This window comes from Aptenodytes patagonicus, chromosome Z (assembly GCF_965638725.1).
Source record: "Aptenodytes patagonicus chromosome Z, bAptPat1.pri.cur, whole genome shotgun sequence".
In the NCBI taxonomy this organism is placed as follows: Eukaryota; Metazoa; Chordata; class Aves; order Sphenisciformes; family Spheniscidae; genus Aptenodytes; species Aptenodytes patagonicus.
This window is the reverse complement of record NC_134982.1, coordinates 16,286,556-16,430,734: the sequence shown is the minus strand read 5'-3', so window position 1 is coordinate 16,430,734 and position 144,179 is coordinate 16,286,556. Positions and strand designations below refer to the sequence as shown.

Here is a 144,179-nt window from a genome sequence, read left to right as displayed (position 1 = left end):
ACCAGGAAAAGGGGGAGAAAGCAGCACGGGTGGCGACAGCAACGCCACCTGCATTGTTAGTAATACTGAGACTTTTTCTGCAGTTTTCGTGCCTCTTTTTTCTTTTATTTCATAAAAACTAGATTCAGGGGTCCGGGATCTCTTGGGGACCGGCCTGAGGCCCAGCTACCGGCCTGGCCGTGGTTTGACCGGCCCCTGAGGCAGCCTCCTGGTGTCACCGATGGTGGGGTGGCTTCTTGCGGGGCTGGGAGGGGTCCTCAGGGCTGCCGGCCCTCCTCTTTGGGGCTTGCCGGTGCCCCCGAGAACAGCGTTGCCTGCCCCGGCTGGGAGTGGAGGGCCCGGGCACAGCCTCCTGTGGGTCCTCTTGCAGCTCTCCTCGCTCCCCGTGGGTGGCAACGGGGGCACTGGGGGGGCTGCTGGGACCCCCCCGAAGGGCTGGGCTGGGGGCAGGAGAACCCCCTCGGGAGGCAGCGGCGCCAGGAACAGCCTCGGGGCTGCCCTCCCGCCCCCCGGCAGCACGGGCACCCTCGAGGCCCATCCGACGTCGGGCCTCCCCACCGCACCGGCGCACGATGGTGTCGACAAGCCGGTGGACAAAGCTCCTCGTGCGCCTGCCCAGGGAGGCCCGCAGCAGCTGGATCAGAGCTTCCTCATCCAGGCCAAAGTAGTGCAGGCTGGATATGACGAGGCTCTGTGCTGCTGCTGCTTCCTGGGCATCCTCAAAGAGCTGTCCCAGCTCCTGATGCAGCCAGGGCAGCAGGGGATGGAGGACAGCGGGGTAGACGCGGAAGATGGATGCCCAGACGTAGGCATAGAAGCCACCCACTGGAGCCATGGCCAGCGGCCCCGCGGCTGGTGGCCGGGGTGCTGCAGGGTGATGGAGGCTGTGGGCGGCTGGGTGTCCGGGAGCTCCTCCTGTCGGGTGGACGACGACTGATGGTGCTGCAGATGGTGGGATGACATGCTCCTCAAAGTCGTCGTCCGCCCGCACCGAGTGCAAGATGGATCTCACCCTCCTCTTGCAGAGGGGGCACTCGGGCTTGCTCTCAGCCCACCGCACAATGCACGGGTAGCAGAATTGGTGGAGGCATGGCAGTACGTAGCTGGCCTCCTCCCAGCTGTCCAGGCATATTGGACAGCGGTTCTCCAGCTCTGTGGCCATGCTCTCCACGTCCTGCGGTGGGCTGAGGGGAGCTGGGGATGTTGAGCTGCTCCCTCTCACTGCCGCTGCAGCAGTGGGTGTCACGCTGGAAGAGGAAGAGGCCACAGTCATTCGCTGGTCCAGGGAGGGATGGAAGAAATTTCCAGGCCCCTGAAGAAGGGAACCCTCCCAGCTCCCCAGGGTGAGGTTTCCCTGCACAGCTCACCTCCGCTGCTGCAAGCGCGCCTCCTGGGTGCCCTACCTGCCTGAACCAGGCAGGGCCAGGGAAAATCCTTCAATGGCTCTGGGGTGGGGCACTGAGAGTTGAAGTGACAAACTCCCCGAGCACCACCTCAGCACCAGCAACAGCCTCGCTCGACACTCCAACCTTGCTTACTCGCTCAGCTGCAGTGCAGGCTCAAGCCAGCTGGGTGAGACTCGGCGCCCGGATATAAGCAGCGAGGGATGCGTGGTCACAATCCATCGCTCGGGGATCTCATAGTACATCACTTGGACATGTTGTAGCCATCCCTCGGTGACATCAGAACCCATCGCTCGGGGACGTCACCATCCATCGCTTGGCGACATCACAACAGGCCGTCCTCACCCGCGGTGCTCACACACGTGTCCGGTGTTACTGCAACGCCACTGTCCACTCCATTCCCCCATTGCTTGTCTTGTGCTCGGCATCGGTGTTTCACGCCGGTCACCGAGGCCTTGGCCATGTCTTCCCAGGGCCCCGTCAGGTCGCTCTGGCTGTGGCTGACGTCTCCAGGCACATGCGGCAAGAGGGTCCATTTGGTAACACCCCGTGCCTTCCTTGGAGGCTACAGGACAAAGTCCCACAGGCCCTCCCCGCACCCCATCACTGCTGGCCAGCCCTCCAGGCTCCCCTGCTTCTTCCCACGGGGGGGTCACAGGCAGCACTTGGCTCGCCCTCAGGGATCTTGTCCTACCCGGAGGGCAATCAGAGTGGGTGGCTGCCTCCAGCCCCAAGCCCTGCGTGTCCATTTGCCGAAGGTGGCTGCACCGCACGCACCCCATGGAGACACCACAGGAGGCAGTCACTTCTCCAGAAGGGTTTTTGTGTTCAGTGTCTGATGCCCCTTGGGCCAGGCTGAGGCTGGATGGGGCCCAGCCTCCCCCGGTCGGAGTCTGCAGGGCCATGGGGCGACACAGCGCCAAACAGCCCCAGCATCTCTGCCTGCCGTGAGCCATCAGAGCAGGCTTTGGGAAGAAGGTGGAGCCTGTTCCCTGCCAAACCTCAGCTTGGTCCGGGGGCTCGTGGGCGGGAACTGCTGGCAGCGCCGTTTCGGGACAGGAAAGAAGATGGCCGCCTTGCCCCGTTCCTCAGCTGGGGCTCGACAGCCCGCAGGCGTGCAGCCCCCAGGCCGGCCGGCAGGGGGCAGCCGTGCCTGCACCGTCCCTCCTCCCCACCCGCGGCCACTGCACAGGTGGCATCGGGCAAGCCCTCGGCTCTCGTCTCTTTCTAATGCTAGCCCTTCTTCCTGCTCTCCGCTGCTCTGCCCGCAGCCGGTCTGTGATGGAGGTCTCTTCCTGGGCGAGTGGGGGAAAGCAGGCAGCCACGGATGGCCTGGCTCCGTCGTCTCTGTCCTCTCCCAGGCAGCAGCGACCGAGAGCCACGAGCTGCTGCTGCCCCAGAGAGAAAGCCAGGTCCGTCTGCCTCTCTTTGGGTGCCCTGTGCCCCAGGTGCCTCCAGGTCTTGAGGTTCCCCATGGGAAGGAGCATCCAAAAGACATGGGCAGGACCTGAACTGCCTGTGGCACCAGTGAATGCACCTGGAGAGACATTTACGTGGTGAAGACTGAGCTCTGGAGACTCTTGGGGGCTGGCAACTGACCTGGCAGTGCTCTTTTCGGTTCCTGCCTCCCTGCCCCACTCTCCAGTGGTTTGCCCACGGATGGAGATCTTTTTGTTCTGGGAGGGTGGGAGAAGGCAGACAGCCTTGGAGGACGGTGCCTGTAGCTCTGGGAGAAAAACAAACCAAGGCCAAAGCCCCGAGCAGGGAGAAAGTCAAATCACTGGAGGAGCTTCTGGGCCTGTGCAGCCTCCCCGCAGCCTGCTTTCATCTCCCCAAATGTGTGATCGGTGCTTTGCAGGCAAAGGAGGGGTTGATAGTCATCAGCCAGCACTGGGGCTCTTCTCTCCTGGAGCCGTGTGTGAGGCGGGCTGGAGAAGGGGATGCCATGGTGCCTGGAGATGGTGCACTGCAAGCCCTGAGGAGTATCCGCCAAGGTGATCTGCAGGAAGATGACAACGGAAGGCGTCCTGTTAGCATCCCTGTTTAAGCAGTACCCATGCAGTCAGCCATACAGCTGATACATAGCCTAAGTCACTAATTCAAATACGATCAGGAGAAGCCAGGGAAATCTCTGGACCAACCTGATGCTCTGAAGAGTATCTGGTGGGTTATATGGGCACGTGCAAATGAGAAGCTTTGAAATTCAGAACGGAATTTAGAATAGACTAGACTAGACTAGACCAGAATAGAATAGAAATTTCAGTTGGAAGGGACCTACAGCTACCATCTAGTCCAACTGCCTGACCACTTCAGGGCCAACCAAAAGTTAAAGCATGTTATTAAGGGCATTGTCCAAATGCCTCTCAAGCACTGACAGTCTTGGGGCATCGACCACCTCTTGAGGAAGCCTGTTCCAGTGTTTGACCACCCTCTCGGTAAAGAAATGCTTCCTAATGTCCAGTCTAAACCTCCCCTGGTGCAGCTTTGAACCATTCCCATGCTTCCTACCACTGGATCCCGCGGAGAAGAGCTCAGCACCTCCCTCTCCACGTCCCCTCCTCAGGAAGCTGTAGAGAGCAATGAGGTCGCCCCTCAGCCTCCTTTTCTCCAAACTAGACAAGCCCACAGTCCTCAGCCGCTCCTCACAGGACATGCCTTCCCGCCTTTTCACCAGCTTTGTTGCCCTCCTCTGGAGGCATTCAAGGATCTTCACATCCTTCTTAAATTGTGGGGCCCAGAACTGCACACAGCGCTCAAGGTGAGGCCGCACCAACGCTGAATACAGCGGGACAATCGCCTCTTTTGACCGGCTGGTTATGCTGTGCGTGATGCACCCCAGGATGCGGTTTGCCCTCTTGGCTGCCAGGGCACACTGCTGACTCACATTGAGCCTGCTGTCGACCAGCACCCCCAGATCCCTTTCTGCAGGGCTGCTCTCCAGCCACTCCTCTCCCAATCTCTACTTGTGCCTGGCGTTACTCCATCCTAGGTGCAGAATCAGGTGTTTGTTCTTGTTAAATTGCATCCCATTAATGGTTGCCCAATGCTCCGATCTATCTAGATCCCTCTGCAAGGCCTCTTGTCCGTCAAGAGATTCAACAGCATCTCCCAGTTTGGTATCATCCGCAAACTTGCTAATGGTGCATCCAACTCCTGCACCCAGATCATTGATAAAAATATTGAACAGAACTGGCCCTAGAATTGAATCCTGAGGAACACCGCCGGTGATCCGTCACCAGCCAGATGTAGCCCCATTCACTACAACCCTTTGAGCTCTGCCCTTCAGCCAGTTCTTCACCCAGCGCGCTGTGAACCCACTCATCCCACAGTTGGACAACTTGTCCAGCAGGATGCTGTGAGGGACCTCACCTCAAAAGCCTTACTAAAATCCAGAAAAAATACATCCACCGCCTTCCCTTCCTCCACTAGGCGGGTGACCTTATCATAGAAGGATATCAAATCAGTTGAACCGGACTTTCCCTTTGTGAACCCATGTTGACTGTGCCTGATGATTGCATTATTCTTTAAATGCCTTTCAATAGTACCCAGTATAATCTTCTCCATAATTTTTCGGGGAACTGAGGTTAGACTAACAGGTCTGTAGTTCCCTGGGTCTTCCCTCACCCGCTTTTTGTAAATGGGAATAACATCGGCTAGCTTCCAGTCGGCAGGGACCTCCCCAGACTCCCAAGACCTTTGGTAGATGATCGAGAGGGATCCTGCCATAACATCCGCCAGCTCCTTCAGAACTCTGGGGTGAATCCCATCAGGCCCCACAGACTTGTGAACATTCAGCTGATACAGCTGGTCCCTTACGATTTCAGTGTCCGCAAATGGAAAGTCACTGTCGTGGTTTAACCCCAGCCGGCAGCTAAGCACCACACAGCCGCTCGCTCACTCCCCCTCGGTGGGATGGGGAGAGGATCAGAAGAGTAAAAGTGAGAAAACTCGTGCGTTGAGATAAAGACAGTTTGATAAGTAAAGCAAAAGCCACGCACACAAGCAAAGCAAAACAAGGAACTCCTTCACTACTTCCCATGGGCAGGCAGGTGTTCAGCCATCTCCAGGAAAGCAGGGCTCCATCACCTGTAACGGTTACTTGGGAAAACAAAACGCCATAATTCCGAGCGTCCCCACCTTCCTTCTTCTTCCCCCAGCTTTATAAGCTGAGCATGATGTCATATGGTATGGAATATCCCTTTGGTCAGGTGGGGTCAGCTGTCGCAGCTCTGTCCCCTCCCAGCTTCTTGTGCACCCCCAGCCGACTCGCTGGTGGGGTGGGGTGAGAAGCAGAAAAGGCCTTGACTCTGTGTCAGCACTGCTCAGCAGTAATGAAAACATCCCTGTATTATCAACACTGTTTCCAGCACCAATCCAAAACATAGCCCCGTACCAGCCACTATGAAGAAAATTAACTCTATCCCAGCCAAAACCAGCACAGTCGCTGTTCCCACACCTGTGGTCCTCTGACTCAGGGGACCGGGCAGCCCAAGGTCCATCAGTATTATTAAAGACTGAGGCAGAAAAAGCATTGAATGCCTCTGCTTTTTCTTCATCCCTCTTAGTCAGGTGACCATCTTCAACAAGTATCGGTCCAATGTTTTACTTAGACCTACCTCCTCTTGCTATTAACGTACTTAAAAAAGCCCTTCTTGCTACCTGAAACAACACTGGCCAGTTTCAATTCTAACTGAGCTTTGGCCTTTCGTGTCTTCTCCCTGCATATACCAACCACAGCTCTATCATCTTCCTGCAAAGCCTGACCTCGCTTCCAGAGATCACACAATTTCTTTTTCCTCTTGAGCTCCACAAGGAGTTCCCTGTTCAGCCAAGCTGGTCTTCTGCCCTGCTTGCTTGACTTGTGACACAGGGGAATTGCCTGCTCCTGTGCTTCCAAAAGGCGGTTCTTAAAAACTGACCAGCACTCGTGGACTCCTAAACCCTCAAAAGCAGATTCCCAGGGGACACTGCTAAGCAGCTCCCTTCAAGGGCTTGAAGTTTGCTCTCCTGAAGTCCAGGATAGCAACTCTGCTGTCCTTTTTTTCTCACTACACTGAAAATTTTGAACTCAACCACTTCATGATCACTGTGGCCAAGACAACCACCTACCATCACATCTCCCACGAGTCCTTCTCTATTCACAAACAGCAAGTCTAGGAGGGCATCTTTCCTAGTTAGCTCACTGAGTACTTATGACGAGAAGTTCTCTCCTATAAACTTCAAGAATTTCCAAGACCTGCTCGTCGCAGCAGTATGATATTCCCAGCTCATGTCTGGGGGGTTGAAATCTTCCATAAGGACAAGGGCTACCGATCCAGAAATTTCTCCTAAGTGCCTATAGAATTTTGTCCTAAGTGCCCATAGAATGACTCATCAGTGCTAATATCCTGGCTGGGCGATCGGTAGTAGACGCCCACTACAACATCTCCTTTGTTGCCCATCCCCCTAATCCTCACCCAGAGGCTCTCAACCGCACCATCACTAACTCTCGGGGCTGTACCATCAAACCTCTCCCTTACGTGTAGCGCGACACCTCCACCTCTCCTGCCCTGCCTATCCCTCCTGAACAGCCTGTAGTCCTCCATCCCAGCACTCCAGTCGTGGGACTCATTCCACCAAGTCTCGCTAATATCAATGATATCGTAGCTCTGGGAGCTGACCAACGCTTCCAGTTCATCCTGTTTGTTTCTCATACTGCGTGCGTTGGTGTACAAGCATTTCCTGAGCCCCCCGTGCACCCAGGAGCAGTGTAAATGTTCCCACTAGCATTGCCACCCTCAGGCAATGCCACGCCAACCCTTGGCTTACCTACTGCAATCCTGTTGGTATCCCCTTGCCCCGTCGATGCGAGTTTAAAGCTCTCTCGATCAGTCAGCCCGCCAGCTTGCACCCAAAGATGCATTTTCCCCATCGGGACAGATGGATCCCGTCATCCCCAGCATACCTTGTGCCTCAAAGGCTCTTCCACGGTTTAAAACCCCAAGTTTTGGCGGAGGCACCAGTCCTGGAGCCAGGCATTGATACCCCGGGCTTGCCCGTTTCTTCCAAAGTCCCCCCGTTACTGGGAGGATTGAGGAAAACACTACCTGTGCTCCCGAATTTTTTAGCATTCTTCCCAGGGCTCTGAAATCTCTTTTGGTTGACCTCAGACTTTTTGTTGTGACATCATTTGTACCCACGTGAAAGAGCAGGAATGGACAGTAGTCTGAAGGTTGAACTAGGCTCTTCAGTCTTGTGGTGACATCCCTAATTCGAGCCCCAGGGAGGCAGCAATCCGCCCTGAAAAGAGAGTCCAGTCTGCAAAGGGGTGCTTCCGTTCCACGCAGGAGGGAATCACCAATGGCCATAACTCACTGTTGTTTCTTCTCGGCGCTGGTCTTAATGCAGGTTTTATTGCAAGGGGTTGGTCTCTCTGACCTCGGCAAGACTGCTCGCGCGGCTTCCTCCTCTCTCTCGCTATGCGCTTCCTCTCGCCTACCCAGGGCCTCGTACCTGTTCTGTTCTGTAAGGGTAGCTTAGAGGGTAGCTTAGAGGGTAAGGAGGGTAAGGAGGGGTTTCTCTTACGGCTCCGTGCTGTAACCTTCTTCCACCCCTCCTTATCCCTTGTGATGCTGCCTTTTGCTGCTTTTGCCTTTTGCTGCTTTTGCACATTTCTGTGCAAGAAAGAAAATAGGCTTTTAATGTTTAAAATGAAGTTCCTCACATAGTGATTCCAGTAAAAGATGGCTAAGGGCTGCTGCGGTTAATGGCCCCAGGTAAAAAGGTTATCAGCTTTCCCATCTTGCCATTAATCCGCAGGAGCTGCACTGTGCTCTAACTGCTTAATTAACAAAAGAATCCCTGCACTTCAATATCGCTGAGAGATGTTGCCGGACTCCATTTCAGATGGCTAATAGCAGCAGGCATTTTAGCAAAGCCTGCTAACAATTACTTCAGTCTTGTTAATTAATGCGTAACTTGATTTGAACCTGGTCAAGAGATGATTTTTACTTTTAGTACTTGCAAGAACATGATGGTAGGCCCTAATGTCCACCATGTTTCTTGTGGTTCTCAGTCATGCTGGTCCAAGGAAAGGATACCCGTTGCAGGAACTGATCTGCATTAAGCCAACTGAAGAACAGACAAATGAGCAGTCGCGTGTCACACACACGCGTACACCACCTCATTACAGAAAAGTTGGGCGACTAGCACAACTGAGCTGGAATTGGACAGTGCTTTAGTAACATCTCTATCTTGCTCTCCTTTGCGGGCTGTCTTGCTCCTGCTCCTCAGGAAAAGAAGGCTGCAAATGACTCTTTGGCAGGGTGTCGTGAGAAGCTGTGAAGAACACGCAACGCTTGCTTTCACGCCAAGGCAGCGCTGAATGCACTGTGAGTTCTCATTCACTGTTTTACTTTAAAGGCAGTCTTCCTGAGCTGCTCCGTTACGTATTTTTAAGTCCCCGCATTGCTACTTGTGTAATGATTTGTGTGGCACTGGTATTAAATACCTGGCAAAGATAATCAGTCGTTAACTCAATGAACGAATGAATGAATGAGTGAATTCACTAAACGGTCACTGGAGCTGACAGAGTGAATATTAAGTCTTCTGTATGAAAGTCTGTGTTTTCTGCAGAAAACTTGAGCAGCAGTCAGGTATAACACTGTACACGTCGAAACAATTCTACAACATCTCAGTGGGATGAAATGGTGTGTTGGTCTAGTTATGTTGCTCAATAGGATCAGTAACCTCTGCGGTAGAGAGCTCTTGATATGCAACCCTGCGTGGACATCTGCATCACTTCTGCATCACAGCTACGGCACGTCCACCTAACAGCTGCCTCACAGGTGCATCACCTGGCAGCGAGTATCATGAAGTGTGAGGACTCCAAGAGTTGCCAACTTGCCCTTGCCAGACCTTACAGTAGAGAAATCCCTCTCTGTTTTGAGCACTGTACGACGGGACGTTCAAAGGGCCGTCCCTTTCCCTGGCCCTCAACATGATTGTGGATATCTTGTCACCTCCTGCAGAGTCCTAAGCTCTCTTTGAATCACTGTTCCAGCGGAGATAGCACAGGAATGAAAAGAGGACTGTGGGTTGAATTGGCTGGGGAAATAACCCATCATACTCTCATCTTCCCTCTAGTGTCTCAGCGCCTGGTGCTGCACCAAGATGGTCTCCCTTAGGCAGAGCTTGGGAAGGGAGAAAAGCGAGAGCAGAACTGTCTTTATCTCTATTCATCGCCTCGAGAGATACAGGCGAGGCAAAAAGTATAGGCTAGACCCTAAACCTCAGGAAAGCGAACTTCCAGTTGTTCAAGGAGCTGGTGGGTGGGACCCTCTGGGAAACTGCCCTCTGGGACAAAGGAGCAGAAGAGAGGTGGCAGCTATTTAAAGCTGCTTTTTCTTAGAGCACAAGAACTCTTGATTTCCATGCGCAAGAAATTGGGCAAGGAAGGCAGGAAACCAGCATGGCCGAGTAAGGACCTCCTGCTCAAACTGAAACACAAGCAGGAAGTGCACAGGCAGTGGAAGCAGGGACACATGTCCTGCAAAGAATACACGGACACTGCCTGGGGCCGTAGGGATAGGATCAGGAAAGCTAGGGCACAGCTGGAGCTGAATTCAGTAAGGGATGTGAAGAATAACAGAGGGGGCTTCTTCAGGTATGTTAGTCAGAAAAGGAAAACAAAAGACATTGCACCTCCCCTGATAATTGAGGCAGGGGATCTGGTGCCAACTGACACGGAGAAGGCTGAGGTACTCAAGATCTCTTTTGCCTCAGTTTTCACTGGCAGTTGTTCTTCCCACGTCTCTCAAGTCCCTGAATCTGAAGGCAGGGGCTGGGGGAATGAAGTCCCGCCCATTGTAGGAGAAGATCAGGTCTGAGACCATGTGAGGAACCTGAACACACACGGGTCCGTGGGACCTGATGAGATACATCCCTGGGTCCTGACGGAACTGACAGATGTAGTCTACGGTCCAATAATTAGACCTAGACTACTACTGAGAGCCTACTGGTCTCCTTGCTGGCTGTGAACTGTACAGCTTTTCCACTGCCAGGCGAGAACAAGCCCCGCAGCATGTCATTTATGGCTGCAGGCATCGGTTTTGAAAACCAAAGACAAGAATAAACTGTGGATTTCTTCCCAGAAAAGCCCACCCGCACATTTGGCAAGACTCTGCGGAGATGAGAAGATAAAGCGGCCTGATGGCATTGCAGTGTGCAATTGCAATTGCTATGGGCTGACATGCATTAGGAAAGCCTTGCTATGTCCCTGACCCACAATGCTCGCCCTCTGTGCGCTGTGAAGGGTATCCACGCCGGGGCTCCACACAGACCTCCCTGAAACACTTGTAAGACCCCCCGATCACACCAGAGTGGGGGTGTTTCCACAGAACAACAGCTCCGCTTAAACCAGAGTGCCTCTGAGGAAAGGGCCGGTGCAAGGCATTCCCACCTTTCGCCAGGGGAACCGAAGCAGAGAGGCTTGTGCCTCTGCTCCTCCGAGGACCTGAGCCTCGTCCCATCTCCTGCCCCTGTTCCTCTGCCCCGTGGAGTAACAGGACCCGCAGTGGGTGCACCCCGTCCCTTGAGTCCCAGAGCCCAGGAACATGGCACTGCTGTTGCTAGTACCAGACCGCAGGCTCTGTACCGAGTTTGCAAGGCTTCTGGGTGGAGGAGGTAGTAGGGCCCAGCGGACGTGTGAGGAAACGGTGGGCATAGCACCAGGAAAAGGGGGAGAAAGCAGCACGGGTGGCGACAGCAACGCCACCTGCATTGTTAGTAATACTGAGACTTTTTCTGCAGTTTTCGTGCCTCTTTTTTCTTTTATTTCATAAAAACTAGATTCAGGGGTCCGGGATCTCTTGGGGACCGGCCTGAGGCCCAGCTACCGGCCTGGCCGTGGTTTGACCGGCCCCTGAGGCAGCCTCCTGGTGTCACCGATGGTGGGGTGGCTTCTTGCGGGGCTGGGAGGGGTCCTCAGGGCTGCCGGCCCTCCTCTTTGGGGCTTGCCGGTGCCCCCGAGAACAGCGTTGCCTGCCCCGGCTGGGAGTGGAGGGCCCGGGCACAGCCTCCTGTGGGTCCTCTTGCAGCTCTCCTCGCTCCCCGTGGGTGGCAACGGGGGCACTGGGGGGGCTGCTGGGACCCCCCCGAAGGGCTGGGCTGGGGGCAGGAGAACCCCCTCGGGAGGCAGCGGCGCCAGGAACAGCCTCGGGGCTGCCCTCCCGCCCCCCGGCAGCACGGGCACCCTCGAGGCCCATCCGACGTCGGGCCTCCCCACCGCACCGGCGCACGATGGTGTCGACAAGCCGGTGGACAAAGCTCCTCGTGCGCCTGCCCAGGGAGGCCCGCAGCAGCTGGATCAGAGCTTCCTCATCCAGGCCAAAGTAGTGCAGGCTGGATATGACGAGGCTCTGTGCTGCTGCTGCTTCCTGGGCATCCTCAAAGAGCTGTCCCAGCTCCTGATGCAGCCAGGGCAGCAGGGGATGGAGGACAGCGGGGTAGACGCGGAAGATGGATGCCCAGACGTAGGCATAGAAGCCACCCACTGGAGCCATGGCCAGCGGCCCCGCGGCTGGTGGCCGGGGTGCTGCAGGGTGATGGAGGCTGTGGGCGGCTGGGTGTCCGGGAGCTCCTCCTGTCGGGTGGACGACGACTGATGGTGCTGCAGATGGTGGGATGACATGCTCCTCAAAGTCGTCGTCCGCCCGCACCGAGTGCAAGATGGATCTCACCCTCCTCTTGCAGAGGGGGCACTCGGGCTTGCTCTCAGCCCACCGCACAATGCACGGGTAGCAGAATTGGTGGAGGCATGGCAGTACGTAGCTGGCCTCCTCCCAGCTGTCCAGGCATATTGGACAGCGGTTCTCCAGCTCTGTGGCCATGCTCTCCACGTCCTGCGGTGGGCTGAGGGGAGCTGGGGATGTTGAGCTGCTCCCTCTCACTGCCGCTGCAGCAGTGGGTGTCACGCTGGAAGAGGAAGAGGCCACAGTCATTCGCTGGTCCAGGGAGGGATGGAAGAAATTTCCAGGCCCCTGAAGAAGGGAACCCTCCCAGCTCCCCAGGGTGAGGTTTCCCTGCACAGCTCACCTCCGCTGCTGCAAGCGCGCCTCCTGGGTGCCCTACCTGCCTGAACCAGGCAGGGCCAGGGAAAATCCTTCAATGGCTCTGGGGTGGGGCACTGAGAGTTGAAGTGACAAACTCCCCGAGCACCACCTCAGCACCAGCAACAGCCTCGCTCGACACTCCAACCTTGCTTACTCGCTCAGCTGCAGTGCAGGCTCAAGCCAGCTGGGTGAGACTCGGCGCCCGGATATAAGCAGCGAGGGATGCGTGGTCACAATCCATCGCTCGGGGATCTCATAGTACATCACTTGGACATGTTGTAGCCATCCCTCGGTGACATCAGAACCCATCGCTCGGGGACGTCACCGTCCATCGCTCGGGGACGTCACCATCCATCGCTTGGCGACATCACAACAGGCCGTCCTCACCCGCGGTGCTCACACACGTGTCCGGTGTTACTGCAACGCCACTGTCCACTCCATTCCCCCATTGCTTGTCTTGTGCTCGGCATCGGTGTTTCACGCCGGTCACCGAGGCCTTGGCCATGTCTTCCCAGGGCCCCGTCAGGTCGCTCTGGCTGTGGCTGACGTCTCCAGGCACATGCGGCAAGAGGGTCCATTTGGTAACACCCCGTGCCTTCCTTGGAGGCTACAGGACAAAGTCCCACAGGCCCTCCCCGCACCCCATCACTGCTGGCCAGCCCTCCAGGCTCCCCTGCTTCTTCCCACGGGGGGGTCACAGGCAGCACTTGGCTCGCCCTCAGGGATCTTGTCCTACCCGGAGGGCAATCAGAGTGGGTGGCTGCCTCCAGCCCCAAGCCCTGCGTGTCCATTTGCCGAAGGTGGCTGCACCGCACGCACCCCATGGAGACACCACAGGAGGCAGTCACTTCTCCAGAAGGGTTTTTGTGTTCAGTGTCTGATGCCCCTTGGGCCAGGCTGAGGCTGGATGGGGCCCAGCCTCCCCCGGTCGGAGTCTGCAGGGCCATGGGGCGACACAGCGCCAAACAGCCCCAGCATCTCTGCCTGCCGTGAGCCATCAGAGCAGGCTTTGGGAAGAAGGTGGAGCCTGTTCCCTGCCAAACCTCAGCTTGGTCCGGGGGCTCGTGGGCGGGAACTGCTGGCAGCGCCGTTTCGGGACAGGAAAGAAGATGGCCGCCTTGCCCCGTTCCTCAGCTGGGGCTCGACAGCCCGCAGGCGTGCAGCCCCCAGGCCGGCCGGCAGGGGGCAGCCGTGCCTGCACCGTCCCTCCTCCCCACCCGCGGCCACTGCACAGGTGGCATCGGGCAAGCCCTCGGCTCTCGTCTCTTTCTAATGCTAGCCCTTCTTCCTGCTCTCCGCTGCTCTGCCCGCAGCCGGTCTGTGATGGAGGTCTCTTCCTGGGCGAGTGGGGGAAAGCAGGCAGCCACGGATGGCCTGGCTCCGTCGTCTCTGTCCTCTCCCAGGCAGCAGCGACCGAGAGCCACGAGCTGCTGCTGCCCCAGAGAGAAAGCCAGGTCCGTCTGCCTCTCTTTGGGTGCCCTGTGCCCCAGGTGCCTCCAGGTCTTGAGGTTCCCCATGGGAAGGAGCATCCAAAAGACATGGGCAGGACCTGAACTGCCTGTGGCACCAGTGAATGCACCTGGAGAGACATTTACGTGGTGAAGACTGAGCTCTGGAGACTCTTGGGGGCTGGCAACTGACCTGGCAGTGCTCTTTTCGGTTCCTGCCTCCCTGCCCCACTCTCCAGTGGTTTGCCCACGGATGGAGATCTTTTTGTTCTGGGAGGGTGGGAGAAGGCAGACAGCCTTGGAGGACGGTGCCTGTAGCTCTGGGAGAAAAACAAACCAAGGCCAAAGCCCCGAGCAGGGAGAAAGTCAAATCACTGGAGGAGCTTCTGGGCCTGTGCAGCCTCCCCGCAGCCTGCTTTCATCTCCCCAAATGTGTGATCGGTGCTTTGCAGGCAAAGGAGGGGTTGATAGTCATCAGCCAGCACTGGGGCTCTTCTCTCCTGGAGCCGTGTGTGAGGCGGGCTGGAGAAGGGGATGCCATGGTGCCTGGAGATGGTGCACTGCAAGCCCTGAGGAGTATCCGCCAAGGTGATCTGCAGGAAGATGACAACGGAAGGCGTCCTGTTAGCATCCCTGTTTAAGCAGTACCCATGCAGTCAGCCATACAGCTGATACATAGCCTAAGTCACTAATTCAAATACGATCAGGAGAAGCCAGGGAAATCTCTGGACCAACCTGATGCTCTGAAGAGTATCTGGTGGGTTATATGGGCACGTGCAAATGAGAAGCTTTGAAATTCAGAACGGAATTTAGAATAGACTAGACTAGACTAGACCAGAATAGAATAGAAATTTCAGTTGGAAGGGACCTACAGCTACCATCTAGTCCAACTGCCTGACCACTTCAGGGCCAACCAAAAGTTAAAGCATGTTATTAAGGGCATTGTCCAAATGCCTCTCAAGCACTGACAGTCTTGGGGCATCGACCACCTCTTGAGGAAGCCTGTTCCAGTGTTTGACCACCCTCTCGGTAAAGAAATGCTTCCTAATGTCCAGTCTAAACCTCCCCTGGTGCAGCTTTGAACCATTCCCATGCTTCCTACCACTGGATCCCGCGGAGAAGAGCTCAGCACCTCCCTCTCCACGTCCCCTCCTCAGGAAGCTGTAGAGAGCAATGAGGTCGCCCCTCAGCCTCCTTTTCTCCAAACTAGACAAGCCCACAGTCCTCAGCCGCTCCTCACAGGACATGCCTTCCCGCCTTTTCACCAGCTTTGTTGCCCTCCTCTGGAGGCATTCAAGGATCTTCACATCCTTCTTAAATTGTGGGGCCCAGAACTGCACACAGCGCTCAAGGTGAGGCCGCACCAACGCTGAATACAGCGGGACAATCGCCTCTTTTGACCGGCTGGTTATGCTGTGCTTGATGCACCCCAGGATGCAGTTTGCCCTCTTGGCTGCCAGGGCACACTGCTGACTCACATTGAGCCTGCTGTCGACCAGCACCCCCAGATCCCTTTCTGCAGGGCTGCTCTCCAGCCACTCCTCTCCCAATCTCTACTTGTGCCTGGCGTTACTCCATCCTAGGTGCAGAATCAGGTGTTTGTTCTTGTTAAATTGCATCCCATTAATGGTTGCCCAATGCTCCGATCTATCTAGATCCCTCTGCAAGGCCTCTTGTCCGTCAAGAGATTCAACAGCATCTCCCAGTTTGGTATCATCCGCAAACTTGCTAATGGTGCATCCAACTCCTGCACCCAGATCATTGATAAAAATATTGAACAGAACTGGCCCTAGAATTGAATCCTGAGGAACACCGCCGGTGATCCGTCACCAGCCAGATGTAGCCCCATTCACTACAACCCTTTGAGCTCTGCCCTTCAGCCAGTTCTTCACCCAGCGCGCTGTGAACCCACTCATCCCACAGTTGGACAACTTGTCCAGCAGGATGCTGTGAGGGACCTCACCTCAAAAGCCTTACTAAAATCCAGAAAAAATACATCCACCGCCTTCCCTTCCTCCACTAGGCGGGTGACCTTATCATAGAAGGATATCAAATCAGTTGAACCGGACTTTCCCTTTGTGAACCCATGTTGACTGTGCCTGATGATTGCATTATTCTTTAAATGCCTTTCAATAGTACCCAGTATAATCTTCTCCATAATTTTTCGGGGAACTGAGGTTAGACTAACAGGTCTGTAGTTCCCTGGGTCTTCCCTCACCCGCTTTTTGTAAATGGGAATAACATCGGCTAGCTTCCAGTCGGCAGGGACCTCCCCAGACTCCCAAGACCTTTGGTAGATGATCGAGAGGGATCCTGCCATAACATCCGCCAGCTCCTTCAGAACTCTGGGGTGAATCCCATCAGGCCCCACAGACTTGTGAACATTCAGCTGATACAGCTGGTCCCTTACGATTTCAGTGTCCGCAAATGGAAAGTCACTGTCGTGGTTTAACCCCAGCCGGCAGCTAAGCACCACACAGCCGCTCGCTCACTCCCCCTCGGTGGGATGGGGAGAGGATCAGAAGAGTAAAAGTGAGAAAACTCGTGCGTTGAGATAAAGACAGTTTGATAAGTAAAGCAAAAGCCACGCACACAAGCAAAGCAAAACAAGGAACTCCTTCACTACTTCCCATGGGCAGGCAGGTGTTCAGCCATCTCCAGGAAAGCAGGGCTCCATCACCTGTAACGGTTACTTGGGAAAACAAAACGCCATAATTCCGAGCGTCCCCACCTTCCTTCTTCTTCCCCCAGCTTTATAAGCTGAGCATGATGTCATATGGTATGGAATATCCCTTTGGTCAGGTGGGGTCAGCTGTCGCAGCTCTGTCCCCTCCCAGCTTCTTGTGCACCCCCAGCCGACTCGCTGGTGGGGTGGGGTGAGAAGCAGAAAAGGCCTTGACTCTGTGTCAGCGCTGCTCAGCAGTAATGAAAACATCCCTGTATTATCAACACTGTTTCCAGCACCAATCCAAAACATAGCCCCGTACCAGCCACTATGAAGAAAATTAACTCTATCCCAGCCAAAACCAGCACAGTCGCTGTTCCCACACCTGTGGTCCTCTGACTCAGGGGACCGGGCAGCCCAAGGTCCATCAGTATTATTAAAGACTGAGGCAGAAAAAGCATTGAATGCCTCTGCTTTTTCTTCATCCCTCTTAGTCAGGTGACCATCTTCAACAAGTATCGGTCCAATGTTTTACTTAGACCTACCTCCTCTTGCTATTAACGTACTTAAAAAAGCCCTTCTTGCTACCTGAAACAACACTGGCCAGTTTCAATTCTAACTGAGCTTTGGCCTTTCGTGTCTTCTCCCTGCATATACCAACCACAGCTCTATCATCTTCCTGCAAAGCCTGACCTCGCTTCCAGAGATCACACAATTTCTTTTTCCTCTTGAGCTCCACAAGGAGTTCCCTGTTCAGCCAAGCTGGTCTTCTGCCCTGCTTGCTTGACTTGTGACACAGGGGAATTGCCTGCTCCTGTGCTTCCAAAAGGCGGTTCTTAAAAACTGACCAGCACTCGTGGACTCCTAAACCCTCAAAAGCAGATTCCCAGGGGACACTGCTAAGCAGCTCCCTTCAAGGGCTTGAAGTTTGCTCTCCTGAAGTCCAGGATAGCAACTCTGCTGTCCTTTTTTTCTCACTACACTGAAAATTTTGAACTCAACCACTTCATGATCACTGTGGCCAAGACAACCACCTACCATCACATCTCCCACGAGTCCTTCTCTATTCACAAACAGCAAGTCTAGGAGGGCATCTTTCCTAGTTAGCTCACTGAGTACTTATGACGAGAAGTTCTCTCCTATAAACTTCAAGAATTTCCAAGACCTGCTCGTCGCAGCAGTATGATATTCCCAGCTCATGTCTGGGGGGTTGAAATCTTCCATAAGGACAAGGGCTACCGATCCAGAAATTTCTCCTAAGTGCCTATAGAATTTTGTCCTAAGTGCCCATAGAATGACTCATCAGTGCTAATATCCTGGCTGGGCGATCGGTAGTAGACGCCCACTACAACATCTCCTTTGTTGCCCATCCCCCTAATCCTCACCCAGAGGCTCTCAACCGCACCATCACTAACTCTCGGGGCTGTACCATCAAACCTCTCCCTTACGTGTAGCGCGACACCTCCACCTCTCCTGCCCTGCCTATCCCTCCTGAACAGCCTGTAGTCCTCCATCCCAGCACTCCAGTCGTGGGACTCATTCCACCAAGTCTCGCTAATATCAATGATATCGTAGCTCTGGGAGCTGACCAACGCTTCCAGTTCATCCTGTTTGTTTCTCATACTGCGTGCGTTGGTGTACAAGCATTTCCTGAGCCCCCCGTGCACCCAGGAGCAGTGTAAATGTTCCCACTAGCATTGCCACCCTCAGGCAATGCCACGCCAACCCTTGGCTTACCTACTGCAATCCTGTTGGTATCCCCTTGCCCCGTCGATGCGAGTTTAAAGCTCTCTCGATCAGTCAGCCCGCCAGCTTGCACCCAAAGATGCATTTTCCCCATCGGGACAGATGGATCCCGTCATCCCCAGCATACCTTGTGCCTCAAAGGCTCTTCCACGGTTTAAAACCCCAAGTTTTGGCGGAGGCACCAGTCCTGGAGCCAGGCATTGATACCCCGGGCTTGCCCGTTTCTTCCAAAGTCCCCCCGTTACTGGGAGGATTGAGGAAAACACTACCTGTGCTCCCGAATTTTTTAGCATTCTTCCCAGGGCTCTGAAATCTCTTTTGGTTGACCTCAGACTTTTTGTTGTGACATCATTTGTACCCACGTGAAAGAGCAGGAATGGACAGTAGTCTGAAGGTTGAACTAGGCTCTTCAGTCTTGTGGTGACATCCCTAATTCGAGCCCCAGGGAGGCAGCAATCCGCCCTGAAAAGAGAGTCCAGTCTGCAAAGGGGTGCTTCCGTTCCACGCAGGAGGGAATCACCAATGGCCATAACTCACTGTTGTTTCTTCTCGGCGCTGGTCTTAATGCAGGTTTTATTGCAAGGGGTTGGTCTCTCTGACCTCGGCAAGACTGCTCGCGCGGCTTCCTCCTCTCTCTCGCTATGCGCTTCCTCTCGCCTACCCAGGGCCTCGTACCTGTTCTGTTCTGTAAGGGTAGCTTAGAGGGTAGCTTAGAGGGTAAGGAGGGTAAGGAGGGGTTTCTCTTACGGCTCCGTGCTGTAACCTTCTTCCACCCCTCCTTATCCCTTGTGATGCTGCCTTTTGCTGCTTTTGCACATTTCTGTGCAAGAAAGAAAATAGGCTTTTAATGTTTAAAATGAAGTTCCTCACATAGTGATTCCAGTAAAAGATGGCTAAGGGCTGCTGCGGTTAATGGCCCCAGGTAAAAAGGTTATCAGCTTTCCCATCTTGCCATTAATCCGCAGGAGCTGCACTGTGCTCTAACTGCTTAATTAACAAAAGAATCCCTGCACTTCAATATCGCTGAGAGATGTTGCCGGACTCCATTTCAGATGGCTAATAGCAGCAGGCATTTTAGCAAAGCCTGCTAACAATTACTTCAGTCTTGTTAATTAATGCGTAACTTGATTTGAACCTGGTCAAGAGATGATTTTTACTTTTAGTACTTGCAAGAACATGATGGTAGGCCCTAATGTCCACCATGTTTCTTGTGGTTCTCAGTCATGCTGGTCCAAGGAAAGGATACCCGTTGCAGGAACTGATCTGCATTAAGCCAACTGAAGAACAGACAAATGAGCAGTCGCGTGTCACACACACGCGTACACCACCTCATTACAGAAAAGTTGGGCGACTAGCACAACTGAGCTGGAATTGGACAGTGCTTTAGTAACATCTCTATCTTGCTCTCCTTTGCGGGCTGTCTTGCTCCTGCTCCTCAGGAAAAGAAGGCTGCAAATGACTCTTTGGCAGGGTGTCGTGAGAAGCTGTGAAGAACACGCAACGCTTGCTTTCACGCCAAGGCAGCGCTGAATGCACTGTGAGTTCTCATTCACTGTTTTACTTTAAAGGCAGTCTTCCTGAGCTGCTCCGTTACGTATTTTTAAGTCCCCGCATTGCTACTTGTGTAATGATTTGTGTGGCACTGGTATTAAATACCTGGCAAAGATAATCAGTCGTTAACTCAATGAACGAATGAATGAATGAGTGAATTCACTAAACGGTCACTGGAGCTGACAGAGTGAATATTAAGTCTTCTGTATGAAAGTCTGTGTTTTCTGCAGAAAACTTGAGCAGCAGTCAGGTATAACACTGTACACGTCGAAACAATTCTACAACATCTCAGTGGGATGAAATGGTGTGTTGGTCTAGTTATGTTGCTCAATAGGATCAGTAACCTCTGCGGTAGAGAGCTCTTGATATGCAACCCTGCGTGGACATCTGCATCACTTCTGCATCACAGCTACGGCACGTCCACCTAACAGCTGCCTCACAGGTGCATCACCTGGCAGCGAGTATCATGAAGTGTGAGGACTCCAAGAGTTCAAAGAACTTGCCCTTGCCAGACCTTACAGTAGAGAAATCCCTCTCTGTTTTGAGCACTGTACCACGGGACGTTCAAAGGGCCGTCCCTTTCCCTGGCCCTCAACATGATTGTGGATATCTTGTCACCTCCTGCAGAGTCCTAAGCTCTCTTTGAATCACTGTTCCAGCGGAGATAGCACAGGAATGAAAAGAGGACTGTGGGTTGAATTGGCTGGGGAAATAACCCATCATACTCTCATCTTCCCTCTAGTGTCTCAGCGCCTGGTGCTGCACCAAGATGGTCTCCCTTAGGCAGAGCTTGGGAAGGGAGAAAAGCGAGAGCAGAACTGTCTTTATCTCTATTCATCGCCTCGAGAGATACAGGCGAGGCAAAAAGTATAGGCTAGACCCTAAACCTCAGGAAAGCGAACTTCCAGTTGTTCAAGGAGCTGGTGGGTGGGACCCTCTGGGAAACTGCCCTCTGGGACAAAGGAGCAGAAGAGAGGTGGCAGCTATTTAAAGCTGTTTTTTCTTAGAGCACAAGAACTCTTGATTTCCATGCGCAAGAAATTGGGCAAGGAAGGCAGGAAACCAGCATGGCCGAGTAAGGACCTCCTGCTCAAACTGAAACACAAGCAGGAAGTGCACAGGCAGTGGAAGCAGGGACACATGTCCTGCAAAGAATACACGGACACTGCCTGGGGCCGTAGGGATAGGATCAGGAAAGCTAGGGCACAGCTGGAGCTGAATTCAGTACGGGATGTGAAGAATAACAGAGGGGGCTTCTTCAGGTATGTTAGTCAGAAAAGGAAAACAAAAGACATTGCACCTCCCCTGATAATTGAGGCAGGGGATCTGGTGCCAACTGACACGGAGAAGGCTGAGGTACTCAAGATCTCTTTTGCCTCAGTTTTCACTGGCAGTTGTTCTTCCCACGTCTCTCGAGTCCCTGAATCTGAAGGCAGGGGCTGGGGGAATGAAGTCCCGCCCATTGTAGGAGAAGATCAGGTCTGAGACCATGTGAGGAACCTGAACACACACGGGTCCGTGGGACCTGATGAGATACATCCCTGGGTCCTGACGGAACTGACAGATGTAGTCTACGGTCCAATAATTAGACCTAGACTACTACTGAGAGCCTACTGGTCTCCTTGCTGGCTGTGAACTGTACAGCTTTTCCACTGCCAGGCGAGAACAAGCCCCGCAGCATGTCATTTATGGCTGCAGGCATCGGTTTTGAAAACCAAAGACAAGAATAAACTGTGGATTTCTTCCCAGAAAAGCCCACCCGCACATTTGGCAAGACTCTGCAGAGATGAGAAGATAAAGCGGCCTGATGGCATTGCAGTGTGCAATTGCAATTGCTATGGGCTGACATGCATTAGGAAAGCCTTGCTATGTCCCTGACCCACAATGCTCGCCCTCTGTGCGCTGTGAAGGGTATCCACGCCGGGGCTCCACACAGACCTCCCTGAAACACTTGTAAGACCCCCCGATCACACCAGAGTGGGGGTGTTTCCACAGAACAACAGCTCCGCTTAAACCAGAGTGCCTCTGAGGAAAGGGCCGGTGCAAGGCATTCCCACCTTTCGCCAGGGGAACCGAAGCAGAGAGGCTTGTGCCTCTGCTCCTCCGAGGACCTGAGCCTCGTCCCATCTCCTGCCCCTGTTCCTCTGCCTCGTGGAGTAACAGGACCCGCAGTGGGTGCACCCCGTCCCTTGAGTCCCAGAGCCCAGGAACATGGCACTGCTGTTGCTAGTACCAGACCGCAGGCTCTGTACCGAGTTTGCAAGGCTTCTGGGTGGAGGAGGTAGTAGGGCCCAGCGGACGTGTGAGGAAACGGTGGGCATAGCACCAGGAAAAGGGGGAGAAAGCAGCACGGGTGGCGACAGCAACGCCACCTGCATTGTTAGTAATACTGAGACTTTTTCTGCAGTTTTCGTGCCTCTTTTTTCTTTTATTTCATAAAAACTAGATTCAGGGGTCCGGGATCTCTTGGGGACCGGCCTGAGGCCCAGCTACCGGCCTGGCCGTGGTTTGACCGGCCCCTGAGGCAGCCTCCCGGTGTCACCGATGGTGGGGTGGCTTCTTGCGGGGCTGGGAGGGGTCCTCAGGGCTGCCGGCCCTCCTCTTTGGGGCTTGCCGGTGCCCCCGAGAACAGCGTTGCCTGCCCCGGCTGGGAGTGGAGGGCCCGGGCACAGCCTCCTGTGGGTCCTCTTGCAGCTCTCCTCGCTCCCCGTGGGTGGCAACGGGGGCACTGGGGGGGCTGCTGGGACCCCCCCGAAGGGCTGGGCTGGGGGCAGGAGAACCCCCTCGGGAGGCAGCGGCGCCGGGAGCAGCCTCGGGGCTGCCCTCCCGCCCCCCGGCAGCACGGGCACCCTCGAGGCCCATCCGACGTCGGGCCTCCCCACCGCACCGGCGCACGATGGTGTCAACAAGCCGGTGGACAAAGCTCCTCGTGCGCCTGCCCAGGGAGGCCCGCAGCAGCTGGATCAGAGCTTCCTCATCCAGGCCAAAGTAGTGCAGGCTGGATATGACGAGGCTCTGTGCTGCTGCTGCTTCCTGGGCATCCTCAAAGAGCTGTCCCAGCTCCTGATGCAGCCAGGGCAGCAGGGGATGGAGGACAGCGGGGTAGACGCGGAAGATGGATGCCCAGACGTAGGCATAGAAGCCACCCACTGGAGCCATGGCCAGCGGCCCCGCGGCTGGTGGCCGGGGTGCTGCAGGGTGATGGAGGCTGTGGGCGGCTGGGTGTCCGGGAGCTCCTCCTGTCGGGTGGACGACGACTGATGGTGCTGCAGATGGTGGGATGACATGCTCCTCAAAGTCGTCGTCCGCCCGCACCGAGTGCAAGATGGATCTCACCCTCCTCTTGCAGAGGGGGCACTCGGGCTTGCTCTCAGCCCACCGCACAATGCACGGGTAGCAGAATTGGTGGAGGCATGGCAGTACGTAGCTGGCCTCCTCCCAGCTGTCCAGGCATATTGGACAGCGGTTCTCCAGCTCCGTGGCCATGCTCTCCACGTCCTGCGGTGGGCTGAGGGGAGCTGGGGATGTTGAGCTGCTCCCTCTCACTGCCGCTGCAGCAGTGGGTGTCACGCTGGAAAAGGAAGAGGCCACAGTCATTCGCTGGTCCAGGGAGGGATGGAAGAAATTTCCAGGCCCCTGAAGAAGGGAACCCTCCCAGCTCCCCAGGGTGAGGTTTCCCTGCACAGCTCACCTCCGCTGCTGCAAGCGCGCCTCCTGGGTGCCCTACCTGCCTGAACCAGGCAGGGCCAGGGAAAATCCTTCAATGGCTCTGGGGTGGGGCACTGAGAGTTGAAGTGACAAACTCCCCGAGCACCACCTCAGCACCAGCAACAGCCTCGCTCGACACTCCAACCTTGCTTACTCACTCAGCTGCAGTGCAGGCTCAAGCCAGCTGGGTGAGACTCGGCGCCCAGATATAAGCAGCGAGGGATGCGTGGTCACAATCCATCGCTCGGGGATCTCATAGTACATCACTTGGACATGTTGTAGCCATCCCTCGGTGACATCAGAACCCATCGCTCGGGGACGTCACCGTCCATCGCTCGGGGACGTCACCATCCATCGCTTGGCGACATCACAACAGGCCATCCTCACCCGCGGTGCTCACACACGTGTCCGGTGTTACTGCAACGCCACTGTCCACTCCATTCCCCCATTGCTTGTCTTGTGCTCGGCATCGGTGTTTCACGCCGGTCACCGAGGCCTTGGCCATGTCTTCCCAGGGCCCCGTCAGGTCGCTCTGGCTGTGGCTGACGTCTCCAGGCACATGTGGCAAGAGGGTCCATTCGGTAACACCCCGTGCCTTCCTTGGAGGCTAAAGGACAAAGTCCCACAGGCCCTCCCCGCACCCCATCACTGCTGGCCAGCCCTCCAGGCTCCCCTGCTTCTTCCCACGGGGGGGTCACAGGCAGCACTTGGCTCGCCCTCAGGGATCTTGTCCTACCCGGAGGGCAATCAGAGTGGATGGCTGCCTCCAGCCCCAAGCCCTGCGTGTCCATTTGCCGAAGGTGGCTGCACCGCACGCACCCCATGGAGACACCACAGGAGGCAGTCACTTCTCCAGAAGGGTTTTTGTGTTCAGTGTCTGATGCCCCTTGGGCCAGGCTGAGGCTGGATGGGGCCCAGCCTCCCCCGGTCGGAGTCTGCAGGGCCATGGGGCGACACAGCGCCAAACAGCCCCAGCATCTCTGCCTGCCGTGAGCCATCAGAGCAGGCTTTGGGAAGAAGGTGGAGCCTGTTCCCTGCCAAACCTCAGCTTGGTCCGGGGGCTCGTGGGCGGGAACAATGATGCAATCACATGATGGCCAGGTGCATTTTCAACTAGTTTTGCACTTCAGACCGAAGAAGGTAGAGAGAAATCCGTTATGGCACTCTCTGCGACTAAACTGACACTGGTCATTGGGATATTTTAGATGGAGATGTTCATGAATGTGTTCAAATTACTTCTTTTTAAACTTCTCAGCAGCAAGATCTTGTTGTAACTGCCAGCACTTACATAAAAAAGAATGCTTTTCTGCTTGGGGAAGGAGGGTAAGGAGAAGGGAGCAAAGAGATTGTGGACAGCTGCCATACCTATTTCCATGTGCAAGAGACTGGGGAGAATTAAAGATAAAATGGTTTTATTCCAAAATGCCTGTACGAGTTGACTGGGCTCAAAACCATACAAGATGCTGTCATGTAATGCAGACATCATTTGGTGACAGCCGTTATTCATGAAGAACTTAATCCATTTGCAATGTAGTCTAGAAATTGTTGTGCATTTATGACTGGGAGCAAAAGAATAAGGGGAAAGGAAGCTGATTGCCTCTTCACAGGTGCTGCAGGCTGTATTCAGGCAACCCCAAAGCTGTTTGGGCTCCCCCAGTTAATGCTAAACACAGAGTCTTCCTTGAAATGTCATAGATAGCATTATCAGGGTGTTTTGTTTAAGGAGAACAATGGATTTCATATAGTGCCATGAAAAGGTACATCTTTTGAGGGACAGGAAGAACCTGCTGTCTCCCTGGCAATCCGACATCTTAGGATGTCACTCTGTTAAATCCAGCATCAGCTTATCCTTTGCTCAGAAACCAACCTATGTGGGAACCTGCAGCTGCTAACCTTGCCTCTGACTCCAGGGACACAGACCAGGCATTCAAAATGCTTGCACTGCCATTGCTGATGTCCATCCTACCCCCTGCTCCATACCAGTGGCTGCAATTACTCAGCACTCCAGAATCTGTCATTTACAGGAATTTTCTTTAGTCATTATCTTCTGAAGATTTGCGACAAACCTCTTCAGACTAGTTCCCTTAAAATTGCTGTGCACATATCTGAACTATCTTAAGCCAGCTTTCCTTCACTGTACTTGGATTTTAGCAAAGCTTTTGATACTGTCTGTCACAGTAACCTTCCAGACAGAATGTCCAGCACACAGCCAGATGAGTCCATAATACATCGGGTGAGCAATTGGCTGACAGGTTAGGCTCAAAGAGTTATAGTAAATGGGGTTACATCAGGCTGGCGGACAGTCACCAGTGGGGTTCCCCAGGGCTCAATTTTAGGGCCAGTGCTCTTTAATGTTTCTATAAATAATCTGGATGCAGGAATTGAATGTACATTAAGTAAGTTTGCCGATGATACTAAATAGGAGGAGCTGTGAACTGCCTCGACAGTAGAGAGGCCTTACATTTGTCAAACATTGGAACAGGTTGCCCAGGGAAGTGGTTGAGTCACCATCCCTGGAGGTATTTAAAAGATGTGTAGATGTGGCACCTAGGGACATGATTTAGTGGTGAACTTGGCAGTGCTAGGTTGGACTCGATGATCTTAGTGGTCTTTTTCAACCTAAATGATTCTATGATTCTATGATTCTATCTGGACAGGCTAGAGAGCTGGGCAATCACCAACTGTATGAAATTTAACAAAAGCAAGTGCTGGATTCTCCACCTGGGACGGGGTAATCCTGGTTATATGTACAAATTGGGGGACGAGAGGCTGGAGAGCAGCCCTGCGGAAAGAGATCTGGGGGTCTGGGTTGATGGCAAGTTGAATATGAGTGAACAGTTTGCCCTGGCAGCCAAAAGGGCCAACAGTGTCCTGGGGTGCATCGAGCACAGCGTAGCTAGCCGGTCGAGGGAGGTGATTGTCCCACTCTGCACTGCACTGGTGCGGCCCCACCTTGTGTGCTGTGTGCAGGTTTGGGCGCCTCAATGCAAGAAGGACATCAAACTGTTAAGAGTGTGTCCAGAGGAGGGCGACCAAGATGGTGAAAGGCCTCAAGGGCAAGACTTAGGAGGAGCGGCTGAAGTCACTTGGCTTGTTCAGCTTGGAGAAAAGAAGGCTGAGGGGTGCCCTCATGGCAGTCCCCACCTTCCTCATGGGGGGCAGTGGAGGGGGAGGTGCTGATCTCCCCTCTCTGGTGACCAGAGACAGGACACGAGGAAATGGAATGAAGCTGCGTCAGGGGAAGTTCAGGTTGGACATTAGGAAAAGGTTCTTCACTGAGAGGGTGGTCGATCACTGGAACAGGCTCCCCAGGGAAGTGGTCGCGGCACCAAACCTGTCAGAGTTGGAGGAGCGTCTGGATGAGCCTCTTAGTCATATGGTTTAGTTTTAGGTGGTCCTGCGAGGAGCAGGGAGTTGGACTTAATGATCCTGATGGGTCCCTTCCAACTGGAGATATTCTGTGATTCTATGATCTATTTTGTGTAAATTTGTACCACAAACCCATTTTGAATGAAAGCAGATGCTTCAGGCCACATTCAGTTTTTCTTTACATAAACAAACAGTTACTATTTATCAATTATACTGATTTTAAGTTGGCTTGTGATAGGCTTAGGTGCTGAAACTCTGAAACTGTCCGATTAGCTTTAATGCTGCTATTTGTGGACTGTACTTCAAGACAAGCAATGGCTGTCAGAATCTGAGCGTCCAACCTCAAACTTTTCAGTGTAGGAAGTGGGAGAACATCTCAGAAGTGCTTTTAAGCCTCTATTGTAAAAGCCTGCATTCACTGAAATTGGGTCATTTTGCCATTGATTGCAGAGTGGCCATATTTTGTGCCAACAATTAGGGAAGTTCTGAAACACATGATGTGAAAACAAGATTCTTCCCTTGATGCCGGAAAATGGGATGACATATTGAAAAAGGATATTTGAACCATCAACTTTCCAGTGATTTTCAGTCAGAAGATTAGGAATTTGCATGTATTTATACATGTAATGTGTACATGTGTAAACAAAACAAAGTTTTTTTTTGTTTTCCCACTAGAAGCCTGGAGCACAGGGACTGGAAAATACAAACCTGAGATTTGGCTGGGGGAGGGCCAGGAGAGGAAGAAGAGTAAGAGTGAGAAGAGCAAAGCAATATGGTTCTGCCTTTCAAACAGGCATGCACCCGGGTCAGTGTACTGTTGAAATCCTTTAGAATTTTGGCTTCCAGGCAAAATGAAATTCAGTTTTCACCGGATTCTGTTGTCTCTAACAGTATCTCTTTCCTTTTTGCATTGGTGAGTTGAAGCATTACGTTATTAGGGCAAAAAGTAGCATAATAAATCATTGACAATTTGCAGTCTGCAGCATCACGAAGTTACAGAATTGTGTAGATACTGCAAGAGTATCTGTTTTTCAGTGGAAGTTTTTATGCTTCAGTTCACTCTAAGATGCTCTTATTTCTTGGAATTTGCAATGCAGAAACATGTAAACACTTTTTCAGATGAGTCTTGTGTAGAATGTGCTATAACAAGAAGTAATGCTTTGCCTCTTCTTGTTTTCTTCTTTTTTTGTTTGTTTGTTTGGTTTGGTTTTGGGTGGGTTTTTTTAGGATGGTGAGCCAGTTAGACCAGGAGTAGCCATGACAGATCTTGCTACTGGGTGGTATACATATGGAGCAATTATGGCTGCTTTACTTCAGAGGTACAAGACAGTGAAAGGACTGCACATTGACGGTAATATCTTGTCATCTCAGGCAGGAGTTTTTAAAAAATTGCCTTTAGTTGTGTAGATGTTTGAGCCTAAGAATACCATTTTTACATAAATTAATGCACATTAGTTAGTACAACCAATGACAACAATAGTAATGGCAATGATGGCATTAATGGTCACCACTCGGGCAGTGACCATTTTATATGACATGGTTATACTTACTACTGCATTACGTTTGGTTTTCATTATTTACAAAGGACCTCCATGTTCTTTGAAAACATGGGTTAATCATCGTTTATAATATCCCTGAGATTGTAAGTAACAGTTGTAGATAATTTGAGATAGACAAGCATAAATGGTGAAACCACTGTTAGAAATGTGTGGCCTTCGCACTGGGTAATAATACTACCAGGGTGATTGAATGACTTACGGAAAATCACCTAGAGTAATCAAGTATCACCCAAGTATCAAAGTAATCTAATCTGGGAGGTCTGCCTTCTGGCTCTGGGAATTAAAGCATAAAGTAAGCCTGAAGATTCAGCATTTTCTCTAGGCGCAATCAAGAGAAATCTCATTGAAATTGTAAAGGCAAAGATGTTTTGATCATGATCATATACCACAAATAATGAGAACTTTAAATTGCCTTTGAACATTTAAGCACCATTGGTGCAATGATTTATACTTCACAAAAAGAAAGTATGAGCTGCACATGATCGGATGATACATTGTCCTGCTGATGTAGATACCTGCTGGTAGCAACAGGCTACATGGTGTGCAAGAATTTTTGTGTACGTTTTAAAATGTACATCAAAACTGTATGCAGTACTAATCAGAGCTACTACAGTGCTCTGTTATTTTCATCTTTATTCAATGGTATGTTTGTTCACATTATACCTGTCAGTACAGTTGAGGGTTGATACAGTGCCCACTGTGCAACAAGTTGGCCATGGTGGGAGCAGGAGGTTGGACCAGGTGACCTCCAAAGGTTCCTTCCCATCTGTATCATTGTATGATAATAATGATTGAGACTAATGATCAAGGTTGGTCTTATTTTAATATCTACTGAAATCAGATCTGGAAAGGAGGGGAAGCCCTTGCTTAAATCAACAAAGAATTTTTCATTTGTTTCAGAAATGTCTGTAAGGACTGAACTCTTCATCATATTTATGTATATTTGTAAATGTTTTGTCTGCATTTGAAAAATGTAATAAGCAGTTTAGAAAAATATTTTAAATGCACGTTAAACTGTTATTAAATATTTTGTATATATATGGAAGTATTTTTTGTTTACAGTGTCTTACACTGTTTTACAGTATGGTAGCTTCTGCTTGACCTTTTTAATTTCTAGTTTTATTAAAAGGACTCCCAGTAATTTCTAGTAATTTCCAAAGTCATTCTGTTATTTTCTGATTCCTTGTTCCACTGGTTTTTGGCTGCATTTAATGGAGCCTTCTTGATTATTATTTATCAAATGCTGAAAGTAAGAACAGTTAAAGTTACAGGCTGACCATGAGTAGGAAGGGCTTTGGAGGCTGTGGCTGGAGCACATGGTCTGAGGAGTGCCAGGGGCGATTATTATTTTTTTTAATAGATTTTGCTGATTTTTCTATGTATCCTTTGAAAAATGAGGGTGGCCTTATATTTGAAGTCTCCCTGTATTTGGGGCTAAATCCGTGAGAACAGCCAGAGTCCATAAGGATAAACCACAATGAGATGGAGAAGAAAGCAGTCGAAATTTGTTTTGGCAGAAATTGGTTAAATAAGTCTGTTTCACATTACACAAGACCTTAGCTTGGCCAACTTACTATCTTTGTTAAAATGTGGCTTCCCAGGAGTAAATCTGGATGAAATGTCTTAGTACTGTTTAACTCATTTTTTCATAGGGAAAGCACAAAAACTGTGCAATTGCATATACTGGACCAAAGAAATATATATGTTTGCATTTTCCCATGAAACTCTCTTTTCCAGAAAGAAGATAACCTACAGATAGAGTTGTTGGTTTTAGGTCCCATATTGAGGGAAATGGCAGTATTTTCTTTATGTTATGCCCCATCACTCCCAAGACTGGAACACAGATTCAAACAGCAAAAGCTGAGTGTCATTTATCAATGACAGTGTTTTAAGAATATTGATATATCAAGAACAACAAGTCAAGACCCTTTTCAGTCTCTCAAACAGATGACCTGGGACAAATACCCCACATATTCTTCCTAGCTTTAGCAGCTGTTGCTAGACCTAGGTTAGGTAATATCTCTTCAGGTATTAGTCAGATGATTGAAATAAATTTATTGAGGTTCATGGCAGTATTTTCTGACTGTAGAAAAATCTTTCCTGGAGAAAGAGTATGATTCTGGGAAGCCAAATGGGCTAAAAGTGTATATGAAAGACCTCCTAGATATAAGAGAATTGGTTTGGAGACATGCTAATTTTCTTCTCACCAGTATATTGTGTAGCCTACCTTTAGCACACAGTAGACTTAAGTAGGCTCAAGGTCTATTCCTCTTCCCAAATACAGGAATAAATTAATGAAAATATAGAAATTATTTACATTTAAAGGAAATTAATGGTACAAGGGGAACTTAACAGCAATTTTCTGTCTCAAAATACGATTCTAGAGATAATTTACAAAAATAATTTAGTCAACTCCTATCCTGGGCTGCATCAAAAGAAGAGTGGCCAGCAGGTCGAGGGAGGTGATTCTGCCCCTCTACTCTGCTCTGCTGAGACCCCACCTGGAGTACTGTGTCCAGCTCTGGAGCCCTCAGCATAAGAAAGACATGGACCTGTTGGAGCGGGTCCAAAGGAGGGCCACAAAAATGATCAGGGGGATAGAACACCTCTCCTATGAAGAAAGGCTGAGAGAGTTGGGGTTGTTCAGCCTGGAGAAGAGAAGGCTTCAGGGAGACCTTATTGCAACCTATCAGTCCTTAAAGGGGGCTTCTAAAAAAGATGGCAGCAAACTTTTTAGCAGGGCCTGTTGCGACAGGAGAAGGGGGAATGGCTTTAAACTAAAGGGGGGTAGGTTTAGACTAGATATAAGGAAGAAATTTTTTATGCTGAGGGTGGTGAAAGACTGGCACAGGTTGCCCAGAGAGGTGGTGGATGCCCCGTCCCTGGAAACTTTCCAGGTCAGGTTGGATGGGGCTCTGAGCAACCTGATCTAGTTGAAGATGTCCCTGCCCACAGCAGGGGGGTTGGACTAGATGACCTTTAGAGGTCCCTTCCAACCCAAACTATTCTATGATTCTATGAACTCTGAGTTCATTTTTTGTTTTTAAATTCTGTCTGTTAAAAATAGAGGCACACTCAGTGTGAATAAACAAATTAGAAAAAGTGGTTTTAAAGTAGTCTATGGGCTTTTCAAGGTAGAGAATGTAATGAAGAGGTTATCAGAAAGTAAGTCAGCTTAAAAGACTCAGGAAGTAATTCCTCTGGTCTGTCTTGTTCCTATAGCTATGCCGAGAGACCAAAGAGCTCTCCTTTATGTCAGCCGTGGATTTTTGCGGTATAAAGGAAAGTCTTGAGTTGTAAAATTTTCAATTTCCAGGTCTGTGGCAGCCATGTGTTTTCTTCCTCTGCATGCTTCATCTAATGGACAACTTAGGGCTGAGCGCAGCATGTGAACACACAAATTGTATTACTCCGAGGTGCACTATGGGCCAAAAAAGCTCAGTCTTTGAATATGATTCTTACAAGCAAAAGATGAGGAAGGAAGCAGTGCTACTGATTAGTATTGTAAAGCTTCTATCATTACCTTTTACAGTGAGTAGAAGTTCAAGTAGATGTGTAGATTCATATGTATTGCACATACACATCAAGTATCAATCCATGGTTATCTTACTATAAGGCAGACCAAAGTCTTGGCCTAGGTTACGCTTGATTTGACTCAGCTTGGGAGACTTTACTTACTGTAAGTTTTATGCCTTTTTTTTTAATCAACTTAATGTTCAAGGTATTACAAAGAACTTTGAGTAAAACTGAATGCAATGATATAAGCATAGAAGTCCATATACAAATGAACAAACTATTCTAGTAATACTCGCTCTTGGCTGCCAATGTAAAGGTAATGAATGGCTGCTGTAGTCTATTTCCCATCTGGTTTTAAGAGTCCGTTTCTTTTTCATTTTCCAAAATGCCCTGGTATCTAAGAGCTTATTTAGCAAGTTTTTACTTTGGTAATTAATGAAACACTATCATTTTCTAGTATACATCTGTGGATCTTTTTGAATTGTCATTGTGTTGCCATGCATAGGACAACAGCTTAAGTTAAAGCCAAAGATAACTCTGAATCATTTGGTATCAAGGTACTAATGAGCTCTGCAAACATTTCAAACACAATTTCTCCCTCTTCAGCCAGGTGTGGCTTAATCCACTCTATTTTTCCAATAAGCAATATGATGTCCAATGTATAACTTTATCCTCATACTGCAACGGTTTTCAAAAGGTTGAAGTCATGTTTTTTGCAACACAGAAGAGACTTTGCCGATTTCTCTTTTTCTGATGTTAGATTACTACCCATTTCCTCCCTGAATTTTGATGGCCTGACAAATATTTTTCCTCAAAATCTCAGATCATGAACTATACTATTTTGTCTATTCTGATTTGTGTGTATGTGTTTCATACCCTTAAAAACTGTTTATGAATGAAAGTAAAAAAGCTATTTCTACAGGGTTTATACTCAAGGATCATTTTTCTAAATTCTAGCTGCAACAATGTGAACAAATTACATTCAGATTCCAAGGAAAGAAATTAAGAATTTAATACTGTAGTAAAAGCATTGAAGTCATTACAAATGAATTTATCAGGAATTCATTCCTCTTGATTGATGTGCTAAGTAGAAGCATGTAGGACATTAAAAGGATCTTGTATAAATCTTGATAGTATTTGCCGCTTCTTCTTGGAGAATGTGTACATGTTCTGCTATTGATTTGTTTGCAGCCACGTGTAAGATTTCTGGATAGTAAAATCCTTGTGCACGTATAATGGGAGTTCTGTGCTTTGCTCTAGCTCCAGGAGAAGGGTACCAGCTTTTGCCTCGGTATTTCTGACTCATTCTGCAAAACATAATTTTGTCAGGGCCCAATTGCCAGAAAGTGTCAGATCTGCTATTTAAAGCAGTTAGTAAGTTTTTTTGTATACATTCAGGTTTTTTTTAAATATTAGTTAAGTGTGCCCTTTGTAGCCCATTCATTTTCTTTAGAAAACATAGTCTGTAGGTATCTTTATTTATGCTTCTCTATTTTCCATAGTGATCAAAACAATAAAGCCAATCTAAAACTGTGTATGTGCAATCTCAACCTATTACAAACTTTATAATCTGAATCCATATAGTTAGAGATCAGCAAGACATGCATGGGACAGCATGCATAGAAAGCGGCACTCCGTGTGCTGCTTCATCCTCACACTGCCCTAATTAGCGCCTGGTGTTCTAGGTATGAAATAGTATGTCTGTGCAGATTGTATACCGTTGAGAAAATGATTCACTGAGTTTTGATACACATTCGTATTACTACTTGCACAAATGACCCTGCATACACTGCTTTTCCTACAGCGTTACAGATTAGCCTTTCCACAAAGCCATAGATAGGATCTTACACAAAATTTAGGCGTTTAGACACTTCAGGTAAGTGCTGAAATTCTTAAGACATTAGACAGCCTCTACCGTGCAGCCAGTGCCCCTTGCTAAGTACTCTTATAGAGATACTTCAACTTTACCCTTCTTCCGTACTGGACTTAACCCAGCCAGTCTACAATAGCCTGGAGGAAAGCAAGAGCAATCACTGACCAATTGGTGGGGCCGGATCTTGCCCAAGTATTAGCTCACCTTGTTTTGTAAATACAAGCATTTTACAGGAAGATGAAGGGAGAAAAAGAAAAGGAAAAAAAAAAAAAGCAAAACTCAAACCTTGGTTCCCACCTGACTGCAATAATGTACTTTCCTGAAAGATCAATTACTGAAGAAAAAAATATTAGCGGTCTCAGCTTGTATGTTGTTTTTACTAACAATAAGCGCTCACATGGGAAAAAGCTCATGCAGCCTTTTGCATGCCTTGTCACATTTGTTACGGACTAAGGCCTATAAAGGTCTGACCTCTCTTTAGAATTCAAAATGTAATTGATCACTGGAGTCCTGTCAGCCCTCAGGTACACTTACAGGAGCCGTTTTCAGCTATTTTATCGAATAGGTGCATTCTTACTATATATTCCCCATACACCTTAGAAATACTGGTAGACTATTTCAGGCTTTTTGCTGGCTCAAGTAGCTGCAGATGGTCCCAGCTATCACTTGGTTTAAACACATCCTACTGCGCAGCATTAAACTCTTGGAACTGAACTTTTGTTTTTATTTACGTGCTTGGTTTTGCATTTCTGTGACTTCTGTCAACTCTTCTTGTTTCTCTCTTTTGTGGTTTCTTCTGTGGCACCACTGAAAGTTTCTCAGATGTGAATCCACTAACCAACCTTCCACAGAAAACATTTTCACTAAATGTCTGGCCCTTGTGCTGCTTATTTTTCTGCTGTGGGACATGGGAGGCAGAGCATTGGTAGATAAAATATACCACAAAGTAAAAAGTCAGTGAGTTTACGTTAGTCAATGTCAAATACCTTTTATTGTTAGCATTTTTAAAGCTAAGGCCTCATTTTATTTTAGAACTGAAATAAAAGTCATTTACAAGCCATGTTTGTGGAAGCTAATAGCTCTCAACTTGCTCTGTTTTTCCTTAGAAATCGGGGATGCCATTTCCATTTAAGCAGAACTGCAGGAAATCCCATGGATGCAGATGGGTACAAAGCCTCATGCTTGCTCGTCTCCCCTCCGTGCTCTTTCTGTACATATGCTGAGGCTCTGTTAGGAATCGATGGGTCCAGCAGCGAAGACAGGAAGTTCTGCTACAGACAAACTGCCAGATTTCTGTACTCTCTAGTCTTCTCCTCCAATTACAAGAACAACAAAAAAAAATTGCACAACATGATTTGCAAGCCTACTGATGCTGCGCATGAATTGTGATTCAAATTAGAATTTCTGTGGGAATACTTCTCTTTAGATGATGTCCAGAAAGGGCATAATTAACATATCTGAATTCAGAAGTCAGGAGGTGAAAAATCTGGCACCTTTACACATTAACACAGGCTTACTGAGGAACACTAGTACCTGCTTTTCCTGCATTACATACTATCTTTTAAAATTAATTTATTAGGTTTATATTAAAGCTTTATACTGGTCAATTGGTGCAGGCTGAAAGCTTCTCACATTTTCTGCTCAAAGATGATCCTCATGAAAATGTTTGAAATTAAAATTCTAAATTACTCAAATAAAAATTACATATTAATTTTCCTTGTTTTGACTATTTTACCATTTCAAATGTTATTTTATTTCATGTCATGCAAATTTTAATCGGGTAAATATTATAAGTAGTCCAGCCTATGTTTTGGCAGTGGCTGAACAAATTATTTGGTTTTACCGAATTTTAAAATAAAGGATTCCTTACATTTCCTATGATATCTTTCAGAATTTTTCTTCCATAGTAATGAACAGATGAGTTTTAATTTTTTACCCTATTAGGATAGAGGGATGTTTTAAAATATAAAGATTTTCTATGGACCAGAATTTCTGTTTTCCAACTTTCTGTTAAATTAATGACTGTAACGTAAGTAATACTGAATGCTATCTGAATCAGACTTAGGACCGTTACTAGAAAAAACTGTTTAACTTCCTGATGTCTGCACATTTAAAAATATTTATATTCTTTCTGTAATATAGCTGCTGTTTGCAAACACATTCAGGGGCTGTGCTTAGGGTAGGCAGGAGGAAGAATTTTAGTTGAAAGCATTCACTTAGTCTGGAGAACTGGGGAAAGGAGGTGAAGGGATGTGAGTTGCCCATAACCTTCCTCTTCAGTTGATGATCTCTCCATGCAAAAATACCTATCCAATTGTCACTCCTTCTTCAGGTTCATCTGTTTCTTTGAAGGCATGGTTGGAAAATGATGAAAAAATAATCCAGTTATAGTCAACAATAAAAGAATATGGTCTTTGGTATGTAGAAAATACACAATGCATGAATGGAAGGCAGGCTACTGGCCTAAATGCAATGTGAATGAATAAAGGTGGCAAAACAAACTGGGGGATGGGTTATCTGGTCAAGGTAGTAGGACTTAAGAGGCTCCTAATTCTCTTCTTATTCCCATAATAGGGTCAGGATTTGGACCAGGGAAGAGGAAGGGATAAGGGGGAGGAGAACTAACATTTAATTTACAAGGTTGATTGGAAATACAGAGACTTGAGAGATCTATTTTTTGAGGGTGGCTATGTTTTCTGTCATGGGATCCCAATATACATTTTTTAGTAGAATTGATCTTCTGGCAGTTTACATTCCTGAATTACTATACTGAAGGATTGCACTGGCGTTTGCTTATGTCAGAGCCAGGGAGGGAGGCGGAAACATGGCTACACCAGCTTGCTTCATCTTAGATTGTCACAGACCTTTCTTCACCGCCGAGCACGTGTGGTTTCGGAACACAGTATGGTCCCTGTGGCTGCACGCCACGCCTCACGTGGCATGGCAAACTGTGTTTGCAGGCCATCAGCCCCCTTGGCACCGCTGGCAGAGCCAAGAGTATCAGCAACAGCTGCATCTTGAATGGACCTTAAAACCGTGGTACACAACACACCGCATTACCAGCGCCTGAAGCCCTGCCTGCCTGTGGCCTTCAGCTGCCACCCGTTGTGGGCTCTCCAAAGGCAGGCCTCCCAGCCCATCGCACGGCACCCCGCGGCTGGGACAATGCAGCCAGCCCAGCGATCTCATTGCAACAGTGCGATTTCTCCATTAAAAGTACATGTATGTTCCCTACATCTCCTCACTTTGGCGCCAGGAGTGACAACTCGCGCTGTGGGGAGCGCTTAGCCTCGGCTTCCCGCTGTCCGCGGGCACAAGCCCCGCGGCGATGGCAGCGCCAGCCGGCAATACGGGGCAGCTTCAGCTTGCAAGCCGCGTCTCTCCAGACCCGGGGGCGTTGCCGCTACCGGCACCGGCGGGCCCAGGCCAGCCCCTCGCACGGCGCCAGCGCTGAGGGGAACTGCCACCGCCGCGGAGGAGCTCCCTGCGCCTGGCTTCCCCTTCCCCCCGTCCCGAAACCCATGTGAATCCCCTCTGCTCCTCCGGGGAGGGCGGTGTAAAAACGGGGCCCCCTCCCGGCCCCTCCCTCCACCGCCGCGCAGCCTTCGGGGGCTCCTTCTCCCATCCCACCGCCTCGCCCCGCCGGCAGGGCACGCCCGCCGGAGCCGCACCCCCCGGGGCGCCGCTGGGCCGACCCGGCCCTCCCCCCCCGAACCGCAATGGTTTGTCCCCGGGCAGGGCGGGAGGGCGGTAAGTGCGGAGTTCACTTCCGGGGTTCGGTGCGGGCGGGCGCTGTGTGGTTGCTCCTCCCCCGCCGGCGCTCCGGCCCGGCGCGGGCGGGCACTATGCGCAGACTCGGCCCTTGGCTCAAGATGGCGGCGGCGGATAAACAGAAGCACGAGCACGGGCGGGTGAAGATCGGGCACTACATCCTGGGCGACACGCTCGGCGTCGGCACCTTCGGCAAAGTCAAGGGTGAGCGGCGGGGAGCGGGGCCGCCGCCTGCCCTGCGGAGCGGCACGGTCCAGCCGGGCTGCGGGGACGGGGGGCAGCGCGCCGGGCGGGCGTGTCGGGCTGAGCAGCGGGGTCTCTCCTGCCGCTGCCGTCAGCGGCCATCTCACGGTGGCCGGTCCGGTGGGGCTGGGCGGCCGCCGAGGCCTGGCCGGGGAGCGTGCGGGGGCCCGGGGGGAGAGGGAGGGGCCCGCGGCGGGGCGTGTGGGGGCTCGCGCCGCCGCCCCTGCCCGGGCTTGTCCCCGCTCCGCCTCCCGCCCAGAGAGCTGAGCTTCGCCGGCGGCGACGCCGGGAAACCTGAGCTGCTGGGCACTGCCCGGGGTGAGTCACCGGGCAGCGGCGGCGCTGGCAGCGCCGTCCGGCGGGGGCGGAGGGAGGGGGCCGGGGGGAGCGACTGCAGGCCGGCCGGCGCAGCCGCCGGAAGGCGTTTCACGGGCCGTTGGCGGGGGCCTCGGCCCCAGCCGCGGTGGCTGCGGGGTGGGGGCCGCCGGCCGAGCGCGGTGGTGTGGAAACAGCGCCGGGTGCGGTGCGAAAGCCTCTCGGAAAGAGGAGTTGTTTGCGCTGGCTTGCCGGGGGCGGGACTCGCAGTCCCGCAGCGGAAAGTAATGGCTGGGGGAGAAACAGCTTTCTCTTCTGTATTTACGGAAATAATTACTGGAAGCTTAATGATGCTGCAGTTATTTAAAATAGCACCGGATATGTAATGAATAGGGAGTCTTAATTCTTGAGCTATCTGTACGTTGCATTTTGCTGCACAGGTACTAACACTTGCTGTCCTTATTAGGAAGGCAAGATTTCTCCCTGTACAAAGAGAGAGATAAGCATGAAAAGATGAGTCTGGGATTATTGGGACTAACTGGCAACACAGCTGACACACAGATATGGAAAGACTTCATGCTAAATCTAGTTGACCAGTGGTTATCGAAGTCTTTTTTTTCAGCTCAGAGTTCAAAAACTTTTCCCAGTAGGGGTGAAGATGCCATGCTGCAAATTTGAAGCCTAGTAGAAATAAAATAGAGGTTAAACTTTCCCTTGATGCTGTCCACCACCGGTGGAAAAACTGTGCATTAGCTTATACTGTTTCTGCTATGTTGTTTGTGAGAATTATTCAAATATTGGGTTAGGTAAATTTGAAAACATCTCACAAATGAGTTAGACTGGACTCAGGTTGTATTCTTCAGGAGGTTGTTTATGGTTAACCTAATGGATTGCTCATGATTATAACCAGTAGAAAAACACAGCTTATCCTGTTGTATCTCATGCGCTAGCTGACTTTTAACATGATACCTTTTTACAGTAGGAGCATCTACACAATGTTCTCTGCACAAGCTCTCTCAACTATTGGCACGTTCTGAAGAAATTACTAATGTATAGAAAATAGTATATTTGTCTCTAAGAATGTCTAGGAAAGCAGCGGAAAATATTTTGAGTAGCCCCCTCGAGCCTCTTTTCAAGGCAGGCTTATAAAGTTAAACCCCCAACCCCAGCCTCTTAGGAGCAGTGACCCACAACTCATGGAGGGACTACATGGTTGAGGGGAGGAGTCAAAGATGTGTTTTTTTTTTCCCTGGTGCACTGCATAAAACTAAGGTTGGCATACCCATAACTCTTCTAATATGCTCTTAGATTTCAGAGCGCGCTGTTTGCACTACTGCTGCTGTTCTTATCTGTATTGGCAAAAACATGCCTGAAGTTGAAGCCTTGAAAGATGGTCAATTTGTGGAGCTACTGTTATTATTTTAATATATTATTGAACGTTACTCCTATTAATATTTCATGAAATACAGTTAGCTTGAAACACTTAATTGAAAAAAAGAGTTGCCAGTTTTATTATAGCTCTATTTCCATAATACCCCTCTGTCTGCCTTATTTGATTGTTGTTAGGTGTTCTTTTAGGCTGCTTTGTAACTGTTGATTATGTGAAGAGTACATGCATGCATGTACGAACATATTTTTTTTTATTAAGGATGGGAGAGAAATCACCTTGTTGTGAAATGCAGCATCATTCTGCATACTGAATAACTTCCTTGAGTGACTTGGGAATTTATTTATGATCTGGAAGCAAGTGTTAGTGTTCATGGATTAATGCTCTGTTTCCATACACAAATTGTTTTAAGTTTTTTTTCCTTGTCACTAGGTGATGTACTGTGTTAGTTTTGTCTTGCTTTAGCTGTACTTAATAAAGGACATATTTTATCTATGGTGAGCTCGTTTTCCTTCTGAGCACACATTTTCTTCATTTAACACCAGATTTGTGATTGTTTTCCTGTAATCTTCATCATTTTCCTACTCTGGTGACTGATACAGTTTCATCAATTGACAATAAAGTGAAAACTTACCAAATGTGTTAATTTTTTTTAAATTAAGTTAGGGTTTTCCTTGAGCTCAGTGATGTAGGGGGTCAGGCATATGGCTTCTTGAAAGTGGATCTTTAATTTTAACAGCGGTGGCAGCCTGAAAAGATTTAACTGGAAAACCAGTGCTTTACATAGTAACTGTTCAAGGTTTTCTGCTGTCAAGGTAGCTGTCAGATGAATTCACGCTGCTGCTTACCCTTTTGCCCTCACAGATGACTGTTTCTGATGTGATGTTTTTCTAGTTTAACTGTGTTCATCTGGCTGTACCAGCCTGAATTAACTGCTGACTGACTCAATTCACTTGACTGTGCCTCAGATGGACAGTCATGAAGGAGACAGCTGTTTCTAGCCAATATCTAGGCAAAGCTAAAATGCCACAGAAGTGAAAAGCTGTGGGGTAGAAGAGAGTACTGAACCTACATCAATTATGTGAGACACATTCTTATTTAAACTTCATCAGGATTCAGTGTAAAATATCTATCACTATTTTTGTCAATTTTTTTTTAAAAAAACCTGCTGATGTTTCCTGCTGACACCAAACGCAAACTTTTATTTCCAGATATTTTTGGAAATAAAGTTAGCTTTCATAAAAGGAAGAGTAGTCAGGCTTCCAGTGAGAAAATGAGGGATACTACTTAAGGTTGTAAATGTACAATAATTGTTACAGTCTATAGAACTAGGTTAAAAACCCTGGTCTGTATAGGTTGCAAAACTGATGTAAATAGGTCTTCTTGGTCAAGGCAATGATAAGAGACCTGGAAATGGACAGTGAAGATCAGTTTGCTATCTAATGTTGTACAGCAATATACCTTTGCACAGCATTAACTCATGAGGCTTTTTGTTAGTGAAAACATTTGTTTAGCTCATACTTTTAAAGACTACTTTCCTCTGAGCCTCGGGTTGGCTTTTTGGCCTATTGCAGAAATGTTTCATTTAATGAAACATATACATGTTTCATCAAATACAACATATGCTTGTTCAGCTTTTTTTCTACAAACTTGGTGACTGCTACCTGTATTTCATTAAGAATGTTGTATTTACTCTGGATGGCCTCGTAATCAGTTTTCTTTTCCAATTGAAGACCTGATGAACTGAGTTTAGAGGCTGTTGCTCCTGCACTTCAACAATTAAAAGAAGTCACTGCTGCTTTGAGACTTTGTCGCTGTCTTGGAAATCTTGGTGCTATGCATAGCCACAGTGAAGCTTGAAGGCAATTGGTATTATCAGAGAATAAAGAAATATAGGTAAATACTAGGTCTGTAAAGTGAACTTCTTTTTGTAGTGATTCTTTTGAAGGACTGATAGCTGGTTGAGGATTAGGGTGACTAACATAAATATATCTTGATTACCTCTAATTTGTGAGCTTTCCCAGTAAAACTTCTGTCAAGAGGTAATACGAAGCAGGTTTCAGAAAGATAACACTGGCTGCTTACTTTTCTACATGATGTTATCATCTGAGGTCTTGCTTTCAGTTCTGTCTTTACACTGAATTCAAAAGTAGTCAGCAGTCTGTTACCAGTTAGTGTCTGCTGTTTTACTGATAACAGATACCTTGAACCATATCGAAGAAAAGTGTTATTTTGTGAAGTAGATGGTTATTGGAAACTTGTATCTTAAAAAGCTAGATTTGTTATAATCTTAAATTGAATTTAAAAAGGGAAGCAAAAATTACTGAAGAAAATAGCGATTCAATTTGAAATGTCTTAAGCAAGTGAACAGGCTTTTTGGGATCTTTTAGCACACACACAAAACCACAGTATGTTTTCATGACAATAATTTATTCAAAGTTGGCAAACAGTTGAAGAAGCAGAAAATCTTGTTTTCTCCCAGTCAATGAATAAAATCAAGGCTTGATGCACACAGTCTTAAAGGCTGTGACAGGTAGAATTGATTTCAGTCAACTGCAAATGTTACTGTAATTACTTTGAATGAAAAATGTGTTTTGAAAAACGCTTATGTGCCTTGCATATTGAACATAGGTTGTTGTAGCTAGTAAATTACTTTCGAATGTTTTTCTGAGTTCTAATGAAATTCCAGTTTTCGTCTAAGGTGGACTGACAAATCAGAAAAGAAACAAATTGGCTGATAAATGAGACTTTATAACACAATGCATGTCAGAACCGAATATTTATATGTGAAGCTGTAGAATTGCTCAAATACATATGCTACTTACTAAATTAAACACCTTCTTAAATGTACCTTGTAAAGCAAAGGAAGATGCAAATTCATGTGTCTAACTGATTTTTTGGTTCGTTTCTAAGAACCTGTTTCTTACTAACCAAAATTAATGTTAAATTTTAACTTACCAATTAAAGATTTTTTTCCAGATACTTCTGGCTTACTTCAGTTCACGTTATTGATAGGCAAAGACTTTGTAATGCAAATGGAATGGCTACTTTTCTAATGTTTTATGTTAATGATTCATTACTCCTTAGGGTTTGAACGTAGGTGATATAATTTGTTGGGTTCCTTTAAAACTTCAGTCATATTTGAACTGAAGCAAACAAAGGGGATGTGATGCTTTAATTGTAGACCTGGTTGAAAGCAAGCAATTCTCATAGGTGACGTAATTTAACAGTTTTAGGCACTCATCTACCAATGCTTTGTGGTCTGTCTAGAACTTGTGGTGGATGTGGGCTTTGTCCTGCATTCCTCAGCAGTGCGAATGTGCCTGTCCAGTGGTTTGGTTATTGTGGCCATTTTTAGGTGATGGCTCCTCTGAATGAGAGGGTGTGTTTTTTTCACCTTGCAGTCAGAGCCTTTCTGTATTCTCATGTACAAAAGGCATCTCACCACCGCATTATGATGGTTCAGGGTCTTGGATAATCCACTACTTGTTTAAATTCCCATAGGGAAGTAACTAAACGGCTTTATTTTACACAGTGGCTATCTTTTTGTTTGTAAGAATAATCACTCAGATGTTTATCACTATCTCTGTTTCTCTGCTAAGAATTTCTTCTTGCTTGCATTGGTTTTTAGCTCAATATAGACGCAAAAGGCAGCAGGGAAGTTTTGTGTTGAGAATGAGATTTACGGATTGATAGGTGTTTGCTAATTCTACCCAAATTATCTGTTGAATGCAGAAAGATTTTTGTGGATCACTGATGTTTTATCACAGCTTCCGGTGGATATATTTAAATAAAGCTTGAAGCCTGGGGTTTAGTTAAATTCTTAAGTGAGGAGAGGCACCCAGATGAGTGAGTAAATGCTCGGCATAGGTCTGTTAGCAAGTCCATTCAAGTGGACAAGGATGAACCATGTAGGTGTCCCTGGAATCTGGCTTATATTCAGAAGGTAGGAATCAGCGTGGCGAATGAAAGTGATGCAGTTATAATCACTGCCTGCAGAAACCAATGCAGATAGTGAAGCCTTCTAGTGGAAGAGATACTCACCCTCTGTGGTTTATCTGTGATCCAGTGTTGGGTTTAAGAAAAATATTCTTAGCGACTTTGTTGCAGCTACTTCTAATACCACCTGCAAAATTAAGGACTTTAAGAGGGGTAACTGTCTAGGAAAATTTTACATTTTTGAGTTCCTCTGTTGAAAGAAAAATGAAGCTCTCCCAGAAGTAGAAAAGAAACTGAGGAAAGTATGAGGTTGCATGTTTGCATTGCTTCTCGTAGTTACTATTGGATTTTATTTTGTGCATTTCCTGTAGCTTTTGCCACTTACTTTATATAGTAAAGCTCCGATGTTTACTGCAGTCTGTGGAGCTTATATAGGGTCAGACTGCACCAAGGACAGATAAATAATTATTTTTCAAGTAAACTGATCAGCTACTCTTAGTGGTAATTCAGAGTAATTGCTGAAACAGGCTTTCTGAGGGAAGGATAGCAGCGATTTCTTTAAGAATGATCCTTGCAGATAAAGTAGAAGAGATGCAGGAGAACATGTCTGAGTGGGTTGCCCAGTGAGCCAAAAGCTTGGAGTGACTTACACAAGGAGGGAGAATGGTCTCCCTAATTAGCAAGGATGGCAGTGTTTTGGGATATGCTTTGTTTGTTTGCAATAGTGCAAAAATGTAGTCATGCTGCAAGACTTCTGAGGGTTCGGTTTAAGGTTTTTCTTACATATCCCATTCACCTTCTAATGATAGAATTGTGGAAGAAATTGGGGTAGGGCAGAAGAAACGACATGCCATCTGGTTTCAACCCCAACGATAATGGGGATATGTGGAATGCTAACATCTTAACTTGTATTTCTTGGGTACAGTCAAAATGGGCAAATTAATGTCTTTATGGAGCAATTGAAAACCCTGACTAACTTCTTCCTTATTCCTTGCAGTTGGCAAACATGAGTTAACTGGGCATAAAGTTGCAGTGAAGATCCTGAATCGACAGAAGATTCGCAGCCTTGATGTTGTAGGAAAAATCCGCAGGGAGATTCAGAACCTCAAACTCTTCAGGCATCCTCATATAATTAAGCTGTAAGTTTTGCTTGCTATAATCAAATGTACTTAAGTAGTAATCTCTTTTTGCTGTCACTGATCTGAAACATGTTTAAAGGGCAATACTACTAGCAGTATCTTGTCAGGAAAGTAACCAGCTTCCAAGTATGCAGCCCTTTTCAGTGTCCTCTGTAGTGTGTTTTCACAAAACTGACCTCTGCAGGCTGGAGAGCTTTCATTAGATCTTTGCTTACAAATTCTTTGGACAGGTATATAAAAGGTAATGGCATGATAGATACTTATAGTAGCATCCACCTCTGGTTTTAGCTGCTACTTCAGTTTTCTTTTTCTGGTTATATTTGATCTTTTTTCTGCTTAGAAAATGGGTTATTAAGAACAAGATTGTAAAGGGCATTTCTATATAAGTTTGTTGTGTTTTCTTGCTTGAAATATGTTTTTAGTGATGTGCTAGTCAGTGATCTCTGGTCTTCCAATGTAGATGGCGCTCTGTGAGATTTTTCTGAATTAAGGATGTGCAGTTTGTTAAACATATCCTTGATATTTCAGAATTCTTCAATATAGCTGCTACCACTTGTCTAAATGTGGTATTTACAGCGTGCCTGTTTACATCTGTTAGTTGATCAGTAGTTCATCAGTGGAGTTCAGAGTACAATTAAATATGTCCCAGAGTAGACCCCTCATGTGTGGTCTGAGGAAATAAATTACAAATACCATTGATTTTTTTAACTTCATTTCCTGTAAAGTTAACCTGCACCTCCAGAGTGTGGGTGACTTTCACTGTCTTAATCATGGTGTTGGTGTTAGGTTTTTTTATTGTCAGTCTTGTCTGACAATAAAAGACTCCGCTGCCACTGACAGATGCCATCCCTATACACTCCCTTTAATTTGGCAACAGCTCTTACACTGAAGCTGAGTTGAATTGTGTAAGCTCAACTCACTAACTTCTTCAGTGGGTTAGTTTTCAGAAGGCTGTTGAGCTGATTTGGCTGCAAAATTCCTAGTGCTGCCAGTTAGAGTTCATGAACGAGTCCAAAGGACATACCTGTAGCCAAAAGGACATAGGAAGTGTCAGTGTACCGACTGAGATACGGGGTGGAACAGGAGTGTGTACTTGTGGTGTTGCTAAACTGTTAAGTCAGCTTAACAGGTTTCAGATGAGTTTCTTTCCCAGGGAATTATGGGGAGAATTTTTTCTCCTGCATGTGGAGAGAAGGGACAAGATGTAGGAGATAATGGAAAAATTGATGGATCCTCAACTTTTCAGTTGGTCAGCCTGCATTTCTAAAGCAGAAGGATTGTTAGCCTGTGTGTAAATAGCATTTGAGATATAATTGATGCTGTTGGTAGACTTGCTGGTAACTTAGGATCATGCTGCTTGTGCTGTTAGGAACTGGATTGGGGAACTGCTAGGTAGCAGCTTAAGATACTTGGGATAAAGGTAAAAAGTTTTCTTCAGCTTAGTATTGCAAATTAGACAATGTCTAATTTGGAACATTGCTGTGCTTTATGAAAAATTTCATACATGGCTTTAGCAGTATATACAATTGCAAGCCTGTTGCAATAAGATTTTCTTTCTATACCATGCTTTAAATAAAAACCTTTGGAGCATCTCCTTTTGCAGTTTTTGACCTCTAGCAATAGAATGCATCTTGTTTTCCTACGTAAAATTGCCTCTTTTTGCATTCTGGTCTTCTATGCTGTGTGGTTTGGTAACCTTATTGATATTATAGGTATGTAACTATTCCGCAACCTCCTTTTCCATAACCAGAAAAATGAGCTGACTATAGAGAAGCACAGCTGTAACACGTGGACTAAAAGGATTAAAATACTATTTCTGTAGTAGTGTCTTAGCCATGGCTTCAGAGTGTTTTTAAGTACATGAGGTACTTTCAACCAAGGTATTAGAGAGAAAATCGGTAAAGGTAAAGCATCTTGGACTATAAGATCTCAGGTAAAACTAACTTTGAAGATCTCATGTTGATAACTGCCCTAGAAGGGTATTGAGGTTATTGAAACGTTACACTATAATACTAAGCTGTTAAAACAGATACACACATACATGTGAACACACATTGACCTGGACAGCCTGAACTCATTGCTGTCTATGTAGTTCAAGAATAGCTTCTCTCAGTAAGCTGAAGCATGTCTGTTTTTCCCTTTGTCTTGGAATCAGCATTTTGAAGAACGTAGCAGTTCCGTAGTGTATGTGTGAATTCAGTTATTTATTACAATTCAGATATTTGCATGCTTAAGTGTAGTACCTTGGAACATTCATTTTCACCCAATTGCTACCTCCTGTCTTCTCAATATAATATCTGAATTTTGGCTGAAGTGTTATCAGTGTTCATTTTCTTGTTCCGTTAAAAATTGATCACTTCTGACTGCTGTAAGGGGAAAAAATTAAACAACTTTTAGGTAAGGATATGTAGAACAAAATCTCTTAAATGGGGAGTTTGGCCATAAGCTAGTTATTTCAAAACTTCAAAGTTGGGTTTTTTTGAAACTTAATTGAAGTAGAATGATAAAAATATAAATATTATAAAAATATAATAATCATCTTTGTAAAAGATGATATTCATGATTATTAAGAGCAATTTTTTTCTGGTCTTGAAGTACACTTTTTATTTATGGCAAGTCAGGTTTTTTGCATGTTAAAGTTGAAAAGTGTATTTTTGAGGCACTAGCACCAAGTGTCTGCGAGGCAGCACTGTAAATGGTTTCATTGAAATCATTTGGACTAAGCTTAGTCCTCTGAAAGTACAAAGACTGATACTCGTGGTGGGGAATACAAATTTCCTTCTAGTCTTGGTAATGATGGCATCACATAGTGAAAGGAGAGGAAATAGCTTCTGAAAAATAGTCATTCCAGTAGTTGTAAATTGGCTGAAAAATATTTTAAAGTATACTTTATCTGACTCTTTGATTTTAACTAACTGTAACTAGCATTTACTGAGTGTGTAGACTAACAGATACCTTCTTTTACCAGGTACCAGGTCATCAGTACACCAACTGACATTTTCATGGTGATGGAATATGTTTCGGGAGGAGAACTGTTTGATTATATCTGTAAAAATGGAAGGGTAAGAAGTAGTCCAACTCAACAAATCAATGACTTGCATTCTGTTACTGCTTTTGCAACATTCCTGTCACCCGATACTGAGGGGACAGACAGGTTCTTTTGGGGGATCCGTGGCAGAATGATATAATTAAAGCTTTATTTTTTTAACAGGATATTATGATTAGTGTAGCACAGAATTTATGATTAGAGTGGCACGGGATTTCTACAAGCAGAATCAATGTAGTACAATTTATAAGTGGCGTAATATAGAATTTATAATACAACTTAACTTATGAGTCCTAATCACCTAGACCCTCTGCAGATTGGATCAAATCTTCATACGTGGTTTGCTGTATCAATATAACTATCACAATCTAGACTTGAAAATCATATGAAAGAATATGAGTCTCTCGGTCTTTGGAGGAAGCAGGGGATGGTGGTTGTGTCCCTGGCCACTGGGGGGTAATGGGTCTCACTGTCCAGCAGTGGTTCTGGTCCAGGTTCCCCACTTAAGACTTGCAGCGACTTGATCTTACGGACGGTGCTCTGGGTGCTGTTACACTTCCCTGTTCTGAGGGGGTCATCACCACCACCTGGCTGGCTGGGTGCCTGGGACCTTCAAGGCTGGTAAGGAAGGGGTTAATCAGCCTGGTGCCCAGGACTTTTGAGGCCAGTAGGGAGGGGAAGGAGAAATCTGTTTGGTTTGTCTACTTGGTGCACAGGACCTTCAGGGCCTGATAATGAGGGGAGGGGCAGGAATATGTGACTCACTCGGTCACAGAATGGCTGCTTGCCTTATAAAATGGTGTTAGTTATGCTAACCTCATTAGCAGGGGCTGGGAGCAGGGGGTACCGGTTGTACCCTGTTAAATGAAGGTTTGTTTTTATGTATTCAGAATAAATTCTGCTGTTAGCAATTAATGTACTTTATGACTGCATCTTGTTCTGAAAGTAAAAATGGTTTTATGTTAACATGTTTCAGATCTTTATGTATGACTTTCTCATAGCATATTTCCTTCCTCTCTACTGATGCTGATATGTTAATTTACAATTACTGGGTACAAACTGGATGGATATGTATCCAGCTGGAGTAGCTGAAAACCGTTTCTTCAGCATAACCCATTATTGGAAAGCTACCATTGTGCCCTTATTACCTTCTTCTAGTCATGGAACAGTTTCTGTGAAAGCTCTGAAGTCACTTTTGACAAACCATCTAGATAGCCAGGATACTTTTTGTTAGTTGTTAGAACAAACTTTGACATGGATTAGGGCATGTTTGTAGGAAATGCCCAGTTAAGTCTGCTGTTTGGGGCTAGCTGCTAATAGCATAAATAGCATCTAAAGTTTATCACTTCTGTGCTGTGTGTCAGCAGCTGTCAATTTAAATCTTAGGCTGTGCTTAAATGTCAAAGTTAATTGATATTCCAATTAGACAAAGTTAATGTGTGGGTGCTAATGTTTCTAGTTACTGAGTATGTAACATCTGCCTAACCAATTTTAAAAGTGTGATTGCGAAATTTCAGTGACTTTCTGAGTCGGTGGGTATGTTTGTTTTAATCATTTTAGAGCTGTGCTACAAACAATGATGTAAGCTATGAAGGTTTCTGCTACAAGTTCTGATAATCTGCTGTATAAACTATCAACACTATAAATGATAACTTCAGGTCATAGGGAAATTTCCTTTAACTTGTTTTTCATTTATATGAATTATCTTCCACTGTCTCATAATTGTTTAAAACCTTTGTCTGTCTTAGCTTGATGAGAAGGAAAGTAGACGTCTGTTCCAGCAAATCCTTTCTGGCGTGGATTACTGTCACAGGCATATGGTAGTACATAGAGATCTGAAGCCTGAAAATGTGCTGCTTGATGCACACATGAATGCCAAGATAGCTGACTTTGGTAAGCATTGCTATTTTATATCTGATCACATTTCTGGTGTTATTTAGGTTGTGTTAATTACTATGGGAAATATTTAATAAAATGTGTATACTTGAATATCCTGGTGGTGGGACACAATACAAGAACCTGAAGACTATGAATGTAAAGCAAAATTAAGATCTTGCACTTGTGTAGAACTTGTTTTCCTCTCAAGCTTTCTTTTCAGGTATTTTCTGTGACTGGATGAAATTGTGAACTGATTTGTTTGGTTTTGCTTGACAATATTTTCTCTGAAATGCTAAACAGACTTAGTTCCTGACCTTTCCACTTCAAAAGTGGAAAGGTTTGTAACACTGCTTCACCATCTGTAAAATGTAGATGCTTAGCTGTCTTGGAAGTACAGTGCAAGGGCAGTTCATCATGTTTAAGAACCACATTGTGGTCCTCCTATTAAACTACTCTAAATTCACTTTAAAAACTCTAAAGATGTGATTGAAAAAATATGATTAAAGCATAAAAAGTAAAATAAGAACAGTTAATCTTGCAAACTCCTGTGCTTTTTTGCTATATACCTGCCTAAGTGATCAGAAAGCTTAATTGTTTCTACTAGCTGTTTGTGACACAGCTGCTGAGAAGACTGGCAGCTAGTTCTTGGAACTATCTGAATCTGGAAACCTTACCCTATAAACATAGTAAGGTATCCATGCTGCTAGATCATCATTATGTATCTTTTTGTAGACAAAATGGATTATACCTGCCCTTGTAAAGCACTTTAAGGTCTCCAATGAAAGGTGCTAGGTAATGCTGAGTATTCCAAGTATATTTTAAAAGTGTGGTGTTAAATATGTGGGCACTGGGAATCGTATTGATTTCTTGTGTGTAGAAAATGCTTTGGGTGAAATAGCTTATGTGGTGAAGAAATGAAGTATAGTAACTTATAAAAATATCTTCCGTGAACTTAAGTATCAGCAAAGCTGTAGCACTCAGTTAGTAGTATATTAAACAAGAGCTTAAGAAAAGCTTTAGTGTATTAGAATATGAAATATATTCCTTCTCGAAGACTGAGTTCTCTGGCTTATGGTAGTCTTGATCATGCAACCTCCACTGAGGAAACTAGAAGATATTTTCCACAGCTATTCTAGAAGTGGTAGTTCTTTACTGATACTAGGCTATACTAAGGGCTGGTGAATGAAGATGGCCTAGTTCTAAAGTACACTTTAATTACTAATAGAATATCTAAAATCAAACTACTGAAATGCAGTGATTCAGGAGCCAGCTGAGCAGTGTAGGTGTCTAAATTGTGGTGAAGTCATGTGTACTCCTCAGTTCCCTTACTCTGTATAACCTCTTACAGAATTTCAGGCAAATCTGTGGTAGCATCTTCCACTTTGGCATTTAGAAGCAAATGTGGTTTTTAAGACTTTCTTGTTAATGACCAGAATCCTATCTTACTGTGCTGCTCCATATCCCTTAGAGCAACTTTGCTTTCTGTCATGCCTGTCTCATCCAGATTGAACTGTGTTTTGTCTTGGAATTAATATGTTCTGAAATATTTCTAGGTTGTGTGCAATAATGGTTTGATGTTACTCAAATTTCTGGTAAACTAAATGGAGTATAAAGTGGCATGCTCATACAAAAATTTCAGTAATTCCAAATGCTACTTCTTTACCGAGATAAACTTGTTAATTTTCTAATTTGAATTACGAGTGATTTGTTTAAGGTGGTATATGCAGTGTGAAATCATTTTGCTCTCTGAATTTTTAGTGCTCTTACACACTTTCAGGTCTATCAAATATGATGTCAGATGGAGAATTTTTAAGAACAAGCTGTGGCTCCCCTAACTATGCTGCACCAGAAGTAATCTCAGGAAGGTAGTTTCTTTTCTATTGGATACATGTGTGCATGTACTTCAGTGACTTTGCTGCTTGATTCTAAAGGCTACAAAACTAGTTCAATTGACAAGCTTGGTGCTGAGAAACCATGGGCTGAACTTTTAATTGTCTTGATAATTTTTCATTAATATTAAGGCTTCTATGAACTAGCTTTGAATAGTTCCTGTAAGGTGGAGGTGATGTCAAACACCCCAAATACAGTGTGTACAGTGTGCCCAAATTGGTTTAAAAATCTCACTTACAGCTCAGATCTTGGAAGTAGAGGTATGGATAGAATTACAGGCAAAGTCTGCTGTGAAGTTGAGTAGCAGTGAAATATCTGCTGCAGAGTAGATACCTTCAGAGTAAGTAACTTCTCCTTTTTTGGACTCGATGATTGTCAAATCTGCTGCTTTCAGCTACCCACCCTAATATTGCCTCTTGCTGATTGGAGGCCAAATGTCTGTTTTATTCAGACAGTAGCACAGAATATGTGACAAGTTCTGCTATATGGACTTGTCTCAAACTTTTCAGCCTCCCAGATTTGGGGATAGATGACTTTGCACAGATTCCACTAAAAGTGATAACAACGCATAGCATGAGCTTTCTTAGTAGTAGGTGCAAGTTTCTTTGAGCTTGCCATTGTCTTAAATTGCATTTGTGGATTATTGTTATACAGTAGAGAGGAAAACTACGTACTTGTGCCCTGTTATATGCTTGAAGGGGAAGGACACTAAAGTTCAAGGGAGGCATGGTATAGAACTGAAATTGTATAGTACTTGCAGATTAGTTGTCTCAAGTTCATACATTTTTAATTACTGTGATACAGTGTGAGAAAGTAGAGGAAAAAAATCCATTTAAATGTATTAAACACAAATCACTAATAGTTAACTTTTTCCCAGATTATATGCAGGTCCAGAAGTAGATATTTGGAGCAGTGGGGTTATTCTCTATGCTTTGTTATGTGGAACGCTTCCATTTGATGATGATCACGTGCCAACCCTTTTTAAGAAGATATGTGATGGTATCTTTTATACCCCTCAGTACCTGAATCCGTCTGTAATTAGTCTTTTGAAGCACATGCTGCAAGTGGATCCAATGAAGAGAGCAACAATCAGAGACATTAGGTAAAACACTAACTGTCTGATCACAGGATGCTGGAATGATAATCTCAATGCAAATACTCAGAACAAAGAAATCATTCATACTGCTTGTCTGTGTTTTATAGACTGAGATGAAAAATTCAACTTCCGGTGGTTTGGCTTTAGCTCTGATGGTTCTGATCTCCAGTGGCTAATAAAGTATCTATTGGACGTCATAGTAAAACAAATTATATACATTACAAATTATATACATTACATATAGAAATTCTGAGAAACTCTAGGTTTAAGACTGCTATAGCAAAGCTGTTTTTTGCAAACCATTCTGCAGGTAACTACACTGAATTGACTTCTTTGGGCAAAAAAAGTCTTTGTAAGCACCACTATTCTGTACTGTACATGTCTGAGAGGAAGTTATGGCTCTTTAATCTGATAACTACTGCTTTTATTCGTATTTCTTCAGACTCTGAAAAATATGAATAGTCTGTTAAGACTGTGAATATTCCACATGCAAGATAGCACTTCATAGCTTCAAAACCCTGGCATGAATTTGTGTATGAGTGGTAATTCCTGCATCGAATATTGATAAGTTAAAGCTTGTGGGTACAGATAGCCATCATGGGCTCCAGATTCCAAGAGGAGATTCTGGAGAAGGTGACTGCTTTGACAAGTGTGCAGTGGGTCGAATAAAAAAAAAAAAAAAATTGGTAGCTGATAGAGCTGTACTTCATGCAGCAGCTTAGTTAAGTTTTCCCCTGTCCTTTGTAAGAAGCTCTAAGGAGGGAGCCCTGATATACTACCTTAGTGAAAATGCTGCTGCTTTTAGGGTTAGAAGTTAGGAAGTTGGCGATGTTCATGTTCTTTCAGCAGAACAAAAAATGTGGTACACTTATCCCTTGCTACTTTATTACAATGGGAAGTACTTTCTTGCAGAAATCAAAGCACTGTGAGAACTAAGTATTGTAAAACTTGAGTGGATAGGAACTTAGGTTATTTCAGTCATGTTAAATAAGTCCCGAGGAGAAGTGGTGTGAAAAAGATACTGAAAAATGTTGGTTGCAGAGCATTGATAGATTTTGAATCTTAAACAGGTCTGTCCTATTAGCCATAAGACATGTCACTTCACAGTTTAAAGGACAAACTGAGTTTAATTGAATACCTTAATTCTTCTAGGGGATGGGTGTGTGTGCATGCAAAGAGAGAGGCTCACTGCAATGAATAATAACAAAATATTCCTCTGGGTTCACTTATCCAGCTAGGACTGTGCTTTGTAGTGGTATATGAAAAGCTTTTTCTGCTTCCAAATTAACTGGTTACTTCTGATGAAAGTGTATTTTGCTGAACACATTTGTGCTGAGGCATGTTGTCAGGATCACACTGACTAGAGCTTGGTCCATTGTACTGATTTTGGCTGGGATAGAGTTAAATTTCTTCATAGTCGCTTGTATAGGGCTGTGTTTTGGATTTGTACTGAAAATAGTGTTGGTAACACACGGATGTTTTAGTTATTGCTGAACAGTGCTTACACAGTGTCGAGGCCTTTTCTGCTCCTCATACCGCCCTGCCAGTGAGCAGGTTGGGGGTGCACAAAAAGTTGGGAGGAGGCACAGCTGGGACAGCTGACCCCACCTGACCAAAATGCTATTACATACCATATGATGTCATGCTCAGCAATAAAACTGGGAGGGAGGTTGACGGGGGTGGGCTGCTGCTTGGGGACTGGCTGGGCATCAGTCTGTTGGTGGTGAGCAACTGTTTTCATTTGCATCACTTGTCTTTCTTGGGTTTTATTTTTCTCTCTTTGGTTTTGTTTTTTTTTCCTTACATTTTTAAAAAAAAATTCCTTCTAATTATTAAACTGTTTTTATCTCAACCCACAGTTTTCTTTCTCACTTTTACTCTTCTGATTCTGCCCCCCATCCCACTGGCGAGGAGTGAGCGAGTGGCTCTGTGATGCTTAGTTGCTGGCTGGGGTTAAACCACAACTGTCCTTTTTGGTGCCCAACATGGGGCTTGAAGGGTTTGAGATAATAACAGGTTTGACCAGAGCGTATTAGACAGAATTTATAATTATTGTATCTATTAACAGTTGCTGGTCACGATACTGATTTATCTGTTCTTGATACTAGTTTACCTGACCTGTGCCATGTTTCCTTTTTTGCTGTACATGTTAAAGACTGGTGTTGGCTTTTGCAGTTTGCTGTGCTCTGTAGTGCTTAGTGATGTTCTGCCTGGGAGATTTATTATTAAAACACTGGCCTTGAGCTTAATCTGGTATTTGGGCTCTGTACTGAAGCTGTTACGGTACTTCTAGTACCATCTCATGGAGACAGTTAACAATTATATTTCTTCATCCAAGAGGTTTTTTTGGATGAAATAGAGAATGGTACCTTCACCACCTTCTTCTGTGATGTTTTCTCCCTCATTACAATAACTCTTCAGTGTCTTGGAACATTCTTTGGTAATCAAAATACTTCTACTGGTATTTCTTAAAAATATTGTTTCAGCTTTTTCTAAGGTTAACAAGCTATTTAGGAATATCACCTAGGCCCCATGGCAGCGTGGTTATGGGTAGCAAGGCGTGTAGGAGAATATGGGCAGGTATGTAGAAAGCTTGTCACCTCCGATGGTCTGGGACTTCGCTCCCAAACGAGTGTGGGATCCTGATGAAGTGATAGAATGTTTGAAAAAAAAGATGCCCTGGCTATTCCAAAGAGGCACAACTTACTGCACTGTGGGGCCTGGCCTGCACCTACCGAACACTGCTCAATACTATTCAGTACCCTCAAGGAGAAGAGAGGGTCTCTGGATCTGAAAACGTACCAACAGACACTGTGGCTAAGCCAGAGACCTAGCCTTCAACTGTATCAGTTGCTCCTATAATTAAAAAGAAACAATGGAAGCGGAAGTCAGCTCGTTTAGTAAGGGATGAATAAGCTTCTCCTAAGAGGGAGCAGGAGAGAGTATCAGAACAGCCAGCCTGTTCTGCAGCAGAGCAGTCACAAGAACAGGAGAAGGAAGGGACTGAAATCATAAATGAGGCAGAAACCACCTGATCCCTGTCCCTAAGTAAGCTGTGAGTTATGTGAAAAGATTTCAGCCCTCAACCAGGTGAGCAAATTCTCAGCTGGTTACTCTGATGCTGGTATATTGGGGCCCACAGTCAGGAATTAGAGGGTAAGGAAGCCTGGCAGCTGGGATCCCTTGCTAGGGATAAGGCCATTGACAAAGGGATTGTAAAAGGGGCAGGAGTCCTTAGTCTTCGGAGGCGACTCCTGTCAAGTGTGAAGGACAGGTATCCCTTCAAGGAATATCTTGCAAATTCCCTAAGCAAATGGACGACCACTGAGGGAGGTATCCAGTATCTGATCACACCCTGGTGATAATGAGCTGGACAGACATGGAGGCACCAGCTGTGGATGGATTGGCCAGCCAACTCTGAGAAGTCAAAGAGAATCTTGCTTCTTCCATATGGGCCTGTGTCTCGGCTGTGGAGAAGCCCACAAGTTTCTTTCTCACTTATAGCCTTCCGATTCTCCCCACCATCCCACTGCGGGGAGTGAGGAAGCGGCTTTGTGGTGCTTAGTTGCCGGCCGGGGTTAAACCATGACATCTATATAACCGCTCTTAAATCTGTAGCAAGTCTTTATGCTATAGGCTAGAATACTTTCAAAATTAGTGTCATGCGTACCCTTTGGATAGTTGGGCAGCTTACTCTAGGCACACACAAAAAAATCTTATTTTTACTGTGTGATTGGGCAAGGTAAGCATTTGGTTCCTTTTGTATCTTTCCTTTTCCCTCTTATGAATACTAGCCCATGGGTACAGTACTAAAGAGGTACAGATTGACCCTTCCATAGCTTCCCTCAACCCTTTTAAGTCTTGAAGAGACAGCTGGGGGTGTTCTGAATGAAAAAATGATAGGCAGCTTGTTTGGGGTGGGGAGCATGCGACTTCAGTGTTCAAAAATCCATGTGCAAACATTACCAAAAATTATTCATCATCAACATTTCTTAATTTTGTTACGTATTATGTACGTACTTGGGGAGGGATGACTCAAGTGGGTAGTATAAGAATTTCAGTTGAAAATATCTCAAAACTAACATAGTGGCAGTAAAAAATATACCATTTATATAAAAAGCTGGTTGATGAGTTATACATAGATATTTTTGGAGCTCAGGTAGCTGAAAAACTTATAGGAAAGAGGGGTTTTTTTTTCAGTCTTCTGCAAAATGTCTAGCAAAATCTTGTGAAGGCAGTGATTACTTTCCTTTATGTACTGTTTTATTGTCTGTGCTGCACAGAAGGAGACTTGGGCTGACAACCGTGATTCTTTTTGTACAGACTAAAATAATTTTATTTTTTAAAGAATTTAATATTAAAAAGGTTTGCTTTACATACATAAACTTTTTTATTTTTAAATCTAGGGAACATGAATGGTTTAAGCAGGACCTTCCGAAATACTTGTTTCCTGAAGACCCATCATATAGCTCTACCATGATTGATGATGAAGCCTTAAAAGAAGTGTGTGAGAAGTTTGAATGCACTGAAGAGGAAGTGCTAAGTTGTCTATACAGCCGAAATCATCAGGACCCTTTAGCAGTTGCTTATCACCTGATTATAGATAACAGAAGAATAATGAATGAGGCCAAGGACTTCTACTTGGCTACAAGCCCACCGGATTCTTTTCTTGATGATCACCATTTATCTCGCCCTCATCCTGAAAGAGTGCCCTTTTTGGTAGCTGAAGCACCACGGCCTCGCCATACTCTCGATGAGCTGAATCCACAGAAGTCAAAACACCAAGGTGTAAGAAGAGCTAAGTGGCACTTGGGAATACGGAGTCAGAGTCGACCAAATGATATCATGGCTGAAGTTTGCCGAGCAATTAAACAACTGGATTATGAATGGAAGGTAAAAGAATCTTTACAGCAGACAACAGTAACTTTTTTGTTTGATCTGTGTAGTTACACAGTCTAGAAGTCTGAAACTGTGTTCTCCTGCGCTGGAAAATAATCTCATGTGCCTGTACTGACTGCTTGTGCTTGCTGTGCAGGAAGGGTTTTGGGGGAGGCTATTCATGCTGACAGGAAAAAAAAGTTTCTAACACGTCTAACTCTTCTATTGGGGCTGTAGGAATGTTTTTCTGTTGGCTAAAAAACCCCCCCCCAACTCCAACAGATCCGCCTGAAATTATTTGGTAATACCAGTGAGTTGAAATGACAAAAGCAATATGCAGTGCTTTTCAAGCAGCTCTGGTAACTGACTCGAATCTCTTTTGTACTAGGTTGTAAATCCATATTATCTACGTGTTCGAAGGAAGAATCCAGTAACAAGTGCGTATTCCAAAATGAGTCTACAGTTGTATCAGGTGGACAGCAGGACTTACTTGCTGGACTTCCGTAGCATTGATGGTATGTGAAGACTTACGTAAGTTAATGGAGTTGTACGGCAAATCTTTCTGAATGCAAACATGTCTTAATTTACTTGTTTAGAAGTGAAGTAAGTGTTGCCCTTTATTTGTTTAAGCCAATCTAGATCTGTATTAGTGTTTCTTTATTTCTTCCTGGTCTAGTGTTCCTGTGATCAGATAGTTAGCTGCTGGTTGTGGTTTAACCACAGCCGGTCACTCCCCCTCGGTGGGATGGGGGAGACAATCGGAAGGGTAAAAGTGAGAAAACTCGTGCATTGAGATAAAGACAGTTTGATAAGTAAAGCAAAAGCCACGCACACAAGCAAAGCAAAACAAGGAACTCCTTCACTACTTCCCATGGGCAGGCAGGTGTTCAGCCATCTCCAGGAAAGCAGGGCTCCATCATGCGTAATGGTGACTTGGGAAAACAAATGTCATCACTCCGAGCATCCCCCCCTTCCTTCTTCCTTCTTCTTCCCCCATCTTTATATGCTGAGCATGACGTCATATGGTATCCCTTTGGTCAGGTGGGGTCAGCTGTCCCAGCCATGTCCCCTCCCAGCTTCTTGTGCACCCCCAGCCTACTCGCTGGTGGGGTGGGGTGAGAAGCAGAAAAGGCCTTGACTCTGTGTCAGCGCTGCTCAGCAGCAACGAAAACATCCCTGTATTATCCACACTGTTTTCAGCACCAATCTAAAACATAGCCCCATACCAGCCACTATGAAGAAAATTAACTCTATCCCAGCCAAAACCAGCATACTGCTTCATCCCTTAAATAATAGGGTTTTGGGTATATCAGCTCCTGAACTGCTCCATTTTGTGTCTGCACCAGCACTAATACCACTAGTGCAAAAGGGGACAGGGCTGTGAGAGGTGAGATTTGGATCAACCTAAACTGCCTTTGGAGCCTCACCCCCAAATTTAAACATTAATTTAGATCTGAAGTAAGCATGTGAATAACATTTCCTGGTGAAGATAAAGCTTGGCGTCTAGGCATTTAAATTTGGTTTGGACTGTACATTGCTGTACTGGGTCTGGCTGAGATGGAGTTAATTTTCTTCATAGCATCCTATATGGTGCTGTGTCTTGGGTCTGTGACTAAAAACAGTGTTGATAATGCACCAGTGTTCTGACTGTTGCTGAGTGCAGTATTTGCATAGTATCTAGACTTTCTTTTTCCCCACTCTGTCGCACCCAATGAGTAGGCCAGGGATGAGCAAGAAGTTGGGAGGGGACGCAACCTGGAGAGCTGAGCCAGATTGACCAAAGGGATATTCCATGCCATATAATGTTATGCTTAGCGAAGAAACTGAGGGGATGGGGGTTTGGGGAAGGTAGCCTTGAGACTGGCTGGGAATCAGTCCGCTTTGGAGAGGCGGTGAGTGGTTGCCTTTGCATCCCTTTTTTTTCCTTTTTTTCTTTCTCTTACTAAACTATGTTTATTTCTACCCATGAGTTTTCTCACTTTTGCCCTTCCAGTTTTCTTCCCCATTGTGCTGAGGTATTAACTGCCCAGCAGTCAACCCACCAATGCTAGTAGTAGACAAAATTTGAGATGGGAATTGTACGCTTGCAGTAACTGAAGTCTTGAAAGCAGTTGGTCTACCCTGTAGAAAGATATATTTTATAGAGTGACAGTAACACAGCATACAAATCCCAGTTGGATACCTTCCTGAAAATGAATGGAGGAGCTAATAGAGACTGGCCGCAATGCTTGTTTATGGGCATAGTAGACTAAAGCAGAATTACCTACAGCCAATGGTGTAGATGACATACCTAGGAAAACATGCGGCATGGGAAAAGGATTTACTGGAGTGTGACTGGATTGGAGTGTAGGGTGGCTAAGGCTGTCTTATGACAGTTGAATCTGATCTGACTTGGCAGTGCGGTTCTTGCCTCGTTCCTTCTGACAATACAGGTGCTTGCTTAGATCTAGTGGTACTTGATACAGGGGACTAATCACTTTCCTGTACTGACCTACTGCAGTATAGGACAAATGCCATCCCTGTTGGAGGGGAGATGACTGCTTAGAGCCATGCAGCTGGGGGAGGGCAGCCTGCTGCAGTCCTGGCTTCAACTCTCGAGGAAATACAACCCAAGGGCATGGATTTGCGATCTCTCTTCCAACAGTGAAGCTGATTTGACTTTCCTTTCTCTCCACCACAGTTAACTGTTTTCTGTTCCTCTTACCGAACTGTAGTTTAAAATAGCTTTGATGTGAAAAGGCAGTCTCTCCTGTGTTCACTAATTTCTCCTGGAAATAACTTTTCTGGTGCCAGGTGAGAGTCAAACTAACGTTCAGTATTTAAAGTAAGAATAGAGATACTTCAGCAGAACATTACTTCTAAGATGAAACTATTTCTTCCTCATACTGAAGGTAAACTTAAGCTGCTGCAGCCCTAATGTACAACATGCTACGGGGAAAAACTACCAAAAGTGATGGATAAATTAATGTAGATGCTAGCAATTGATGTATCAATGAATTATAATAAAAATGCAAATAATAACAATGTATAAATAACCAAACATAAAGAAAACAAAAATAGAATAAACTAGATGCTAGCAAAAAGCATCTACAAGATGTTTGAACTGTTACTGGACTTAACCTTATGATGCTATCCTGTTTTTGTTTTAAGTAACCTAAATTGAACTGGTAGCCACTGAAATTAGTTCGTGAAAAATATGGTGAGTGCTCATCTAAACTAGATGTAAGTGGTTCTGGAGCACAGTTAGAGTACAGGAATAGTTCACATAAGGGCACTTGCTTCTGTGTTACTATATGTATAAGCTTTTATTTTATATCAAATACATACAGTTTGCAAAAGCTGTTTATGTATTAATCAACATTTTAAAAAACAAGACTTAGAAGTGTGAGAAGGGGAATATGTTTGCTGTTCCTATAACTGATTTGATACCAATACCTAATCTTCCTCCTCTCTCCCCTTGCCCCCCAGATGAAATTACTGAAGCGAAGTCTGGGACTGCAACTCCACAGAGGTCAGGTTCTGTGAGCAACTACAGATCCTGTCAAAAAGATACAGATGCTGATGTGCAAGGAAAATCTGCAGATACATCCCTTACCTCATCAGTGAGCTCTTCGCTTGACTCTTCTACAGCTGACTTAACTCCGAGACCAGGGAGTCATACAATAGAATTTTTTGAGATGTGTGCAAATCTTATTAAAATACTTGCACAATAATTTTGAAGATGGGCTTATTTCTTTTATAGCAATAAGCATGCCTAAATCATAGTCAGATGCTTCCAGTTATAATCAAGTTAAATTAACTAAGGCGCTGAAAAAGCTAGCCACAGAATGCAATTTGCACAGGGATTGAAAAGATTATGGGCAGTTAACGTATATTTTGAAGCTGGAGTGAATTCTGATTGTCTGCTGTCCAATAGTGTAATACAGGTACAGGAAATCACATGCCCTTGGGCAGTGTTTGTAACACTTTACATTGAGTGCATATTAGGCTGCGTATAACATTTAAGTTAGACCTTTGTGGTTTTTTCACTGGTAATACATACATCTGATGCACTGTAAGTAAATGCATACTTACTAGTTTAGTGACCTAAGTATGACTTGTTGGTCACCATCTGCAGTTGTGCCTCAGTTGGTCAGAACTATCAACATCTTCTAACAGTAATGTGGTAAAACTGCTGTGTGTCTTCCCCCTTATTTGACAGTAAATGATAACGAATAGTTTAATTTGTTACAATGTACTACTTTTAACAACTGATAAAATTTGATTAAATGCATGCAGATCCAACCAGGTGGAAATGCGTGTAGGTGCTCTGTAATGCACTAAGGATGAAATTCTGCGGGCTGTGAGTGGAACAATTGAGTCCACAACAATGGAGAGAGACAATGCTGAGAAGACTTGGCACCCCATGGGCTAAAACAAAATACTGCTCTGCGAAGGAGAACTGTCAGCAAGCTGCTGATCTGTGCATAGTGGGGTAGGAGCACAGCAGCTCCCCACTGCTACTGCACGCTGAGAATCCTTTTCCTTAGAAATGTGCATGTAGCTAAGAGCACAGCCTAAGGGCTGTTGCATGCTATTGCAGAATCTGAAAGTGACAGTTTTTTAAAATATGTGTTAATACTTTGATACAGCTGTTTATCACATGTTAACTTAGCATATGCTATATAGAATTCACTTTGCAGTTGAAACTACATATATAGGTTATGTTTTCTCAGGCTGCCTTTATAGCAAACTTTGCTATTTAAATTAATTGTGAAATTAAATAGTCCAACTTTTCAGTTGGAACATTGAAAACTGATCATGACAACTTGAGTGCTAATATTCAAAAAGTTTTCAACAGTAGACTGCAATTACCAGCAACAAATCCTTCTGCATTTATGGTTTTTGCAATGTTTCAGGAAGAAAATTGAACTTAGTACGTTAAAATCACAGCTAGTACTTGCACAAAAACATTCAGTCTCTTGTAAATTGGATATAATTAGTCACAGTTCCACTTTTCATCTAGCATTAATAGACATAAACAGTAAATTATGTCATAAAATGTTTAGGTTTGCATTCAAGAATTAATGTTCTTTTCAAAGTAAACTTAATGACCTACTCAGTTTGAAAGGTTGCTCTCCCAGGGAGAGCCTGGAAATCAAGGCGTTACGATGAACAGTGAAACCTGGACTCTTAAAATGGATGGGGATTCTTGCCAATGACTGAGATTTCATCCATGGAAAACTGCTAGCTACAGATACAAGAACAGTTTAATCCAGGCCGACTGGCTTCAGTCCAGAAATTCATGTTACAAACATGCACAGAATCTGAAGAAACATAAAGCTGCTTTAAGCCCTGGAACTGCTGTAACTGTGTTCTGAACTGGGCGATTGTGTGGTCTGTCTAGTATGCAGGTACAAGTTACAACTTCAGTTCTTTATCTTCAAGTGTCGCACACGGTCCCTGTAGTGCAAGTGGTATTACTGTATCTCAAAGTGGAAGACTTTCCTTAGGTAAAGCTTTGGGTTTAAACTCCCAAGATTGAGATGTCAACATGAAGGACCAGCTGCAAATCCTACTTTTAAGTCCTGTTTTCAGTCTTGTAAGAATTGGTTCTGATGTACTGAATAAATCAGTGTGTTTTTGTTACCCTTTTATTTTGAAATTGTTAAATATTGCACTTGTACAAATACAAACGCACAGGTTTTTTTAATTGTAGTAATTCCTCATCTGGAATTGGTTTGGGATCACTCTTGGCATATGTTAAAATAAATACTTATAAATGGTATCTGCTCCTTGTAATGCTGACCAGAAATGCAAGGTGTCAAGGTGCAAATAGCTTTTAATTTTTATATACTTTTTTGGCCCTCTTGTGCATTAAGACAACCGTGTTTTTTTTCCTTTGTCTTGGTATCTGGAGGTTAAAGTAAGTTTCTGGCAGATGTGTACTGTATGTGTAGTTTTAAATAAAGTAAATTTTATTGGTATGACAAATCAGTTTTGATGGCCAAGAGTTTTCTGATTGAACTGAGATTTTTATAGGGGGTGGGGGAGGGAGGAAGGGGGACTGACAACCTAGCTGAACCCAGAACAGTTGTCTGTTGCGTGACTTTCCTATGCTTTGTAGATCTTGCTGTTGAGACTGCTTTCTTCACATGTTCCTACTGATCTTGCAGACCTTTTTTAAGCATCACACTAGTACCTGCCAACAGGCTGTGAAACAGAACTTCACCGAGAAAGCTGCCAGGGTTGTAAGGAGGCAGTTTATGCAAACACACAAACTGGTCAAGAATGTTACTCTATATTCCTAAGCTTACTCCTGTTGGAGTACCTTGAATTATCTTGCCTTTGTATTTTGTTTTTCAAAAACATGGATGAACCCAATTGTCCATGTGCAATATAACTCACTAGGTAATGGATAAAAATTCATCTTGGTGGTGCAATATTTAAAAAAAAAAAACTTTCATGATTGTCTTGATATGAGTGTTTAATACAAACTTGGAAATAAATCTTATTTTACAAGTTGATTACCATTGTAAGATATGAAGTCCTGTTCTTTAACAAAGATGTGCCTACTTCCTATGTTAATTTCTTTCGACAAAGCTGAATGGCAAAAATGCTTGTTTGTAACTGTGTAACTTTTTAAACTTTAAAAACTTAAAACTAAGTAAACATGAAATACTGAACCATCTTGTTTGAAACTGTGTGCATGCTGTCTTTTAGTGTTACGTATGTCATAAATTAACAGACGAGGACTGTTACACTTGTTTTAAAAACAACAGCAATTACGATTTTAGAATAAGCAGCGACATGACAACAGCTGACTGCAGAATTCCCAGCTAGGCGGGCTGGGCCACCAACTCTGCTAGCCTGGCCCCTGACTGACCGTTTACCCCTGGACCCTGTAAACCCTCTTGCTGCAAAAAGGAATTTCAGGTGGGAGGACCACCGCGTACTCGGTGTGAAAGTCCCCTTTTGCCCTGCCCTGCCGTGACTCGCCTTACCTCGCATCTTCCACCGTGGACGGTTCTTTTGCCTCGGTATTTGCCCCTGTAACTAGCAGCCTGCCTTACATTTTTCTTCCTTTTAGGGAAGAAAAAAACCACCCCTCCTTTTCAGCCTCGGTCGTTTTTCCTTGTAGTGTTTCCTGCCCAGAGCCGCCTCCCCCGTGGGGAGGTCACTGCTCTCAGGAGGAGCAGTCGGTACCGTCGAGCTGTGGGTGACACGCAGCGGGCATTCCCGCCGTGCCTCACCTCTCCCTCTCCGGTACTTGAGCGTCACTCGCAGGTGGTAACCACAGAGCTGCGCCCCGTCACCCCTCCGCACTCGCACAAGCACTACTTCTGCGCCGTACTACTGCCCCGTCACCCCTCCGCACTCGCACAAGCACTACTTCTGCGCCGTGCTACTGCCCCGTCACCCCTCCGCACTCGCACAAGCACTACTTCTGCGCTGTACTACGTGATGCACGTCGCGCTGACGTTGTTTAAAATCCTCAAAGCCTCATCACCCGTCCTGCACCTCCCGCCGTGCAGCGGGGAGCAGGGCAGACGGGCTGGCCCCCGGGGCGCTCCTTTTCCGAGCTGGCGCTCCCCTGCGGTGCCCGGCCGGCTCACGAAAGCTGGATTTCACCGGCACTCCCGCACGCCCCAGCGCCCTCCCGGCCCTCCCCGAGCCGCGGCCTCCAGGGCGGGAGCCGTTCTCGGGGGGGAACGACGGCTCTCGGCGTGCCCAGCGGCGCCCCGGGACTACAGCTGCCGGCATGCCCCGCGGGGCCAGCGGCCCCGGTCGTCCCTGGCGCCGCCCTTCCTTCCCTTCCCGCTGCTGCCCCCCGCCCTTCCGCTTCCTGCCGGCTGGGGGTCAAGGGTCGCGCCGACCTTCCAGCCGGAAGAGAGGTGCCCGGAGGAGAGCGGCAGGTAGGGGTGTCCTGCCGCAGGCCCCTGCCGGGGCTCGGACCACGGGGGGATGCGGGGCGGTGCCCGCGCCTCCTCCGCGGGGCGGCCGGGGGGAGCCGACGCAGGATGCCGTCTCCCTCAGCCCTGCTGGCTGCTCGGCTCCCGCCGCCTCCCCGTCGGTTGTGCTGGGCCTCGCTCCCGGCCGGGGTGAGCGGCCGGCCGCGCCCCGCCGGAGACGCCCGCCCCGGGGGTGCCTCGCTGGCTGAGGAGCGGCCGCGCCGGGAAGCCTCCCCGCAGGCGGCCGGGCCGAAGGCATTTAGTGCTGTGCGGCGGGAGCGGGGTGGCCGTGGCAGCCCGTCGCGGTGCCGGGCAGTGGCCATGCCTGTGGCGCGTCGCTCGCCTTGGACCGAGTCGTTTCCTTTTTCCTTTCGTCTGGTTTCTGGTGTGTGGGCTTCAGCGTTATAAGGCTTTCTGGTGTGTCAGAACTCTGGCGCCTTTTTTCTTTTTTCTTTTTTCTTTTTTCTTTTTTCTTTTTTCTTTTTTCTTTTTTCTTTTTTCTTTTTTTCCTGCTAGAGAACGTCTTCCAGCTGGGCTCAAAATTATAGGTGCCTGACTGACACCTGTGGTGAAGCCGATGGGCAGAACTTGTGTGGTGGAGTGGCGGTCTGTTAGATATTATTGTTCTAGAATCGAGATGAGGAGGGTGTATTTTTTTCTTCTATGTACTTAAAAGTTAAATTACCTAACTACTGGAAATACGTCTTTCTCTAGTTCTCCAGATGGCTTCTTTTGGGTGGAAGAGAAAGATTGGTGAGAAAGTTTCAAAAGCTACTTCTCAGCAATTTGAAGCAGAAGCTGCGGATGACAAGGATCTGGCTGATGATGATGATGCTAACTGGGTGCATGCAACTAAGAGAAGAAAGGAAGTTCTCTTAGAAGACTGTGTAAAGAAAAGTAAGCAGCTGAAGGATGAAGGTGCAAGTTTGGCTGAAAATAGGAGGTACTAATGTTATCTTACTCTTTTTCATTGACTGGATAAGTGCTAAATGGTATTTTAATCCCTCCTCTAAATGCTAGGTAATTTTCTAGCAGCTGTGTTCACACTTTTCATATTTGAAAAACTCATCACTTCATTCTGCCTTTACTGTCTGGTACTAAATTAATTGTTCCCTTTGGTGGTGTTGGCAGCTGTGAAATGAAGTCTATTCCATCTCATTTTTGTGTGTTCACATAACAGAAAAATGATAGAAGGAGGGAGATGAGAAACTGATTGGATCTGGAAGTTGAAGGGGTAAATAAGATACAGGGAAATAAGCCACACTGTAAGCAATGCTTTAGCTACTCTGGTAGCTTTCTCCTCTCGTAAATGTGTCTTTTCTCTTATTAAGAGTAAGCTTATTTGCATGTGTAGAGTGCCTAGGCAAATACTGCAAAGCAGCTAATGCACTGTTAATCTGTCTAATGCTTTTGGAAAGTCAGGTTCATATAGCTGCTCTGATCATCTTCTGATAGCAGTACTGAGTCTTGAGACTTCAGCAGTTTTGGAAGGATGCTGCAAAGATGGTTCTGTTGTCCTATTATGCTTCAAGCAGAAAGCACCTTTGGAGTAGAGGAGGGTTAAAGGAGGGAAAGAGGGACTATAAATTACATATTAACTACATAATTTGGCTAGATCTGCTCTGGAGGGGGACAAAACAGCTCCAAGAATAGTCCCCTTAAAATCTTCAGAATGCTTGACTTCTAAATCTGTATCCTGACTTTACTTGTATGAGCATCTATACTTTATTCATTGTCTCGGACCAGATATAACATTATTTTCCTGGTAGGAACAATTCCATAATAAGTCAGTATGCTCTCCTGTGCTGTTAAACTTTTTGTGTTAAGAAATTTCATCCTAAAAAAGCGTTCCCTGGGCAATATGGAGGAGAGAACAACTTAGAAGTTTAAAGCAGGCAAGTTTATATGTGATAATAAACACACTGTGTGTGTGGTCTGGTCTGATTTTAAAAAACAATACATAAATAATGTCTTTGAGAAAAGGCTTCTGTTCAAATATTTAAATACAGTTTCCTCTTTTTACTGTTCACTCGAATGGTGACACTGTTCAGGGGGGCAGTGATTCAGTTCTGTACATCCTTTTGTGTTCCTGAGTTGTGGAATTCCTGAATAAAATTTTGAAGCCTTTTAAAGGTGACTTTAAATTTAAACCAAATTAAGCTAAATCAGTTTTAAGCCTGCAGTAGCTGCATAAGTTGGTTACATTAATATTAATAGCTGAAAACACAGAATACACAAATTAAGAGTCTATTAACATCTTTGTTTTTAACATTGGAAATAAATCTACAGAAAGGTAGGTCTGTTCTGTCCTTTCCAGGATATAGAGATTGTGGTTTTAAGCTTGAGAAAACAGAAGTATTTCTGAATGTTTTCATTCTACATCTGGTAATCACTAATATTTACTGTACTTACATATATTAGAGATTGATTTTTATTTCTGTCTTATCTTCTGTTCTACCTTTGCCTTCCTTGTATTTTGCTTGGGGTATTGTGTATCTTTCTCTGTGGATTTTGGTGTTCTTTTTTGATTTTTTTTTTTGTTTTTGTGTATTATGTAAAGTGCAATAAATCTCTTGAACAGCAGCAAATAATCTGTTGTATATGTCACTGCTGCATATTTATTTTGAGCAGCAGACCATTTTTGGTGTTTTTTAAGTTGATCTTAGAGACTGAGTTTTCCTGTATCTCTCAGTTAGAAAACAATACAAAAGCTTAACCCATCCATAAGTAGCAACAGAAGGTTTTTTTGTGAATTTAGTGAGAACTATATCTCATCAGAAGTGCTTATGAGAGCTAGTGAGAAACACTGAATGGCTTATAAAAAGCATGAGAAACAAGTAACAAGAAATTAAAATGCAGCTTTTGGGAGGCTTATCACACTCTTTCGTGTTAACACTCCTGTCTGAGGCTTAACAGAAGTTCTAACTTGAAATTGTAGTTTCCAGCAATTACTCTAGCACACTCTGTACAGTTTGAGCAATTATGGTAGTATGGTGCTGTCAGGGCACATAACAGGCAGATCTTTCTCTTAAAAAAGATTTCACATAGATTAGAGGCTAAACTCACAGTGGGAGTTTAATTACTTAAACAGGTGGAATAGTTAACATACCGTTACAGGGAACTTGAGGAAGCAGACTGAAAGGAATGTTTGTTCTCTCTGGTGGAAAGTAGTTGCTGTAATTATGTTTCAGACTTACACGGGCTATTTCTTGAATATACACTTGTACAATATAAGCAGACTCATGTCAATAATTAAGTACTTAATGTAGATTGTTTCCTGAAATATCAAAGCATCATAACAGTTAAAGAAAGATTTGAGTTGGGTTGTGTAGCATTTAGGTAAAAGGATGGTATCTCTTCCATTGAAGAAACTCAGAAGAAAAGCAAAGACTGAGCACTAGAGGGTAACTGAGGTGGTATCTTAGTTGGTGTTACTTGTGGAGTGGTGAGAAGAAGGGGATCCTGGAAGAAAACAGGCTTGGGAAGAAGCAAGAGGCTAAATAAAGGAAATAATGGAAAGTAATAAATTCTACTTCACTTCTTATGGAAAAGAGACCCCGAGGTAATGTGCATGGCAAAACTAATATGATGAAAGATGAATTTTATAAGCGGGTCCACTATTACTTAGCTAGAATAGTGATTACCACCTTTATGCTTGGTTAGTCCATTAGCTTATTTTTCTGGTAAGGGAAGGCAGCGATGGTGTTACACCCCCACTATGGTTTTGTTGGTCTCTGTGTATGCGCTAAGTCTGTTTCTGTGGATGAGTGAGATCTGATTGACTTGTGCTTGTAAAATGAGTCTCAATGCTTCTTGAGGGGAAGGAGTAATGAACGGGCTTCTTGGGGGTCAGAATTGGTACAGCCTGCTTCCTTTGCCCATTGGCAAACTCAGGAGTGGTGTGTTATGTGTAATGTGTTATGTATGAACCTGTTAAGCCGAGACACAGAAGAGAAATGGTGCTGAAGAGAACAGTTTCTGATCCATGCTTTAGTTTTTTTGTGGGATGGGAAGAAAGATGGGGAGACTGCCAGAAACAGGTGTTGAAGTAGGCTGATAATCTCAGTGATTGTGATTGTGGTCTGTGATTGTGGAAGACATGGCTTAGGAAATTCTGATCTAGAAACTTGATCAGTAGGCAGTTATGAAGACGACTTGTGAATGAGTGATCTCACTGTCAGAACAGAAAGAAAAGGCAGATATGTGGAGGAAGCTGATGTGTGGGAAGGAGCAATTAAACGAACATGTACAAACATACACACAGTCTTTTGGGAAACAGAATATTGTCTGTTGGTGGAAAGAATGGAGAATATTTCAGAGGAGTTGTTTTTGCTTACATGAAACTTACAATGCTGGCATTTTCTCCAACTTGAGAAACCAGTATGGATGTGACCATGTACACTGGAATTAAAAAAACAAAACTAAACAAACAAACAAACAAAACCCCAAACAACCAAAACAACAACCATAATCCAGGTTAGATTTTTTTGTGTTGATAGTTGTAAACTGCTTTAAATCCTGCACAATCCAAAAGGATGAAAGTTCATGTGCTCAGCCTCAGTATTTTGAACACAGCAGTTAGCAATTGCAGTGTATTTTGACTAGTAGGTAGGTAGTCTTCAGCTGTGGACAGAGCTTAAGAACGGGTTTAGGTGAGATTAAACAATGAAGTATAATGTCCTCAGACATATCGCATGTAGAGAGCTAACAGCAAGGAGAAGAAAAACTTCTGTCAGACTAGTATCTTTAATATAACTGAGTTGCATATTCATATAGATGGGTTTGCAGTCCCCCTGTGCTGTTTTCCAACTACTGTTTGTAGCTGGTCCAGTAGGTGGAGATAGAGTTCTTCTCAATGTACCCTGAAGATGTGCAAAAAATGCTCATCTAAATACCTAATTTTCTTTTGAAAAGAGACACTATTGGGTTTAAATTCTTACTGATTTGCATTTAATTTTTCAATTTTGCTAAATGAAAGTTAATACTGCTCTCTCTTCTGATGGTATTTATTTATTATTCCATATTGCACTAAAAAATCTCCATCTTTAAAGCTGGTACTGGTTTGGGAAGATCATGTTTTCAACTGGAACGCGTTTTGGCTGAGCTTATAGAGATTCACATATATTAAAACAAATATTTGTGTCTCTTGATGTCGTGTCGTCTCTTGATGTCGTGTCGTCTCTTGATGTCGTGTCGTCTCTTGATGTCGTGTCGTCTCTTGATGTCGTGTCGTCTCTTGATGTCGTGTCGTCTCTTGATGTCGTGTCGTCTCTTGATGTCGTGTCGTCTCTTGATGTCGTGTCGTCTCTTGATGTCGTGTCGTCTCTTGATGTCGTGTCGTCTCTTGATGTCGTGTCGTCTCTTGATGTCGTGTCGTCTCTTGATGTCGTGTCGTCTCTTGATGTCGTGTCGTCTCTTGATGTCGTGTCGTCTCTTGATGTCGTGTCGTCTCTTGATGTCGTGTCGTCTCTTGATGTGTAAATTAGACTGATTAATAAAGTTTTACTTTCGTTCCTTTAGCTTTTGCAGCAGCAAATTAAATAAGGACATGTCAAAATGCTATAAGCAGACCAGATAATAGGTCAGTTTTCATGAAACTGTTCACTTTTCTAGAGGAATCAATCTTTGAGAATTACTTAATTTAATTTTCTAATTGATTTTAAAAAAGAAATTGAACTGCTGTGAAGTGCTACTTATTCCATGTTTTAGCAGTTGAGACTTCTTTCCCTTGATGCTAATGTGCCAGCATCGCTTCAACATGTGTAGTTTGTGGATACCTTAGCTATATAAGCTGTAACTGAGTTTGTCTTTCTTGCTAGACATTGTGGGGTGTCAGTGTCAGATGATGGGGCACACTCCTTTAAAAAGTGTGTTTAGTGTAGTGGTTAAGTTAAGTGTTATCAAAAAAATAATACATTGGCAGATGGAGCAGAAGAGTAATACCTATTTAAGTAAAGTTGAAAAGCCTTTCTGTCATGTTCTTATAACATTTGTATTTGTTCAATTTATCCGTGTCTTTCAAGTTTAAGTTATGATAAACACTTGATTACTAACGAGTTACGAAAGCACTAAAGTAATAAAATCGCTTTCAGTTTATCTTGATAATTCGTTTTGATGCAACTAATGTGGCAAAGGGCAAAGATCATTGTGTCGAAATTGCCTTTCAATTTTCAGTCAATGAAAATGATGTTACTTACATAACACAGTGTTAATAAAGAGGTTTCCCAGAAGATCCAAAAGCTATCTTTGGCAGAAACATTTCAGCAGTTTAATAGGCTGAGTTACATTATGGAGTAGTCTAGGAGAAGTGGGGTATATTAGAGAGAAGAGGTGTCCAGGAGAGCTGGTTGGATTTTTTTCAAGTTATTTCCTCCAAGCTCAAGAATGGCTCATCCTGATGAGGAGGAAATCAAGAAAAGGTGATAGGAGCTCTGTGTGGATGTATAGGGAGCTCCTGACAAAATCCAAACATAAAATGGAAATGTACAAGAGGTGGGAGCAGGGTCATATGACCCAGGAAGACCATAAGGACCCTGTCTGAGTGTTCAGGGATGGGATTAGGAAAGCCAAAGCCCACCTGGAGTTGAATCTGGTGAGGGATGTGAAGGGCAACAAGAAGAGCTTCTACAGCTGTATCAGCAGCAAAAGGAAGACTGGGAAAAATGTGGGTCCTCTGCTCAATGGGGTGGAGAATCTAGTGAAAAAGGGTGCAGAACAGGCCGAGGTACTCAGTGTCTTCTTTGCCTCAGTCTTTACTGATAAGACTTGCCTTCAGGAACCCCAGGCCCATGAGACCAGAGGGAAAGTCTGGAGCAAGGAAGACTTACCTTTGGTGGAGGAAGATCAGACTATGAAATGTTTAGACCTGACATATACAAGTTCATGCAACCTGATGGGGTGCATCCATTAGTGCTGAGGGAGCTGGTTGATGTCATCGCAAAGATTCTTCAACTGCATTTGAAAGGTCATGACAACTGGGGGTGGTTCCTGAGGGCTGCTAGAAAGCAAACATCACTTCTTATCTTCATGAAAGGTAGGAAGGAGGATTCAGGGACTTACATGCCCATCAACCTCAAATCTGTCCCTGGGAAGGTGATGGAGCAAATAATTCTGGAAACCATCTTGAAACACAGGAAGTACAAGAAGGTTATTGGGAGTAGCTGGCATCAGTTAGCAAAGGAGAAATCATGCTTGGCCAACCTGATAGATGACAGATTGGCCAGAGGATGGTGTGGACTTTCCATCCTTGTTGATACTCAGAACCTGACTGGACAATAACCTGAGCAACCTGCTTTAGGTGAACCTGCTTTGAGCAGGGTGTTTGGACTAGATGATCTCCAGAGGTTCATTCCAATCTTGGCCATTCTGTAATTAATCCCATTAAAACTACAGATGCATTTAGAATACAGAAGGTAGTTCCTCAGACTTGAATTTGACTGTACAGGTGGTTGGTATGGAACCTTTCTCAGTGGGTGGGAAACTTCCTTCTGTTTCTTTAATTTATTTTTCATTTTGTTTCACTAGTCCATTCATCTTTAGTGGAATGCTTTGGGTACAGAGAGATGCAAAAAAATGGGCAGTCATTGTGCTGTCTTCTTACTGTCTCTGTCTGCTAACTGACCTCATTTAAAGCAAAGATGTATTTTAAAAGTTAGAAAATTAAACGGATTGATTCAATAGATAATCTGGGAGTCTACAAATTTTGCTTTTATTTCTGGCTCCTAGAATAAAGTCTAAAATTCTGTTAGGCTGCTGATATATTACATTGGGAATGTTCTCTTCCGTAAGAGTGATCTGAAAGCCTTGCAGACTTGGATTTTGTTTTAAGTGTAGAGGAAATCACTGGAAAATGCTTATGATGAAACTAGGAGAATGTAGTAAGTACTCATTCGTACTATTCCTTGCAGGGTAAAAATAACTGTTTGGTATCAGTCTTGGATGTTATTTGCATGCCAGGTATAATTAGCTATTCCATATACTGCTTACCTCTTTCAGAGTGAATGACCAATACCAGTGTTCTCCTCCAAATAAAATGTAAATTTTTAATCTCAGTAATTATTAGCTTTGATTAAATTGAGTGTTTTCTAAGGTCAATCATGCAAAAATGCAGAGAAAATAGGTAGGCTTATCACTGTAAGTAAGATTGTAGAGTATGAATAGAGGCTAGCTTAAACTGGTCATGACTTCTAGTCAAAATACCTGATCACTCTTTAATGTTGTTCAGTATTTAGCATTACTGTCTATTGTGTGTGTACATATATAACTTCCTTGCTGTTAGCTTCCTTGAGAATGCCTTACACGATATGCTCACTAAAATGAGACTAAGGATGTGTAAACTGTAACTCTTGAGTGCAGAATACAGAAAAGACTCTGAACAAATACAGACTTCTTACCTGCATTTTTTGGGAAAAGCACATGTTGCAGCTTCTCTCTTATTAGTCAGAGCATATGGTTTGTTTTGCAGGCCTCAACCTTTCTACAGAATTAAAAAAAAAAAGGTGCAGAGAGTGTTTTGTAGTGTTTAACACCCTCCTGTAAACTGCCGTGTGAAGTAACACGTTAATTTTTGTCTTCAATTTTTATTGCTAGCTTTATTGTTCTTCCTCACTTACTGATAGAGTTGTTGCTTCCTGGTGATGCATCTGGTTGTCTCCTCTCATTGAGGAGGAAGTTCTTTGCAGAATGTTTGTTTTAAGTAGTTCCTTTTGTTTAAATCCCCAGTTATCTTTAATTTAGCTATTTTCCTTTTGTTCTGGCAAACATTATTTTCCAACAACTGGTTATTATTTGGCAGAGCAGGAGTTCAGTTTTGAAATTGTTAATTTGTAATTTAGTGCAGAGTTTTCTGAGTGTGTGTGCAAGAATTGTAGATTAAACTGTACGCAGAGTTTGAATAATGTTGAGAGTCTTTTTGTTAGAATTATTGTTACTTGAGGATACTGAATTGTGACATTGTATTATCCATCTGTATTTGAATGTGTGCATATTTATGTAGGTATGTCTTTGTAAATAGAAGCAGAAAGGAATATTCATGGAACAACTGTAGACTGTGGAAGCATATATATATATTTATATTTTCCTTAGGTAGAAAACATAATTTAATTGATGCCTATATATCATCCTGTATAACTTTAGGTACTCAGTGGAGTCAGCCAAGGTACAAATCTATACTTGTTCAAGGTCTCTTCACAGTGTGAGGAGAAAGAGGTATCGACATAATTCAGCTCACTTAGGAGCTTAAATTGCAATTTGGAGGTCCTGTGCTCACTGTTAACCCTACAGATACATTATACGTGTACCAGGACCGCTTTGTGGTGCTTTTGCCTTCTTGAACAGGGTGGCCGTGGACAACCTGTCTGGGAGAGTGCCGGCTGGCCGCAGCCATACCAAGGACCACTCTGTAAAACTGAGAGTAACGCTGCTGCTCAGGTGCCGGTGCCCGGGAACGTTCCCCGGCACTGTGAGCGTGCTGGTACAGACACAGGCTGCGAGGCTACAGAGTGACTGAAGTCTTGGTGTAAATGCTTGAGGTTAGGTACCTAAACTTAGGTGGGATGAATCAGGCCTAACTGCCAATACCTGTTTGGAGATGAAGGATAGTTTGTGTGTTAACTCTTTGGACTTAAGTTTAGAGGGTCTGTTCCTTCTGTGTATGAAATATAATTTGCAGAACTTTATAAGTGAAAAGCTGTTGTATTCACCGGATGTGTGCTATTAAATGAACTCTTCCAAAATGTGTCTGTTTACTTAAAAAAAAACCCCTATATTTAAATAAGTAGAGTATGTTACTGCAATTGAAGAAGCATGAAAAAAAATTGGTTCTTAAGTAAAAGTTTAATCAGTATATATTAATTTTTATGTATTTATTAATACCTCTATATAGAGGAGTCATACCTGACAATTACTTTCTTCTATCCTTCTAATGCATGTGAAGTTACTGGAAAATAATCAATACGTGCCCCTGATTTTTACATTTAATTAAAAAAAAAATTGGATTTTCTTCTTAGTAATCGGTAGGGCAGGACTTGATAGTTTCTGAGTTTTTACATGCTAGCTGCTTCTGTTGCTTCTGTTTAATTCCTAGCACTTTTTCCAGACAGCTTTTGTTTATGACCAAATAGAGTATTTGCTTCTAATCCCAGAATAACTCTGTAGTACTACTTAAGGACCTTTAAGGAACTACGTAACATAGTGGAATATAAATAATACAAAAATATAAATATTGTTATTTTATTATTTTTATTTTTGTTACTTATGACAATATTTTACATTTAATTTTTATCACTCATCATAGCTGTGCTTTAAAAATCAATTAAAAAATATGTGAAAGCACATGTGCTGGCATATTTCTAGCCTTGTAAATTATACACAAGTAGAGTTAATTACTCTTTTTACCTTTTTCTACTTCATTCTTTTGACAGTCTGATTTTCTTTGGATCTGACGTGTGTATGCCGTGCAGCCTTTGAGATATTTTTCCTCAGCAACACTTAAAGCCTTTTGCTGCATATGAGGGATAATAAGTGTATAAGGGATAATAAGTGTATACAGCAGAGTGCATTTTCACTTCCTCTAAGTGTTATCTTGAGATGAAGTGCTCCACTGTGAATTTCTCTTGCAGTTGGCTTGCTTGTTTTCAGAGTTGATCTCTGAAACTCTCTTCATTCCTTTTCGCTTGCTGCATATTACTGTTATAAACTACTTGGGACAGGGATCATCTTTTAAAGTAATAGACATGGTGGCAGCAAAAGCAGCTTTATTGCCATCCTGCAGAAACCAATTTCTGCTAGCAGTCCTGTGCTGGTAGATGGCAGCTAGAGATTCATGTAAATACTTCAATACAGAAGTTAAACTATCTAGCAAGTTAAAGAACGTGTTTCTGACTGGAGCTAAGAGATTTTGCCCATAACTTCAGTTAGACATTCTAATAATGCAGCTTTTAAGTGTAGAGAATACTATTATTTATATACATAGTATAATACAACTTAGCAAAATCTAGTAACTTACATTAATAATCTAAGCAGTTTTTACAGAGAAATACAACCTGGGGTCTTTTCCACGTCCTTTGCTTGACAGACACTGGCAAGAGTTGCTCTACTGAAGTACTGCTGCCACAGTGTTCCCTATATTAATGACATTATGTACTGCAACTCGGATACTGTAAAATATGGTTGTATTTAATTTTTTTAAAGTATAGTTTTGTGTTTTTGTTTATTGTCCAGATCTACTGTTGAATACACCTAGCTGCTTTTACTTGAATAATAAAACCTTTTGTATTTAGAAATTATTTTTTCCTAATATTATTTCTCTTAGGGGAAGCTGCAGGGGAAAAAAATAAAGTGGTTTCCTAATTTAATACCTTTGTCCAGTTGCTCTTAAACAAAGCCTAGTTATTGTTGCTGACAAAGATAATATTCCCCTCCACCCCCTTTGTTTTAACTGTCTTTATGGTTCATGGAATTTAATTTTGAACCAGTAATTCAGTATCCCTTGTATGATCTTCCTTGAACATGATCATAGAATCATTGTTAACCTAGCACTGCCAAGTCCACCACTAAACCATGTCCCTAAGCACCCCATCTACACGTCTTTTAAATATCTCCAGGGATGGTGACTCAACCGCTTCCCTGGGCAGCCTGTGCCAATGCTTGACAACCCTTTCAGTGAAGAAATTTTCCCTAATATCCAATCTAAACCTCCTCTGGTGCAACTTGAGGCCGTTTCCTCTTGTCCTATTGCTTGTCACTTGGGATGTGTACCTGTTGTCCATATCTTCTAAAATTAAAATATACTGAATTTAAGAGATCATAATTGCCTATGAGCATTTGTTTCAGGAGTTTTCTAAAGAAGTAGGGTACAGCAATGTGTTTTATTACAAGGATCTTGGTTTCTAAATGTATGTCAACTTGTTTTCTAGTTCCCTAAATGGCATCCTTCCCCATCTTGCTGCATACGGTGAAAGTATCCTTAAACTGGAAAGGACGCTTGGCAGTAAAGGCTCAGAATAAAAACTCTTTAGGAACAACATCTTGTTCCATCAGGTCTTTTGAAGGGTTAGTTCAAATAGCGGGTGGGGAAAATCAAGTGGTACATTCTCTTTTTTCTTTGTGGAAGTATTTGATGTGATAGGACTGCTAATTGTTTTAAGAGTTGACTTCACAATATAATGTACTAGCACAAGAAAAATTACCTGTAGGGTCTTGTACACTAACATGTGGTCATCAAATTAATAAAAAAATAATTTATTGTGGATCTTGACTTTCTCTACTGCTTTTTGTCCTGTTCATTTATTTACATGGGAGTTAACTATTTAGTCATTTTGTAGGCAGTTGGGCTGAGTTAATTGAAAGCAAGGGGTGGTATACATGCTACCTAGCTTTGGTTGTTTACAAGTGAAGTATCTAGTCAAAGGTTGCAGTTTCATCACTGGTTAAGCTGACTTCAGTCAGGGTCAATGTGATCCAACTCTCCTGCCCGCTCATTTCCACCCCTTTGCAATGGTCCCATTTTTTTGTTTTACCCTGGGGGGAGCCAACTCGGAGTACCAGTTTGTCACTGGACTGGAGAAGAAGCCCAGCTGAAAAATAGCCTCTTTCAGGTTTCTAGCACTGATCTGGTTCACAAATGCTTTTGCCAAAATAGGCAGGAAAATGGTTATTAGAATAAGTGGCCAAACAGCAGGGGAAGTGGAGACAAGTTCTTTCATTTATGTGGTATTGTTGTCTAGTTGTTGCCTGTGTGTTATTGTTACTGTATTGCACTTATGATTTGGTGTGGTTGTCTGTGAATGTATTTTCACTTTCAGGACAGACATTTCAGTTTTTACACTTTTTAAAATGTTCGTCTCCTTCAGAATGAGTCTAATTCTTCTCTCACTTATCACTGGACCTTGAACAAATTACTCTTACTTAGCTTGTAAGGGACTTTGCTAATGTGTTATATGCAGAGCAGTTATATTCTGTAATTTTAGCAGTACATAACTGAAGTATGCTTTTTGTATGGGGGGTAGGTGCAGAGAGAGTCATAACACGACAAAATTGTTAACATGTATTACCAAGTACTTCTGGTAAACTGTGTGACATATGAGATAGGTGATAGACATTGTACATTTTTCCTACAATCATTTGGGTGACCGGTGCATCCATCCCAATCTCAAGAGAAGAATCACAGTATTTATAATATCATGCTCAATTTTCTAATACGGTGTTTAAATACTGTTAAGTCAAAGGTTTTAGACAAAGGACCATACCTCTCTGCCTCTCTGGTGCCGGCTACACTAATACCATATAGTGACAGAGATAATGCATCCCTCCCCTCTTTCTTACTTTCTGAAAAACAATCATAGAAATTTTGTTTTCATGAATAACTGAAGTTTGCTATTTTGAAGCCAGTTCAAACTGGTGATTTTTACAGGCTGCCATTCTTAGTGTGTATTGGACATGTTTTCATGCCAGTCTCTGGAGTTTTACTGGCTCTAGCAACTAAATGGCAAATCTTAAAAAACATTGTTTGTTTTGTCTTCGGCCTGTCAGCTGGTAATAGAAATCTAATGTAGTAGACCGTGGCTTAAGCTTTTTGTCTTCTACAAAAATTAAGAAATGACAGTTAAGACAAAATGCAGTTCATAGCTGTAGAATTTTTTTAAACTCGGTTCTTTGGATAAGAGGTGTTGGCGATGAATAATGGCTTGTATTCAGTTGGCTCCACAATCCTGTTTTACTGTTAAAAATGGAAGACACCTGTTAAATATGTTACACAGCATAAACTTACTGAAAGGAGTTCTGCAGCCTAGGGTTCTCTTTAGGAAGTTGTATGGGTCTGGAAGCTTTAATACAAGCTTTTATCTTCCTGACGATTGGCTCTTGTGATGATAATAAATTCACCCTCAGTGGATTTGGATGTTGACATAGATGTTTCTAATTGTCTTTCATCTAGTCTGTCAGTGAAACTCTTCTGTTTGTCAGAAGGTTAACTTTCCCTGGTATTGCTCACACATAACTTATTTTCCTGCACATATTACTTGAAGTATTGCATGTTCTAAAATAGAACTGTGGTTCAGTGTAGTATTTCAACTTTCAGTCTTCAAAGAGTGTTTCTGATCTGAATTTGATTAATATTTATTGAGACTTCAAAAAGGACTTAAATAGGGGCTTAATAAAGACAAGGTTTGTATAAAGCATTCTGGGGCGTAGGATCACATGTTGAGACTGAAATAAAAATTTTCCAATATAGAAAATAAATTTTGTTTTAGTCAGCCCTTGCTAGACCATCTTTCTTTCACTGCCAGATTGAAAAATCTGTTTGTAGAGCTCTCAGTATGAAGGTGGCAGGAAGCTATTTGCTAAAGATGCCATTTTTTTTATAATGCATTCAGTTTCATGACTATCACAACAGTTGTCTTGTTTAGTAAAGTAAGGACTGTGAACTTCTCCAGCATCCAAACATATACTTGAGATGTTAAAGTTTAGCTATCATGTGAAACCTTTACAATATAGCAGTGTCATTGCTGCCTAAATAAAGCTCTCTTCTTTGTGTTTGTGTAGCCAAATGGAGAATTACACTGGGGAGCTGCATGGTGTTTTTAAAAAAACTAATGTTTGGACAGGTCATAACCTGGGTTAGACTGTTGACTTGATTTAAGAAGCAAAACCTTTATACTGGTGCAAAGCAGAGGCAAGGAAGTAGACTGAGATAAGGAGAGTGCAGAATGACTTTTGAAAACTCACTTAGAGTGACTCTACAACTTTATATTAAGACATTTGTATTTGCTTTTCAGAAATGTGGCAGAATTCCAATACTTACGTATTGTGAGTAGAATTGAATGAACAAGGTTTCAGAAATTACTTACTTTAGTGGCTGATTTTTTTTGTGGGATTCAAAGTGAGAAAGGAATTCCAAGCAATACTGGAAAAAATTTTAGAAGTGTTGTTGACATACAGAATGAAGGAAATGAATACTAAAATTAGAATCACAAATATTAAAATGTCCTAATTAATTTACAGAATAAATTGCTGTCATAAAACCTAGGGAAGCTTTATGTAAATTACTAGTATAAACAACTATTACATGGAGCATTGCATAAGTATGGGAGAAATCTTTAACCTGGCTTTTTTTTCTGGGTAATGTATAGTTTTTGAATATATTTTAACTGATTGTGAGGATGCCCAAGTTGCTTAGTTTTGATCATCACATTCTGATAATAAATTGAGATTGAGAGAGGGAAATTTTAAATATTGAGCAAAACTGGGAAAAAACCACCAAGGTGAGTGTATTTCACAGTCTAAAGGAAATTCATTGACTCTCTTGGAGTTCGTGGATGGTAGCTTTCGTTAAATCCAGGAAAAGGATTTGTCATGAGATAATAAGGCTTTTGCAAGTCAGACTTAATTATGTTTATCTAATCAGTGGGATCAACCTAATGTTTAAAGGGAGAAGGTAGTAAGGAATTTACATTGAAGGACGTATTTTTATAGTTAATTGAGACATAGATCCTTTCTCCAGATGCAGCACTGAAGCTATCAAGCTTTCATTGCTTCCCTTTTTTTTCTCCAGAAGAAGGGATCTTCCAGTTCACAGATGCATTACAGCTGTGTACATTATTGCAACAAACTAGTCTGTTGTCCTGTTTACTTTTCTGAAAGTGTGCTGTAAACCTGTGGGTAGTTTAATGGAAAGGGAGTCCTTCCAGAACTCAAAATATTCTTTGTAGATATTCCCTGCTAGGTAGAGCATAGGATCTGAGTCATAAAATAAGACAAAAAGGAAGAATTAATTTTAGAAGTTAGGATTCAGAAGCATAGGATACTGTGGACTGAATGGCTTAAGTATTCCTATCCAGTAATTAATGTAGATAAAACCATCTGAAATATTAATCTTCTGTTGAATCTTTAATGTTTTATTTTGCATCTCATGCTGTACTGTGGGAAAAATTGAAGGAGGTAGTTCAAACAGTTCTTGCTGTTACTCTCTTTTGATAGGCACTATTATGTGTATGCAAAGTAACACTGCCAACAAAAATCATCAGTCTGAATCCATTGATTCTTGTAAGGTTGCTTATCAGTAGAAATGTAACAGCATTGTAAGTGACTAACTAGCTCTGTCCCGGAAAATGGAGCGCAAACTTGAGCTTGCCTCATCTGTCCCTTTACAGAACACTTTTGCCTAGTGACACTGAGACCACCACTCCTTGTCTGCAGTGCTGGTAGTGAGAGTTCCCGCTCTTCTTGCCCCTTTTATGTGTATGGTTTGCATGTTGGTCATCGTGGGATTTAGAAGTGTCTGATAGATACATTCCTTTAGTTCTGGATGGTGACATCTATACAATCTGTATATGTGTATATTATGTCCTTGTAGGTAGATCACACTGTTTATTACACATCTTTATTTCACTTATTTCAGGAGACTTGATGGTTTTTGCTGACTAGTATTTGCATTGGTACTTTATAGTAGTTTTACGTCAATACTTCCTAATCATTTCAGCTGTGGGGAGGTTTATAGGGTACTTGCCTACTTAACTTATTGGTACTTTAATGAAAAATAAATTAAAATTGCCCTTTAAGTTTCAAAATGCCATAGAGAATTACCTGTTTCTTCTGTCTTTATCTCCTTCTCTCTGTTTTTGTATGTAACTTCTGTCATTGTTACTCTGTGATGTCAAGATCAGCAAACATAAAGAGGCCATAAGTAATAGATGGAAAGAAAATGAAGGGAAATTACATTATTTAGTACAGATAACAAGAGCACGTCAACTAGACGAAATGGAACTGCTCAGAATAGAATGTGAGCAGACTATTGCTTTTTGTGTATCATCTCTCCCAAAATGTTTTGCCCTGTTAATACCCTACCCTTGAGCATCATATTTTGGCAGTAAGTCATTTTGAGAAAGGTAGAGAAATACTGGTATTGCTGGTTTACCCCAGAAACTTTTTTTGGTGCTTTTTTTTTGGTGTTGTTGACAACTTCTGACTTCTTGCCCTAGTTTCTATGACTGATTTCTGAGAACCAGTAGGTTCATAACATGAGGTAAGAGAGGCAGAGCTGTCAGCCCTCTGTGGACAAATAATTAAAAGGTTAAAAGGATTAAGTGCCTACTCAACTAAGAAGAAAACAGATGGTACCCATCTTTCTAGTTCTACTACTATGTTTCTAAAGGCTATCTGAACAAATAATTCTCAAGACCGGAATATGACCTCAAAATTGCTTCAAATGCAGTATAACAGTTTTTCTTCTACATTTTTCTTCCTGCTGCTTTCAGAGGAACTACAGTTTAAACTATTTTGAGGAACTAAAGCTTTGTATTTAAAACTTCATTTCAGAAATAAAAACACATTCCTTCTCTCTGGATACTTAAATGATTATATCTATTGCAATATCTGATACTTGATTTATATTACTTTGCAGCTTTTGTTTAGGATACTAAAATAGTGAACTGATTTTATTGAAACTATTGCTTCTCTTCTGAAACTTGTAAAGTTACTACAGTCTGTTCTTACTGCTTAAATAATGAAATGGCAGGTTCAGGAGTAATAAAACTTGTATTCCTGTTCTTGATTTCAATTTCCATGTGTAAACCTCAGTTCTGCTCCTATTTGTCGCTGTTTATTTTGGCTTTCTACAGGACTCTCACCCATAAAATGACCGTCAATACCCTATTTCGTTATGTTAAATTACGAGGCTGGGATTTAACAAAGTACTCCACGTGTTTATAGATTATTGCAAAGCAGCTTCTAGACCCTGTAGAGGATTCCTCAGGTGTTTCATGTTTGACCAGTTGTCGTCTTATCTGACACTAATGTTGAAAGCATTTGAGAATGGAAGGTTTTTTTTAGTTGTATGTATATAATTTATATTTGTTCTCTCTAATGCTCTTAAATGAACACAGTAGTTGTATGACATACTAAATGTTCTCTTGTGTGAGACTGTTTCTCAGTGGTGTGGAAGGTTTTGACAATTTCTATTCTTAAGCACTCTAATATGACTTACAGTATATGTGAATATAACCGTTATTTCCTCTGTATCAACAACTCTTGTTGTTAGCACTGCCTTTTTAAATAGAAAAAGGATTGTTCTAGTATGGGTTTAAGACAAACAGGTATGTTATATAGCTTGGAACTATAGATACTGGAGAAATACAGGTAAAAGGTTTGCCTGTAAAGAAGTTCTCAAATATTCATAGAATCATAGAATCATTAAGGTTGGAAAAGACCTCTAAGATCATCGAGTCCAACCGTCAACCCAACACCACCATGCCCACTAAACCATGTCCCTAAGCACATCATCTACACGTCTTTAAATACTTCCAGGGATGGGGACTCAACCACTTCCCTGGGCAGCCTGTGCCAATGTTAACCACTCTATCGGTAAAGAAATTTTTCCTCATGTCCAATCTCAACCTTCCTATTGCATACTGCCTGGTGAATTAAGATCTTTCATGGTGTATTTTTACACACTTTATGTTCTGTTTTATAATTACTTGACAGTTTTATGTTAATAGAATACAGGTAGAAATACCTTATTTCTTTTGACTCCTCCTTAAGGTCAAACATTTATCTATACTGTAGTTTTTAACTTTTGCATAGTAAAAATCTAAATATTTCTCACTGCAGTCTATCTGTTAATATTTCTGTAGTTAATCAGGTATGCAGTCAGAGACAGTAGGGTCTTGTGGTTTTCATGACAAAACTAAACCAGCAAAACCACCACTTAATTGAAGGAAGCATAATAAATTCTTCCAATTCTCTTATCTCCACTCTGAATAATAACCTGGTGTCTACGTTAACAGCTTGTAGAGAGAACTTGTGCTATTAACCATTCTCACTAAAAAATTGCACTACAAAGTTCTCAACACTACCACAAATAATTAAAATTAGCCTGAACTTGTCAAATAAAATTGCAGTTATTTTGACTCTTTTGAGCATTTTTGTAGGATCATTTGCAAAGATAAGGAAGTATTTGTGATCAACAGTGTATTTCTTTGAGCTTCTGACAGTCTTCATGATGTAATCTTATTGCAGGTAAGTAAATTCCTCTGTTATATCATATAGGTTTTATATCAAATTCATATTTTCAGGGAAAAAATATGAAATAGCAGTGCCAGGTTCAGGGATATTCTGCAGCAAGGCCAGAAATAAAACTGTAGACCACTCAGTTTCTAGAATTTTGCATGTGATTGCCATGTTTAACTAAGGTTTTGTTTAGTATCATGCAACTTGTTTGGATTTTTCCTAAATATAAAGATTTTTTTTTTTAAAGAAAAATATGTGCTTTGGTCTTGCTTCAACCAGTGCTTGTCAATCAACTGTATAATTGTATATTAGTCAGAGCTGAAGTAATGATTTTCATGTTTGACGAGTAAACACAAGCATATGCACATACACACTTTCCAAAGCCCTCCTTGAGGACAAAGCCCTGAAATTGCACATACTGTTAGCACCAGTGTACAAGGCACAGGAACTAAAGTGGTCGTTCAGTTAGCAGCAAGAGAACTGATTAGCAGACAGAACGGTTGCATTTGTGTTGCAAATTTTCTTGTCTCCTTACAGATAAGTGCAAGTGCAGCATCTAAGTGGGGTGGACCATGAATTGGTGATTCACCAGATCGTAAAGGAGGGTATAAAATAAGTCAAAGGCAGCAGGGCACTCAGCTCACAATTCAATATAAAATGTATTTGTGAAAGACATCTTATGGCAGATTGTCAAGCGTAGGCACTGTTCGTGCCCCATTGTTATCTAGTACTCTGTTGCATTAACTCCTGTCATTTGTCGTTAAAATTATTTACTGCAGTATATTCCATTCCTGGGTCTCAATAAAATAATTGTGAAGTAGTAGTGAGTCATTTTTTGAGATTACCTTTTCATATTGTATATGAGGAAATTAAATGTTATTCCCACATGAGAGAGGATGTCGCTGTCAGAGACAGTACTGGAATCCTGATTTTGTGGCTTTCACTTCTGGGTATTAGTTACGAGATCATCTTTCTCCAGTGTTGGATTTCATACCTTTTCTTTGACAAAGGTAGTTTCAAAATGGTATTTGCCTAATAGGTGCAATGATTAAAAAGTGTCCATATTTACATGTGTGGCTGAAATAAAAATTAGGAAAATGGTGAGTGGAACTTGTTAAAAACTTTATCTTGTAGTTAGCATGATGATAGGTGGTAATTGCTTTTGGTATGTGATAAAATGGTATTTCCCATCTGTTGCTCTGTGGAAGTTCTGTCTCTTTGAAATATTTGTGTAGCTATTTAATTTTGTGGTATATTCAACTGATTTACTTGTAACAGAACTTTGTATTTGCTGTATGGGAAAAGATTCTGCTGTATAAATCCAACTTGTTTTCACTATATGCACTACTAGTGTCCAGGTGTCAACGACCTAATATTGAGGGGTCTAAATATGTGCAAGAATAGTAATTCTGATGAATACTTACGCTTTGAAATTATGTGCATTAGCTATGTGCATGCTGTTTTACCCCATGGTAAATTCAGTATAGTTTACCTACTCGAAGGGCAGTTACAGCAAGTTTGTTTGTGTTTATCTCTCCTTTACTGTGGGGCAAAAACATGTATATGGTCAGGTGCTGTTGAAGAATTGTCATGCACCACTTCATGTGTGGTCATTAGTGTGGCCATACCTAAATCAGCCTGTTTAAATTAAAATGTTTTATTGGAAGTTTTAGTAGATAGTAAAGCAGTTGGTTTTAACTTTCTCCCTCCATAATCAGAAGTAACGTATGACACTTTATTTACCATAAAATAGCTATGCTTTTGAGCTGCAGTAATGAGGATTCATCAATAGTGTCAGAATTGTCTGCAATAAAAAAAAATAAAAATTGTGGAGTTGCTAAGACTTCAAAAGAACATTTACTATTGTACTTCATATGTTTAAAGACCTACCAATCTTGTGAAGGTTACCAGTGAGGTTAAACGTGCTGCATGGCCCTAACTATGGACAAGGATTTTCTTTGCACACTTAAGCAAACAATTTCCTTTCGCCTGTTCTGCATGCTGTTCTTCTCTAGATGCTTCTATAAAGTGCCACACACCTCCTTCCCCACCCCCATCAGAGGAATATTTTACTGTAAAAACCTAGCTGGGTTGCAGGATTCTGAAGTTGTTAAACACAAAAAAGCCATGTTAGGTTCATTCTCCTTTATTCATTTTAGTTTACTCCTTCACCTGTTCTTTGAATCTTTTCTCCCACAGTCCAGCCCTGCATCATATCCCACTTAAAAAGGGAGGTCTATTCCTGTAATGAGTTTCTGCTTTGCTTTTCATTTCTCTTTCCTTTTTATGTACTCTGTATAATTACTGACTGGTGTTCATTTTCTCTAGCTTCCACCAAAGTCTGAATTTGACCCTACACTAGATTAAAATTGTTATAGCTGGTGTTTCTGGTGGCCACAGACCATTCACAGTCATCCTCTATGATATGATATGAGTATTTGACAATTAGTCATATTCTTTTTAAAATGTTGTTTTCCTCTCCCCTTCCTTAGCTCTGTCTAACCATATTTTTCCTCATCCTCCTGTAACATCAGATTGTAGGAGTGTCTCTCCAAGTCTCTAAGAATTCCCAGGAGTTGCATTGCCTCATCCCTTCTCCTGACACTGTACTCCTGTGATCTGCCTCTCTCCTGTAGGCCTGTCTCATTTTGACTGAATTTGATACCATCTCATCTCTTCAGTATATCTTTAGATATTTTCAGGGTCACTCTGAGCATGCTCTGTCTCAATCTGTTCCTGAAGCATCAACTGTGGCAAGCCTGTTGGAGTAAAGCTCCAGGACTCTAGATCCTGCATGATCTGCAGTGGTGGTTTTTAGCATTATATATGTATGTATGATTCAAAACCAGATCTTTATGTAACTTGAACAGGGTTTGTTTTTTTTTTTTACCCAGAAGCCTCCAATTAAATATTTTTTATGGAAATGTGAATTTGTTTTAATCATTTTGTTTAAGAGTTCAAGAGATCCTGTTTTCCCAGAAGTGGTGTTGAGAAAGTGAAGTGTAAGCATGAGATGTTTGTTTCAAAAGTTTAGCAAGCTTGTAGTAAAACGTGCCAAGTGTGTATAGCTCCCAGATGGTCAGCAGCATGTCTGAAGAGAGCAGTTGTAATACTTCAGGGGAGCTATGGGTTTTCATATGCTGTTACAGAAAAATTGGCAAGATCCATCAAATCTTCTACACTGAAGCCATCCCAGATGTATCTAGTTCTCAATAACTTATTCCTTTTTATGGCATTGCAATAAAGAAGAGAAAATGATAATTAAGTTCTAGTTATAATTTTATAATTTTTTTGTAGTGGGGTGTGCTATTTTACTGAAATCACTGTGGGTAGACAAAATTAAGTATACTGTATCTTTATACTCACATAAATAGTAATTAAATAGTTCAAAATATGATAGTCTTTTCTTAAAAATGCTTTATATTACTGGAGTTGCTAGATGCTTAGTTACAATTTATATACAGATTAGGGTTTTACTTTTGCTGGAAATACTAATTTAATATTCTATAAAATCAAGATATGCCCATTATCAATATTCTGTGACTTATTTACTGCTACATTAGATAAGTTTTTATAGTAATCCCAGACATCCAAATTTAAAAATTAATGGGTGTATTTGTTGTAAGATAGTAAGATTATATTTTGCTTAAAATTTGTTTTCATTTAGCCAAGAGATAATCATATTTCTTCTTAAATCATATATCACTGAGGTTGCTGATGTCTTAGTATCATATAATCCTAAGGGTCTCTAGGAGATTTTCTACTTCAGCTCCTGCTCAAAGCAAGGTCAACTACAGCAAGTTGCTCAGGACATTGTCCACTTGGGTTTTGGGTATCTCCAATGATGGAGATATGTTTAAACACAATTTCTTGTGCTTCAATTTGTGCCTATTGCTTCTTGTCCTGTCACTGGGCATGACTGAGAAGAGTCTGGTTGCATCTTCTTGACTCCCTGCTCCCCTTCCAAATCAGGTATTTTTACACTTTGATAAGATCCCCCTTGAGCCTTCCCTTCTCCAGGCTGCGTAGTCCTATCTCTCTCAGCCTCTCCTGGTATGACAGATGCTCCAAGCCCTTAATCTCCTTTGTGGCCCATTGCTGGACTCAATCCAGTATGTCCATGTCTCTGTCATACTGGGCAGCCCAGAACTGGACCCAGCACTCCAGATGTGGTCTCACCAGAGCTGAGGTAGATCAGCTCTCTGTCTGCTGGTGTGCTAAGGTAGCCCAGGATGCTGTTGGGCTTCTTTGCCACAAGGGCACATTGCTGGCTCATACTGAACTTCTTGTGTCCCAGGACCCTCAGCTCTTTTATCTGCAAAGCTGCTTTCTAGTCAGTAGGCCCCCAGCCAACTGTTGCTTGAGATTAATCTCCACTTTAATAAATGTCAGAGGTTTCTGAAGGAGGTTTATAGCATCACCAGTGGATGGATCTGCAATTTTTGAGTCTCATTCTTGTTTCTGAGATATTATTTTTGATACAAGTTATTTGAATTTTTGAAGTGCTAGGTTTCATATCCCTTTTTCTGAAGGGATATAAGATTTAAATGCATGTTACTGTGCATCAACTGTGCCATAGTATGTGTTCTGAACATGTGTGCTCTCTTTCCATATCAGGCATATGTGAAGAAGTTCAGGTGGACCTCAGTGGAACATCATTAAGCTAAAATTTGCTACTTCACTTTTGCCAGCTATGTCATGGTAGTTTTTGCAGCTCAGCTGATGCATACACACTTGTTACTGGCTAGTCACTCAACTGTGTGTGAGCTTGTTTACTTCTTAAGAAAAAGAAATGGGAATAGCAAATGGAATGCTCATTAAATTTGTGTTAATTAAACCCAAAGCAGATAGCATATTTCTACTGAAGTTTTACTTTTCAAAATTACTTCTCCCTCCTTATAATGATAAAAGTCCTGTACAGTTCAGCTCAAAAAGATACTGAGAGACAGTAAAATGATCTATTTTTTAATTATTGATATTACGACACTACCCCTGTGTTAGCTCACTTCTTATTTCAGCCAAGGTTTATGGTTTTCATAAAACATTTACTGGAACACTGACTTTGCAACTGTATCTTATATCCTCAGGCTACTTTTTCAGTAGGGTGTTTGATATTTAATACAGTATATAATCTTTTCCCTCAAAAGAATGAGGTAGAAAATTCTTTGACTAAAAGACTATCTTTATATTTTTTCCTGGAACAGCAATGGAAACATCTTTTTTCCTGAGAATTTGTGAAAGAATAAACAGTCATGTTTTATCAGACTTTCTTCTTAAGGAAATACATGCACTGCAAAGATTGATGTTTCAAAGCAGTGTGGATATGTCCACACTGTAAACTAGTAGTCAGCAATCAGTCTTTTGAGCAGGCGGTTCAGCATGTACCTGCAGACAAATGTTCCTTCTGCAGCCCTCTTCTGTTGTGTTCTCAGTCCTGGGAAGCAATTCCGGCATTTTGTCACCCCTTCTATTGGATCACGCTTTCTGAGGCTTACGGGTGGAGTTGAGTAACTTACTGTTCATACACAGAACGCACATAGCACAGCATTTCTGTGAATGGACAACCTCTTTTCCCTTGCCCATCTTTATTCTGTTGGCAGACTATTGACAAATTGGCAGCAAAACCCAACAGGATTTGGGGGAATATTTGCCTATATTTGGTGTGCCCTTCAGAGGTAGCACGTTCTTGCTATGAGTTTTTATCCCATTCAGATTGACACTTTGAGCAGTAATGTCCCCTCCACAGAAGTAAAAATTGAGATTCTTGAAATGCAGCTGTTACTTTATATCTTTCTATTTCCAGAATGCCAGTGTTGTCCCTTCCTTTCTGGTTACTGATGTTGTTACTGTGCTCGCTCTGTTTTTCAGAATTGCCTGTTTCTAAACTTTTTTGCTACACTCACAATATTGCAACTTGCTGCAGGGCCAGGACACCACCTAACTGAGCTGAGGACTTCCCTTACTTGTGTAGGTTTTTATTGTGCTATGTCTGTGCTAGGTCTTGAACAAAACTATAATCTTCTACTCAAAAAGTAGTTCTTGCTAACTAAATGACAGCTTAAGGTTTCTACTGACATACATAGAAAATGTGGTGATATTTCCTTTAGTGTGAACACCTGCTGATGGGGAATGAACTGACATAACAAATGCACATCTGGTGGCTAAACTTTGAAGAAATGTGAAAATTTATTGAAACATCCTTTGATGTTTAATTTGAGTGCTAAACATACTTATCAGTGTCATTTACAAACTAATAATACCTGAATCATAATGAGAGTTTGCATTGCTTTTCCAATCTATTCTTCTATTCCCCATCAGTTCAGAACTTTCTGAAGTCTTCATGCGACTTCTCTGGAAAACCTGGAGGCATAAAACAAGCTGGAAGACTGAAAAATGGGGAAGGGAAAGAGAAGGAAGAATGGGGAGTAGGGGAAGATAAAAACTGTTTCCATGTGAAGTGTGTGTGAAAATTACTTTAGTTTTCTCTACTATATTAAAATTGCAGTGTGTGTATCTATCAAGAGTAACTGTTTTCATTTTGCAGTGAAATTAATATAAATATAGGAGTTCCTACGCAGTTCCATAACAAAGGTGGATTTTGAAACAGAGAACTTGTGGCGCTCCACAGACTCGTTAATGTTAATCTGAGGCCACCCTTAGGCCTGAAAGACTGCACCCCTGTAACTGCATCTTATTATGCTGTTACAGTTCTTCAGTATGGTTCAAAACCCTAGTATGCATTTGAACAAGTTTTACCTCTTTGTTCAAGGCAAAGGCCTACTTTTTATTGGTTTTGGTCAACTCTTCTGTTTTCTTCAGTTTTCTAGGCGAGGGCAACATATTATGAAGCTACGCTATAACTTCCCAAAGTTGAGTGATTTCAGTATAGCCGTTTACTTTCAATTTCCTTCTTATATTTATATACCAAAGTTACTCAGATGTCTTTAGTAGCTTACAGTACAGAAGTGCAGGAGGGCAACTCCTATGTTTCAGCCTTCTTATGCTGAAAAGAAATTTTAAATGATGACTGTAGCAAGGCATGTTGGGTTCAGATTATGTTTCTTTATGCCTGACCAAGGATGATTTTGGCAATGAGGGGAATTGGACTCAGTTCAAGATTTCTAGTTTTAAGCCATTGCTTTGCCATACATTTCCTATGTTGACTTGTAAATTCACTTGAGGCCTGTTGTACAGTAGTACTTAGCATCCATTTGGTCAGAAGAACAAATAGCCAGTTCCTGAAAACAGGTCAGCATGTTTTAAAGGGAAGTGGTTAGAAAAATCATTAATACTAATGAGATGCCATGGCACTTTTAGGACAATGTCAGGATATAAATAGAAATATCTAATGTCTTTTAAATATAGTGAGACTGTAATATTGTTTTAACTGCAGGTACCGAGAGGCTATTCACAAGTGGGATGAAGCACTTCAATTAACTCCAGAGGATGCTACGCTTTATGAGATGAAATCGCAGGTAAAGCATGACAATTCTTTATCAGTTTAGAAATTAAAAAATAAAACATTGTGCTTGTGAACAGATACTGTGCAACACTGTGTAGTTGTTGTGCACATAAACCACAGCACAACTTTAGGTTTTTCATTTTTCCCAACACAACAGGGTATCTTTTAACAGGAATTAAAATAATGCTGTTATCCCAAATGATGACAGTAAACAACATCTTTGTTAGGACATGAATTAGGAAGTTACAATGTGGAAAAAGCAACTGAAATATTTAAAAATCACATTGGGAGGAGCAGGGAGAGCCTTACTGTGGTAGATTAGCAAATTTGACCATTAAAAATCTGCTTGTGCTTTCTAAAGAGTTGGCTTAACACTGTCAACATTAAACAGGGATACTGTATGCAAAATATGTGCTCCAGTGTGTTTTCATGTTAAGTATTGCATAGATAAACTAGTCTAGGAAAAGAGCATTAAACAGTATATTTATGATGTCAATTCATTTAAGCCTTTATTTTAAAGCTGTTTTGAGGAAAAAGGCGCTTACAGTCATCAACACCTCACTAAAGTTATGAGATCAGCTTGTAATTTCAGTGTGTCTTTGCATGGCTTAGATGGCAAAAGCGCTAGGATCCATTATTTTGTTTGGATTGGGAAGCTTTTGTCTCCATCTATATGTAAAGGTACAAAACCACATTTTTTTTTTCTGTATTAAATAAAAATGCTATTCTGCAAAAATTATTTTAATTTGGATTGAGGATGAGAACAAGAAATGTATGGCTTCTTTCAACCAGCTGGACAGATCAGAATGGAAAAAAATTACTTTTAGGAAGGTAGCTACTCAAACTGTGGCTGAAAAATACATTGTTAAAGTTAGGAGAAAGGAAAAGAGAAAGTAAAATCATGGTACTTCAGTGAATGTGTTATGTAACTTTTAGGAAGCTTGCTATATTGTTTAGTTTTAAAACCTTGTTGTTAATGTAATTCTTTTCTTGTATAAAAAACAAAACAAAACACCCCCACACCCCAAAAAAACCCCCCAAAAGTCCCAACAAAACCCAAGAAGCAAAGCTGGCTATTTTCCAAGGTGCGGTGACTGCTCTTTTTTTTTCCCGGATGCTATCCCATCTCCTCCTCACAGTCATGTTGTCTGTAAAGTGAAGAAAGTTTTTGATTCTGCAAAATAATTAACTGAATAATCATAAGCTTATTTCAATACAGTAATGCTGAAGGAGGCTTTTGTTTTATATAGCTGCAGAAGGTTTAGATATTACTTGGTTTTGCATTTGGTTTGAGAAATACTTTATGGCTTTAAAGGTTTTTTTCCTGAATTATTTTGGGAGAAGTGTATTGTTGGATTGCTTTGTCAACATATCATACATATATAAGGGATCTAGATAGACTGTGTTAGGAAAAATTCGGGGAGGAGTGTGTATGAAGGGTTCATTTCTGACTTGGTTCGTTAATTTGAATGGTGTTGGTAATAAGATGCAGTAATTGTTTTTACTTTAAATCGCTGAATTTTTCTAGTGCAATTCTCTCATTCTATATCCTACATGATGCTGAAAAGCGGGCATTTGTTCCCCTCATTTTCTCACCAGGCTAGATTTGTAGTCAATTGTTTCTTCATACCTTCTGAACAGGAGGCATATATCTTTTTAGGGGGGAAAAAGAAAATCTCTTCATGCATGTTGTTCAAACCTTGTGGAAATTCTGCAGTGGTGCTTTCTCTGAACTTGGGCATGCTTAGGATCAGATCTATGTATTATTTAGATAGCATATTATCATTTACAGATCTCCTATATGATTTAGGTGCTTGACTCCTATGTACTTCTAGAGTTCTGTGGTAACAAAACATCTTAAACATGTAAAACTCCATTGAGTATTTACTTGTATTTGCATGCCTTTACATCAATGCTAGCTTAAATGGAAGATCTGTCTAGCCTAGTATCCTGACAACTTCCAACAGTGGATGACTGGGAGGGAGTCATGCAAATGGTACAAGCATGTGGCAGTACTTGGCCCATGATACTTTTCCCAGCCTCCGGCAAGCTTTGGCCCTGGGTCTTCGCTGTGTTTAGAATTGCCTGAAAGACTTTTCTTCAACAAATTTGTCTTGTTGCTTTCTGCTCTTGTGTAAACTTTTAGCATCTGCAGAGCTATGTACCAAGGAGTTCCGAATCTTAATTATGCACTATTGGAAGAGACAGAATAATACAATTCTGCTTAATTAGCAGCTTTCCAAGTTGCTGTAAAGGTTGCTAACTTATCTGGCTGTTCATTTGTGCATTTAATTTTTAACTCCACTGGTAAAGAAGTTCTGTTAAGATGTGAAAACGGTATCTGTCCTACAATTTTTTTTTACTATAGTTCAAAGATTTAACTCTGTTTTGAATAAAACAGACCACCTAGTAGGAATTCTTCTAGGCTGGAAAGAAATGGTTCACATGCTCTGATGCTGGCTCCTTAACACAGCCTTTATTTTGCAATTAGAATTTCTAATTTGACTTAAAGTCAAGAGAAAGCTGTTGAAAAGGACAGTTATGCTTAGTGGGACAAATTAGCGAATAGCTCTCTTGCAACAGTTCTGTATTATGGTCTTCTGTGAATGCAGGAATTAAGCTAGCTCTCCAAAAGTACTCTATTTAATTGAAATTATACTAAAATTAAATATTTTCACAGTGGAAATAACAGGAGAACAGGGAATTATGTTAGCTTACCAGCATCCGAACTACGATGCAGTGACTTGGGCAAATGGATGCTTACTACAACATCCTTCAATCGGTGCTACAGCTGCAATACCTGATACTGAGGGGTGGTTGCTTACTGGGCACCCTAGTCCCTGTATTTCAGCTAAATGGTAAAGATGAGTTGGAGGAATAGGGCACACGGCTTTCCTGCTGACCAGGAGGAGCTGAGAAACCAGCTGTGTGACTCTGATTCATCTTGTAAAATGTCTTTGCCTGTCTAACGAAACCATTGGAGGGTCATGAAAGCTGAAAGAATGAAGGAACCCAGGCCTCTGCTTCCACAATGCTTTTGCTTCCTTTCCTGAAGAGGAGAGCAGTGCTGGGCAGTTGCACTGTTTCTCTTTGGTTTCACTTTCTGATACTGCATAACACTTCTGTTATACTGTGAATGAGAACACAAGAAAAGTTTATGTACAAAATATGCATTTATAAAATTATTTCTTGAACTTTTTTAACAAAAACCTCTAATCTTTAAATTGGTAACATCTCTTTAGTACACACAAATAATTATTGCAGATGTTTTTTGCAGTATGACTTATGCTTACTGGAAGATGATTAGTATAATGTGTAATTTGATATCTTTCTACTTTTAAAGGCACTAATGTGATGAGCTGTAAAAATCCATTTTTGCCAAAATAGGAATACGTAATTCATTCCAAAAATATTGCAGTTAATATTTAAATGATACTGTCTTAGACCTGACTGTGTTATTCCAATCCAGCAAATTGGTACAGTACATATACTGCAGCTATTATTGTGAGATAAATGAGGAAGTTTTGGTAGCTCCAGATTTGGAAGAACTGTACACCAACTTCAGCAAAGGCTTGACCAGCACTGGGCCTATGAAAATCTGCCTGTCTTGGTATGTGAGTCACATACTAGAGGAGGTGATTTGTGTTAAGAATACCTTTGTGCGATATGCAAAGATTCTTTATGGTCTATACTACTTTTCTTTCAGTGAGGAGAAGTCTCCTCATGAATTAATTTCTTTTGAGAATTAACATTGGATGGAGTGTTTTGCATGGGCTTAAAAACCCGTGTATCCTGTTACATTTATTAAGATAATCTTATGTTGGGTTATATAGCAGCTTCCCAGTTCATTAGTACTTCCTTTATCAGAAGCAAACTTAACATTTTAAATACCCTGTTGTTTAATATGCAGCTCAGATAAATATGCTAATGACACAGTAGGAATCTGTAAATATTTATGGTAAGTTCTTTAAAGATCTGTATTTTAACAGATGTAGGACAAATGTCTTTCAGTGTTTCTGAAGAACGGAAATAGTGTTTAAAGTTCCCAGCTGTCAATGACACTTGCACTAAGTGTGTTTCCAGAAAAACATATGGGAATTGTGGAATTGCTCAACTGCTTCAAAAACCCATAAAAGTTGATGAGATTTTTTTTTCCATTGCTCTCAGTTAGTCTTTGATCCATTTGAAAACAGATTATTATAGTGTGTGGAGAGGTTAGGGGTGCACTTACACTGTTCTTTGCATGCAGGATCTTTCAGTGTATATACTTGATATTCCATTAACAGCCTAAACTGCTCCCCTGTTGCAAGGACAGTGAGTGGCAAGTAAATGTTTGTGCAAGCAGTTCACTTCTATATTTTTGTTTAAAAAAAAAAAAACACTTTAAAAAAAACCCAACAACAACAGCCTAGTGTTGATTCTAGTAATAGATAAGTAGTATCGTAAGTATATTCAAAGGAATGTATGAAGACTACCTATACTAATGCAGTGACTAAGACTGCTTGAAACTCATTGTGGGCTAAGTTTCTTAAACATTGAGTAGATTATTTTATTCCTGCTTTGAATTACAAAGATGGAGGAACAGGCTTTGAGAAATTCTTTGAATTTGGATCTGACCGTTTGTATGCTGGACCATGTGGGACTCTTTCTTGGATGAAGAGAGATATCAAAGGACTTACTACATTATGATATATATAACAAACTCTCTTGGGAATCAGGCACTCTGCTGTTCTACACCACTCCTGAGAATTTACCTGGTTCACGTTGCTCATCCAGTGATACTTCCACCTCAGATCTCAGATAACATTGTCAAACACACTATGCAACTATCACAGGATTCCTAAAGTACACAATACAATTGTTTATAGATATTTATAGAAACAAGTAAATACAAATGTAAACAATCAGGTTTATCGCCATTTAATAAGGATGTTTGTCATCAGCTGTCTGAGGATCTAGTTTCTGTAGAACCCTGCATCCTCAATTTGCATTCATTGAACAGGACCGGGGTTTCAGATATCTCTCATTATTTTTTTTTAAATAGGCCAAACCCATCATACTCATATTCAAATCATTCCATTTCGCCTCTTCTAAAGGTTTTCTTAATCTTGAACTCAGTGAAGAAATAATATCAACTTCCACCCATCCCTCTTACTGCTTAAGAAATGTTAAGATTCCTAAGACTTGACCAGACTCACAATCCTAAGTTTAGGTTATAACAAATCAGCTAATAATTGCTGATTATTATTAAATGTTGTTTGTTTTTTTTTAAACTGGGGTGTAGTGAGAAGAGTTTACCATCAAAATATTGATGTAAACTCCAGAAAGCTGCATCGCCAAAAGCATTGCTGTGTAGTGCAACGGTAGTTGCTTTACAGCATGGATAAATGTGAACTGCTTATGGGTAGGAAGAATTTTATCCATCAGTGTTTTGAAATGGGTTTCTGGATGGAAGAAGGAATTGGGTCAGTTTCACTGGACTTGGAATGTATCTATATATAGTGATTCAGCTTCAAGCCAGTGAGCTCATCTAAAACCAGGACTTACTCAGATTCATAACACTTCCAAAATATTGTGGGTAGGACAGGATGGGTCATTCTGCTGCCTGGATTTTTAATACTTGCTCAGTCTCCCGATGACAGTTGCTATGTTTAATTGGTTTTTTGCCACTGAGTTCTTCTAATTCTTCTAATCTGTCACATATATATTTTTTTAAAGCTAGATCTATTAAACTAAGTCATTGTAGTGACATGGATGTTCTTTGTTTTAATGCATGTGATAATGGTAAGTCTATGTTGGAATAAAGTAAGTTCTGAAAATCTACCTACTGAACATCTTTATAAGACATTTCCCTCTAGTCATTTTTATTATATATGTTCATGAGAGTCTTGATGCTTTTTCTGTTTTGTAAGATTTTTTTTTCCTAATTGTTTGATTAGTTTTAAGAATGTTTTCTAATGAAGTGTTATCACTGTAATTGGAAAATAAATCAAATATGTAGTGAGATTACTTAACTGTGAAACTTGAGTGCTATCCTGCTAATGAAGTTTGCAAAAGAAAATTCATCTGAGAAATTAATGAGAGCAACAGGAAAGGAATAGAATCTTAGTGTGTCAGCTCTTAAAAGGGTGTTCATAAGCAAACACACACATCCTCATCTTTCCCTTAGGGGATTCTAGCAAAATAGCCTTTTTCTGTCATAGCTTGCTTTCAAAAGGGATTAAAGACCTATTTTGCTGGTAGGATTGTCTCTTTTATGAAGGTTTTCCCCAGCATAATTTTGATAAGTAAAAGCTTAATATCTGCATACTCTCAAATGACAAGGTTATATTTGTGCATTTTTCTGAATGCATGGCCATCTAAAGACTCTAAGTTACTGCTAAAACATTGAGGAAGAGGGATTTAAATGGAGTTTTAAGTGATACATAGTTCCTGTCTGAAGCATCATGCTATTTGTCTGGTCATTGAAAAATACCCTAATGCAACTGAATTAGTTTCTCTAAAAAGTAAACATCTGTTTAAAAAAGAAATGTTATGTCTGAGTACTCTATTATAATGGTTTGTGATGTTTTTAGAATAATGCTTGCTTATTCCTGTTTTTACTAGTAATCTGAATGTTTTGCAGGAAGTAACTAGCAGAGGGTGACAATTATCTCTGCTGTCAAAAAAAAAAAACCCTCCACCAAAACCACATTGAAATTGGTGTGAATGTAACTTGAATCAAAAGAGATTGCACAAAGTTACTGATGAAGTAATGTAATTGAATGCAGGTCTGGATTGATGCTCATGATGGCTTGCAGTTTAGACTCAACTGTACTAAGTAGTCCATAAAGGATTAAAAGAGGGTCAAGAGTTTGTTGTATTAAGTACAATAGAGTTCCCAAGAAGAAACACTCCCTACACAGAAGAGTTCACTTTACTCTTTTGAAAGGAATTGAACCAAATCAAAGAACATGCTTATTCTGGAGGGAGCCCTTGGGGGTGTGTTCTATTTATTCTATTTTCTACAGAATAACTTCTGTATAATAATACAGAAGTTAATAATACAATATTAACAATACAAATTATATACAATATAATTGTTCAATTGAACAATTATTGAATAATTGAACAATACAACAATACAAATTATATACAATATAATAATACAATAATAATTTCCTGGTTAACGGGGGAGGTCCCAGACGACTGGAGGCTTGCCAATGTGACGCCCATCTACAAGAAGGGCCAGAAGGAGGATCCGGGGAACTACAGGCCTGTCAGCCTGACCTCGGTGCCGGGGAAGATTATGGAGCGGTTCATCTTGAGGGCAGGACAAGCAGGGGATCAGGCCCAGCCAGCACAGGCTCATGAGAGGCAGGTCCTGCTTGACCAACCTGATCTCCTTCTACGACCAGGTGACCCGCCTAGTGGATGAGGGAAAGGCTGTGGATGTGGTCTACCTGGACTTCAGTAAGGCCTTTGACACCGTCTCCCACAGCATTCTCCTCGAGAAGCTGGCGGCTCACGGCTTAGACAGGTGTACTCTGCGCTGGGTCAAAAACTGGCTGGACGGCCGGGCCCAGAGAGTTGTGGTGAATGGAGTTACATCCAGTTGGCGGCCGGTCACGAGCGGTGTTCCCCAGGGCTCAGTTTTGGGGCCGGTCTTGCTCAATATCTTTATTGATGATCTGGATGAGGGGATTGAGTGCACCCTCAGTAAGTTTGCAGATGACACCAAGTTGGGCGGGAGTGTTGATCTGCTCGAGGGTAGGAAGGCTCTGCAGAGGGACCTGGACAGGCTGGATTGATGGGCCCAGGCCAACTGTATGAGATTCAACAAGGCCAAGTGCTGGGTCCTGCACTTCGGCCACAACAACCCCATGCAGCGCTACAGGCTTGGGGAAGAGTGGCTGGAAAGCTGCCTGGCGGAAAAGGACCTGGGGGTGCTGGTCGACAGCTGGCTGAACATGAGCCGGCAGTATGCCCAGGTGGCCAAGAAGGCCAATGGCATCCTGGCCTGTATCAGAAATAGTGTGGCCAGCAGGAGGAGGGATGTGATCGTGCCCCTGTACTCGGCACTGGTGAGGCCGCACCTCGACTACTGTGTTCAGTTTTGGGCCCCTCACTACAAGAAGGACGTTGAGGTGCTGGAGCGTGTCCAGAGAAGGGCAACGAGGCTGGTGAGGGGTCTGGAGAACAAGTCTTATGAGGAGCGGCTGAGGGAACTGGGGTTGTTTAGCCTGGAGAAAAGGAGGCTGAGGGGAGACCTCATCGCTCTCCACAACTCCCTGAAAGGAGGTCGTAGCGAGGTGGGTGTCGGTCTCTTCTCCCAAGTAACTAGCGATAGGACGAGAGGAAATGGCCTCAAGTTGCGCCAGGGGAGGTTTAGATTGGACGTAAGGAAAAATTTCTTTACTGAAAGAGTGGTTAAACATTGGAAGAGGCTGCCCAGGGAAGTGGTTGAGTCCCCATCCCTGGAGGTATTTAAAAGATGCATAGATGAGGCGCTTAGGGACATGGTTTAGTGGGCATGGTGGTGTTGGGTTGATGGTTGGACTCGATGATCTTGGAGGTCTTTTCCAACCTCAATGATTCTATGATTCTATAACTGTTTCAAAACAGCTACTGAAGTTAAATGTCTAAGTGTAAGCAAACTTATAAAGAAAATAAATGACTGTGACAATGAGATAAAATTGAGCAAAGGTAAGAGTAGCAGCAAGCATTCTGCTCAAATTGGGTGTAGGGACTGCTACTGGCTTCCAGATTCATGTTTCAGTCACACATCTGAGTGAAAAGATAATAGTTTTCTGATAAGCTCAAGTATTTCAAGCATATGGGCTGAAATGAAAGAAGACCTGGGAGCATCTTTGTAAGAAGCAGAAAAACAGACCATTATGCTGATGCAATGTTAGAGCAAATAAAATAATAGTAACTTACTCAAAAAGAGGTGAATAAAAGGGAACAAATAATATAGATTCTTAAAATGAGAGGAGAAAATCAAGTTGTATGCAGTAGAAGGTGGGAGCAAGACTTTGAACAAGACATTCATTGAGTGTCTAATTTTTTATTAAGTCAAATGGACTTTGGTCCATTATGGTGTGATGTGTAGGGATCAAGGAAACCAACGATAAAGAGAACATAATCAAGACAATGAAAAGAGTTTTGCAGATAGCAAAATAACCTTGCTCTTATACAAGGCATAAATGTAGACTGAATTTATGTGAAGGAAGAGAAAATTAAAAATGATACTGTCATGGTAATCACAGCACTACAGATGAAAGTAAGATGATTTTGGAAGGAGGAAAGGAGATCAGTTCTAGGTATGTTTAAACTAGTGATAAGTTATGCAAGAAGATCTGAAATGCAATGGAAGTAGTATTTCAGAGTAGCTGCGCCCTTGAAAATAAGCCTCACATCTTGTATTGTCGTGCAGAACTCAAGATTATTATATTATATTATTCAAGTATGTATGAATACTGAAGTATGTGTTGTGCATGAAATGCTATCTATGGAATTAGAAGTATGATTGTGGGTTTTTGTTAGACTGATATGTTAAGCTAGTTCAGGATGAGAAACTTCTGTTTTGACGAAGGCCAATGGTATAATTTCCATGATCTACTACCTGGCTTCCCCCTTTTTGGACACACCCTGTCTAAGGGGCACATGCATAAGGAGTGACAATAACCCTTTAGGTCCTTACCATATTAGTGAAATGGAGACCACACTAGGCTGTGTGTTATAGGGGGACGATGTGTATGCACATAGATTTGGTGCTTGACGTGGCTGCACATTGAGCATGTGACAGGCACATTGTACGACAAAGGGGGCTACAGCACACGTGGTTCCTGTCTGGCTTTGTCTTGTCCACGTGGCCTGCCCCAGTAAAAGGACTGAGCACCTCTTGTCAAATCTGTGCAGAAGAAAACTTTATGCTAGTGGTGTTTTTTAATGCTTTTTCAGCATGACTTTCCAGATGTAGAATAACTGGTGTTTGCTGGATCAGTTTTCAAGTAGCAGTGTAGAGGTATTACCTCTACATTTTTCAAGTAGCATGTAGAGGTATTTTATTAAAGTGATGATATCGCAGGTAGAGTAACCCAAGGCAAGGCATTCAGGTCTGCCATTGTATGTTCATTTTGATGATCTCTTCACCTGAAAACAAAAGTGTAGGAAAACAGTGTGCGTTAATAAGTTTATTCTTTTATAATGACTGACAAGTATAGCTGAGTCGTTTTATTAATAACTGAAAAAAACACCTACGCTGGACAAAATGCATATATATTCAAATTTGTATTTGTTTGAATGTACCTTGAGAAACTGATGCCATAGTTACTAGGAGCACAGTGATTACCACCATCATCTGGAAGAGCATTTTCAAAGCAGCTGTCTAAATTAGTACACACAACAGTCATAAATAGGTGGAAGTGGAATAATTGTCTTTTATTAGTGAGGTCACAATTCAGTAAACAAAGCAGTAAAATTCATTAAAAACTGCGAAAGATTTCCTAAATATTTATGTAGATGTTTTGGAATTGTCTTGCAGAAAGTACTGGTAGGAAATACTGAATACTCAGGATGCATAAAAATGTTCAGGTGAGTGTATACTTGGATTTGTTTTCTCTTATGAGAACAAACACATTAAGATATTAATGTAAAAGCTAGCTGATAGCTGCAGAATCACTTAATCTTGGTAGGATGTACACCTATCCACTGTAACAGTTTGATTCAATTCACAGATCTGCTGCAGATAAGAGAAACCGCACACAAAAATACAGTTGAACTGAAAGTTTTGGAAAAATACATAGTATTCATTACAAACTTTGCTTAGAAAGCACAGTAATTGAGAACTGTTGAGGAAAAAAGGGAAAATGACATGATATAACAGCTGTGGGTTGTTTTTTAAAGATTTTTAGGTACTTCTAAATTCCAGTGTACACCCTATTGAATGGAATTAAAGAGAAGCCATAGGACTAGTCTTCAGAAAAATTTCGTCTTATTAAAAGAGCAGGAGTATGGATCCAGAGGGTTTATTGGAAGCTATGCGTACAGGATTACTTTCTGTAGTAAAGCTATTTTTTTTACTGTACTCACCCCAGTGCAAGTACTTTATGTTAATTAAAGTAAATACTTAAGATTATTGCATTTGAATCCTCCTCTACTCCATGCTCATACTTATCTATTTAACATATTATAGAACAGTAAGGTTAAATAAATGCTTTTTGTGCTTCAGCAGTAGTCCTAATATGTTCTAATATTATTCATCATGCTTGTGGGTCAGTTGGGATGAAAGTGGTTGCCCACACATGAGTCTTACTCTTGTGGTTGACATTCTCATCATACAGTAGGAATGCAGTTGTCATTTGTTTCTTATACTGGTATCTATCACCATAGCATGTGGGTGTCTGAAATCATGATCTCAGAGTGATGCAGGTCTTCAGGTAATGTGCCAATCTCATGGTGGTCTTGGAAAAATACAGCAAGCTTTGAGCCATGTTACGTATTGTTAACTATGATTTATAGGCTTAGTTACGGAGATTAAATGCAAGGAGTAGAATACTATGGTAACAGGCTGACACTAACCTGTACTGCTGAATTTCCACATTCAGTAACCACTTTTTTTTTTAATGTAGGTGACTTCATGTCTAAGTTAGGCTTTGCTATTGCAGAATGCTTACTCTCCAAATACAACAGTCATTGTTAAGGGCTGTTTCCATGCTGAATTACAGGGATTATTTCTGTAATTATATCATATGTACTGCAAATGTATTTGGTAGATTCCAGTCTTCTGTTAAAAAGAAAAAATACAACCTGCGAGTTTTTCAACAAAACTTGCGTATTTATTGGGTTTAATTCTCAGTGTGTTTGTCGTTCAGTGTATTCTGTTACGCTTTTACAGAGTGTGGGGTTTGTAGGGAGGAAGGGAGAGGGAGGGACACCTTCAGAAGCAATTCATCTACTTCTAATAAAGTTGCTTAAATAGTTCAGATGAATCATCCTCTAACATGCCTGTTTTTCTCCATAGGCTATGGAATGAGTCTGGGTGACTATCTGAGATTGGGTGACTATCTGAGATTAGACAACTAACTTTTAAACTAGTAAAAGCTAGGTGAGATGAACCTGTCCTTAGTTATTGAAACAATAGTGGTTGCCTGGGTAATCCCAGAAAACGTAAATCTGTTTTCAATTTTGCTTATTCTTATTCCTCCTATTTTTCTTTTTCTGTCATAGGTCCTGATGTCTTTACATGAAATGTTCCCAGCGGTGCATGCAGCAGAAATGGCTGTCCAGAGAAACCCACGTTCCTGGGATGCCTGGCAGACTTTGGGACGTGCCCAGCTTGGATTAGGAGAGATAGCACTGGTAGGAAAATGGACAACATTAATATGCTAAACTTGTAAACCATGTCCTCTAAATTGTGTGTGAGAGAGTGGAAGTACAGAAGTACCAAGGTAGCTGAATATCCTTATGTAACCTGAAAGTAGGCAAGGAAAAAGGTGGTTGTTGTTTGTCTCCAGTATTCCCTCTGCTTTGTTTTTCACAAATGCTTCCTGTGTGGTTTTGTTGCTGGACTCATGGAAGACCTGCCTAGCTCAAAGCCTTTTGTGTTATATACTATATTTACGTGGTGGCTTTATGCAATAGAATAATTATGTTGACATAACTGCACATACTACATTCTGGGTACTGTATTGCTACAGCGCAGCTCACCATAGTTTAAAGATGAAAGTACTGTGAAGTCCCAGTTGATACTCAGGCTCGGTTTTATACATGCCTGCTAATAAAATTATAGTATCTTGCTTTCCCTGTTTGCTACTCTGCTGTGTCAGGTGCAGCAAATGATGTGTGCTCATTCATACTTTCCTCTGGCTCCTTGACCCCAAATGGTCGCTGAAGTTGGTTCTTTTCTTAATAAGACAGCAAAAAGGCTGGGATGCTCTGCAGTAGCTGGAGTGCATCTTTTCTCTAGCTGTAGCTGTATGCCATGGTGCTGTCTTGGCTACATGATGTGATGCAAAGGGAGACTCTACCCCCACATCAGATCACACTCCACCTATAGGCTATACACCTATAAATAATGTAACATATATAGTGTAATAGTTTTCTGCTAGTTAGTGTGGAAATACATACGTCCGCAAAAGTCCATTAGAAAAATAATTCATCATGAGCTCTCAGATAAAAAAAGATACTAGTTTTATTTTATTTCTAACAGAAGTAGCTGTGTGCTGGTTTGATACAAATAATTTTGTCATTAATTAAGAGTGTTTTTGCAAAGTTAGAATGTTTGGACTGAAAATTTTCAAGAATACAAAAAAATTATGAATTTTTTGAGGGAGGCTAACAGATCATGCAAAACTAGTTTCTTTTTAAAATGTAATAAGGAGCACTATTAAAAAAACCCAAACAAACAAAAAACCCAAACGATGAGAATAACATAAGACAAAAGCTGTGTGTTGTAGATGTGTAGTGTGCTACCTTATGTTGCTGCACTATCATAATATGAAATGTTTAATATAAATCCATGGATATCGGCATCACATCACATAACTAGTGACATTCCACGGCTTTTGTGGTGTAGAAGGTAAGAGTAGATGGTCTGTCCTGTCTTGATCTACAATCTATAAACCTTTTTTTTTCTTTTTAAGTGCTTGAAATTGTCACTGTAAATTATATCTGAGATTTTTAAATGCATTAGTCTCAGGAAATTCAAAGTTTTATTTTCTGCAAGAATCCTAGGTAACTGATGCTGCTTATTCTATAAAAAAATGCTACATTTACTGTAATGTGAATTATAGATACTGATATACCAATACTAGTTATACCACCAGGTCTGCTCACCTGATCCTATAAGCTTCGTCTACATTGGCATGTCACATCACACCAATAGGAGTGGATATCTTGAGTTAATAGTGCTGGGGACCCAATGTCCACATTATATTAATTTTGTTTTACTTCAGAGTAGCTCTGTTGTTTGGAGTGCTTCAGGTACTCTCTTGGAGTGCATTGTTGAGCTTAATCAGAAAGGAATCTAGTTTATGTAGTCTGAGACTATTCCATGATGCAAACCAAAGCATTTTAAGTGGGAACAATCAGAGATTTGCATCAAAGCATATTATTAATCTGAAACAAAACACTACTATAGGTGCTCCTGTAATTGTTATATTGACCTTACTGTCTGTGAAGAGAGAGGGAGGAGTTACCACCAGGTAGTTTGCCCTCTGAATGTTCTTGTCTGCCTCTGTTTGAGTAGGGAGCCCAGAGGTGGGGAAGCTCCTGTTGGTGTTACCAGTGCTTTAGTATTGGGTGTTTCTACTTTTTTGCCTTTCTGTCTTTAAGGCATATTGAACTGCCTTCTGATGACTATGTTCTCACGTACAAAGAACAACTTGGGGAGTTATTCTAAAATGCCTATGATGTTCACTATTTATTTTTGAACCAAGCAATTTTAAAGGAATCTTAAAAGGTTAAGACTGGAGGAGTCTTAAAAGGTTGAATGATTTCATAATTATTGAGCCTGTGGAGGCTTCTCGACCAGGTGATCTAAGTCATAATTATCCTTTTCCCACTAGCCTTTCATTACCAGGATCTAATTTTTCACTGCATTATATTTTTTACAAAGAAAAGTTAATAAAGCATAAATGTCAGGGCTTTTTAGTTAAAGTGGGGTTCTGTCAAATTCTTTTCAACAGCTTTAAACAGTCCTACCCAGTTATAGGTAATACCAGGTAATACCCAGTAATACTAGCTTCCCCAGAGGTCCTGGGTTAGTCCTGCAGTCTCTAGCTACTATAGTGTAATCCTTTTTTCTTTTTTTTTAACCACTGTTGGAAGTCATAAATGTATTTTGATAACCCACCTAATGATTTTTTTAATGCATGAAAATATCTTCTACTCAGAGGTGACTTTTATTTTCAGTCAAGAAAGCATAAGGACAAGCAAGTATCCAAAAGTTTACATGCCCCTTCTGCTACATTTTTAGCAGGGGTACTCAGTTCTTGCGAGCATTCCCCGCTGACTTAGCTGGCGCCTCCTGTTAGTTACTCTTGTCAGATGCACAGAACTTTTGAGGCTTTAACCATGATGATGAAGTCCATCTTCTCAACATTTTGACCTTGTAATTAAAAGCGTTAGCTAAAACAGATGCAGAGCATATGACAAACTGGGATTGGAGAGAAAGTTATTTTACCATTATTTTAAAATTCCTTGTAATAATTTTAGCAGTATAATTTGATAATAGGTAAATGTTTTCCATCCTCCTGGATTTTCCTGATTTACAAGTTAAGAGCACTCATATCACTTCAGGCTTTATTTTGTTGGGCTAAATACGTCAATTTCTAGCATGGGATAGATTTTTTTTTTTTGTTCCCTCGATCATCCTGGATTATGTCCATGCACGTAGTAGAGCACAGTGCACAGATCTCTATGGTAGAGGCAGCCTGAAGCAGTGACTTCTGCAGAGCATGCTGCAGTGTCTTGCAGGGATGCTCACTGAGGTGTAAAGGCAGACAGGCAGTAAGTGTTGTGAGGGAAGAGGGCTGGGAAGAAGTGAGTTGGTGCAAAAGGAGATCTGGGAAATGGGAATACATCACCGAAGCAAAAGAAAGTACAAGAGGAGGATAGAAACTTCTTCAAAAGAAGAGGAAGAAGGAACCTGTGGAAGTGAGGAAGAGGCACCTTGAAGAGAAACTTGAAGTGGACACAGTGGCTGATGGAAATTTTCTGAAACTCTAGTCTGTACAGAGATGTGTGCCTGGAGCCAAAGAAACCAAGGAGATCTTTTTCTGTCAGTTGCCACAGGCCATTATGTTCCTGTTCTCTTCTCATGCCTCCAGGCTCAGGCACATGTTCTCTGGCCTCTTGTGCCAGCCGTCAGGCACTGCGCCCCAGGGAGGATGTGTGCTGAGTCACCCCAAGGGGTGATGTATCTTCATCCACGCTGCATAAATTCTCTGCAGTGGAGAACCTCCAGCACAGGATAATTAAGCTAGCATCGTCTCACAGATGTCTACCAAATGGGGAAAAAAGACTTTTATGGGTTTATAACCTGACCAAATTCCGATAGGTAAGGCAAAAATTCCAAATAGTAAGGCAAAAATAGTCCTTCACATCTGGAAAATTGCCTACTATATTTCAAGCCTTTTCTCTAAAACATGAGAGCACCAGAACCTTTGAACAAAATGGTTTTGTAAATTTAAGAACTGCAAGTGTTCACCTCATTTTTTAAGGCAGAACAATTCTTTTTGCTGAAAAGAAATTTCCAGAGAGAAAATTTTTGTTGAAAAGAAGAAATAAACTGAACGGAAAAGTTGCATAGAAAAGTTCAGCCTGGCAGTTTAAAGTTAAAATAGATAAGACATTTACCATTCAGATTATATCATATAAACTATTAGACTAGAGTGAATCTGAAAGGATTGGGGTTTTTTTTTGGTTTAAAGAAGAGAAATGTAATGAGGAATCTTTAAATACACTAAAATTTCATGAGTGTCTCTATGCTAAAGGTTTCTGTAAAATTAGTTATTTATGTTCACGGTGAGTAGTACAAGAAATAAGACTTAAATTCCAATAAAATATTATCATAAATTATAGAATAGTTGGGGTTGGAAGGGACCTCTGAAGGTCATCTAGTCCAACCCCCCCACGATGAGCAGGGACATCTTCAACTAGATCAGGTTGCTCAGAGCCCCGTCCAACCTGACCTGGAATGTTTCCAGGGATGGGGCATCCACCACCTCTCTGGGCAACCTGGGCCAGTGTTTCACCACCCTCAGCATAAAAAATGTCTTACTTATATCTAGTCTAAATCTACCCCCCTTCTAGTTTAAAGCCATTCCCCCTTGTCCTGTCGCAACAGGCCCTGCTAAAAAGTTTGTCCTCATCTTTCTTATAAGCCCCCTTTAAGTACTGAAACGCCGCAATAAGGTCTTCCGAAAGCCTTCTCTTCTCCAGGCTGAACAGCCCCAACTCTCTCAGCCTTTCCTCATAGGAGAGGTGTTCCAGCCCCTTGGTCATTTTTGTGGCCCTCCTCTGGACCCGCTCCAACAGGTCCATGTCTGTCTTATGCTGAGAACTCCAGAGCTGGACGCAGTACTCCAGGTGGGGTCTCACCAGAGCAGAGTAGAGGGGCAGAATCACCTCCCTCGACCTGCTGGCCACCCTTCTTTGGATGCAGCCCAGGATACGATTGGCCTCCTGGGCGTGAGCGCACATTGCTGGCTCATGTCCAGCTTTTCATCCACCAGTACCCCAAAGTATCATGTTGGATGCTGTAAATAAAATCTATATTTAAGGATCATTAAACACAGAAAAACATTATTATAGATGTATACATATCTTCAATGATGGACATCCTTTGAAATAGGTCAGATAGTGTCTGTCAGATGTAACATAAAGGCTTAGTACAAACCTTGGGGGCAGGTGTAAACTGCATAACCTCTTAAAATGCTCCCTTACCTTTTGTACGGGTCACGGTATAGTGACAGTGACTAGGTCCATGTGTTATAAAAACATGTTATAATAAGTGTAGTCTGATCAAAACTGCCCTTCACATTTAAAGATTCTGCAAACCAGCAGAAAAGATTCTGCTCATGGAACAAACGAAAGATTGTTTGCTACAGAATACCCTATACTGAGATGAAATGTAAAGTATTTTAAAAATACAAATTCTTCAAATATTGTAATTCAGCAAGCGAGAATGTCTTGCAGTAGATTTTATAGTTCTCTTCCCTACAGAAGCAAAAGGAGATATGTGACTACGTACTGATTTAAAATCCCATAGTCCTCACATGCAGGGTCTCTTAAGACCACAGCTGCCCTTTAAAATGTGGCTAGAAATACCAAGTTTAGTGTGACCACATGTTCCTATAATGCCAGACAGGTAGTTGGAGAAGGAGATTTACATCTCCATCAGCGGGAGAATTAAAAGTAGCACAGTTATTTTATTTTCTTCTTTATTAATAGAAATTAACGGCTGTGGAAGCAGTTACAGTGGCAACATGAAATTTTATGTGGATGACAATTCTGTATTTTTAAGTATTACATTGCTGCTTTAAAACGAATCTCTCTGATCTTTTGCAGCATTTAAAACATACTTTATTATTTGATTATTACTATTTTATTATTTATAAAAATGTCGCACAAAAATTTTTTCTAATAGATTTACAAAGATGATAATTTTATGCTGTATTGTATGAATCATCAAGGCAGCTTCTAAGCTTATTAAATGTTACCTTATATTTGATTACTGTGTTTAATGTTTTTTATTGTGCATGAACATAACTATATAGACAGGTTTTAATTAGGGGGCCTCTTTCATGTAAAGCTTAAAAGCAGATGATGTTTGTTTCTATTTTGTTTTCAACAGAAATACAAAAAAAGAGCATGTAGTGTTTACTTGTAGATCATCTATCCCTGGAAATCAAAAGCTAGCAAAGTTGAATAAAATGACACTGTTTTGCAAGAACTACACTGCACTCCTCCTTCTGTTTAAAGTTCAGCATGCTCCTACACTTCAGAGCTGGCTGGGGACCAATAATAAAGTTGTTTTTTTTTTTTCCTGGAACTGAAAGGCTGCTTATTAGAACAGCAGTAATACTGATAGCATAATCAGCATTTTTTAAATCTGATTTGTATCTCTTGTCTGCTGAGTTCACGTCATACGGAGTTTGTATTTTAATCTGTGCCAGCAGAAGGATGGAATTGGCAGTTTCTGTCAATGCAGATGAAAAGCTATGATTTTTCAAATTAATTTGCATGCTTTAAGTATGTATAAATTACAACAGAATATGGAATTCAATGGTTGCTTGTATATCTTTAAAGTCTTTATATGCAAATTGCTAGAACTCTTCCCAGATATAATCCAAATCCCTATCATCACTGTTTTCCCACCCTATGGGAAGGCTTCTGTACATCGTCACACAGGAGTTTGGTCACTCAGCTGGGGAACCCACGGGGGAGCGCAGAGACCTGCCGGAGCTGGCAGCTCTCACCAGGGTGGCTGACGAGTCCTGGGTGGGGCCCAGAGCAATGGCAGCCATCCCCTACTGCCACTCGAGGCAGCCCCAGGGAGTGCTAGGAACAGGATGGGCAAATGGGGTGTGGCATGGCAGTTAGGGTGTGGCATGGCAGTTAGGGTGTGGCATGGCAGTTAGGGTGTGGCATGGCAGTTTGTGAGGGAGGGTGCCTCTTCGAAGGAGGGGCATTCCACAGGCTGAGTGGGGGACTCGGCGTGCACATAACCCAGCAGCTGGGCACAGGTCAAGGGCACTCATCCTACCCGACCCTCAAGGCAGAATGGCGGCCACTCATCTGAGGGTAAAGGCCGCGGCTCCAGCTGGGGGGTCTGCACCATCTACCCCAGCGGCGGCCGATGCCTCCATGCAGATGGAACTGCTGAAGGGAGAGGCTGCGGTGCAGACCTCAGGCTGCAGGGAGTGCCTAGACCTCTCTCCTGGGGCAGGGACAGGCAGCAGACCTGCCTGCAAAAGGTGTGCCCAGGTGGAGGACCTCCTGCAGCAGGTGGCTGAGCTGCAGGAGGTGGTGAGAAGACTGCATAACATCAGGGAGGTGGTCAAGGAGCTAGATAGCCGGTTCCAAGTGCCGTCTGCAGTGGACCTGCAGCTTGCAGCCAAACAGCCAAAAATTCCCCCACTGGCACACACAGAAGGGAGCAGGTGGGGCAATAATGCAGAAGAATGGATGATTGCAAAGGCAAGGACCAGCAGGAGGAAGAGACTTCCCCCGAAGCCTGAGGTGCCCTTGCAGAACCGCTTCATGGCTCTGCAGGCCAAAGAGGAAAGTCCTGTCACACCAGGAGAAGCGCTGGAGCTGAGTAATGCAGCCTGATCTGGCACCTGTATAACAACCAGCACCACTAAGAAAAGGCGACGGGTGATAGCAGTAGGCAACTCTCTTCTGAGAGGTACGGAGGCACCCGTTTGCCGACCAGACGCACTCTCTAGAGAGGTGTGCTGCTTACCGGGGGCTCGCATCAGGGATGTCACCAGGAGGCTACCAAGCCTCGTACAGTCCACTGACTATTATCTGCTGCTGCTGTTTCACGTGGGCACCAGTGACACAGCCAGGAGCAGCCTGAAGACTATAGAGCCCTGGGAGTGGTGGTAAGGGATTCAGGAGCACAGGTGTGTTTTTCATCAATCCTGCCGGTCAAAGGGAAGGGGTTTGAAAGGGCCAGTCAAATCTGGCGAGTCAACAAATGGTTACGGGACTGGTGCCACAGCCAGGGGCTCGGCTACTTAGACCATGGGACTCGCTTTGAGAAACCTGGTCTACTGGGGGCTGACAGGGTCCATCTGTCAGAGGAGGGGAAGAGCATCTTTGGTCATAGGCTTGCCAAGCTGGTGAAGAGGGCTTTAAACTAGAGATGCCGGGGGAGGGGAACCTCAATCCATCCCACTCATACCAGTTTGATGCCAGGGCCAGCGATAGATGCCCAGAGCCTGCAGAAGGAACACAGGTCAGCAGGAGAGCGCCTGAAGAGCAGCACAAAGGAACTCCAGCCAGTAAGACAGCTTCATCGGGGGCCCAACTTAAATGCCTCTATGCAAACGCACGTAGCATGGGGAATAAACAAGAGGAGTTAAGAGATGTGTGCACGCCTGCAGGGCTACAACCTTATTGGTATCACGGAGACGTGGTGGGATGGCTCCTATGACTGGAGTGTTGGGATGGAGGGATACAGGCTCTTTAGGAAGGACAGGCAGGGGAGATGAGGAGGGGGTGTCGCCCTCTATGTCAATGACCAGCTGGAGTGCATGGAGCTCTGCCTGGGGATGGATGAGGAGCCGACCAAGAGCTTATGGGTCAGAATTAAAGGGAAGGCAGGGACAGGTGACATAACGGTGAGGGTCTGCTACAGGCCGCCTGACCAGGAAGACTGAGCGGATGAGGCCCTCTATAGACAGATAGGAGCAGCCTCACGTTCGCAAGCCCTGGTCCTCATGGGGGAACTTCAACCACCCCGACATCTGTGGAGGGACAACACGGCAGGGCATAAGCAATCTGGGAGGTTCCTGGAATGCGTTGATGATAACTTCCTTCTCCAAGTGGTAGAGGAGCCAACAAGGAGAGGTGCTGTGCTGGACCTTGTTCTCACCAACAAGGAGGGGCTGGTGGGGAATGTGAAGCTCAAGGGCAGCCTGGGCTGCAGTGACCACAAAATGGTGGAGTTCAGGATCCTTAGGGCACCGAGGAGGGCGCACAGCAAGCTCACTGCCCTGGACTTCAGGAGAGCAGACTTTGGCCTCTTCAGGGATCTGCTTGGTAGAGTGCCATGGGACAAAGCCCTGGAGGGAAGAGGGGCCCAAGAAAGCTGAGTAATATTCAAGGATCGCCTCCTCCAAGCTCAGGAGCGATGCATCCCAACAAAGAGGAAGTCAGGCAAAAACGCCAGGAGGCCTGCATGGATGAACACGGAGCTCCTGGACAAACTCAGACACAAAAAGGAAGCCTACAGAGGGTGGAAGCAAGGACAGGTAGCCTGGGAGGAATACAGAGAAATTGTCTGAGCAGCCAGGGATCAGGTTCGGAAAGCTAAAGCCCTGATAGAATTAAATCTGTCCAGGGACATCAAGGGCAACAAGAAAAGCTTCTATAGGTATGTCGGGGATAAAGGGAAGACAAGGGAAAATGTGGGCCCTCTCCGGAACGAAACAGGAGATCTGGTTGCCCAGGATGTGGAGAAGGCGAAGGTACTCAATGACTTTTTCACCTCAGTCTTCACCAGCAAGCCTCACCACCCAAGTCGCAGAAGGCAAAGGCAGGGACTGGGAGAATGAAGAGCCACCCATTGTGGGAGAAGATCAGGTTCAAGACCACCTAAGGCACCTGAAGGTGCTCAAGTCCATGGGACCCGATGAGATCCATCCGTGGGTCCTGAAGGAACTGGCGGATGAAGTTGCTAAGCCACTATGCATCGTATCTGAGAAGTCGTGGCAGTCTGGTGAAGTTCCCAGTGACTGAAAAAGGGGAAACATAACCCCCATTTTTACAAAGGGGAAGAAGGAAGACCCAGGGAACTACAGGCCAGTCAGTCTCACCTCCGTGCCTGGGAAGATCATGGAACAGGTCCTTCTGGAAGGTATGCTAAGGCACATGGAGGACAGGGAGGTGATTCGAGACAGCCAGCATGGCTTCACCAAGGGCAACTCCTGCCTGACTAACCTAGCGGCCTTCTGTGATGGCCGTGGATGTGATGTGATGTGATGTCCACATCAGTGGACATGGGAAGGGCTACAGATGTCGTCTCTCTGGACCTCTGTAAGGCCTTTGACATGGTCCCCCCCAACATCCTTCTCTCTAAACTGGAGAGGTATGGATTTGATGGGTGGGCTGTCCGGTGGGTGAGGAATTGGTTAGATGGTCGCATCCAGAGGGTAGTGGTCAACGGCTCAATGTCCAGATGGAGATTGGTGACGAGTGGCATCCCGCAGGGGCCCATATTGGGACCGGTACTGTTCTTCATCAATGACATAGACAGTGGGATTGAGGGCACCCTCAGCAAGTTTGCAGATGACACCAAGCTGAGCGGTGCGGTTGACATGCCAGAGGGATGAGATGCCATCCAGAGGGACCTGGACAAGCTTGAGAAGTGGGCCTGTGTGAACCTCATGAGGTTTAACAAGGCCAAGTGCAGGGTCCTGCACCTGGGTTGGGGCAACCCCCGGTACGAATACAGGCTGGGGGATGAAGGGATTGAGAGCAGCCCTGCCGAGAAGGACTTGGGGGTACTGGTGGATGAAAAGCTGGCCATGAGCCAGCAATGTGCGCTCGCAGCCCAGAAGGCCAATTGTATCCTGGGCTGCGTCCAAAGAAGGGTGGCCAGTAGGTCGAGGGAGGTGATTCTGCCCTTCTACTCTGCTCTGGTGAGACCCCACCTGGAGTACTGTGTCCAGCTCTGGAGCCCTCAGTAAAGGAAAGACACGGGCCTGTTGGAGCAGGTCCAGAAGAGGGCCACAAAGATAATCAGGGGGCTGGAACACCTCCCCTGTGAGGAAAGGCTGAGAGAGTTGGGGTTGTTCAGCCTGGAGAAGGCAAGGCTCCGGGGACACTTTATTGCGGCCTTTCGGTACTTAAAGGGGGCTTATAAGAAAGATGGGGATAAACTTTTTAGCAGGGCCTGTTGCGACAGGACAAGGGGGAATGGCTTTAAACTAGAGAGGGGGTAGATTTAGACTAGATATAAGGAAGAAATTTTTTATGCTGAGGGTGGTGAAACACTGGCCCAGGTTGCCCAGAGAGGTGGTGGATGCCCCGTCCCTGGAAACATTCCAGGTCAGGTTGGACGGGGCTCTGAGCAACCTGATCTAGTTGAAGATGTCCCTGCTCATCGTGGGGGGGTTGGACTAGATGACCTTCAGAGGTCCCTTCCAACCCAAACTACTCTATGATTCTATTCTATGATTCTATAAATCCCAGTCATCCCTTTTCTGTATTTCTTTAAACCATATCTGTCTGCTTTTGCCTTCCCATACACCTGATGGTAGGAGAAAAGTAGGATAGAAAACTGTCAAAACAAAAATTATTTTTGTTTTTACCTTTTTAATTCCACTATTATTTTTATGACACATGAACTCTTGTTTGTGCCCTTGTTGCCAGGTGCCTGATTTGTTCATGCATTCTTGGTACTTTCTGACACTTGTATGCACAGCTGTTTGGGTGTAACACTGCTGTTGAACTTACAGCTGAGGGAGGATTGTTCCACTAAAGACAGACTGGAGTAAAATCATTTTTGTCTTTGCTTGAACGATGTACATAATTTTTTTGTGTGTTAATTTCTATGATGTGAAATATGTAGGCTTTGAAGTTTCCAATCCTTGTTTCTTCACTATTCTGTTTATAGGCAATCCGAAGCTTCCAGGTATCCTTACACATCTTTCCAATGAATCCTGAAGTATGGAAGGAGGACCTTTCCTGGGCAAGAAAACTACATGAACAGCAGAAGGCAACAAAGACTGAGGCAGTGCAAGCACTGGCAAAAGAAAAAGAGCTTGCACAAGAGTCAATCCCAGACTATGACTTTGAAAGTGATGAAATTGTGGCAGTCTGTGCTGCCATCGCAGAGAAGGAGAAAGCTCTTTCAGCAGCTAAAACGGTAGTGATTGTGTCTGCTTCAGGCACAGTAGAGACTGTTACTGAGAACGAGAATTGTCCTACAACTCCTGATGAAACCCTTTTCATCAGAGCCCGATAGGGCAGCCTTATGGGTTGCCAGTATTGTTTTAAGAACTAGTGTTATTTATTGTATTGGGCTTGCTTTGTTTTTGTTTTTTAAGCAGTGAGAGCCTGCAGAAGTTGAAAAATTGAAGTTATTTTTCTTTTGTAAATTGAAAAAGCAATGACCTGAGTTGTTGTTCCATCCATATTTTTGGAGACGAAAGCCAAGAGTTGATTCTAAAAATCTTATGAACAGAAGTAATGTTAAAGTGCTTAACTTCATTGTTACAACTGCTTTCATCTTTCTGTGTTTCATCATTTTACAAGCTAATGTCTGCAGTTTTCCAGTAATTAATAAGCTTTTATTTAAACTGTAAAAGAAAAAGGGATTTTTTAAAAATCTATTTCAATCCTTATTCATTAACATTACTTATCTTCTAGTTAAAGTGTGAACTGTTCTCTGTTATCAGAAGTCTTTATTTTCATTACTATTACTTTTTCTATGAGGAAGTTTCCTATGAAGCAGAGATGGATTATTATTTTGCTTGTGTGTGTGTGATAGATCTGGCATCTGATTTGTAGTCAAATGAAATCAGTAGAAACCTTTATGTTGCTTTCATAGATAAATGGGTTAAACACTTTCTGATTAGATGAAACGAAATGCAATAGCAAACAACCCCCTGAATGCTTAGTTATTATTCAGTGTTTCACCAGAAGAAAGAACATTCAGCTGAGACTGGAACTGGCCTTTCCTTATCTTGAGTGCTGTGCTACAGACATTACCAAAAGTAAAATGGTGGGAGTTGGAAATAGGTATGTCTGAAGTGTATTATGTTTAGCCTTTTTCCTAGTGAGGCTAATCTGATAAATGGAGTCAATTTGTTTTTCCTAATTCTTATGACCTGCCATTTAAAGTATGTTCTTAGTGAACCAATTTTTCAGGACAGCATTGCCCGAGCCTCCCTTTTTATCCTTTTTGGATTTTGGATGCTGTGGTGGGTATTCACGTTGTGTTAACTTAGAGGCATAACACAGGAGATTTGTTTAAAGTTCGTCTTTCTTTAGGGGAAGGTGGCCATTGGTTCCTCACACGGGCAGTTCAGAGAAACAAAGTCAGGCTGTTTCTTTGTGCTCTGTGCTGAGGCTGCTCTCTTTTCATTGTCTTGGAGACATGGTAGAGATGGTCGCCTCCTAACTGGACTGGAAAAAATGGTCAACTGAGGAATTCCCAGAGAATTCAGGATTGGGAACACATAATTTCTACTTGATTTTGAAAACGTTTTGCATGATAAAAACATTTTGAATAATCGTTTTGTAGACAAGTGAAACCTTTTGAAATCAGTCATCTTTGCATTTTTCATATCTGATTTCTGTTTTCAAAATAACAAATTTTCAAAGAAAATAATGTTGCTCGAGAAGCATAGTAATTTTTGCAAAAGAAGGTGTATTGTAGAAAAATTATTTATCTCAGATCATCCTTTCAGTTGAATATCTTTAAGAGGACACTTACAGCCTTTTCAGAAATTAATTATCCCTTTCAGAAACTTAATTGCCATGTTGTACTTAATAAATTTTCATTAATTTTTGCAAGATTCTTCCTGAATATATTTTTGTATATATGTGAATTTTTAGATCTGTGCTTGCACGTGCACACACAAACAAGTTAAGACTTTTTAATATCTCCTGAGTATTCAAAATAATTACAATTACTGCGACTAAAATATATTAAGAAATGTAAAACATCACCATGCTACATTTTTATTTATTCATTCAGTTCAGAAGTAGATCTTAAATGCTTACGGAATAGGCATTTGATTAAGATATGGTTTGATAGACAGTTTAAATTGTCCCAGTTGAAGAATTTCTTAATCTTATTTTATGTAACAGCTTAAATAATACAATCTATTCAGCCATAGGAAGAGTTAGTATGAGAAGGATTTGGACAGATTTCTTCAAAGAAGAGACATTCTCTGGCTAGGAAAGGAAATGTGTGAGAAGCTGTAAGGTATGTTTTCATTTTGAAGGAGCTCGGCTATAATCCCAACATATCTTTTCTTTCTTTGTGCTTTATACTTGCATCAGTGTCATGTATTTACTCATATTGCCTCCCTCCTTTCAGAGGTCCATGTTATCACGTTATCACCTGCTTCCACTGAAGTGATACACAAAACTCCTATTGACTTCAGCACTGCTGGGCCAAGCTAAAGGAGGGGTATGCATCTACACCATCAGGCAGGACGGCCATGCTGGGTTTGAGGGGTGGTTGTTCCCATCCCCTGTACTAAATGTCTTTTCCTTCTGATTAGATTAGATTATGTATTCTAGGTATTGTCAGGACCGTAGGGTCTCGTAGAGCACTGTAGAGCAGATAAATTCTTGTGACACTGTTATTCTCAAACTGGGAAGAAGTTCAAAAATTGATGATTTCAACATTGTTTTTTGTACAGCATGCCATGTTTTGCATGTATGAGATTTTTTGGAACTGTTTGAATAAAATACTGACTTCTCTGCTGCTTAGTGATGCCTGTTTATTCTTTTGGTTATAACAACAACAAGGGTTACCATTGATCATTTTAGAATGTTACTTATTTAATCAGTTGGCTTCTTCTGTCTGCTGAACATGTTAATGTGTTATAGTAAAAAAAAAAAAAAAGACATCTCAGGAAAAATGTTTAATAAAAGGTAGTGCTCAGTGCTTTTAAACCTCTCAGGGGTATCCAAATGAGAGGGACCCAAAGGAGTAAGCCTTTGTTATCAAAAATAGGATATCTGTGAAGCACACTGCCACTTTGCCAGCAGGAATTTATTTTTATTGTTCTTCATCATCACTAGTGGCAATGGCTGCAATAGCTTCCATGTGTTTGCCTTCCATATGAGTCATATATTAAAATGCTGAAGTGTTGCAACATCATTAAAGAGGAAATCTCAACAACAGTAGGTTAGGTGGATTAATTTTGTTTAATTTAAAATCTACAATTAAATATTTAAATATAATTTTTTTCCTTTGAATCCCTTTATACCCAGTGGAAAGAAATACACAGCCTCAGAGGGCCATTCGTATGCCTTTTGTTAGATACGTATCTTAGAATTAGTTGAATCACCCTCCCAAGTTGCCTAATTATTTCTATTGACTACAAAGGAAGCTGAAGGTGACTGACTGGCAGTTAACTTCAAATGCTGAAACAGGGCAGATGAATTCCACCCTTACAGACAAAGATAAGTATCTTTAAAAAACTAAACAGATTACACTGAGAGAGAATAAATCCTTTCTGACAATACTAGAGGGTAAAAAAAGTATGGATTAGATAACACAACAGTGACTCTAATTTGATAATACAAGAGACTGGACTTTAAAAATAGTTATGGAGGGGAAAAAAGCAAATGTAACAGTCTCCTCTACTCTTCTAGTTTCTGAAAGTTGTCTTTGAATATCTGTTGGTGTTGGGGATCAAGATGAGAGAGATAGCATTGGAAACTTACCTGGCCATACAAGGTAAGTGTCCGCCAGATCCTAAAACCAAAGGGAAGGAGGTAAAAACTAATGTTGCGGGCAGGTGCTCTCTTAATTTATTTTGAGGTCATATAATAGCTATAAAACTATAATACGCATAGTTAGGACTGGGACACAGGAAAGCAGAAGCATGTGGGCTTGGTTTATTGGCAGGTTGCAGACACCATGTGTTTACTGTAGGTCGGTATCATGTTAACATCGTGTTCTCGAATGGACTGGAGTCCTTGGCCTGTCGTATCTCCAGAGAGGGCTCGTTAAGAAGCAGGAGGAGCTTATGAGCATGGATGATTTCTGGATCCTGCCAGATGTGCTGGCCTGGTTTTGAGGGCTGATTTTCTAAGAGCTGCAACTCCAGGAGCTCTAAGGGTTGTAGATGGTAAATGATGAAGGGGAAAGATTAGAGGTGGGGAATGTGTTGACTATTTGGATTCAGAAAGCATGTGATTTAGACTTCAGTTGGTTTCCAGATCCGGTAAAGCTGGCAGGCCTAGAATAAGTCTAGGAGTGGAAAGGTCTGGTGGTATTTAGTAGCTCTAATAGTAAATCTGCCTTAAGTAGAACAGACTTGCAGTTGTGTCTAGGAGCAGAACTAAAAACTTTGTAGAAAGCTGCTTCGTTAGGATGGTGGCCAGTGCCATTTGAAGGTAGTGGATTACATTGATTTTGTTAGTGCTTTGGCATTGCACCTATAGCACCAATTTGGGTTAGGCAGCACAAGTGTTGCAGACAGAAGAGATGTATAAGCTTGATTTAAAACACGATCCTACAGCCCACCCTTAATAGTCCAAGTGCTATGTCAGTATATCCTACACCCTAAACCTGGGCCCAACCGTAAGGCTAACTTATATTTTTGACCAGAGATTCAAATTAATCTACAAATTTTCATAGAAACCACTGTCTCCTCCAGATACTGGCTGTCATCTTGCCTGTGGTGGGTAGATTCTCTAAGCCATGCCACAGGACAGGGGCTTGAAATGAGTTAGGGCTGGGTTTTGGGGCGTGGTAATGGGGTGGGAGGTCTGCCTCTGAATGGAAGGAGTTCTGGGAAGCGGTGGTCTGGGACGTGTGGGCAGGACAGACTGCTGGAAGTGAGGGAGCAGGACTGCCAGTCACAGGACTAGCAGGATCCATTCAGGGAGATACAATTTTGGTATGATAAATTTTTGAATGCCAAATCAGTGCATTTTCAGTGAACACTGAGGACTGGGGAAGGTGGATACAGATGTGAAGACAGGCTGTTTTGGGGGTATATGGATCTCTCAGGGCCGGGAGTGGAAGGGAGCTGTTAGGTGTGAGAAGGGAAGACCTTTTGAACATATGGAAACTACTCATAATACCTAGCAGGAAAATAACCTTTTAACTTCCACGTGGCAGACTAATCTCTACAAACTTGTAGCTTTATTTTATGAGACTTGTTATGCTCAGGGAGGCTGAGGAAGATAATTCAGTAATGTGTTTGTGGTCAGCATGGAGGAGGGTGCCAAAGCTGAGCAGGGCTGCCGGGCAGGTGAGGGAGACTTAATAGTGTGTCACCCTAAACAAAGGCACACTTGCCCAGTCCTTTTACTCAGGCTACTTCTGAATGCCCATCTGTGTTTGCAGCTAGGCAGTAGAGGTGCTCCCATTTTGTCTTTATGCACTGCCATTGAGTTGTGGCAGGCAATTCCAGTGTTGCTCAGGAGACTTTGTAATCTGTGGGCTGGTTGGGAATCCTTAAGTTCATTACTGAGAATTGATGACGATGTGCACTGTGAGTCCACTACTGACACACAAGCAATGTTGTGGCAGGAGGAACACCTCAGGCTTATTCTAAGTGTTTGCTAAAGGAAGCTAGAAGGTCAGCTACTTACGATGGTCTGTTCTTGCTTAAAGCTCTTCGGGACCACATGTACTTCTCATCAGTAATAATGAGAAATAATAATAAAACAATAAAAAACAATTAAAAATAATAAGCCCTTGCTTATTTAAATACTTATTATACACTGTGGATATTTAATTCTGTCATTGCATACAGTACCAGTAACACTGGTGTGCTACTTCGGGCCAGCTGCAAAGGTGTGGCCCAGTATTGGTATAGGTGGTGTATCTGCAGGTGGCAGTCCCACCTTCCCGCTCTGCCAGGTACTATTTCCTGTCTTGGGAAGTACGATGAGTGTATTCTATTTGTTGGTCACTAGTAAGCAAGAGACCATAGTTAAGTGGTTTAATTGCAAAGAATTCAGGCAGATCTTTATCTGTAGCTGCAGCAGGAACTTGAGTAATACTGCTCTCCAGCTAAACTGGTGGAAAAGTGGCTACTGCTGCAAATACTTGTGTAGAGATTTACTTCACTTTCTACATGTATCAAGGCAAATACGCTCCACTGCTGCCCTGCTAAAGGAAGTTAATGGAGCAGGCCTGAGGTTTAATTGAGTGTAGTTTTTTATTTTTGTTTGTTTGCATGAAGAATTTTCATGGCTGTGTGTCGATGCTCTTGGGGACATTTTTGATGATGGCTGCCTCTTGCTGATGACAATCATTCTGTGATGTTTTGGAAACTTACAGAACAAAGTATGTTTTGACAGCAGCTGAGTGCAAAGCATTCCAAGATGGGAGGCTTGTTAAGGTGAGGAGTTGGCACTGAATGGCAGACTCATATAAACTTCTGAGATCAAGCAGAACATTTCCATTTAATTGTAATCTCCAAAATTACTTTGGTCAGTACAACTGCTTAAACATATCAACATAAGGCTCAAGATTACAATAAAGCATTTCACATGAAAACACTTCAAGCAGCATAACATGCTTAGTATTTAACAAAAGATCCTCCAAATATCTGTACAGAATTATTGTGATAAACAGTGTTTCTGGAACAAGATCTAACCCTTACAACATAAAACACAAAACTCCTTTTTGTCAGTGGTTAACAGCTGGTTTTGGTGATGTGTTTGCCATTAAAACTCTAGGAACAAATGATTTTCAAGGGCTGCAAGACCAGGATATGTTTCTATATAACCTATACTTTTAAATGAAGATTCTGCTTCCATGGTTTTGTACATTTATTTGATGGAGTATCAGATTACACAGTCATAAAATTCTATTTACTATTTAAAGTAAAATGATAAATGTTACGAAAAAATACCTTATTACATCAGTGATGCTTTAACTAAAGTGAATATTAAGACTATTAACCAGGGGTTGAAAGTTTTAGACCCTGATATTGAAAGCACTTCTATATGCCCTTAACTTTACATGTAAGGAGTCTCCCTGGCAGCAGAGGGTCTGCTCTGATGGGCGATGTTAAGTGTATGCCTAAGTGTGTGCAGAATGTGGGCCAAAGTACTTGGAGAGGCGCGGATGTGTTATACAGAGAAACGTTCTCAGCACATTAAATAAAGTCTGGCTTTTTAGTATGTACATATACTGAAAAGGAATATTCTTAACTGAAAGGATGTGTTTTCTTTTTCTCTCTTAATAGCGCACATATTCCCATTTCACTCAGAAAGTGCTTATGTATTCTCAGCTAGAGAATTGCCTCATCAGCTGTGAATCTAGCATGGACAACAAATCTAAACCAAGAATGTCTTATCAGCAGGAAATACTGGGGGAAGAGAAGGCTGGCAATCGTTTGTATATACCTTGTATTAATAAAAAAACTTCTCATAGAGAAGAATAGACTTTTAAATATTTTCAATCCTGATATATATACAACAGTAAAAATTCACATTTTCATGCTTTAGTGAGACACTTTAAAATCCTGCCCCAGGCAGCTCTCAGAGTAGTTGTGCCCAGTTCCTAGCAGCTGCCTCACATTCAGCTCTAGTACCAGAAGCTTAAACTCTTGATAGCTGAGCAACCATGGGGAGAGAAAACACAGTTCTACCAGATTTGGAAAGGGAAAGAAACAAAAAAGAATGTGATGGGTCTTTCTATTTCCAGAGGCCCCGTAGCTCTCCTGTGTCCCAGAACAAGACAAAGCAGTTCATGTTTCCAGTCCCATTAGACCTGCCTTGTACCATTTCTGATAGCAGGGCCCAAGTGCAGTGTCTGTTCCACACAGTCCTCAGTAGTCTAAAAGAAATGTACCCATCACATGGCAAGAGAAAAATAGCCCTTTGAAGCACAGCTGAACCCCTCTCCCCTCGAATAGGCAGAACACCTATCTATTGCACCAGTTTTTCCAATATATCAGGAAGTATCCCCAGGGTTGATGCCTTTCACGGCTATCTATATACACTTTTCTGATAAATTCAATGTCTCTGTGGGGAAGGTGACCTGGAGAGGGCTGCCCTTGGATGTAGAGCTGACCCCCCCACCAGACCTGATTTCATTCACCAGGAAGACACTCTTGGAGTCCTGCCCCTGTGAAGAGTCTGAGGTCCCCGAGCTACGCAGTGTCCTTACTGACGTGGTGTCAGACTGAGCCAAGCTGGCACTGGGGCCTGGAAGCAGCACGCGACCCCCGACGCTGCTTTCGCTTAACTCTGGAGGATAGAGCAGCGTTTGTGAGGTGCTGCTGATCTCCCTCAGCTCACGGGATATGAAGGAGGGTGACTGACTTGACATGGCTGAGGAGGTCCTGCGGCCATCCACGCAGTTGAAATTGCCCCCTGAGTGCTGCCTCCGAGCCCCTCCAATGCGGCAGAAGAGGCATTTGATCTTCTCGATGGCTTTGCTGAGCACAGTCTTGCGGAGGAGGATGTAGACCCATGGGTCCAAAATGGGGTTCACCGAGGCAATGCGGATGGCTTGCAGGTCAGGGTTTTGCCTCACATCCCTCACTGACTCTGGCTGGTACAGCTGGTTCACGAAGACACGGACCTACCCAAGGAGATGGGGGAAGAGAAAGACACAATTATACAATCACATCAGGAATTCAAAGTTTACATTTCAAAGCAGAGGTCTAGGTTTGCTACTGCAAGCTACGACAAGAGAAGAGGCTGGCAAGGCCAGGCATCTCAGATTGGCAGCTGTGAGTTTATTTTCCGAAATAGCAAAAAAATCAGAAGATCTGCTATAAATTGGCCTTCTTTGTTACAGGTAGGAAAGGAATGGCTCTTTCTCTCTCCTTCCCCTCATAATTAATCCTTGAACCTCCAACTTTTGGCTGATGTTTTTAAAAATTCCTTTTTCCTGATAGGACTCGGGAGCAAAGATGTAGACCTGTATCCTGCTTCCTTGGTATACCTCGAGTCCTACGCTACCTGCAAAGAGATATCTGACTGAGGAGACAATCAGTTCCTCTAGCAAAGTCTAATAATTGGTTTTTTAGAAACAAACTGAAACACGGATTATAATCCAAGTACACTAGACTCTGGAAACAAGTCCAGAGCTGTCAATTCCCGAGTTTAGAAATGCATTTTGCTGGTACCTGTCCTTACTGGAATTGTTTGTATACCCTCAACTGTTTGCTTGCTGCAGCATGGTTTGGAAAAAAAAAAATGTAAAAAAAAAAAAAAAAAAAAGGTCCCCCAGCTAGGAGATTTTTAATAGGTCAAGATGATGAGATGATTGCAGCACTGGACCGGAGGGCTCTGCTCTCCTACATGACCCAGCATTTTGGCTCTACTTACAAAAGCATAAAAATACTGATGAAGTGGTCAAGAATTTAAGATGTTAATGGCCTCAAGTTGCACCAGGGGAGGTTTAGATTGGACATGAGGAAAAATTTCTTTACTGAAAGAGTGGTTAAACATTGGAACAGGCTGCCCAGGGAAGTGGTTGAGTCACCATCCCTGGAGGTATTTAAAAGACGTGTAGATGAGGCGCTCAGGGACATGGTTTAGTGGGCATGGTGGTGTTGGGTTGACGGTTGGACTCAATGATCTTAGAGGTCTTTTCCAACCTTAATGATTCTATGATTCTATGATTCTATGTTGAAGCTGCTGCATGAAGTGACTATTTAATTAGCAATTTTAGTTTGTCATGCACAAAATTTAAGACTAAAGGATCCTGTCTTCTACACAGAAATGTCTTCTTCAGCTTATTCCTTTGAATCCAAGAAAAAAACCAGTAACACTAGTCCCTCTCCTGGTTTAGAAGCCACTTTTGTAAATCCTACTGTGAGTAAGGCACAGTCCAATTCTTTGATATCAATTGTTATCTTTCCAGTGTCACTAAGGAGGATGGCATCATCTGAGTTTGTTATGTTGATCAGTCTCAACTAGCTGTTCTCCATTTTAGCAAGACCTATGCAGTGTCCAGTTACAGGAAGGCCTAGGAAAGCCACTGAAAAGAACTGATAATGGAAGATACTGTTCTCTTCAGATTCCTTAAGGTAAGTCAAAATAAATCCCTTAGTTATTTTCTTATCTAATACAGTAAAAATCTAGTAGCAAAATTATAAGGGTTTTAAAATCTTACCCTTGACTCCTGAAATGAATCAAGTCTTGCCTAGCTAGGAGGTTACAGACAAGGAGGCAGACAAGCATTTAAATAAATGAGCCAAACTAGAACAGCCCTCATAAGTCATTTTTATTAGAAGTTCTGCATGTGAAGCTGTCCAAGTCTGGTGAAAAATTTCACAATTCTGTTTGGGGAAATTTTTCTGCAGCAGGGCAATGTGGTGGCATTCGGCGTGTCAGAATTCAGAAATTGAGTGTGCTCCAAAGCTATCAATGAAGTGTGTTTAAAATAATGCAGGGTCCCTCTTTGGAAGTCCTATGCATATAGTCTCTCTCAAACCGACTGTCAAATCGATGATTGCCTGTATTTTCTTTCTCAGTATTTTTCTCTAGGTTTATGGGTAACAAAACCTGCCCACAGAGTCCAAAATATGGGAAAATCTTGAATTTATACAGCAATATAATGATCCGAGTTTTATTCTCAGTTACTTTCCTAATGATTTCTAACACTGCAGATGTCTTTTTGACAACTAATTTATTGACCTTATTTTTCTGTTAAGCCAAACGCACAATTCAACTACTTCAAAGAGTATTCCTATGTATATTGAACTTATTTTTATGGGTTTTTCTATTATTAAGCTTTACTCACTTTAAATTTTTTTCATTATTTATTTTATATTAGCCTCCTATCCAATATCCATCACTACATGATTCCATGTGTCACTGGCCGAGAGAAGACCAGCCCCTCCAGAGGCCAAAATTTGTAAAAACCTACAGTTTGGCTGGTATTCATTGACGATTCCTTAAAAATGCCCTTAATTAAAATCTCTTGCCATTTGAGGGTGGGGGGGTGCAGGGAAGCCAGTCTCTCATCCGACTCGACGACACCTTTCCTGAGTGCACCGCTAGGTGGCACGGATGTCCCACGGTCACAGCCTCCCGCCCCAAAGCCACGGTGACGGCAGCTCTGCCACCTGCCCTGTGCTGAGGGGCAGCCGCCGCATCCCAGAGAAGGCTAGCAAATGGAAATGGGCAGCCACTGGTTAACTTTGCAGGTGGGGAGAAGTTTTCTGACTCACTTTATCAGCTTGTGCCAGTGAAGCTGCTATTAGCCACACCGGCGCTGAACCTGAAACGCACCAGTCGGGATTCCTGAACCTGGAAGGCTGAAAAATAAGTTGACGTGACGTTGTCTGGCATCGGCTAAAATCTGTTCTTGAAATACCTACCTGACCATTTGTGCGAGATTTTTTTTTTCCCCTTCAAAATGTTAAGAGATCAAATGTCTAAATATAAGAAGGCCAAATATTTAAATACACGAAGGTCAAATTTCCCCAGGGGATTTAACCTGTGCCATAACAACATTTCTTTTTTTTTTCTGTACTGAGATTGCCTTGCAGGGGAATACACCCTGAAAGTGTGTAAATGCTGGTCTATGTATTTGACCAGTTGATCATTGGACAGGTACGTGCCCTGAGAGCCAGGAGTCCAAAGGACAGTGCTGAGGGAGTGGAGGCCTTCTAGCAGCTCATACAACTAAATGCCGTCATTACCGGGAAGATTAAAGGTGTGACAGGGAGGGGTATTTGCTGATAAATTCATCCAGATCACAGAACCAGAAGGCATGCTTTAAGCATAGCTGAAGAAGTACACAGTCCAACTTTGGAGACCTGACCTTTTTTTTTTTTTTTTTTTTAAAACTTGGAGCTATAGTTACACATCAGTGATTTAATAGTGGGATTGTTCTTTTGATAAGCAGCATATGAAATTGAGGTACCTATTTCACCTTTCTCTGTCTACCTGGCAGACTTTATGGAAAGACAAAAATGTCTTTAAGTGCTGATTCTGTGGCTGAAAAGGACAATCACTAATTGCACAGCACAGCTTGCTTCATGTTATCTCTGTATGCTTTATCTCCTTTTGACAGATATGCAGCACATATACATTAAAGATTCATAAAATGGACCTATTTAGTGAAAACTTTGGACTGTACAGAACTGTTTCTACTTCCCAGAAAGGTCCCATGTCTTTTATTAGAAGCCCCCCAGAATGTCAAATGCATTTATCAATTCAGACCTATTGCTGGGATTACATCTTAATCACTATAAAGTAAAAACTAATCTGTGTTGGAATGTCAGTTTTATAGGTTCTTTACATACTGGTGAAATAGCATTTACTAATGTATCATCTACAAGAATAGCAAGAGATACATCCTGTTTTGGCTACAAGTCTTCTGCTGCATAAGGTAGCATGATAAAGGATATTGCCTTGCATCTTCTAAGTAAGTGCCGAGTAAGTGGAATCCGCTACTAAATTAGCTAATCTGATGCTAATCTGATGCTTCTGTAAATTGAATTTGTGCAATCTGAAATCCTAATTAAAGAAAGAAGCAAACTAGAACAATTCAAATCTCAAAAGAATGAGTTTTGTATGTTAACTTTGTAGCTGTAGAATTCAGGCAACAAATCTTAAAAATACTAGCAGTTTATTTGCAATTGTGTTAAGAAGCATATAGCTCCAAGGTATGTTGAGTTTATGCTCAAGTGATAGGTACTTGTAGGATCAGAGTCCTGTGTGCTGTTTGCTGCTTTTCCTTTTTACTAACTACAGATGCAAATCATGATTTCTAATCCTGTGAAGTACTATAAAGTGACTTGTATAGTTACAGTCACACTGGTAACTGTCTTCATAGCTTCTACCTGCCCTCAAAATCTCCCCACATACTGATAGGATAAATTGAAAAACCATACAGTAGTAAGCAGGAACAAGTTTCTCAGCTCCACAAGCCAGTAACCTTTGCCCTTCAAGGGCTTGGTGTCTGCTTGGTGTCTACTCCATTGCTCAAAAATCCTGTCTGCCACCTTGCTGTTGGCTGCGGACAGTCCCTGATATTTAAAGAGAAAAGTCGAAACCAACCAAGCCAAAAGAAAATCCAAACTTTCAGATCAATTAAACATTAAGTTAGAAACTCCTGATTATTTCATGCAAGCAACCAGATGTACACCCTGAAACATTATATTTTATTTTCCACTTCACTGTAATTTAACAGCAATGTTCAGTGGTCAGGATCGGAAAAAGATCATGCACTTAAAAATCTTAAGAGTATCTGACAGACTGCCGGAGTGAATTACAGACTTTGAGTAGTGTGTGCCTATTTACTCTTGAAAGAGTTTGGTTTTTTTTTAAAGGACGGATAATAATTTCTACTCTATTCTGACAAAATTCCTCCTAATATAACTTATTCGCTGCTTATAAGTCTATCTCAATTCTGTTTTCTAAAAACTTACAATATTTTAAAAGATGAGGTAACCAGTGTGGAGTGCAGCCAAGAGTCAGCACACAATTTATGTATTTTCCATTTTCATTTTTAAAGTATTGTCAGATTCTTCATGTCTTTCACGTAACTTGCTGCACATTGAGAACACATCAGGTTACATCAAAAGTTTCCTTTCACTAATGTTTTTCGTTCAACATTTCTTTCCTTGGTAAATTTGATCAGCCTTCAGTTCTGTAAAGCTCATTCAGCATTTTGCGCAATCCCCCATAATTTTGTTGTAGCACTTGTCACTGTAAAATTTTGCTGATTTTATTAATAAATCATTAAGACACTAAACAACTCTACTTGTAAACTGAGTGCTGGAGCATCTCATTATTAAAAACTGCTGTTCTCTGTGACTCAGCTTGCTGTTCTTTAACCACTTTTAAAATCAAGACAAGCCTTTGCTCATTATTTCAGGGCTATTGAATATTTTAAGACTTGAAAATTTTTTGTCAAACCCTACGAAATGTAGCCTGCTGGATTGCCTCTTTATTATGTTGTGAAAGTGTTAGTTCTAAAATGTTAAGAGGTTTATGTCTCTCTTTCAGAAGTTGCTTTGCTTTGACTGAAGTGATGGTTTATTTAGCTGAAATCATCAGTAGGAAGTCAGCTCATCAGAAAACTTCAGTCACAAAGCACCCTCTGAGCTTGCTTTGTGTATCTGAATCATGCCGCCACCACCACCTTACCACTTGCATATTCTTGATGAGTGCCAGGCTGTCCTGTTACAGATGAGCCTCTCACTTGGTGAGGGCTCCCTAAAACTCCTCTGAGTCATGAAAATGTACGTCTATTTTATGATTTACCTATCTCCGCTAGTGGCTCTTTCTAGGGATTTATAGCATAAAGGTGTCACTGCTCTGAGTTTGTATCTGAATTCTTAACATCAGTCTATATGCAACCAGAGTGCTTAATACAGCGGCATACAACGCAGTACATCATGGCACAAAGCAGCATATATGGCTATAGTTTATTCCCTCAGGCGGAGGCAAATGACTTATAGAAGGTTCTTAACAATGAAGAAATTTAACCACACTGGACACTGTGATGATGTGTATATATGTGGTTTTTTGGTTTGGTTTTTTTTTTTTTAAGATAAAAGCTTCCTTTTTTTCTTAGTCATCCATCTAAGTGAAATGACAGTCTCTTACCTCACATTAGATATAGAAAAGATGTGCTGCTTTAGCAGGGAAAAGCTAACTTATGCGAACACTCCCAAGGTAACACTGTGCCTTTATAAGTACTGAAATCAAGATCTGAGAGAGCTACACAACTTCATCACCTGCACCTTCACTACCTTCTGCTATATACAAGTTTTTCACTAGCTACTGTTAAATAATAAAACTTTTGCCCCACCCAGGTTCATTAATTTTAACTGTCAACTATCCAGTTCCCTTTCTGGTAACCCCTCCCTCTTGATTTTTCCCTTTTTTTGTTTTTCAGTATTCTGTAAAAGACTGCCTAGCTCCAAATGGATATGAACAATTTCATTTTGCATTTTACGTTCAGACTTCTCAGCCTTCCTCTAGCTGCTCCTCCATGGGATAAGGTTTGGCTTTTTTCTGAAACTGCTGAAGTCCATCAGATGATACCCTGTATCACATTACGACCCTGCATTTAATTCCCAGAATCCATTCTCTGCATTTACCAGCGTCTCCTTTGAAAACACAATATTGTTCTCTTGTGAAGTAGCTGTTATAATACTAGATTAATCGAATTAAGTACTGTCAACCCATGGTACTGTCGGGGTTTTGGGCACTCCATGACCTGATGCCTCCCGGTGCAGCAAGTCGGCTTACCCCTGCAGTTTCTGGAGCTGGACTGCAGGGCAGGTTGTGCGTGGTTCTTCTATCTAACACACGTGCACTTCCCGGAGACACCCTGCGTGCAGCTCAGACAGCACCTCTCAGCTTCCTTCAGATGTCTAGCAATGAACACACGGCACTGTGCTCGGTCATGCCACGGTGCAATGCAAAGTGACAATGCCGAAGGACGGGAGACAGCCTTCAGCAACAGCCGGGGTGCTGGTGCTCCAGCGCAGCCACACTTCACTGGCTCCCGTTTATGTTAGTAATGTGGCCAAACTGGCCCGACCCTTGCGATTACAGCTCCTCTGAAGCAGGGGGACGGACTCGCTGACCTCTCGAGTCCTGTTCACATGTACTTCTCTAAACTTCCTTACCATGGTATACATTATTTGTTTTGCATCCCCAGCTGGCCAGCTGTATTTCACAGACATTGTAGCCCCTCTACAACAGAGGGATCACCCTGCCGACAACAAACCCCCTTAAAACAGTCCTTCTAAAAACACTTTCTGTCTGGCAACTGCTGCTTGGCTCCCTACACTGTATTTTCGAAGGTGGCGAATAAGGCAAGCCAGCTATTTTTTTTAATGTCTCTGAGCCAGAAGAGAAGTTCACGAAGTTTTATTATGGTGGGTGGCAAGCAAGAACTGAGCCTGGTGGGGATTTTTTTGGTCTTCCTTGGAGATAAGGTGGAGGAATAGAAATAAGTGGATCCTGCATATTCAATTCAATAACAGTAATTGCATCAGCCATTTCAGAATATTAGCAAAAGGTTAGTGGTAATGTTGTCCGACATTTCGGTATGATCTCTAGGTTTATGTGGGCCAGATTCCTCCAACTCTCATTTAACTGAGAATTACACCGATGGGTGGTTCCACCAAGTTTACTCCTCCCATACTGGGGGAGCTGCTGGAGGGATGTAAGAGTGTGGGATCTACCCCAGAGACAGTGGGTGAATCCCTCAGGAGGGGAAGCTCGGCTCAGGTTTTGGGTGTGAAGCACTCTACTCATTGCTGGTGCCGAGTGAACAGAGCTCTCTCCTCCTTCCGCACATCAAGGACCGCTGAACCCTTCTGCATATCAAGGACCGCTGTACCCTTCAGCAAAAGCGTGCACATTTTTAGAACACAATAAACATCCAGAGACACAGGCCAGACCCAAACCTCACTCATCACAAATTAATTTTGGAAGTGAACTTTAAATTGCCTTTAGCTCTCAGTAAGATTTTTGCTGTGTGGATTGCAGTTAAACACTAGAAAAATTATTGAGAATTTTTGGTGCTGTATTTTAACCAATCAAAGAGCCCAGGACTTGGGATAAGCATGTTTCTTTTCTTGTAAATATAAATCAACACAACTTTCTCTCACCATGCATGTATGCTAACAGCCCTTAAGTTATGATAACAGTTTGCAGCACCAGCTAAATAGAGGAGTCTGTCCTACAAGCACAGGCTAGGAGGAGAAAAGACTCAGTGGTGCGGGTGATGGAAAAGAAGTGTTGCGAAACGTTACTCACCACCAGAGGAATGGAGCAGATGACCACCACCAAGGAAGTGGCAATGAGCAGAATAACCATCTGGATCTCTGCTCCAGCCATCCGACGGAAGCTCCGGCGTCTGCGAAAGTCAGATAAACGGCTGGAGGTGGTGTCTGTCCCCAAGGACGTGCGTCGCATGAACTGGCGGTGCATGCGAATGAGGGCCACACACACCAGGATGTTGCAGATCACGGTGACCATGATTAGGAAGGAGCTGAAGCCAGCGTACATGTAGGAATATGCTGCATGGATGGCCTCCTTTGCTCGCCAGTCTATGAAACACCAAGTGTAAGGGTACTGCAATGTAGATTTGCCGAGCCCCATGCTGGGGAGGGCGCAGAACAGCACGTTGGAAGCGTAGATGGCAAAGAGCGTGAGCCCTGCCAGCTTCTTGTCTACATAATGGTTGTAGAAATAGGCATGGTTGATGGCCAGGTACCTCTCTATAGACATGGCACAGATAATGCTGAGGCCAGAGAGTCCAAAAAAGAGGAGGATGAAGGAGCTGTACTCACACAGTGCCGGTCCTCCTGGCCAGCGATTCTGCAGGTAAGTGGCGATAGTGACCGGACTCACCAGGCAGGTCCCCAAGAGATCGGTGACTGCCAGCCCGCAGACCAGTGTGTAGAATGTGGTCTCCTTCTGCTCCTTCCTGGACTTGCAGAGCACCACAATGGCTATGAGGTTGCCCACCACACCAAAGATGAACATGACGGTGGGGATGGTGGGGGGCTTCCCGCCCTCGGCCCCGCTGGCGGTCCCGTTGGCGGAGCCGTTTGCAGGTGGCATGATGGTGGGGTCAAAGGACATGATGCCCACGCTGCTGCTGGGGAGTCAAGCGAAGGGGAGAGCAGGTCCGAAAAGGAACGGCAGAGTAAGGAAGGGGAAGGGGTAGTCTAGTGTGGAAATAAAAATTGAAATGAGGAAAAAAAAAAAGTGGTGTATTTCAGTTAAAAAAAGGAAAAAAAAGTCCTAAAAAGGAGCCGAAGTGGGGTGCCGTCCGGCAGCGACCGACTGCAGCCGCGGGAGCCGAGGCTGCCTCTTCCTGCCGCTACTCTCCCCGCGCAGACCGCAGCACTCCGTCGCCCAGCCCGTAGGGGGACCGGGGCGGCCCGAGCGCGGAGCCGAGCGGAGCGGAGCCGCCTTACCGCCTCTCGCACCGGCGCCAGGGAGGGCTCAGCGCGGCGCTGGGGCGGCCCTGGGCGGGCGGGCGGCGGCTCCAGGTGCCCCCGGGGGCGGCGCGGGATGGTGCCGGAGCGCGGTGGCCGCCGCTCATCCCCTCCCGCCGGCCGGCGGTGCGGTGCGGTGCGTTGCGGGGCGCGGGCGCCGTCTAACTCCTCGCGGCGCTCCCGCCGAGTTTCGCCGCGGAGGGCGGAGGCGGCGAGGGCAGCTCCCGCCGCTCCTCCCCGCCCTCTCGCCCCATTGGCCGTGCCGGGGAGGGCAGGTTGCGCGGGGCCGGGCGCGGACACCTCCGCCCGGGGCTGCCTGCGGGGACAGGCGGGGCGCCGGCAGGGGGAGGCGGGCGGCCGTTTATCGGCGGCGGGGGGGGGAGGAGGGGGACGGCGGGCGGCTGTGTGTGAGGGGACGGCGGGCATCGGCCGGGCCGGGGGCAGCTGCCCGCGCAACCCCCGCTTGGCCGTCTCCTCCCCCGCGGCCGGGAGGCCCCGTGTGCCCCCCTCGGCCCGTCCCTCCGTTGTAATGCATGGGAACGAGGGCTCCTCGCACCTTCCCCTACGGGGCAGCGCTGCTGGGCGGGCGCCCTGAGGGAGCCGTGTTTACCGAGGAGCTGGCTTGGCGCGGATCGGGCCCGCCATATTCTAGCGCGGGGCCCTGGAAGCGGGCCCGGGCCCCGCCGGACGCGGACTCGCGCGGGGGTTGAGCTCCTGTCACCTCCACGCCCCGGGGAAGGAAGGGGCTAGTGCCCCAGAGCATATCACCGGCTGCTGATTCACGAGTGGCAGCTGGGAGAGACTGCGGCCGGGCCGTTTATCACGAAGATAAGCGCAGGTGGAGTGAGGTGATACCACAGAGCACGACGGCTGGCAGCAGATGCTCTTGCATCAGGCGAGCGTGCCCCGTGTCTCCCGCTGCCGAAGAGAAGATCTCCTGATGTACTGCCTAATCTGGCCTCTGCTAGGTTATTAAACACAGGGAGTGTGTGTGTACATTCGAGGGAAGTGTTTATATGTTTGTTTCAAGAGCTTGTTTTGTCCTGACTGTGAGAGGATCATGTATGAATTGGAAATAGGGTTACACCTGCTGGCAAAGCCTCAAGAGTCTAGTTCGGTCTTCATCTGGGCTGATGGAGGGACAGCAGTTGCTTTTATGCAATGCCTGCATGGTGGCTTTCACCCAAGTGGTGGTGGAGTCCCTAGTCCAGAAATGTACACAAAAACCTACCACCGCGACAGGTACATGCATGGGTGTTTCTGCTGGAGGGGAAAATACTAGTGACCCATGCTAATGCTGTTGGGTCAGGGATGAAGCTTCACACTGTCGTACTGGATCGGACACCCGTATCCAGCTGGTCTAACACCCTTTCTCATACATGAGGTGACATCAGTTGCTACAAAGGACACAAAACCTGCGCCTCGAAGCATGACATTTATATCCTTGCAAGAACCTCTTCTCTGACGTAAAGGCAAAATGTATTGTAGAAGTCCGATCTTTTTTCAGTCTTACTATCCTCCCCCCTCTCTTTTTTTAAGCCTGTGGAAGTGATGCCTGTGGCCTTACTAGCATTCGGTAAAGTCAGCAAAAGTACTGACAGACTAAAATATATGAAAGAGAACAAGCGTGTACTGTGGGAAAGAGAGCGAAGAGTTTCAGTTTTCAATGCTGTATGAACAGACATGAAGAAAAAAGATTTTTTTATTTGATCAGCTTTTTAGTGTTGTCTGCTTTGAAAAGTAAAATTCAGTTTTAGAAAAAATGGTTTTGAAATAATGCATACAGAGATAAATGATAGTAGTGGTGGCGGTCTGGTCTGCTCAGAGAACATAACTTTTTTTTATGTTTTGCTAGTATTAACAGCTCTTTATTTTACAAAATTGGAAAATCATTCCATCACAAGCACAGAGCTACGTGTGGGAGTCGAGGTTGCTCAGTTAGGTTTGCCTAATTGTCAGAAGCAATTTATAAGCACTTCAAAACGCTTTGAAAAGAAAACACAGCACAAAGGTTGTTTTTTCTTATCTTTTAAACAGTTTTCCAGCTGTTCCAGGAAAGCTGACCCAGGTACAGAGCAAGCTCTGAATTCAGGTGGTGTAATTGCAAGTGCTTTCTCAATAGTCCTTCTTTCCTACGCTGAGACTTGGTGCTCTGGTATTAGAGGCCATAATGTGAGATTAAGTTAACACAGGTGCAGCAGTCATTACTAGTATGGGAAAAGAATTATGTTGCTTCCCTGAAGTGGTGCAAAGGTTTTTAATGACTAAGGGCAGAGGAAATTACTTGTTTTTCTTTGTTGCTGCCTTTTTTTCACTTTTTTTCTTATCTGCAGATCCAGTCTTACGAGGTATTTTGACCCATCTTGTAACAGACTGTGTCTTCAAAAGCCTCAATCTATAGTAGAGGGTGCTCAGATCCTTCTGTGGGTACGTGTACCCACACACGTGTGTATGGGAAGGAGTGAGTGAGTGAATGCTGGTTTTTGTTCTGTAAGGTCTGTCTTATAATGGATACATCTAAGGAACTAATTAAAAATGCAGGGAAGCCAGGGAAATCAATGAAGAAACAACAGAAGTATAGTTTTGAGTGCAAGGATAGTAAGATCAGTTTTGTGAAACAGTGTTAGTTCTTTAATTAGAGAATGTGATATAAATCAGTCACAGAATTGTGGGACAGGTTGCATGTGAGCTTACTGTTATCTAGCCATTGTGTAAAAATTCTAGAGTTCCTAGAAAAAATCAGTAACTTTTAGGAGTTTCCCTTTGAACTAATGGTTCTGATATCTAGAACTCCTAGTCAAGATGAAAAGCATAATCACACAAAAGCCTTCGTCTTCAGAGCAAAGAAGAGACTTAAAAGTGGAATTGAAAAACTGAAGAAATTCCACTTGCAACATGAGTAGTCATGCTGTCATAGCAGCAATGCCACATGTTGTAGCATCAGAGTAACCACCAAAGAACTTCTGTTTGTGCAGAAACTACTTAGGTGAGAAGTCAAAATATTACAAAGTAAAAATGAAAGCTTTGGAGTGATAATCATGTACAGAAAAAAACCCAGTTCATTTAAAAAAAATACTAGGTTAGAAAACATGGACACTGAAAATGATTAGGATAAACTTTTACTTGCCTCAGAGTAAACTTTTTCTCATTTTAATGTTGTTACAACTTTTAGAAGATTAATACTGAAATACATGAGTCAACTACTATAGCTTGATTAGTTGAGCTATATAACTGTGGTCATATTTCTAGCTTGGTGAAAGGTTTAAATTAAAATACTTGACTTTTTTTTTCTTCTTGCGTGGTGTGGTAAGAGGCTCATATTTATTCAGCATGTCTCAGCTGCCACGTGCTATCCCTTATAAGGGATATCCCAGCTGATGGCTGGCTAAAAAACCTTACCTGCATTGCTCAGGGGCAGCAGGAATATAGACAAATAAACTACGCAGAGGTCTCCCTGCTGTATGTAACTGTGATTTTAACACCAAAATGCCCGTGTAGGCATGTGAATTGATGGATATTTTCTGGAGGTGCTTCTATGAGCTCCACTTCCAGAGAACCTATGTGTTCAGCAGGCAGTAAAAGTGGATATACAGCCAATTTTGGAAACTTTGGACTGCTCTTAACATGCTGCAGGTCTTAAAAACGTTTTGCATGTTAAACTCCCATTAAATACCTGAAGTTCAGTAACATTCTTGACTTAACAGTTTGTCAACCTTTCTCCTTTGGTGGGAAATTTGGCTATGGGAAAACTTTCTTGTTGCTTTTCTGCTTAATTTTTGTTCGGCCGTCGTGCTTTTAACACATAAAGTTTTTCAGGAAAAAAAACATCATTAGACTAAACTCTGTCTGTATGCCAAAACAAAATCATTATTAATAGACAATGGAAGTAGACTGAACCAAATGTTACATAATAGTCTTTTTTAATTAATCATTAGAAAAGAAAAAATATACAAGGAGTAAGTTGAAAAAATCTTTAAAAGGAAGTGGGGAATTCTGTAACGTAATTTGAATAGAAATAACGTTGTAAGTAGATAAAAATTTTTATATTTTAAAGCATATAATATTTTTCTGCCCACATATTTTCATATAAAATCATCACAGATAGTAACAGTATTAAATTTATTTTAGGAGTTCTGGTTATTACTAGTATGACTAGCAATATTACTAGTACTTCTGGCACACTTCCGTTGTACCTGATAAAACATCTTGATGAATGGGGGATTTCCCTGGGCGGGGGAATTTGCTGGGGAGTGAGCGCAGTCCCCCCATCCCCCCGTCCTCCCCCCTCCGCCCCCGCTTCTCGCTGCATGACTGTCTAGGAGAGAGCTGCAAACCCACTGCCAGGGGATCTGATGGTGCGCTGGCATGCGAGGCACCTCTGCACTCCGGTAGGACACTATTGTGCCAAAAACCACAGCTCTATAATTTACTCCATAGTCATGTGTTCCGTATTAGTCAATCATGCTACTGAAGTCTGGGGTTTTCTCCTGTTTAAAGGATGCTGTTAATCTTTATAGTACACTGAATGACTTTTTCCTCTGTAATAACATTTGTCACTGCAGCAGTACGTAGTTTTATGTTAGCAGTTATGAAGTCTGCGTTAACAGTTAAAATACTTTTAAGTTATTTTTTTCAACCCTTTTTTTCTGGAGCAGTATAGATTAAACTAGCTTCTTTCTCAACTGTTGCTTATACTGTTTTTTCTTATTTTTTTTAAGTGTCGCAGTTCTTACTTGCCTTTCAGAGGCCAACAGCATAAAAGGGAAGTTCATAGAAGAACACTAATAACTAGCTGTCAACATATTTTCTTATTTTAGAGCCCTTAAAATAATTTTGGCTATTTCAGGTCTTACCTGATGCGTTACAAGTAGGCAGCTAAGTCAGACCCTATGCAGAAAAAGATGTTATGAATTAAATTCCTCTTGGGCACAAACTGTGGCACCTTCACTGAAGTAAACTAGTATCTTTTTAGAACATTTGCTGGATACAGGGAACTTTAGAATATACTTTGTCAATATTAGCAATTGGAAATTTTTGTATTGTTTTAGCTTTCTGCAGGTGGCTGTGTGGTTCATTTTGTTGTGGCGAGGTATGGTAATCGACGGCTGTGATGGAAGCAGAAACAACCCAGCATTGCACAGGAGGTAGCTGTCTGGCAGGTCCTATTCCAGCCTAGCTGTTCGGCAGATTTTCCATGGGAGATCTGAAGACTGAAGACTCTTTCCAAGGATCCTGACTGTAACTCTGTGATGGTATCTGTGTGCCAGAAATTTCCACAAAGTGGCAGGCTTTCTTGTGTTTCTTTTTTTTCTTGAGGTGTGATAACGGGACCCAGGAGTGTGTTAAACAGCCACATTCTGTAGCTTTGAAGAAGGAACTGGAGCTGTGCATTTCTGTTCGAAAGTTAAAACTTTCATCAAGTGTTAAAAGCTGTGTACCAAAGGCACCTGTGATGAAGTCAGTGGACCTGTGATTTTTGCAGCCAGATTAACAGTCATGGAAGTGGCTTAACTCATGATACGGTTTTATAGCATTCCTTTCTTTGTTGTCATACTTGGCTTTGGTTTTTTTCAACACCTTCTTGTAAAATAAACTGAAGTTTCTCTGAAAAATATACTGCCTCAGTACAAATTGTGTTCTCTGTGTCTATCCTGGTGAAACACTCCAAGCAGATTGTCAGTAATTTTGAGGTGAAATTTGTTTTCTTCCGTGAAGGTACCAGGACCATCTTTGGAAAGAGAGCAAAATTCTTTATAGTATATGCTGAGGCTGTATGCAACCTCTGCAGCATGAAGGCTGGCTTGGGCATGTGATTTGAGGCTAGATGTGAGTTACGATCAGCTGAACGTTTAATAGAAGTTTCTTCTTGTACCATCCTGCCCACTATGGGGCTGGGCTTGAAAGCGTTTCCAGCAGTCCGGATGGATTAACAATTAGTAGTGCAATGCAACGGCTCTTTCATTGCCTGGTGGAAGAATTCTCCTAATAAACACTGAGGCTGGGCTCTTTGGGAAAGATTTTTCCTTTTTATAAATGCTTGTCATTGCAATTATTCAGAAAGTTTTTGTACACTATGTAACTGCTGTATGTAGTCAAATCCTGCACGGAGTGAGTTATATCACATTAAGCTTTGAATTCTGAAAGATTGCAGGACGAAGAAAAATAATACAAACCAACAAGCTACTGGATACTATCTGTAAATCAGAAGCTTGGTTCTTAGAAAAATCTACTTAAGCTCACTGGAAAAAGGCTAATTTTGTGGGAATGATTAATGTATTAGGTGAGTCAGTTATCTTTCACTAAGAGGACACTGGCTGCAGAAGCATTGGAGTAAACCCCAGCTTTAGTAAGCCTGCAGCAAATGAGAAACTATATTTGCAGCTGAGTGCTTTTAAGAAGGTCTGCAAGAAGTTTTTAAGGAAATGTTTTCTTGCCTGTAAATTCTCTGTTATTCCAGCAGAGGGTAGTTTATCCTCTAGGAAGCTAGGTGTGTTGCAGGAATGATCAGGAAAGGTAACTTAATGATTCCCATTTCCTTTTATTCGAGATAGGGCAATAAAAATTAACTTCAAAAATTAACTTCAACAGACTGACCTCATCAGGTTAACAAATGCTGAAACATACTGTTAGGCTATGGTATATTCTTAGGCGGGAACTGGAAAAGGCAGCCAAATTCAACAGTAGTTCCATTTCTGTCCTGCTACCAAGCACTTCAATTGCCCTTTAAGAATTACTGCTGTTTGCTTACGCTGAGAACAGTTGCATTATCAGCCTGATGCTTAAGAGCTACTTGACTTTCATTTGTCAGCTAGTAAAGTAGATACAACGTGAAACATTTTTTATGCCGAACACATAGAATCACTCTAGTTGAAGAGTATTTGCCTTGTTTATAGTTGCCTAAAAACTTTTAGATCTGGACTGATGCAATTGTGCCTAGTTTTAGCTCTTTAGGGCAAGGGTATCTTAGCTATGGTAGTGAGACACACACCACTTAAAGCCTGGTACAAAGTTGGGAGTGGCTCTGCTAGGGGTGGTATCTGTCACCCTTCTTTCTGCCACTGTACCCAGTGCTACAGCAGCTGACATTAGGTAGAATATATGTTTGTGGGTTGTTGTGATTGTACCCGCCGGCATCTGCTGTCTGCTATACTGATAGTATGTGGTGACTAGGGGGATGCTCTTTCTGAGTTCTTCTCTTCTCTGATATTTTAAATCAGTCGTCAGGGAGCAGTCCTGCTGGTAAGCTTCTGTCCTGAAGTGCAGCAGAAGCTCTTCTGATGTGAGAGCATGAGGGAGTGCAGTGACCACTGAATCTTTGAAAGGGTGACAGAAGAGATGTGCAGATCGCAGCTATTCTGTTGCCATGGTTCAGTGAAGCCCTATTACTCAGAATTTGTTTCCATTCAAAGTAGTGTTTCAGCTCCTCATGGATATTAGCCTTTTTACCTGACTTCTGGAAAGAGTAGTTTGGTCCACTGATAGTGGAAAGAAAAGGCAGGGTGTGTTCTTGAGAGCCCCACGAGGAAAACTAAGTATGGGTCTGTACTTCAGGCTGCTTGGGCCTCTGCGGATCTCGCAGCTGGCACGTGAAATTTTTTATACAGCCATTGATAAACCACCTAACTGAATAGTAAATAACATAACAGCAACTAATATTTATCATTTTATTCATCTTAGTCAGAAGTCTAATATAATCAGTACTGTGCTGCATATTTTAATTTTGAACATCTGTATCATTTGCTCTGAAAAAAAAAAAGGCAGTACTCCTTCAAGAAACCTGTGAATATGGTCAGTGTCAATCACGTCCATGGAAATGCTTCCATGGCTAGTTTGATCTTGGCGTTACTATCACACAGAGTTTTCCCTGTGGTGCATGGGACTTCTTTTTTTCTTTTTTCTTTTTTTTTTTTACTGTATGTCTGAGTCAGGTAGGCCTGTAAGTCAAATCTAGCTGTATACCTCTGTGTTATAATCTTTTTCCCCCTCTTCTAGTTTTCAATGTGCTTTCAGAAATGACCCATCATTGTTTTCTATTTATTGGAAAAAAAACCAGATTATATCAGGGATGAATAATGTATCCAAATTCTTTATTTTGGAGCAATACAGGTATAACCAATTACCTTGATTCCATTTTTAAACCCATATTCTACATGATCAAAGGAATATAGAAAAGCTTTCATATGGGTCAGTAGAAGATTTATGTCATGCTCTCCACTGATTATACAAGAAGCCTAGGTAATTCATCTCTTGAGGCAGGCACTTCGGTTAGGTGTCTTACTAACGTGGGATAATTCTGGGCCTGAGTACCGATGCAAGATCACTGTTGTCTAAACACCAGACAGACAAAAGAAGGTGGAGGCACCTGGGACAGCTTTTCCAAAGTCACACAAAGGGTTAGTGCCAGAATTGTTACTTGCCCATCCCTTGCAATCTTAGTTGACTGTTGCCTTCCAAAGTGGAAATAGCTCTGTCTGGAGGAGACAGACCCGCTTATAGTTGATTTAATGTATTTAGTTTGAACTTTGTACTGCTTCACTGGTAAGCAGTTTGCAAAGGGCTAATGTCTGGTTAATTAAGACTGTAAGCTTGTCACAGATGGAGAATGTATATGTTAGCAATTAATATACTTTAAATAGGCATAAGTAAACTTTGAATTCTATAATCAAGTTCACCATTTATTAAAGGTATGTATTAGCTTACTAATATTTTTGAGCAGCTTCTAAGTGAATCTTCATAAGTATGTCTTATGGTATTTATATATGTCTATAGGTATTTATATATCCTATCCATTATTATAGCATCTGGCTGTGGTAGAGTAGCAGGCTGGAACAAAAATGAACTCCATTCTCTTTAGAAATGTAGATAGATAATACTTTTAAACAATATACAAACTGAATTCCTGATGCTGTTTTCTTCACCAGCTGGAAAGCCTCTCACTGTCAGAAAGGCATTCAGCGTGTTTGACATTAAGGGTGGGGGAATGTTTGTGTAATTATAAATGTTAGACTTGCAAACACACCTTTTGATTGCAACAGCCATGTCAACAGGAATCGTAACTTTTCACAAGATAAACCTTGGTTTATGTACCCTGGCATTGTTGCTGCTCTTTTCTATATAATTTCAATATGCGTATCACTAAATTGTAGCTGAATTTTACATGTGTGCACATTTCAGATGAGACAATTAGATAATGTAAGTATTCTTGACTAAACATTCAGTTGCTACAGCTACTGTATGCAGCTGTAACAGTTTTGGTATTGTGATGAAAGCTCAAATCGCACCGAGTATGAGTAATTACCTGTGATCATACAGGCTTGTGATATCTTGCGCAGTGCTGCTGAGCCTAGTATTAATTTTAGAAAGGTTGTTGGTTGCTGAGGTCTGAACATTTTCAAGGAACTCTACATGATTCTTTCCTAGTTATGTAGCATGAAAAAACTTAAGTGCTCTACAGTGTCTCTGCAGTGCTTCACAGGTGGTTTTGTTGTTGTTGTGTTTTTTTATTTGGTTTCAGTTGGAAGAATTACTTAAAAACTTGAGGATAGATTTAGGAAGTGGAGTGGCTGCAGTCCTTATCTAATCTGAGGAGGAAGAAAGAAAGAAGGTTGAAGCTGCCACCATGTCATGTGAAGGATTGCACTTTAGGACTGTTTGTTTTAGTACGGTAAATGAAGTGTCCGTGTGCTTTCCATCCTTTCTTAGATAAGCTGACTTTCATGTGCATGACGTGTTGTCTAATCCTGGAAATGATTGGGCAGTTCTCAGAAAAATGCTAGCTCAGGATGTATTAAGTTTTGTACCAAGTGTTTCTGTGCTATGGGAGACCCCTTGAGACACGCTGACAAGAAAGATAAAGGAAAACAATGCAAAGGAGCAGTGTTGCTTGTTGGATGATAATGGCCTATGGAAATCTCAAAGGTTTATGCCATCTGGTTTGTAATTTCTTCCTGCATGTAAATCTGTAATATTCTTATTGCAGTAATGCTTCAGCCACACCTACCTGAACAGGTGCAAGTATAGCAGTGTTGTGGGACACCCTCTCTGACATCTCAGATCTGGAAGGAATGTGTGTGATGTATCACTCAGTTCATGGACATGTACGCCATGTGGAAAGCATTCCTGCATAATGTCCTGATGCATATTAATTAGACAAGTGAGATACTCATGTGATGTAAATCAGATAGTTTCTTGGAAATGTACTCATTCATATCACAACTGAGAATCTAACCCAGAATCCCTAATTAGGGGAAATTACAATCTGTGTTACAAATAATCTAAAATAATTTTATATATGTTCAGGGAGAGAGATACACATAGAATGTTTTATTTTAATGATTAATGGTTAATCATGTTAATTTTATTAGTGTGATGAGAGAAGGGATATTATCTGTAAGGCTGTGGAAGGATGGTAGCTTTCAAGAAGGCAGCTGGTGTGGCATACAAATTGTGAGAGGTTTGGTG

At 43.0% G+C, this 144,179-nt stretch overlaps 3 protein-coding genes across 4 annotated transcripts; 2 read left to right on the top strand and 1 right to left on the bottom strand.

Annotated features, from left to right (window-relative positions):
* Positions 1-37,738: 37,738 nt before the first annotated feature.
* Positions 37,739-64,190, top strand: PRKAA1 (protein kinase AMP-activated catalytic subunit alpha 1). Of its 2 annotated transcripts, none has more exons than XM_076361783.1 (9): positions 37,739-37,903; positions 44,581-44,722; positions 47,691-47,784; positions 49,517-49,661; positions 51,424-51,511; positions 52,414-52,638; positions 57,039-57,525; positions 57,899-58,041; positions 60,979-61,046. In XM_076361783.1, the coding sequence occupies exons 1-8, from the start codon at positions 37,774-37,776 to the stop codon at positions 58,031-58,033; spliced, it is 1,446 nt and encodes a 481-aa protein (XP_076217898.1). In that variant the 5' UTR covers positions 37,739-37,773; the 3' UTR covers positions 58,034-58,041; positions 60,979-61,046. The 2 variants fall into 2 exon arrangements, with proteins under 2 accessions (XP_076217898.1, XP_076217899.1); XM_076361784.1 differs by having other exon boundaries at positions 37,749-37,903; positions 57,899-58,025; positions 60,979-64,190.
* Positions 64,191-65,350: 1,160 nt separating this feature from the next.
* Positions 65,351-118,570, top strand: TTC33 (tetratricopeptide repeat domain 33). Its single transcript, XM_076362249.1, has 5 exons — positions 65,351-65,405; positions 66,156-66,384; positions 91,837-91,918; positions 104,116-104,247; positions 115,742-118,570. The coding sequence occupies exons 2-5, from the start codon at positions 66,164-66,166 to the stop codon at positions 116,090-116,092; spliced, it is 786 nt and encodes a 261-aa protein (XP_076218364.1). The 5' UTR covers positions 65,351-65,405; positions 66,156-66,163; the 3' UTR covers positions 116,093-118,570.
* A 3,648-nt stretch (positions 118,571-122,218) lies between these two features.
* Positions 122,219-133,725, bottom strand: PTGER4 (prostaglandin E receptor 4). Its single transcript, XM_076362800.1, has 2 exons — positions 132,529-133,725; positions 122,219-124,366 (listed from the first exon to the last, which is right to left on the bottom strand). Exons 1-2 carry the CDS (start codon positions 133,357-133,359, stop codon positions 123,773-123,775), a joined length of 1,425 nt encoding a protein of 474 aa, XP_076218915.1. The 5' UTR covers positions 133,360-133,725; the 3' UTR covers positions 122,219-123,772.
* Between the last annotated feature and the right edge of the window lie 10,454 nt (positions 133,726-144,179).

What these genes read in the sequence shown, in the direction of transcription:
- PTGER4 (XM_076362800.1), bottom strand. Translation starts at nt 133,359, where the DNA reads ATGTCCTTTGACCCCACCATCATGCCACCTGCAAACGGCTCCGCCAAC. An exon ending in TCTGCTCCATTCCTCTGGTG is followed by an intron (nt 124,367 to 132,528) that starts GTGAGTAACGTT and finishes CTCCTTGGGTAG; the next exon opens with GTCCGTGTCTTCGTGAACCA.
- TTC33 (XM_076362249.1), top strand. Translation starts at nt 66,164, where the DNA reads ATGGCTTCTTTTGGGTGGAAGAGAAAGATTGGTGAGAAAGTTTCAAAA. An exon ending in AGTTTGGCTGAAAATAGGAG is followed by an intron (nt 66,385 to 91,836) that starts GTACTAATGTTA and finishes TTTTAACTGCAG; the next exon opens with GTACCGAGAGGCTATTCACA. An exon ending in GATTAGGAGAGATAGCACTG is followed by an intron (nt 104,248 to 115,741) that starts GTAGGAAAATGG and finishes TTCTGTTTATAG; the next exon opens with GCAATCCGAAGCTTCCAGGT.
- PRKAA1 (XM_076361784.1), top strand. Translation starts at nt 37,774, where the DNA reads ATGCGCAGACTCGGCCCTTGGCTCAAGATGGCGGCGGCGGATAAACAG. An exon ending in ATATCTGTAAAAATGGAAGG is followed by an intron (nt 47,785 to 49,516) that starts GTAAGAAGTAGT and finishes TGTCTGTCTTAG; the next exon opens with CTTGATGAGAAGGAAAGTAG. An exon ending in TGCCAAGATAGCTGACTTTG is followed by an intron (nt 49,662 to 51,423) that starts GTAAGCATTGCT and finishes ACACACTTTCAG; the next exon opens with GTCTATCAAATATGATGTCA.